Raw genomic sequence first — 127,633 nt, forward strand, 5'->3', positions numbered from 1 at the left:
TGAACCATGAGGCACGTGATGCTTTGCATAAGGAAGCTGTCCCCCTCCGCTTCTCAAGCCCTGGCCTCTGTCACAGCCTGCTGCCACTGCTCAATAGCTGGCCAGATCCACTGTAATCCCTCGCTCTCCAGAAGCAGTTCAGAAGTGATTTCATAGCTACAGCTGCGGTAAGCTATGAGGCCTAGGAATAAAAGCCTCAAAACTAAGTTGAGACATACAAAACATACTTCACACTATCGTGGGGAAGCACACCAGGCTTTACAAAGGGTAAGAAATTAATTCTCCCACCACCTGGGAGATAGCAAGTCTACATCAGTTCTGCAACAGGAGTGAAAGCTGATCACTCACCTGGTGTGGTACCTCCAGGGTGAGGCTCAAAGCCCCGAGGATCTCTACACACATTTGGATTATTTAGCCACCCTCCTCTTGAAAACAAGACAGGTAATGTTTGTGTCCCTGCAAGTCATGCATAAATAGAACTTCAAATACTGGCCAGGCTTGGGCTCTGCAGCCCGTGCAGGGCAGCAGTCAAATTTTTAAAGTGTAAATGGCCTGTTAGGAGAGCTGGCCCTTGCATGCTGATTTCCAGGAGATCAAAGAAATTAAAATAAAAAAAAAAATTCCTGATGCACAGCTGATACAGCTCCCATGCAGTTAGAGAAAAGCACTGCCTGGATGTAGGCTTGCTTTGTGTGCAGAGGGAGCCATTGTTAGCACTCAAGTTAATGTGCCAGGCGAAGACTGTGCAGCCGCAGCTCTGCTGTGTGCAACAAGAATGAGAAAGCTCTGCAAAAAGCCCCACAAAACTTTCTAACCTGAAAATTACTGGAAAAGGAAAGGTTATGTTCCGTGAGTACACTGCCCAGCTGGAGATGGAAATGGTGATAAAGTTCACCCCCCTCTATCACTAACCAGACCCTTAGAAGTTTAAAAGATGCATTTGATTTGGAAACACTGCTCACTGGACAAAGTCAAACCTGTTCCCGTCCAGCAAGCGCAGGCTATTGCTGCATATTCTGCACATGGCATTTGCATGAGTGTCAGTAGGAATTTCGCAGGTCTGCTCAGATAGCATGGTGACAGGGTAAAGCAGTAAAGTAAGGTAAAGCAGAGAAGTGCAGAGTACCCATAAATCATAAATAGAGAAAGATTTAATTACATGCTTGGTTAATATTTGCAAACATTGAAGTTGTTGTTAGATATGTAAATAAAAGACAGAAATAAGAGACAGGGGCTGCAGTAGCCAAGCAAAGCCAAAATAAAACAGGTTAGAGTATTTATTGTGAACTGGCATATGCCTGGAGTACGGAATGGAGACACACTATACAAACTGAAAGAATAAATAAATAAATATTGACATTGTTCTACACCTGTTTAGCCTCTGGAGACCAGTGATTTGTGGGACCATATGTTGGACAAAATGAGACTGTTCGTTGATAATTGTAAATGTGGCGACCCCTTGCAAACTGGATATTAAAAATATTAAGTAAATGGCACATTTTAATTATACAGTAAAGAGGCTGTTCTCCAACATTAAAAGACTGCAGCTGTCAGCAAGAATTGATCATATGACAGAAGGTAACATTTATTTGATAGTAGACCTTGGTAAATGGCATCCCAAATGATCTTCAGATTCTCAGACAAACACATTCAGTTCAGACTTGGGTTTAACCATGAGGCTTTGGTGCCTTTGTCTTTCAGCTGAGACAATTTTTATCTGTTCCTCATATACTATAGGGCTTGTTTGTTTTTTATTTTTGTTTTAATCTGCTTTGCAGTATTTAAATTTCAAATGAATTATTATTAAATGAGAACCTGTAAATGATGGAGTTTGGAATTGGAAGTCAACAGATTTGTTATTCTTTTTGCCAAAGGTATTGAGTAAGTTGCATAATTACCATAGTATTATTTCACCTTTGTCAACATAAACACAGCTTTATATCCGCTTTGAAAGTGCTATTGGTGAACAACTGAACGTGCAGACTCCAAAGAGCAGCAGCCCAGAAGGAGCTGAGAGCATTCACAATGCCTGACGAAGTTGCATAAGGAAATGAATTAGAGACAGGAAGCAAGTAGTCACCAGCAGAAATGCCAAACGCTCTCACGTGTATGTTTCTACATCAGGGGCAGATGAGAGAAACCGCAGACAGTTTTTGTAGCTTCCTTCCTGCCTATTGTGATCCGACTTTAAGACAAATGAGTGACGGTAAAGCAGCAGCCTGTGTGGATTGATCTTTTCACCGATCCAGAGAAACCCTTCTGTACACAGGGTGTGATTTTTTTTTCCGCTCCACTTCTGATTTTATTCAGCGGATGTTCCTTGTCTCACATTGTGCCGATCCTGTGGTGAGGCACTTGCAGAGTCTGAAGGTTCGGGCACGTGAAATAAGGAGCTGGAAGAAAGCATGCTGCTATTCCGTTGGAAGCAAAGGGGAGCGTAGGCCCATAGAATACTTCTTCCTTCCCTTCCTTGCTAACATCCAGCACCTGCAGGCCAAAGTGTACAAAATATTTCAGGGATCACAGAAGAAAGCTGAAACAAATTCGCTGGCACACACCATATATATGTACTATTAATCCCAACAGAAAGGAACTTTCAGGTCATTTTTAGATTGTATTTATGGATCTGGTTATCTATTGCTGTCCTCATCACCCAAATCTTGTCCTAGGCTCAGGCACTCAGTAGCAGACAGTGACACTGGATCCTGCTTCCCGGCAGCAGAACGTTCAACCATGCAAGTAAGGTACTCTGCACAGAAATGCTACTGTTACCACAGTAGCACAGCTTGGTGGTATATAGGGAGCAAGGGAGCTCTATCAAAGCTGGAAAGCCCAAATAAATGAATGACTTGAAAATGAAGATACATGGAAAAAGTGTTTGGGTTTTTTTCCCCTCCAAAGGAAAGAGCAACCTCAAACTTGCTGAATTTGGAGATAAAAGGGCTAGTTTTACTGGTTAAAGCCAGGCACACTGCCAACAACTGAGAAGGGGCAGCACACACTGCTCTGCCAAAGCACTCGTTAAGACTTCTTTTCCCTTTAACATGGGGACTGTCACGGGCAGGCTGCCAGTTCACAGCCAGTTTGGGGATGCGGACAAATGTCCATTTAAGAAAGCAAGATCCCAGGATCATTTTCGCTTGTCACTAAGCAGTATTTAAACCCAGGTGCAATACTGCAAAGTACCTGCTATAAATGATTATAAATGAGCGTGTTGGTGGAGTACAGCCACCGCCTTGATATTGTGCTGGTACTCCATCTGAAGCACTGTATGTCAGCTAGTGAAGCCAGTTTGAATTAATTCTTCCAATAACAATTGTTAGGTATGGTATCCAACAATTTAGTAAAACAAAATTATACTATGACCAGAACATGGTTTAACTGCTTATCTTGCATGATCTATTCCTTACAAACTCATGCTAATAAGTATTCATTATAAGGTCAGCAGCTCGACATCTAATACATTCCCTTCTTATGCTAAGTCTAACTTCTAGTCTTATTGGACAGTTTGGAGGTGAAATCCTAAAATCCTTAGTTGGAAGCAAATGAAAATATTATTTATCAGCAAAAGTGCAGAAACTGAGTTGTAAACAAGAGCTTCTCTCTGTAACTGCCCAGCTGGTCACAAAGCGATGGCTGCAATGCAGATTTGCTTCACTCAGAAAAATGCAGAAAGATAAGAATTCCTAGTTTCTGTATGGGAATATTTGAAAGCCATGGATCTGCAGTCAAGCTGCTCTTATACAAGATGAGAGAGCAGGAAGAGTTTGTTGGACAACCCATTGCCTACAGCAGCGATCAAAAAACTCCCATTCAAGCTTTGAAGCAGTAAGCGCTAGGGCAGGTTGCAGGCTGACTGAACTTTGTCAAAGAACAACTCGTTAACTCTGGCTGCTCTTCAGCAAGACAACTTGGAGAGAAAAAAAATAAAAATCACAAGACAGGCTGAAAAATTATTAGCCCATGCCCCATCATCCATTTCTGCAACCCTTTTACTTTTGAACTTGATTGTGTAACCTGAGAATATATGCTCACTATTTTACCCAAAGCTTGCCAAAGGAGAGACTCCTCAACCCTGTTTTACTAGAGTATCTTAGAATAATTGGATCTAATGGCTCATCTGGAAATATTTTTAATATCCATGGTGTTTCCTCTCTGTGTTTATGCAGGTTCAGCGGCTGCATAAGAAACATTCTTAATCTCTCCACTCACATGCATTTTCCTTTTTGAATAACCTCTGTGCAAAACGTATCCTTGCAAAATTATTGGAAAAGACTTTTAAAAGAAACCTAAATCACTCACCTGGATACATGCCAAAGGCTCATTTGTCCAAATCGAATAGCCACCAACTAAATATATTCTGCCATTGTGGACGGCGACTCCAGACTCATTTTGACCTAAAGCAAAAAAGGAAATAGAAACCACTTTCAGTGTTTAATTAACCCTTTTAACACTGAATGCTGGAGTTCTGTAATACAATGAAAATGCACCTGGCCCTAACTTGACTGTTTCAGAATTCACAATGTGCAACAGTGAAGGTGAAGTGTGAGGGCTGGTCTTCGCTCTCCGCGGGAGCCCTGTACGGTGCTGTCCGGAGAGATACCCCAGTTGAGCAATAAACTGAGGCTGTGCAGAGGACCATCTGCTCTCTCCTCAATGGCACAGGTTTTTGTACGTGTGTATTTCATAGGTGATAGGCAAGCTCCCCACCTGCCTCTCAGCTACTATCACACATGCACATCCAGATAGACACGTAGGCCGAGAGAGCTGAACGCCCCTCAAGTTCTGCCTGCACCTGTTCACCCCCCTGTTCCTCCAGGTATGGTGAAAACTGCAGAAGCTGCTGTGCAAACTCATTCCCGTAGCAACAGTCTCCTGAACAAGTTTGGAAGTTTTGAAGGATAAATACAGCCTTAAAAAAACCTGCACTACACAGTGCAACAGGCACATTTTTACCACCAGTTGCAGAGACACAAAGAAAGGCTTAGATGGCTTCTGAAGGTGCAGGTTGGGGAAACAACCCACCAGGTCGTATCTGAGGAGAGGCTGCTATCTTACAGCATTCAGTGGTACGGGGTCAGCTCTAGAACAAGGGTGCTTGCAGTGCCAGCACTTTTGCAGTTGCAAATCAGATGGTATCCTTCTCAAAAGCTGTCAATTCCTCCAGATAATAAAATAATAAAATGGAGAGCAAAAGGGATACGAAAAACTAGTTCTCTTTGACGATGTCTAACTCCTCCTTTTTAATCCATGCCTCTCTCCCCAATGTCCATGAAGTACTCCGATGACCTGACTCAGAAACCAAGAAACCCTTCTCCAGATCCCAGAGATTAAGAAACCCAATGCAATATCTTAAACAACAAAGTTGCCACTAGAGCAGCTTTTAAATCTACCAGGAGGAAAATGACGTAAAGGTGACTGTCTTATTTGTCAGACATTCATTTCCCTGACATAGTGTTTCTAGCTACCCTGAGCTTCTAGTTAAGCTCCTACATCCCTTGTATCCTTTTCAGTGGTAGATCTCAGAAATCAACGCAATGTCAAATGGAAGAGGGTGAAAAGTGAGGTGGGCTCAGTTCTAGGACTCCTATAGCAGTGGGCACTGGAACTTTTTGGCAGCCAGTACTGTTACTAATTGAGCTCCAAGTCTGCTGCACAAAAGAATGGCCCCAACATTAATGCTGTCCTGGAAATGCATCCTATTCTGCAAAGCTGCTGGTGGTGCTACTCTGAGAATGAGTAACATGCCTGTCTCTCCCAGGGATTTGAGGAGGTAGTACATCTGGGAAGTCTATTAAGTGGCAGTGAAATTTGGTGGACTGGGTGGCAGGGTCAGTAAGTTGCAGTGCTTTGCAAGTTGCTACTGTAACCGTTCCTCCTAACGATGGTCAAGAGAAACTTTACAGATCCATAGCTAACCGAGATACTCAAGTCATCCCTGACTTGACAGAATTCCAACAAAGACATGTCCTTTTGGGCAATTTATTAAGAAGATACTGCTTAGAAACAAGTGATGGTTAATGGAGTTCAATGCTCTATAATGCCAGCAGGAAGCGCAACAAAACGATCTCATGGTACAGATGGATCTCCCTGTTGAACACTCAAACAGGGAGTTAAATTTAACAGTGCAGGCAAGCTTATGGAAAAATCAAAAACAAGTAGTGGTAACATTACAACAAAGAATTTTTGATTGCTTAATTAAATTACATGTATGTGTACCTTCTCAAAAATTTATCCTACAATGTCCTAAGACAAACATTTTGTAGAACACTGACTGCCAGAACAGCAATCAAAAGTGTCTTGTTGGCCAACGATGGCCCCTAAATCAGAGGCAACTGAGGTGAAGTCGTGGAGTTCCACACACTAAAGGCATCTTCAGGGAAAAGAACTGATGTTTTATTCTAATAGTAGCGAGTTTCCTCTTTTGCTGTACAATACTCACCTGTCAACATGTTGAAGTTGCAACGCGTCCATTGGTCAGCATCTATGCTGTAGGAGTCAATGTGCCGAACCAGAATCCGATCATTGTTGTAGTCCAGATCATTCCCACCTAACACATAAAGTTTCCTTTGGACAGCAGCCATGGAGTGATACACTCTCCTCTGCAACATCGGGCTACGGCTTAACCACTTATTCTGGAAAGGAAAAGAGAACTTCTCTCAGCACTGCTCGAAGATGTACCTATATTAGTAGTACAATAATAGTAGCATGTTAGTGGTGTTCTCCTTACCCTTGGCCAGAAATTACAAGTGTATATACTTGTGTTGTTTATATGTTAAATATGTTCATATGTGTTGGTTATATCACTGACTAGACATACTGGACTTTCAACATGTGGTTTACAGTTCTCACATTTAAATTCATTGCTCTGTATTTTTTCTGTTTAGCTCATCAGGTTTCAAAGCTTTTCTCTTCTTTAGAATTCAGAAGCAAATCCTCCTTAAGCAAGACTATTAGATCTTTCCTTTGTATACAGAGCTAAAATTATCTGTACCAACTAGTCTGTTATGAGAGAAGAGAGATTCTTCTACCTTTGTTATTCAGAAGCTTATTTGATCTTATCCTTGGGGAATGAAGTAACAGGGAAAAATAATTTCCTAAAGAATATTCTCAAATGATTCACGTATTTGGTTTAATGCTGACCCTTTATTTGTGGACACAAATGTCCTTTTGCCTATTTTTCTTCCTGGTTAACAATATTCAATAATTCTACCTTGGGGGGGGCGGGGCAGGGCGGGGAGAGGGAAGGACATGGAAGAAGAGGATTAAAGCACAGTATTTTAAAGCTAAGAAAACAATTGCTCCTGCTAACTTACCAAATTAAACAACCTGGCAATGGATGAGATTAATTTATTTAAGTGGAGGAAGTTAAAATCTGTGAGGAAATTCTTTGCGTTACATGTGCTACTGCTTGCGGTGGCTCAAGAGCCTCTAATACTACTGCCTTTTAACCTCCGCAATATATAGCTATACATTTCAATGTGTAATAGTTGAATATTAGGCATTAATGTTTGCATTAGTAGTCCAGTCTCTCAACACAAGACTATAGACACCATCTGCTTTGCAAAGCCTGCCTGCATCCCCTGATTATATCTTTAGCTTCCTCCACTGCAGTGCCTGCCAGGTGAGCCGCAAAGCACTGCAAAGGCAAAGAAACAGAGAGGCCTGGTGGGGTCATTTCTAATAAGCCGGCGTGTGAATACTAATCAGTGGTGGGGAAGCAGAGGTCACCCCAGCCGGCTTGTTGGCAGGTAGCTGTGTGCTCTGTGGCAGATGGCAGGCATTATCGACTCGCCACAAAGGCCTCGCGCAGAAGCAAGCGCTGGTGCTGAATGATAGAGTTATTGAGATTCTGTGCGAGATGCAAGCAGATGTGATGGTTTCCCGTACCCACCGTAAACAATATGCCAGCAGAATTTTTAAAAAGAGCTTGTGTGTACAAACACGAAGCGGACCTCATTTGAAGAATGCGAGCACACACTTCCTCTGTAACTCTTTACACGCCAGGCCGGGTTTCTCGCTGTCGGCGTGGCATGCTGAAGTAGCCCTGCAACTGGTATTTTTGGGGTGCAACTCTCATGTCAGCAAGTAAAGAATCAAAGCGAAAGTTACACAATAGAGAAACAGTATCTAAATAAGAGTATCCTCCTCATAAGCAAAATAAGATTGCTGCCTATAATTTCTACTTGGATTTAGGCCTGAATCAGGATCTAGACAATCAATGCATAAAACTGCACCTCAAAAAGAAAAAGGAAGGTTTGTCATTGCCTGCTTTCTGCTTCAGGACCCGTATGTGCTATACTTTAAGGAGCCAGTGGGAACCACACAGAAGTATCTCCTGGCACAATTTGGTTCCAATACAGCAATCAAAGCCCCTACCCTACAATCAGAAAAGTCAATACTCTTCCACACGGGTGTAAATCAGGCTATGCAACTCTGATTGCAAGCTTAGGACTTTTAATTCCTAATACAAGCAAGAGGGCATAACCGTGCCATAACCCTCTGAAATGGTTACTAAGCCATGCTAACCTAATCAAAACACATACATAATGTATGAAATAATCCCTAAAAGATATTTTAGGTGCTTGGGTAATGAAATGATAGGCACCCTTGCAGTCAGCAGAATAAGTCACGGCCAGGTAGTATAGTTCCGAAAGTATGCAGAAAACAAAAAGCCCATATATGCAATTCAAAGCAGAAATGCCAATGACAGGGAGCAGTTTTGTGACACTGACTTTGAGTATATGTTGCCCTGGGCTGCTGGATTACAAGAAAATGAACAAGCAAAATAAACACTGATAAACGGAGGGGATTTAAAGCACATTTCTGTATTTAATCTAGATGTTTCTAACACCTACAGGCTTAAAAAATATAATAAGTCAGGGTCTCCATTACTCTGTTAAACTCACACATCAGTACAAAGTGAATTTGAAACACCACTAATTCAAATGGTCAGCATTTTGAGCCTTACAAAATCATTGCATGTATTTGCTAAGAGACCTGTTTGAAGCAAAACATATGACAAAAACACATACAACACAAAGACCCACCTGCTTAGGATCATAGACCATCAGCCTGTTTTGATACTGTGCAGTATTTGTTACTCCTCCTATGAAAGAGTTTATACAGATCACATTTTTTCATATAAGCAAAACCAGGACCAAGATCAGGTACAGCAAAATAACCAATTCTAGGGTTCATTTAGTCACATAATTACTTTGCATACCGCCACTTATGCTTACATTCCACTGCACTTTTTGATCTGGTTACAAGGTAATAAGTAGCACATTTGTCAAACATCTAGAAACACAAAATAGCAACAACAAACACCACCCCCCCCCCCCACCCCCCCCCCCCCCACTTCTTTTGTAAAGCTAATTATATGGGCTAAAAACAAGATAAAAATGTATCTGTTTATAAATGACTGTGCATTCAGCCGTCGTCAAGACACAAATATAAAACCCGTCCCTGTTCCAAGGAGTGTGCAGTGTGTGACACAGTTTAAAGGAGGAGGTGGGCTTGCATCAGAGAGAAGGAAGAGGTCAGAGAGGAGCTCTGCCTAACCAGGAGCGTGACGTGGGACACCACTGCCAACTGGAAAGCATAGTGCAACCCTGTGCAACTGCACTCACCAATAGATTTGAAGGAAATTCTGTGTTTAGTCTGTATTACAGAGAGAACACCTCCTGGTTTAGTTGTAGACTTACGCTGGGAGGTTCCTCTATAGTGATCGGAAACAACGTTACCATGTAGCATATGTACCTTTCAGTAATATTTGGAAAGCAAGGTATAAAGCACCTCAGAAAAGCCCAGAATATAGTCTGGCCCAAACAGATGCTGCAAACCAACTATTTACCTCAACACAGTGTATCTTTAATCCCCGACCATCCTGTACTCTATTGGTTTTAAATGGCAAATCTCACTGAGTACACTGGTGGAAAAATTCTTCAGTCTCAAGTCTGTAATCTTAGCAGCGTAAACATGTTCTTGACTGTGCTCAAGCCTCCTGGGGACTTGGCGTCACTGCAGCATTGCCACAGGTCCCAGTCCCCCCTCTGTCACCATGCTGGGCCCATAGGAAGATGGGACCAGAAATAACACCTGGAAGCTGCACCTCACTTTCCATCCTTCCAGAAGGTCTGGACTTAACTAGGGCACACCACTGGCCACACACCAGTGAAACTCGTATTGACAGACAAACTTTTTATATTACAGTTTCAACAGAATGTGCCAATGATGGACAAAATCCACAGCAATGAGAGGAAGGAATGTCATCTGTCATTACATTTGTTTATGCTTCGCTTTTTGCGAGGACATCCCTTGTTTCAGACAGAGCAGTGGCAGAGCTGCTTTCATTCCTGCCGCCTGAGCTATAGCCCAGCCCTACTAAAGCCGTTAGGCTTTTTCTTTTATCCCCAACCAGTCTCAACATGCCTCCATGCTGGGGAATCCTCATTTTGGCAGCCTCCAGCTGCACTTAGCACAGCATTTTGGTTCAGAGCCATACTGTGATTTTGAAGCCCCCCATCTCTCACACATCATTTCAGGCTGTGGGGCGGTACTGGTGTGAATTCAAGTCAAACCAGAATCTCCACTCCAGATGTGCACCAGTTGCGCTCCAGTTCCTAACAGTGGCATAAGGGTGTGAAATAATAACTGGTCTTTCGGATGGTTTTGTACCAGCTGAGTGCTGGGAATGTTTGGTCCAGAGGACCAGAATAAATCTAGTCCAAAGCAAAAAATGTGAACTGTACATGGAGTAGACGTAGAGAACTGGGCACCGAGGTTTTGTCTGCTGATCTGCTCCTACTGGGCTTAGCTACTTGCTAACCTATGTACCCTCTGATCACTTCAAATAACTTGAGTGAGGCCAAGAATCTGATCAATGGATAACACAAACTATGGACAAATCTATTCAAGAATCTTGTCTTCAACTGCAGTAGCAGGGAGGAATAACACTGTTATTTGGGCACATCTCTGCAAGCACCCGCCTGTACTGGGGCCCCTACACATGGATGGTAGCACTAGCTCCCAGATCAGAGACGCTTACAGACTATGAGACAGCAAAGACTAGATGTAGTCTTTCCAAACTGTTTCCATCACGCTATGCCACACACTGCCCATCACAGCGCCTGTGAAGTACATGCGCAAGAACACGTGTTGGAAAGCAATGACTGTTCCCATATCTAATCTCACAATCTGTTATTTGTCTCTACACTGTTTTGCAGCCTTCACAGTGTTAGTGGCCGTCAGCCACATGCACAAAACAATTTTTTCTAATATCTGTTTTGTAATTTGATTTTCTTTTACATAGTTATTTTCACTCCCAGAATAATGTTTAAAAATGACATGTCAGATTAGTATTTTTGAAAAATAAAAATCATAGTTATTTGGATGATTACCTCCAGAATGTTAAACTACAGGAGATGCACTGGAAACACAACACTGGGTCTTGTATTTCCATTCAGAAATGACACCTTAATTTGGGGGGAAAGATGTGGGGAAGAAGAGAAAGAAGGTGGTTGCTTCCTTGTAAAATAATGAAATAATCAAATAAGCAAAATTATTTGCCTCTCTTCACAAAGAGCCCCTCATATCAAGCACACAGCTTACATTTTTTCCCCTGCAACATTGCTCATCTGTGGTGTTTTATCATTACATTCCCTTCACATACCGCTCTTCACTTTTAGATTAATCTGCCAAAATGAGATGCTAAGGATTTGCATACAGATTTGACTACACAAAAATAGATCTGGAATTAATAACAGTCTCTATATGTTTTAATTTCTTCTAGACTGGAGTACCCTTGCCTCCAGCAGTATTCTTGGCTTTGAAAGTCATCAAGCTGATTTGTCTGCTCTTAGGTTATGATGCCACATGCTGCTACACTGTCCCCTGCAATCAAAGTGCTCGCAGAGATAGATTCCATGCCTTCCCCTAACAAGTATATTTTATAGATTGGCAGTTTTGATCTCCCCTCCCCAGGGGGATAATCTGCATCTTAACAGGTTTCTATAGATACATCTGTCATTAAATATGCCATCTTATATCTGCATCAATTTTCAAACTCAAGTTCCTCCTAACTTTGAAGTGCTATAGCAAAAGTTTAAAATTTTCTGCCAAAATTCAAATTTAACAAGTCTGCAATGTCCTCTTGAACTATTTTTTTAAAAATACTCCAGGCAGCTGGGAAAGGGCAAAAGAAGAGCAATATGTCTCTTGAAAAATAGGAAAAGAAAAAAAAAGTTTAAATGGTACTAAAAATGATAACATACTTTCTCAGAAAAAAATGGGATAATTCTGAGATAATTTCTTAAACTTCTCTGCAGTGCTTTCTACAAGGAAAGGAGGGGAAGGCAGGGAGGCATCCTAACTACACTTGAAAAGAAGTATTTAAAAAATACAAATCATGCTATTAAATTTGATGTCAAGCAATAGCAGCTGATGCTTACTAACCCATCAGTTAAGGAAAGAGGAAAAAAATGTCTGGCTGGGTAAATGAAAGAAAAGTTACAGTTTGGTCAGTTCTTGCTGGGTTTTATAAACTGAGAGAGATGATTGCACCGCTTTGACGTGAACAGCTTGCTTTGAGGACTAGAGTTTCCAAGAGGCAAGAAGTGCTCTCGGGACAAGGCTGTATCTTTCTTGCTCTTACAGCTGCAAGAACGCACTCACGGGAAGCCCAGCATCCAACCCATGGACTTACAATGTTTTTACACTGCCACAATCACTGTTGCTCACTCTCTTGCAGGCTGTAAACCCTGCTTTTTAAGCTCTCCAAGACCAGTAAATTCCCAACGCATGTAACAGTGCCCCTCTACATGGAGAGGTCCTGGAGCAGTCCAAAACCTGCTTTGTCCAGCCCTTCCCCACATGGGAAATATTTTGGTTTGTTACAGTCCCTCAAACAGTCTACAAACTGCACTGAAATGCACCTTCAATAAAGACACCTCCAGAAAGAGAAAGGTGGGAGGCAGGAGATTCAACACCATTTTCCCAATTGAAAATTTAAAAACCATATTTATAACATGTCCTAGTAAGACCCCCATATGACTTGAGAAATCTAATCCAATCCAAATCTCCCAGAAAATCTCACAACTCTCTCCGGAGTCCCCAAGTGCTAGGCTGCACGCACGAATCTGAGTTTGCTGGGAGACGTGTAAAACTCTATGTTGGCAAAGAGCTCCCACGTGTATTCCTTCCAGCAAATCCAGGGAATATATAGAAACTCATGACATGCGCCCCAAGGTGCTCTGCTATTTTAAAATAGAAATCTGTCCTCTCTTACGTGTCTGTGTGTTAAACAAGATAATCCTTCCTCAACCTGCAAGCCCACTGCCTTTTACTTCAGCCAGCCCAGGTGCAGTGAGGATATTCTGCCACCCTAACAAGCACTCTGGAAGACACCACCAGCAGCTGTAATTAACACCGTTCCACCTCGGATGCAATCCAGCTGCAAACAAGAGAGGCAGAAACCCTAGTTTGTTTGTGGGCTGTTTTCTTAAAAATCGATAAAATCGAATGTTTACATTCAATCTAAGAACCACCAATGGCATCAAGCCTATAATGTCCATACTTGAAACGTGTAAGATCCATTACCTTTATTCAAATATAAAAATAATAATAAAGAAACACTGTTCCATAATACAGACTAAGACTGGGTCACTGAGGCAATTTTTATGTACTTGTAAGCTCCTGTTCCTGGTAATTTCTGTGCCAGCTGCACTGCAAAACTTGATTTGGTTAGACATTGTAGATTCCAGTTTATTCCAAATCTATTTTTCATAAAACAATTTTGTAGGCATTTACTGAGAAAAAATTTTCTTCTCCTCACAACAAACAGCATACTGGTAGTAAGGTAATACTTTTCCCCCCAAACCACTTGCAAACTCAGAATAATTCCCCAAGATATGTGCTCTCCATCATTTCCTTGGTCAAAATCTCCACCATTAGGGAAAAAAGAATAATAATTTTTAAAAAAGATTCTTGAATTTTGAAGAAAAAGCTGTTAAATATGAAGCAACTGTACAGGGTTGGCTTGTTTACACCCCCTCAACCCCCCAAGTTGAGTTTCCATGTGCATGTCAAGATGTGATTTTAGCTGACACACTTAAGGTCAGGCAGCTCGGACCTCTGCGAAACAACAGCATAATACTTTGCTTTAGAGAAGACTTTTCATGTGCTAATCTCTTGAGCACTTGAGGCAGAGGGGAAGCCTCCTCATCCCCAGCTGCAGGTGCCAAAACGGCCCAGAGCTGAACTGCCTGGCAGAGGTTCCCTGCCCCTCTCTGTCCCCACGGCACTACACCTATATGGGAGGAGGAAGGTTAACGTGTATAGAAAAGCGGCTCTCCAGATTTGCATGTGCGCGCCACCGAGGATGCAGGGAAACGGGCATAGTTCAAGTTCTCAGTCTTACGGAAAACATTTCCCTGCTTTTACAGGGAAAGATTGTTAGTAATGTTGAACTCCAAAGGGTTTGGTGCATTTTGTTTCTTTTTCACTCAAATACTTCACTTTTCAAGCATGTGGCATGCAATCGTTTGTGAAACGGGTCACAGTGTCAGATGTTAACTGGGGCCTGTAAGATTCATCTTTCTATAAAATTTCAAAACCATCTGCCCGATGCTGCACTGCCAATACAGAAAAAACTTATTTTAATGAATTCTCATCTACTTTTAAAAACAAGTAAATAAAATAAAATGTGGGCTGTGAAAAAACATGAAAAAAAAAAAGACGAGAAAAAATAATGACACAAATATAAAAATATGTTCCACAATATATGCAGCTCAGAAATCTCGAGAGCCGAACCCACTTGTGCTGACCAGAGTGTCCGACTAGTTCCAGAGTGCAGAAGGCTCCCTCAGAGCCTTCCGGCAGGTTAAAAAGGGGTGGTGGCAGCTTAGGAGTCCCTCTGTCACCTGAAACACCGGCCACCCATCTCCTACTGACAGCGTGTGCTTACAGCATTTTCACAGAATCACACAAAATCACAGAACCACTAAGGTTGGAAAAGACCTGTAAGATCAAGTCCAACCATCAACCCAATACCACCATGCCCACTAAACCATGTCCCACAATGCCACGTCTACACGTTTTTTGAACACCTCCAGTGAGGGTGACTCTACCACCTCCCTGGGCAGCCTGTTCCAGTGTCTCACTACTCTCTCAGTAAAGAACTTTTTCCTAATACCTAGCCTGAACCTCCCCTGGCGCAACTTGAGGCCATTTCCTCTAGTCCTGTCACTAGTCACTTGGGAGAAGAGGCCAACACCCACCTCTCTGCAACCTCCTTTCAGGTAATTGTAGAGAGCGATGAGGTCTCCCCTCAGCCTCCTCTTCTCCAGACTGAACAACCCCAGTTCCCTCAGCCGCTCCTCATAAGACTTGTGCTCCAGACCCCTCACCAGCTTCGTCGCCCTTCTCTGGACACGCTCCAGCACCTCCATGTCCTTCTTGTAGTGAGGGGCCCAAAACTGAACACAGTATTCGAGGTGCGGCCTCACCAGTGCACCCTTCCCTTCCCTTCCCTGCTGCCTTTGCCATGATTTTATGCTCTATTATTTTTTATTCCTTCTCGCATTTGTCCCAAAGGAGCGGCAAAGTAAAGCCGATAATGAATCCCAATAATAATAACAATAGCAACCCTGTAAGTCTAGTCAGCTTTCGGTTAGCAAAGCCTTTAGAAGACAAGGGGCTGTAGCAGAGGTGCTGATGCTTTGGCTATAGAATAAGTAAATGGTCTGTGTGTGGGTCATGTTTTGATGACTCTCTCCACAAATAAAAGAGCTAGAAACTTACATTATCACTATTTAATTTATTCACTTACTAAAAAACTGGGCACATTTTCATGGTTACCTCACCAGCTGGTAGTAGCAGACTGACTTTGAGAGCCCTTGCTGATGACCCGGTATTTCCCAGAAAAAGCAGTAGGGATACAGCTCAGAAATATCCCTAACTCAGCCTAATTTTTTAATTACTTAATTTTAGGCCACATACTTCAAAATTAGGTTCCCTCCTGCATTACTGAATACTCTTATGCCAACACTTTACATCTGATGATGAACAATGGATTTTTTGAGCAGTGACTACTGATATTTTTGGAACAACAAAACATCTCTCGGTACTATTCCCCTGCCCCTGAATATACATGTACAGCGAGCTACATTCTAGCCCTAAGCAATTAATTAATAATAGAAAGCTAGCTAGTTACTGCATCTCCAGCTACTTTTATTTATAAAATAACTCTATTCAATACACAGAACCCAGTTTTCAATCTGTGAGTACATAATTCAGATCAATACCCTACTGAAGTATTGCATAGAATGCTCTGGTAATTCATAATAACCTGTCAGAATCTAGCAACTCAAAACTCCTAAGCATTTTCCCAAAAACTATTATCAAAATACAACCAAGAAGTCCTGTCTATCTTATTCTACTGCCCAAACATTGGTCCTTTCTGTGACTTTACAACGGAAGTTATGTTGGTAGCATTTTCAAATATAAATGGAACAATACTGATAAAATATTTTTTCTTGTTTTGCCCAGTTTTAAAGATTTCATCTAATAGGCTTCCACTTACCTCTTCCCCTGATTCTACAGCTGTATTAGAGGCATATCTTTGAACAGAATATCACACAGCTTCATTATATAAATGCAGGTAGTATTTAAACACACAGGCAGGCATGCATTTCACTTACGTAACTAAGCACATTAATTAATCCTCAGCATAATTTGCCCTTTCCTAGCATATCTGGAAACAGTAAAAGTAATCTTCAACCAGTCCCACATTTGACTTAAAAATCTCTATCAAATACTTCCTTGAGGTTTTTTTTTGTACAAAAAAAAAGAATTTAAGAAAAAATATTACTTTTGCAGGTACTGGAGCAAGGACCACATTCTGATGGATGTTTCTAGTGCTTGTTCAATGATTTCATATGAACATATTAACACTATTTCCTAAGAAGTCCTGTTTTTCATAAATAGAGACTGACAATTGCAAACCACATGAGGAGAAAAAAAAAATAAAAAAATCAAGACACAGCAGTAGTATCACCCATGTATTTGAATTGCCCATCACTGGGACACATCTCTCTCCACTGATAAAATAGGAAGCGTAGTGAACATGCCCCGCTGGTACCCTAAAGCAGAAACCCTGTTTCCATACTGTACCCAGGTCTCAAAGCCCACTGTGTGCACATTTTAGGATTAACACACATCACAAACTCTGCAAGATTCCTTCGATGCCAGTCGTTGAAGAAAGCGACCCAAAGCACCTGCCAGGGATTTTGGTGATTTTCTGCGTTCTGTCAGGCTTTTAAATTCCATGATTTTAGTGTATATGTATAAAAATAGATACCTGCTACCTCCCCCACCAATGTTTGGGAATCCATTCCCACAAGGCACTTAATCCATATGGGCAGAAAGATACATCTGCAAGGAGCTCCGCTAACCTAAACGACATACTTTGAGAATCACAGAATCTTGTAGGTTGGAAAAGACCTTTAAGATCGAGTCCACCCATTAACCTAACACTACCAAGTCCACCACTAAACCATGTCCCTAAGCGCCACATTTACACGTCTTCTAAATACCTCCAGGGATGGTGACTCAACCACTTCCCTGGGCACAAGCACAGCAAAGGCCTAAGTAGCTAACTTAATATTTCATTCATACACCATCTTTTCACCAGAGGGATCCCGGACCGTATTAAAATCCCCAGAGGGTGTACACAGTGAAGATGGCAATCACTGAACATTTTCCTCAAGGGCTGTCCCCATTTATTCATTAACTTCCTTGATAAATATTAGAACTTTATAACCTTCTGTGGCACACTTCTTACTAAAAGGTGGGTTGTTTTTTTTTTTCCTGTCAAATTTTCTGTAGACAGCACCTTGTTCCAAAGCAACTAATAACAGAAAAGTCACTACAAAGATTGATGGCACAAACGTCCTCAACTCACATCAATGTGCACATGTAAAATAAAAAGTACATCAGACGGAGTTGCAAATTATATGTTAGTTTAAGATTACAAGACCTATACTTTCATCTGTCTGTGCCATAAAGCTATGATCACATCAGGCAGTCCTCTGCACTTGTTATGGACAGAGCCGTGAATGATTTCTAACAAAGGTCATCTTGGCCTGTTACAACACACTCAAGAGCAAGCGGGAGCAGTTCATACACCTGCCTTTAAGCCCTAGATCTACACAAGCCAACAAGCACTAAATTCTCCATTTCATTTTCAGGAATAAATGCAGTGGTACCAGATTGTACTACAGAAACTGTGTCTTGTTTTTTGTTTTTAGGAAGCACATAGAATTTGTCATCTGAAACTTGTCCAAAAGTGCATTATCATTTTTACTCACTGTGATTTATGAATGGCGACTGCAGATAGTACAATATGATATATGCAGCTTGGAAACACAGAGCGATATTTAGCAAACAAGAAATATTATATAGATATGTTATGCTCCTATACTTCTAATCAGGCTTAATTTTATGCTTCCAGGCTTAAATTCTTTGAAATACCCATCTCCCAAGACAAACGTTATCCTGACATACAAACCTAAGAAGATTTATTAGTTTCATTTGAGACAGTATTTTGTTAGTACCTCAAACTGTGAAACGTTTTCTACCTGATATCCAAAGAAGACCATCCACCACATATCCCGCATGGCATGAGAGTGATCGATCAAAGGACTGTACAAAGGTCCACTTGTTCTTCTTGGGGCAATAGCGTTCCACTGTAGGTAACACTTGACGCAATTCATTTCTGCCCCCTACAGCATAGAGGTACTCGTCCACTGCTCCCAGCACAAAGTGTTCCCGACAGTTCTTCATTGGAGCTATCTCAGCCCAAGAGTTAGTGCGGGGGTCGTATCGACAGGCAGTTCTCACCGCACAAGTGCGCCCTGTGGAGTGCTCTGCCTCTCCACCAGCTACAAAAAGAAAGTCTCCCATGACAGCAACACAGTGGTGGCTTCTCCCTACAGGCATAGGCGCTAGCTCGCTCCAGTTTGCAATCCCTGCGATATGAACATTCTCTTGATCTACCGGATTGAAGTATCGCAATTCCTTCACTTTACAGATTTCACGTTTTTTCCCACCAACAATGTAAAGAGTGTCTGACTGAAAGCGAGGTTTTGTCCTTCTGGTTTGCCAAACTGGCTGTGCATAGATGCTCTGGTGGTAAGCCAAGGCCTCATTAATAAGTGCTGTCGCAGTTTCACTAGCTTGGACAAGAGGATGAGAAAGAGCTACGGTATGCAGTGTATCCACATCCATAAGGCCAAATCGGACATACTGGAGGAGTTCATCCATGTACTGGTAGCGGCAGTTGTGTTCCAACCACCTCACAGCCAGCTAAAAGTGGGGGGAAGGAAGGGAAAAACAAGACACCCATTATTTGTGTACAATTCTGTCAAAATTTGGTCCATTGAAAACTCTGCTTGCATTCCAAGAAGAGCTATATACTTGCCTCAGTAGTGATATCAATCAATGTAAAAAGTAGTTATGAATGCATGAGTCAACATAAAAGATATCTACTAAAACTCCACCTGTAATACACACAAAAGCTTTGTATTGCACCAGTCCCCCTAAAGAATTTCCACAGCATTATCATATTGCAATACTGCTATGCAATACGCTTGCTGTCCAAACTGTTAGTGATGCTGTAGGAGACCACAACATCCCAGAATCAAGCTGCTGGAGCAATAATATAAATATAGGGACTTTGTGATCACTGGAGACCATGGGTACACTAGAAAGAAAAGTAAGATTACAGTTAGATAATTAGAAAAGCACTTTCTTCCCTCCATCTTTCATTCTATTTATAACAAAATATTGAAGAAATATGAAGAAAATACATACTAAATCCTTCAATATTTTTACTTCCTTCTTAATTTCTTTTATTCACAAAGTGGAGAGAGGTGCAAAGGGACCAGAAATTAAACCAGAGAAGAGAGAAGCAGAGAAGAGGCTCTGCTGGTTTGGGACTAACAGAAAGCGGCAAGGAAGACTCTAAAACTTCAGCAATTGCAGCTGGTATCAACAGCCAAAATTAAACATTGCCTTTAAATTACATAATACATACTGAATCCAACCAGGTCTAAAAAGAGACTAGGAAAGGCCTAAACCATTTCAAGAACTGTTGTGTAAGTTGTTCTTGAAAACCTCCAGTGAAGACAACACCCAAACTTCCTCAGGAAACCCATCCCCATGCTCAGCTATCCTCTTGGACAGATTTTCCTTTTACCTACGCAGGAGCTCTAAACACTTCAACTCATTGCCTCATTTTCCACCTTTGGGTTTATACTCCAGAGCTCAGAAACCCCAGACCAACCCTTGAAATGAATCCATCCATACAGGACAAAAAGCAGTCTGCTACCTTCTTTTTCTCCTCCACCTCCAATGCATTTAATTATGTGTGTTGCAGTTTCCTCTTCTCTGAATGAAAAAGTCTCTCAATCCATCTTGGATCACATTTTCTAATCCTCTGTTGCTTGGCTAACAGTCCTCTGTTACTGAAAGGAAATGCCCCTCTTTCTTAATGTTTCCTGCTGAAAACTGGGTAAAATCTTCCTCCCTAAGACCGTAGTAGTAGTGAATAGATTGGAAGGATCACTTTGATCGTAACAATCTATGCCATTCTTGTTTGTACATCACAACACAAGACTGTCAGTGCACTACGATATCGCTGACTCATGTTTAAGCTTATGACTGAGTACTAGTCACACCTCTTTTTTCTGCAGAACTTCCACAAAGTGTCATGCTTTCTCTGTCATTACTGAACTCTCTACTATTTACTTCAGGCGACTGCTCCAATCTGTCAGGATCATTCTCAATCCTAATTATATTTCCGAATATGCTTGAAGACCATTCTACCTTCTGATTGTCCATAAACATAAACCCCATATTATTTTTTCATCCAAGACATTAACAAAGACATTGACTTGTTCTGGATGAGGACAGACAGAGATACTTCATTTCATCCTGACAAAGAACTTGTGGAGCAGGAGTTTCTAACTAGTCATGCGATAACAAGTTTCGGCTAAAACTTACTGCCCTGTATTGCTCATGGGAACGTCACGTGAAGGAGCTGAAAAGAAAGGCTTCTATCTTACTCAAAGCTTTTATAGACACATGGTATATCAAATTTATTGCTGCTTCTGTATTCTGTCGGAGAGGGAAGATGACAAACCAAAATCACCTTCTTATTAAGATTAATTTGAAACGCTTTTGCTCCACTGTGCTATTCAACCCCTGTGAAACAAAGAATCAATGAAAGGCATCAAAAATTGCAACAGTAGTTCAGTCAGTTAAATGACGTATTGAGTTTCAAAACATGCACTAGCTATAGGTATTTAGACCTGTTAGTAAAAAAGGAGTTAATTAAATACATTTGAAAGTGTTTATGGACTTGAAATCATTGAGCATTATATTCACATGTTCTAAATCCACCAAACCCATGTGTCAGGTGTCTCCTACTGAGTGGTTTTAGGCAACTCCCTACTCCATGTCTTAGGCCATGTGAATAATTCTTCAAAGTCTTCAGAGGCACTTAGCTCTCACCATTGACTAGACACGTGAAATTGAAGTGGAATTCAGGCTATCTTCATCATGATGCAGACACCAACTGAATTCATACCAACTGAATGATGTGTGGGTTGCTATATTAAAAGAGAAGAATTTACAAAAACTGAGTTCGTATCTGTCGTCACTTGCATCCAACAGATTGGTTTCTTTTGCTTATAGTTCATGCCTTCACTCACATCTAAAATGGCATCATGGAGGTATCACCTGTGCTATAATGACAGACATTACAAACTCTTAAAAGGCATGCACTAATGTAAACCAGGTCTTGGTAACCACAGGCTTTTAAAGGAAGTTTAAGGTTAATGCCTGTTAATATCTTAGAAATTCACCCTTCCTCTTTCCTTTACTGTGCTCCCTCTCACCCCCCATAAATACTATATAAACACACAAGCAACACTACATACATTCATACCTTTCAAAGACACAGTATCTGCATTCATTTCTGCATATGGCATGTGTGATGATCTGCAGCAGAAGAGATGGACATCTCCATTACATGCTGCATGAAGTTTGGCAAAAACAACTTGGTTCATACTGAGCTTGGTCTATATGAGAATATTCCTGGAGTTGTAAAAAATGTTTCACCGAAACCAATAATGCTTAACATTTCTCTAAAAATCACAGAATTTCTAAACCACCACAGTGATGGTGCAAAGTGATACAAAGATTCTGTTGGCACTCATAGGAGATGTACAATCTATTCCCTGTATTGAACCAAAACTTTCTCCATCCTTTCCTACACTATTTCATCCCCACTCAACTGTTCTGCATCTTTATTGATGAAAACTTTTGAATATTTCCAAATTAAATTTATTGCAACCTCCTTGGGATCCTCTACATGCTGCACCTAAACGTATCTTTGGTCTACACTACTTCCACCTTTCCCTTCCGACAAGCAACTGCAACAGCAATGAGGAGGGTAAGGTGAATCCCATGCTGTCTTTTGTGTAGGTTGCTACTGGCTCTTACCAGACTCCATGTCTGAGGTCAGTTCGCAGTGGTGTACTGCACTTTACTGTATTAATTTAAAAAGCAGGGCTAAGAACCCCGCACATCATTATATCACCTGAATGGTTTGTAGGCATTTGATAATCAGCAGAGAAGCTCTACTGGGTCTTAGGGAGGCAACTGAGGTCTGGGAATCACAATGTGTTTAGAAGCTCCTGTCCAGATCAACTCAGGCTATTGTTGAACACAATTTGATTACAGTATTCTGTGTGACCCACACCTAATCTGTGAGACTGAGAAAAGGCCGTAAGAGCTAAAAGTTATAATGTTTTTATCTCCTTGTCTTGCTATTGATAACAATGATTGTTACGCGATTTTAAATGCCATAAATTCATTTTGGGACACTTCTTAAAAATAACTGCTAGGAATTTAAGCTACAAATCTTGGTATTTATATGTATATTCATAGAATACAGGACCAACCCCTAAATTGTGACACAAGGCTATGGAACAGGTCATATGGTTTTAGGGACACTCACAAACTGAGCCTTAGACTTATACATTTGTTATGCATCACACATTGTTACAGTGCTCTCTAGCAGAACATGGTGTCTCACACTATGGAGGCACGGGAGCAAATTGAGTTATCTGTGTGGGTGAACAGATATTCTAGTCACTGGATGGTCTGGCAGGTATTGGAAGGCTGGAGAAGTTCAAAAGAAAGAAAATTAAGTTCCCCAACAAGTCTTTTGCTTGTAGTAGAAATAATTACTGATGGACTGTAATATAGTTCTAAATTTCCTTCAGTGTAAAGGAGGCAAATATAACTCTCATGAACATATGGAAGAAGCACAAACTTCCATGTAGCATTGACAAATATACAGATGTTTGCTGATATGCAAGTTCCACCACCTTTACTCAGTTTTTGTTTAATCCAGACTTAGAAACCTGGTGCCTACATCGAAACTCAAAAATTCACCCTGTCTATACGCTAATTATAGCGCCTATTTTTTAGCCTCTCTGGTAGTAGTGATTGGCAACTATAATCAGTATCAGCAAAATAAACTCAAAGCCATTATACACTTTATGACATTGCATGGACAGACATTCAGACTTTTCTAAGGAGATACCAATAGTATTTGAAATTACAGCTGTGTTTAAAACGCAAACAAGTAAGCAAGCAAAAACAAAGAGACCATCCACAATTTTGAGGTTTAAAATATTTGTATCACTGCTAAATAATTTACAAAAATAAGGAAATACTCCTACTGCTAGTATGATATAGGCAAATTCTGTTTAAACTGCTAGAAGCTTCTTTTCTATTAATTTTAATGTATGAGTGTGTGAGAAAAGGAAGCTACAGCCTAGTGCCTATATGAACTTTAATAAATAATATATTTTGCCATATTCATCTTCTAAACTAAGTAAATGACACAAGTAGACCCTCAGAAGGACAGGATTTTCAAACCAGATTAATTCTCTTATTCTAAAGCCTTAACCCAAAGGATTTTTCTTCTCCAAGGTTATATTACTTGATTTAGCAATGGAGTACATTCTCAAAACAGCAAAAAACAGATGGAAAAATATATTGTGTCACAGTTGGAGCATACATCTAAATACACCTGCATGTTGGACTGTGATTTCATTGCATTTCCAACTGCTGCTTCTGCTTCCAGCACGGTGCTTCAACAGCCCAATTCGCACAGCCTCAGAGTGTGGCCCTTCCCCCACTGCTGTTAATGGTGTATGTACTGCACACTTACCACAGCCAGAGAGGGCACAGAGGCAGTGGAGGTTAAAGCTGAATTCAGAGTTTCACCCCTGTTGAAGACAACCCTGCAATAAGTAGTTACCTGGTCTTTTGGGCTGCCAGCTATCCCGGGAAACAAGAAAACCCAGCATACCTGTGCCTTGCCTGTTCAGTGTCCTCCTGCAATCCTTCTCATGCCATTCTGCGGGGACACATGTCAGACCTTCACTTGACATCACAGCAAGTTTTCTAACAAGAAAAGCCAAGCTACTTTACGAGTGCAAAAAACTTGACATACTCATTAGATGCAGGTTCACTTGGAAACTACTTTAAGCCACAAAGTCAGTGTCAGAAAAAGTGTATGTCCACAGTGTTCTGGGAGAGAAAATGCTCCTCTAAGCTGAGCTCTGCAAGAGGCAGGGACCACGGGAACTCCATTAAAGTCATCTTGGTCTGATCTTTAGTTGATGTATTCACGTAGCCACACAGTCCGCAAAGGCATTATGCTAGTTTATATCATCTAAAGTCTCTAATAACTGAGATGAAGGCAAAAAGTGACAGTGGTGGAAAAAAATGAGGTTTTTAAAGGTTTCTTTTTTTAGCAACAACAAATAAAAGGAAACATTACATTTTATAAGGTTTCAAAACAATGAATTCACATTGTCTCATTAAAACAAATGGAACTCTTAAATAAAATAACATAGTAAACATCCTCATTTTAAGAGAAAGGACAATTTTAAATACAGAAAAGCGGAGGGAAGTATTTTCCTGGAGTGATATCAGATATATTCAACACAAATTATCAAATTTCTGTGTGACAATCTGATGATGATATATACCAGGGAAAGAGAAAGAACCACAAATCTCACCTGAGCAGTCCTTCTGTTGCTTAACTTAAGCAAAAATGTTAGGCCAGGGAAAAAAAAAATCAAATTAATATCTTTGCATCATTAGCATCCTGGACAGTGCTACAGATCTGCTCCTATTGACTGATAAGCCAAAAAGAATAATGAAAGCAACAGTTACTACAGCAATCACTTTAAGGCACTGAGGGAACTTCAAAAAATAAAACTTGAAGAGTACTAGTTCAGTGTTTGAGAACACTAGAAGTATGTATTTTGGCCATAAACTTGCACGTGATTTGGCCTCTCCTTGAAGTTTACCTAACTCAGCAAGCCTCAGGCATTCCAGACTGGAACCTCTTGCCTCAAAACCCCGGTCTGTCTCAGCTGGCTATCATCAGCACCACTCTGGCTCTTCAAATCTCAAGTTCAGGAGCAGAACCTATCAATAAACCAGGACATTTACTAAAGCTCTGAAACAAAGTCCACTGAAGGCTATGAACTTCCACTCTTTAAAAATGAACAGGGATTTCCAAAGGGCCTGAATTTGGTTCTCTAAAGGGTCTCAGTCCTTCTCTCTCTCCAGAGACTACAAAGGACAAAACCCGGAGGGTTTAGGCTATCAATTTAAGCATTTTATTTAAGGTGAACTACATTGGACTGTATCACCCATTTAAGAATAAAAACATATGGGTGAAGAATTGTTTCGGGGGGAAAAAAAAACCCCAAAACCCACCTAACACAATTTTTCAAAGCCATGAGGATATATAAGCCACATGAATATATTTTGAAGTTAGTACATAACCACGGAGCACAGCCTCCAGACTCTTTGCAATTGTATCAATCAGGTACTACCTTACAGTTGTGGGCAGCATGGAAAATGAGTGGTTCAAACCTAGATGCTGAAGAGCCTTAAAGATAGAAATCTTTTTCTTCTTTTTATTTTGAATTAAAAATGTGCATAAAAATAAGACTGTAATGAGCTGCATGTAGAACAATCAAAATTATGAGGTATTTGCATTTCTTTTGCACCTTGATCCAAACAACTACAAAATTATGCATAGGATTCTCTCAATCTGAACACAGTAAATATTAATAATCTCTGAATCAGCAAGGAAATGCCTTTTGCCCCTGAACCTTGAAGAGAGACTTTCCAACTCAAAAAGTTGTAGTACAGTGACTGAGACCGTATTTACAAGGCACCAGGCAGAGGCATATGCACGTAGTCTGTGAAAATAGAGCTGTGCCATCCCCCACCCTCTTTACACAGAGACATTTTAAAATTACCTGTTTGTCAGTTTAACAAATGTGTGTCTATGTAAGCAGCCCCCTGTGCGGCGCTGCGTTAGCAAGCACGCACGCTTTCATTTGCACATTCTGATTTTACAATCAGAATTAAAACATTTGCTCTGTTCGGGGTGAGTTGACAAACAGATTTTAACATTTCCTTTTTTTTTTTTTTTTAATGTGGAAAATGAAAGAAAAGTGTTCCTCTAGATGTATTATGCCTTTGGGCTCCATTTGAGGGAAGGGAAAAAAAGACAGAGAAAGCTACTGTGAAGGTCACAGAGTGAAAGAACTTCCTCAGGGCACAGAATAAATTAAATCCCAAGGAAAAAATAAAATGTGATTTCCAGAGTGTGAGGCACAAACTCAAAATGACAATGATTGACAGCCAAACTATATCCGTGCAATATCGAAGACTGCACGTTCTCATTTACCTCAGTGTAGCCAGCAAGCGCCCATTAAACATCCGTCTGATGCCCAAATTAACCTTCTTGGCAAACTGAAAGAGGCACAAACTATCATAATCAACCTTTCATTATCACAGCAGCCTCTAGTTAAAGGGTCAGAATAATTGTGCCATCAGAGCCCTGATTGTTTTCAATCAACAGACGACTGGAGTGACAGCTCAGTGATGGAGTAGTTTGATGAAACCGCACCAGGCCTAATCAGAGCAGATGAAAGGAAGGCATGATTGGTGCAAATGAACAGTCGTGCCTCTCTTTTTCATTTACAATCTGAAATTACTCTTAAATTTACAGGGGTTTTTCTCCCTTATGAGTACCTCTGAAAGAATGTTTGACTTATTATGAGTTCTGACAGTGCAGAGTTATAAAACACAGGTAGGGTTTTCAGCCCAGGATTTAAGTGGGTATTCAGCATAATTTTAACAAATTCACTCTTGAAAAGCACAAAATGACTAAAGACTTCCAATGACCTAACCTTTCAGTGCTGTTTGATTAGCAGAACAATTTATCATGGCTCACATTCTTCATAAATGAAGATTTAAAAAAATGGGCAAGGATTTCTTGCAAATGTTTTCTCTTAGCCAATATATTTATTGTGCTATTGCTCTCCTGTTCTCTCTCTCTCTCACACACACACGAAAAAAATTAAAGAACACTGCATTAATAACCCTTTTCCTCTTAGAGTGAATAATGGAATCCAAGCAAGGGATTGTTTGGTGATGAAAGCAGAGACCAATTATCATGCCACTGACAGCATCAATATTTAGTTTTCTTGTGGGTTGTTCATTCCCACATTCTAAGGGATGGAAAATGAATCGATCCCACTAAGTGTTTCTTACCTTACTCACTGGCACAGAATCAGAGTGCCTCACAAATGAAAAGGAAAAAAAGAAAAAAAAAAAAGAAGAAAAATTGGGGGCTGCTTTGGCAAATTTTGGAGAGAATGGAAGATTCAAGTTTCCTGCACCTCCTCAGCTGCAGTTCACTTCCCCTCCCAGCCTCACCTAGCTCCAGGCACATGGCTTCCCATCCTCACAACAGTGCTGTAAGGAAGGTGTGGTAAATCAAAAGAACCTCTTTGTACCTCTGAAGGAAGCAAGTATTTCAAGTGGCAAATGGTAAATCTTTTGTTCTGTGATCTTGGTCATCATCAGATGCTCTCTAGTCTGTCAAGCATCACAAAATGCATTACCAACATTCAGGTCAGCATACCAAAACAAAAAAGCAGCTTAGAAAAAAAGATTAATATTTGCCTGAAGGGGGAACAGATAGAGATGACTGATCCAAACACCAAAGGCTTTTAAGAAATTTCGTTTCCTGTACCTTTTCCTCACACTACAGAATGGAAGATTTGATTCCTTAAAGGTTTGGGGCTCTAAGCAGAACATTCATCTAAGTGGGAAACACACAAGTGCACTCAGCTGAAGAAGCTGTGAGCAGGCTTGCACATCCTTGCTGACACAGAGAATGCCACTTTCACTTGTTCCTGTTTCACTTTAATTTATTGAAGTCTACTGTTGGTGTAAGTAGGTTGAAAGGACCAGGCTCTCTGGTGCTTTTTCTTTGTATAGTGAGGGAAGTCTTAACTACCCACAGATAGCATGAAGGCTTCAACCCAGCCCAGTTAAGGAAGACCTATTAGCTCCAAGTCCTAGATAAAGGAAGCATGCCAAAAGTTGTCCAGTCTGCCAGTGATTTGGCAAGTACTTCCCCCCAGTGCTTCCACTCAGTTGACAGCTGAGTTTCACCTTCCCTCCTGTTTCAAATATTAAAATGCCCAACTTTTTCGAAATATAAAGACTCTGTTTACAATATACATATGGATTTAGTGAACTTTTGGAAATGACCCCAAAACATTCCTAACATGCCAATGGAGAAGGGAAATAACAGTTTGGGACTGTGCCGCCATTATGCTTTGTTTGGGAAGGCTCAGAAGAAAACATGCTTCTCTCTACACAAATAGCAAAGTCTCACATTCCTATTTCCCCACCACATTCACAGTGGCCCCACCACAAGAATCACACCACATATTCAAAGATGCTGTCATTCTGCTATCTGTCCCCAACTCCCACCCAGCCATCCCCACACTAGTGCTAGACCCCTGCTTCAGCAGTGGCACTGGCTTTGTGTACAAGGGGGCCCCTGAAATGCATTCCCCAAATGGAGTCTGAGGGCACAGCTGGCAGGAAAGACAAAACGTGCATCCCTCCAGACCCAACCGTAATCACTGCCGTCCAGTCACAGACCCACAGCTTCACAGATGGACAGGGTTTGGAGGACTGAGGGATTGGGCAGTAGGCTCAGGCAAGAGAGAGGGAAGCCAAATATAAGTAAGTTATGACTTCAGGAAATAAGTGGCCCAAAAGGAAGATTAGAAAACCCCAAGGTTCATTAGATCTGGATGGTGAAAGCACTTGTTAGTGTATGTCCCCCCCTGGCCTCTTACCAGTCTCTGCAAAAGCTGCAGGGCATTTGTCCAGAGTACTACTTTAGGAAGCTCTTGGTCTGCTAAATAAGAAATGCTATACTTCTTGGTTGGAGTTGTGCTGGTTTGAGATCTACGTGATGTCAAGACAACAACCTGCAGTCTTCAGAACATCAGCCTGCAGTCTGTGAGCCACAGAGGCAGAAATTTGATTTTGATCTTTCAGCACTGAATAACACGCAGCAAGCAGAGCTGTTGGCTGAAGTCTGACTATCAGCACGAATGATGCATTTCATGATATGATACTGTGATTAAGGTAGAAGTACATAATGCAACTGTATTAATAACAAACATTTATCAGAATTAATGGCATTAAAGTGAATCACAATGTATTAAGAATATTTCTCAATTTTTCTCAAGTGCTGATAAGATTTATCTTCTTAAAGCGTTTAAGCTGTAAAGCATCAATCACCAGTTACCCGATTTCCTCACAGGGCTGCGAGACAAAAATATTGTCCTGCACAGTCTTCAATAGGTACAAGGAAGGATACATAACCTACATGACTTTGGCAGATTTCTTAGTCATAATTAAACAGTTCCATTAGTAACAATTTTAACAGCTGTATCTCTGTCTCAGAAATTTTTAATAAACGTTTCCACACAACATCCTTGTGAGGAAGGGAGTAATTCTTCATCCCAAAGATGAACTCTCCACCAACCAAATACAGTCCCCTGCATTCTCAGTCCAGTGCTTCACCACAAGCTTCCTTCCTCCCTGGTGCTACGTAACAATATTGGCCTTGCCAGAAAGGCCATTATTTTATCAAAAAGGTTGTGACTGTGTTAGTTTCACTTTTTGTGTATGTGTTTCCTATGAAACACATAGAAAAAAATGTCAGTTTTATAATACAGTTAAGAATACACTTTTCAAAACTGTATTCACTTCTTTCACACACTTTATCCAATGCATTTATTTTACCATTTCTTATATATACTGGAAACGAGACTAGACAGAAGCCAACCTAGAAGACATTGACTAAATAAAAATATTTCAGCTTTTTAGACTTGCAATGAAATAACTATGATTAAAAAAAATCAGCTTTACAAAAGGCTAGCTGAACTACATTAATATATAACATTATATATGGTAATGAATCATTATATTAAAGCAAAGAGCTGCTATAATGGAAAAACTAAACTTTTCATCTACTCAAAGTGAAGTAAGGTAGGGACAGAAGGTAAACTCTCAGCTGTTGTAAATTATCACAGCTCATGGAAGTTTGCCATTTTACACCTTCTGGGGAATCTGAACTTCAAAATTATATAGCACTTTCCTTCCAAGTATCTCAAAGCAATTTATAAGCAGTAAAACTCGAACTTCTCTGAGAGAAGTGTACGTTTCAACCATTTTCCCAACGTGGGAACTAAGAGAGAGAAAAATTAAGTGATATGACAGAAATCAGCAATGTTACAGCTAACACATAATCAAAATCTTCTGTCCCCTCAACCTGTCCACAACCGAGTCTCTTTACCCCACTACCAAAGTCCTGTGGAGTTTTTTGTGCTCCACGCCACAGAATGGAACCTGGTGAGGTGCAGGTATCTGAAACTGAGGACAAAAGGGGTCCCTAAATATCATCTGACAAAAGTATTTGAGATATTTTTGCAGCTGAAAAGCACATCTCCATACAGGCAATAAAACACTGCATTCTTTCTTAAACTTCTTGGAGCAGCAAAGACAAAACTATCCCACAGTATGCTTCAAGAGAAGCGTGTTCTTGCGTGATCAAGTCCTCAAACCATGGAGTAGTTTCCTTTACAGTCATTTGGAGCTTCTCCACAAAGGCAGATCTACAAATGTGCTTCTTGCACCTAACTCATCCTTCTACTATGATCAAAGGAAAGAGCAAAGCCCAGTGCAACCCCTAGCAATGACACTCCATATGTACAATTGTGCGTTTAAAACCTGTACGAGCTAGTGTGTAGCCCCTATTGCAAGAGACTTTACAGCTACCCTACTGCTGACAACCACTCTATTTTCCTGTGTACTGCAATGACTACCACACCTGGAAGCATACACAAATAAAATAAATGAGCTGGGATTGATCACACTGGAAAAGCTCTACTTACTCCTGCAATCAAAGTAAATTTTGTTTTAACACGATCATCAGAAAGGAGTGTGGAGGGTGACAATCTATCCACAGCAAAGCAAAGCAATAAAACCAAACCCAAAACATGGCATCCAGAGACAGAACCTCGCTTTATCCTCAAACAGGTCCAGCCATAGACAATTAGAAACAACAAGCAACACCCCCCACAATAAAAATTCCTAAAATGTAGCTTCATAGGTTCCTAAAACCTATGAAGCCTAATAGATCTACCTCTGTTTAATAACTAGATCAAATGGCAAGAAGCTCTGAGGTAACAACTTATTGCCATCCATTTTCTAACACATCACAAAATGCCCAAGTTTGGACCGTCCATCATTTGTCATGATGGTAAAACTAACATTGCTAGGTGCTTTATCTCTGATAAGTTTTTCTGAAGTTGGAGTGAACAGAAGCTTATCTCTTCATAAACACAGCTGTCTAACTAGGACTCTTAACTGTGACTTGATTGCAGTTTAAGGAGATCAAAGTTTACAATAGCATTTCTCTTTTCTCAAACACAGTGAGGGCAGAGCGCATGGGAGGTGGAAGAAGAGGACCTCCCCCCCCAGCAGCCATCACTTCAAAATCTAGAATTACTCATTTTTATTTTTAGAGGAAACATTCAGGCTGACATCACATGCACTGAAACTTCACATAGCCACATTCAGCATTAAAATAAGATGCTGGAACATAATTATAAGTGGAAATGACAATCTTTCACCACCCGATACACATTGTTTTTATTGTTATTCCTCTCTTGATATTTTTTCTCTTGAAATATGTTTTGGAAGTATAGTGGCTTTCTATGGAGACAGGAATCTACAAGCTTTCATCAGTAAAAATTGTTAGAGAATGAAATAGGCACAAAATCGACAAAATTCTATAAAAATGCAATTCAGCTCTGTGAAAATTAGTCTAAATGGTTCTTGAATGTAGGAAGATTCCTATTCCTTTCTTCCCTATTGTTAGGGTATAATTTTCTATGGATTGAATAGGCAAATCCAACAAATCACATAAAAATGTATCATTTTCTATAATAATCTTGACAACAGCTATACAGGACTTGTATGTCATTAATATCTTAGGTCACACACAAAAATTAACATCAAAGTACACAACCTCCTTAGTCGGTTTATATATACATATGCTCTCAACATGCCATGTTACTACAAAATCACCAATGTCAATTTTTCCAAGCAAAATCACCAGGTGGTTTTATTTATTTTTTTTTAAAACCAGTGATAGGACCAGCACCTTCACTACAGGAACTTTATTTCTGTTTTGTTCTGCTTTACTATTTTAATGAACCAACTAAGACCTCTGACAAGACAGTGTCGGCTTACCCATCTGGGTCTCACAGCCAAAAGCTGTCTGAGTGTCCCCTACTTTCTCCCAGCCACTTCACCCCTGCAGTTATCAAACATTAGCCACCGAAGTCCACACTATGCATTAGTGAGCCTGATTCTTCAACTCCGAAGCGCTGCTGGAACCTCATTTTAACGTGGACAGGCCCACTAATATTAACTGTGGGAACATTTAGGCCTTTTCCTGTCAGCAATTTACTTCTGTTTTCTCAAACCCTGTGAAGAATGTGCCTCAGAGGACAGCATGACAACAACAAAGTTACATATGTATTTTAGGAGTTGGTATTTCTTTCGACTGATTTTTCACATAGGGATTTTTTTTTCCCCATTCCATTTTCAAATACAAAAAGAACAAGCAAGTACACAAGCAGAAGCTCACTCAGCTTTTTTGAGAACAGAATAGTTTCCCTTTTAATCAAATCACATCTTCTTAATGATGTCAATTTTATTGACTCTGATTTAATCCCCACATGATGGGCTTCAGAGTAATGCAGGACTCATTATTTTTAAGTGATGAGTTAATTTTTCAAAATCAACTAATTGTCTTAAGAATGTTATTTCTTTTAAAAAGTGATTTAAACACTTAGAGCCACATTCGTAAATACATTTAAAATCCCAAATGTACCTCATGAATCGTGAATGTCAGAGCTTCCCTACTACAAGATTAAAACAAACATAAATTTATTATTTAAGCCAACTAAAACACACATCTGAAACAATCAAACAACTGCAACTGCTAAAAGGTGAACCTCATAAAATTCAGACCTATAAGGTTTCACACGAACGCTAAAATAGGCTCCACCCTAAAGGAGCAGTTCGAAAGCTTTTCAGCACAGATTCTCACTTCAGAGACTGTGATCTTTCCATCTGTCACTACTATCCCACATAGACCTCTAGCTTGGAAGCCACTTCACAGTGACGCTTCTTAAGAACTTTTTGACAACTGCGTTTGTCGTAATTTCTTCCATTTCTCCCTGACACAAGGGAGTCCAAGGTGATCAAAGGAGTATAAGGACCCCTTTCTCATGACTGAATGAAACCCCCAGCTCTGCAGCTCACTCACACACCCGGAAGCTGCCAAGTCTCCCTGTTGGAGTACGCAAGGACGGGCAGGAGTGCCACTGCTTTTCATCTCCTTGCCTCCCCACCCTCCTGGAGCCACGAGTGTCCTGGTCCTGGGGCAGGAGTGATAGCAAGGGACAACAGCTGGTCAGATCTCAGCAGTCACACTGAACTGCACCCACTTAATAGCAGATCTAGGCATATGGGTGCAAATTTACTTCATCTAACTTTACATATTTCGTTTAGGTACAAGCAGAAACACTTAACCCCAAAAACGGGATTCTAGCTATCTTAACAGACTGATGACAATTTGTATGGTTTTAGACAACCTGGAATTCAATTTTCTTTCTCCATCCTCTTTGGCTCCACAGTTACAAATACAGATAATGCTTCTACCAGCTCCCAAAGGAAAACTTGTTGAAATACGGAGCTGGGAATTCTCAAAAGAGCTTCTCATTTTCTATCATTTTCAACAAGCTTAAATCCATCAGAAACAGTGTTAAACAGCCTTACTAGGATTTTGAAAGAGTAGAGATTACTAACATTTGTATCTCTGAATGGAATGTATTAACTAAGACGTAACAACAGACTGCCTCACTTGATCATCCATGGTATCTGTGGGTTTTAGACTTTATTTATGTTGTTCTTTTCTTTAACTTAAGAATGAAAGTAATGTATATTTCCAACCATGCCTGGCTTTCAAAACAGCCTCAGCAGCTTTCTTTTATGTAACCATATACCTGTGTATTAATACAATTATATTTCAGTTAATCTCCAACAGATCAGTGCCACAAAGAGCATAACAAACCCCACCATAACAGACTAATTCAAATGCAGAAAGCAGTATCACAGAAGCGGCCTTACTGCATGCACACCTTGGTGTCCTCTTTGTGGCTTTCTAAATCAAAGCACACATCCATTATTGCTTAGCTGAAGAAGTGACCTAAATTCAAGAGCTGTGGGCACAGCAGCCTTCCTAAATACTGGTGTGATGCTCCATGCAGTTCTGAAGTTAATCTGGGATAAATAAGGTGAGGCAATGTTACTGTAGGACACTGAGGCAAAAGTAATGCCCTCCAGCAATTTCTCTATTGCTCACAGCAATAGCAGCAAAATAATCAAGTTTTCTGATTGGAACTGACATGGATCAAAAAGAAAACCAGAAGAGCACACAGTTGCTCCTGACATAAACCTAGTTTTAATATAGAAAATCCCTTTCTATACTGCTATACTTGATAAATAACAGTAATAAGATTAGCTAACATTCAAGAAATAACAGGCAGAAACTTTCAAAAGTTCAGAACAACAGCGTTTATAAAGTTCACAAAACTTTACTGTAAAGGGCAAGGTGGACTGGGGGAAGGTGTTTCATAAAGTAAGAAGACAGTGCCAACAGGGGTAGCATTCATTTTCACTGTAAGCCAAAATGCCATTACTATTACAAATGATGCAGAAATTATACCAGGAAAAATGTGCGTGACCTGAGCACATCAGCAGAGCAGAGTGTGAGATTCAGCTGCCTACAGCCACTGCCTTGATCCACTGTAGCCTGCATGAATGCTGCCTAGTCTGCAGCTCCGGTGGACACTTACCTCCTTGCAGATGCTGTGCCACAACTGCTAGCTTGGCCTATATATCATGGATATCCTACCAGAAATGCTGCACATGCCTATGTTTATAAAAGTAAATCCCACACAAATAGTCTGGAGAGACTGTAGGGAATATTACCATTGCACACAGTCAATTCAGGTGAGATTCCTTTTCCTAAGACTAATCCTCATAATCACAGGTAACCTACATCCTATCATAGGTTTTGTTTTCACACTATTTTTATTTGAGGGTAACCATGTAATCTTGCTTGCAGCTGGTCATGATACACAATACAACCATCACAGATCCAACACAGTGGATACTGGGATTCAAGGGTCGCTCTTTGGCACTTTTACATAGACTACTCATGAAAAGGGTACTAAAAAGGGGGTGAAACCACAGCAAAACATGCATGGGCAATATGCTAGTTTTCCCATATAACCTCAACAATTCACCTCGGCCTTGATATGCATCAAACTCCTTTTTTCTCTCCTCGGCCTCTCTTGATAAGAGGCTGACAGCCACGCTTTAGTGTGGTGGTTTTCTACTTAGGCTAAATACTCACTAGGGACAAGCATTAGACCACCAGACATGATTTCACTTATTGCCCAAGAGAGCACTTAAGCTTATTTCTTGAAGAGTGAAAGGCTAATATACTGTTTAAACACAATGTTGATTACCAAGATGCTTTCCTTCACTTACAATTTTATGTCATTACTTGTTTTGCAATAAAACTTAAGTTCACATTTAGCAAGGCACTTAGTCCACATTTCATCAAAACATATATATACCCCTGAGAAACATGAATTTTGCTCTCTCCATGTTAAAAATTGCTCTGTAGAATCAAAAGATTGACAGCAAAAAAAATTCAAGTACTGCACTGAAGGAATGGCAAGCTTATACTGGAACATGACAACCCACTTTAGAAACTGCTGTTCTGCACAGGAAAATGTGGGCATCACTGGAGATGTATGGAAGATGCCTGTGGGCCTGTCTTCAGCAGAGAACTGTTCCATCGTAACAGCCTGCTATAATGCATACACCACAAAATTTCCAATAGCACTGAACTCTGTGGGATTTCTGCTGGAGAATACTTTTGGACCTCCACAAATGCCACCAGGAGATTCAAAATGGAGCTCAAGTGTAAGAAAAGACAGTTGAAAACAGGGCACTTTATTCTCCCCCTGAAAAGGATAAACAGGACTGTAACAAGAAAATTGGATTTCTACATTTATTATTTTTATAAAATAGATGCTTAAAAACTCATATTGACCTGTAACACTGTAGTCTTCCTGTCTTTTATTTTTCTATTTATTCAAGCAAAAACACTTCTCTAATACAGATACCAAAGACTGATTTTGCACATCACATTCACAGTAACAAAAGGAATAACTTGTGCTACACTTTCACGTGTGAAACATCGTTTTATGAACACATAGTTCACAAATTGCACACAAGGAAGTTAACAGGGCTGGAATGCCTTGGGAGCCTAGCCCTGGAAAATACATGACATAGTTGCATGCTTTCTAGCTCAATAAACTACCAGTTTTTCCTAGATTGCTTGCTTATCAGCTGATTACCAAGAAACTGAGTTGCATGGCAAAGTAAAAAAACAAGAAAAAACTCCTAACCTTAACTTCAGAAGTAGTATTGGCAAATACTAAAACTGATCTATTTTTAATGTTAGTTGTTTAAAAAATATATATCCTTTAACAACCTACTTAACCAGTAGCAGAGAAGAAAGAAACTAATTTATACTGACCTCATGTTAAGATTTTTTGCCAAAAGTGATTTGAGAGTCCACCTTGGATCAAGTGCAGTATTTAATGCAGTATCATTTGACCAATGTATTGCTGGGAGACAGAATGATGCAGCAGATATTTCTATCTGTAACTATTACTATGATCCTTGAAATACGAACATTTATGCCTCATGACACTGAAGTTTTTAATAATGAACAGGATAAGGCATAACTATACTACAACTAAGGCTAACATCAGTTTACTACTTAAATCTTTGACTTGCTTTCTACTTGCTAAGGTTCCAACAGGAAGCCCTCTACTGCTAGACTTCTCTGAGAAGATGTTCTGTCGTACAGGCTTGGTTACCTTTTCAATTATCAGGGGAAAGAATTCATTTGCTTCTTTAAAGTAGAGCCAATGAGCCTTTCTAGTAATGGCCAATTATTAAAAGATTCACTTTTCACTTTGTGATAAACTAGACATTTATGTCCTCATCATGACCGTTTCCTGTGACAAAAAACATACTGCACAGCTCATGATGAAGAGGAAAAATACCAAAGAATTTGCTTTTTGTCCTCCAACTTCCTCAGGATTCTTTCCTGGTTTTCTTCATTTTTTTAATTTAATCCTTTCTTCCACGTCACTGCTTTAAGTTTACTCACATTTTAATGCAGCTGACAAATCATAAATTTCATATATACAAAATAATATTTCATAATCTCACACACTAGTAAAATGTAAAAAAATCAATATGAAAACAAATCCTATGTCACCGAATAATCATTGTTACTGGCTTAGCCTAGCTAAAAAAAACCCCTAATGATGGAGGCTAGGAAATTGCTCCAATTTCACAGCCTATGAAGGTTTTCTGGTGGGCTTTATTTCTGTTATTTAAGAAATGCATCATTATATTCCTTGTCTGTTGTCTCCACTAAAAATAAGACACCTACCTTAGGCCTAAGAGTTTCATAAGATTTTAAGAGGTAGAAAGAGGAATGAACTACTTAGTTTGTCCACTTTACCCTGGTTTGGAAGTCACATTTTCTTTTCTGAAAGACTCAACAGGAATTACTTTAGTACTCTAACCCACATCCTAGTGGGTCACATACTGACATTAATATTACTGTTTGACTTTCTCAAACTTGGTTTGTTCAAGGTTATATTTCACCATATTCACTAAAACTGGGCAACTGTGAATTGGTAGTCTAACAAAAATCCAACATGTGCCAGATAGTTTAAATCACATTCAAGCATCACTCTCTGTACACATTTTGATGCATTAAAATAACTGCCTTAATCTTTATGTGCATTAGGATTGAATCGCCCAGTGGACATTGGGAATTTAAACTAGTGAAAATAAGTATGCTCTGCAGAGAGTGGCACCCTTTCCAGAGGTTCTCTGAAGGAAGCTTTAATTTGTGCTTAAGGCCTCATGGGAGCCCTACTAGTAAAGGTGCCTGGGGGACACACTGAATTCATATCACCATAACACGCATGCATGTGTGGGCGCAGGAGGCCACACTAGTCAAAGGTAAGACAGACAAATCAAACTGTAGCATCCCCCATCAGCTTTTCTATTATCTGCCCCACTTTGTGCCAATTTCCTCCAGCTTCCCCAACACCTCTTGCTTTGCTGTTCTTCCTTAAGACATGGAATGGGGATTTGTCAAAGTCAATGAGCACTTTATTACAGTGAGAGTGCTCAGTAATGAACAATTCAGCAATTTAATGAGATTCTGTAGATCTGTCTCCAGCCTGTCCATCAAGTTTCACTTCTATAAAGCACCCTGACACTAATCCTCTGGCATACCCAATCTTCACCCTGGGCTGAATATTAGATTCTTCCATGGTATATTGCATTACCACTATAACCTTAGCAAAAATGATGAACTTAACTACACTTGAGGCAATATAGTTGGTCTGATTTGATTTTCTTCTATTGGGTTGACTATGAAGGAATTACTTATTTACTAAGATAAAGCAAAAAGCCAGTTTCTTATTGCCTTCTGAATGCCTAAATTGGTAAATATTTACGTGTGTCTTTTAATTCATACTGGGCACCTGGAATATTTATAAATATATATTTATTTCTGGTTGTACAGACTGAATTAAAAAGACACAAGCACGTTTTGCCTGCAGCAGAAAACTAGGTTAAAAAAATTTCTCAGAACAGCATTAGTAACCTTTAGAGAGGCAATTATGATAACACTCAAATGGACAGTATGGCGTTTGTTATCACTCAAAAAGCAGCATATTACCTATAAGTATGTCTCCCCAGTACGGTCCTGCAATAGAAACAGAAGCTTTGTCATATTTGCCTTATGAAGTGTTCATTGACCGGAGTGCACACAAGTAAGAAAATTATTTCTGAGCTCTTCCTGCAGGACAGGACAATGACACAAGATTTAAAAACTCCCAGTTCCCAAACTTTCTTTCAGCAGGTTGCATAGGGCATATTACTCTGTATATGCTTGTTCATCACTGAGCTGGCATTAAAGAATACTTGTGCGGCTTTCTGTAGCAACTTTTCTAGCAAAAGCATACCCAAGCATGTAGCTAGGAAATTTCACTAAACCTGCAGAGAAATTATGATAAAACACAACTGGCCAATCAGCCATGCCCCATATATGAACTTGTACATCAAAACTTTTTCTGATAAAGGGAATATGGGCTAGTACTCCAGAATAACATGCCTAAAAAAACCAAACCAAACCCACCATCATGGGTAGTGTGCTGCAGGTACTGTTGTACAGACATCCTCCCGAGGCTAGGACAGGTAAGTCTAACTTCATACTGATGTATTTGCAGAAAATACCATTTTTGAATAATACTCCATAATCTAAAGCCTCAAAGTTTCAGAAACAAATATACCAGTTAGACTGAAGGGTTAAGTTACATCTGTATACTGTCTTTGTGGTTTGAAGAGCTTAACTAGACATTTTTATTTTTTAAGAATAAGTATTTTGTTCCTGCATGATGCTACACAGATGAACACACATTTTACACTTTGAGAAAATGATGGCATATAGATGAAATTATTTGCGTAGAACAATCCAAAATATAAGTAGATAAAAAACAGGGACTAAAATATAAACCAATCTTCTGACTCTCAGTCTTCTCTGTTGGACCAAGATAACACACTTGCTTGAAAGAAACTCGTGCTTTCTTTTTTAGGAAATTACATTCTCCCTTGAAATACCCTGAAATACTTTCCTTCTAGAAAACATGACAGCAAAAAGGAAACAGAAAGAAGTGTTTGGGTAACCAGTGTTACAGATATTTCCTTCTACTATATCGTGAACTGCAATTTTTAGAGACATATGACAGGAATATTTCCAAGGATAAATTTTGTTTTAATTTTTGTGTTTCTCTTTACAGGCTATGTGTTTTTTTCATATTAGGTTTCCCCCCCCCACACACACACAAAAGGTCACAACATAATGCTTTTATCATGTTAATATTCTACGGCTAGCAACCTGGTCCTTTTCTAGAGCCAGCTTTTTTAAAAGAAACAATCACCACCTCCAGCTTCTTGCCACAAACCTTCCACTGATGCCTCTACTCATCTCTAAGCAGAGCAGCTTGTGTGGTGATTCGCTAATTTGCTTCAGGTAAAGTCAGCTGTGGTGGCCTAAACAATTTAAATGACTACGGAAGTTACACAGCTAAGTTTGTCTGAAGAGAATGGGAGACACTGCAGAAGCAGGTTTGCTGCCAGACTTGTGGCACTAGCCTCACCAGAGGCAATGATAATTGAGTTGCATGTATTGGCCATCTCTTCCCACCAACAACATTGGATCTGGAAGAAAATCCCTGGCCACATCTCAGTAACACAAGTTAAGCAATAAGAGAAATTTCTCTTTCAACAAACTAATTGCATTAACACAACACAACATTTTTTGAATTTCATTTAAAAATTTCCCTTGGCTGTTATTCACAGTTTCTGCTCAAGTGCTCATTCTCCCTTGAGATTGCTCCAGGGTTTCAAAACAACAGATTACTGCTATGGTTTATAGAGTATCACACATTCTGCTTGTTCACCAGTCTCCTTACCTGCCAGATTTGTTCTTCACTGAGTGAAGTGAGTCTATCACTTTTAAAAACCTCTCGAAGGAGACGGTATGGAAGTGCCAGAACTTCTTCAGGATGACTCTTCAATAGCTCAGAGAGATGTTTTACTAAGAAGTCAACCACTGCATTCTCCAACAAAGTGAGGTTGAAGAGGTCCGCAAGCTTATACAGGTCCAAGTAATTAAAACTATTTAATTCCTAAATGGGTGAAGCAAACAAAATATGTCTCAGGAAAAAAAAAAAAAAAACAAAACAGAGAACAAAAAACCCCACAGGCCTCAGATAATGAAAAAAGGTTGTTCCTTTGGAGCTGTGGAGAAGGAAGGTAATATAATTTGAAATGAATTAACACAGCCTCATTCAAAATGTATGCATAAATGCTACCAGTACACATACAAATATATATGATAGTACTAATTTATATTGCAACTGCTAAGGTTATATATGCATACAGCATCTGTAAGAAATATGGATTAGTACATAAAATAATAAATGATCATGATTTACACTGTATGACAAGAGCTCGCAGGAGTTAACAAGTGGATTAAAAAATGTATTTGTTAACTACAATGGTTTGTTACAAAGCAATTGTTTGTTCATTATTTATTGTTTTGACTGAGCTAGAGCACCTGTGTAGCACAACTTTTAGTTCCATGAAACCTCACAAAATATGAGATGCTGAGCTACATTTTATTATGTATAAATTTATCTTCAGTGAACAAATAGACCCTTTTTTTCCAACCACTGACATCAACCTAAGTGGATGTTGGCCTTGTATTCTTTCTCCCCCTCCTTCTAGCAGCAGACAAAACTGCGGAGACAAAAGCTACGGTAACTGAATGCAGGAAGTTTTTTTCCATCCTCCTAACAGATAACCTATATTTATAGGCTAATGTTTTCAACTTGGCATCCCTTGTAAATTAGTGCCTGGACGGCTAACTACTGCTATTCTAGACCATACGTTCTTCAGGGGAGAGGCACAGAATTCATCTGTATTAGAGAAAAGTGCCCAGGACGTCTGGGAAATATGCATGTTTACCCATTTTCTCTGTTCTTGCTGTATGCTTGCACTTCTCTTCCTCTCCCCTCTGCAATCCTGGTTTTCGTCTTCCAATTTACCACATTGCTTCCTATCAGCCGCCTTCTCCTTGACCAGCTCCATGTGTGAAAATGACAAGAAGTCTTGTCAGTTTCACTTTGCTGGTTAGTTAACATAGGGACTAGCGCAGGAAAGAGAAACAGACTAAATTAAGTCAATTTCACTTTCACTGCTCTGCTGGATGGAATGGCAGCACCAAATGAAACTGACAAGAAATCTTGTAAATGTCAAATGAGCTGCACGGCTGGCAGATAGAGCAGAGCAACAGGGAAGATGGGAAAGTGCGAAGAGGGGTTTTTTTGGAATGTTTTATGGACTACATCTTGAACGTGTGAATTGGGTGGCTGTCCCAATGACTGTGGAGCTGTTTATGCATATGCAATGGAGAGTGGAGAAAGAATTTTTTTCACCTGCTTAAAGAAGCCAGTACTGGAGGAAACAGAATCAAATTCCTGTGGAGGCTCCTGCTTGTTACATAATCTCCCAGTCTGAACAGTGCACCGTCCCTGGCAGGCTTGTACATTAAAGATGAATCCTGTTCATTATCTACTTAAAATGCTGCATAGGAGTTTCACATTGTTTTCTTGGAAGAACAAAGAAAAGTTCTTCACATTGTCAGAACAAGCACTAACAGCCATCATCCCAAAAGCCACAGATAAGCTAGTGTCAGTTCCTCTTCACAGTAACATAGAGGAGGTAAGGATAAATCCTCCCCAGTTGCAGAAAGAAAGAGAAAGGAATTAATTTTACATGGAGAAGTATCTGGTCTGTGTGCTTGCTCAGTGATTTAATATCTGCAGATCACAGATGGTACCCCACACCACCACTTCTGTGATGGCCATGCAATGGTGGCAACAATGCATAGGAGTATAATCAAAGTAAACATCACAGCATTTGACAAGCAACAACCATGGTTTATTATCCCTGGTTTGGAAGACTATCTTTTCAAAGAGCTCCCTGACTGAATGAATGCCAAACATCCAGAAAGAAACTCAGAAGAGCTCAGTGTATATTTATTGAGCTCTTTTGTAGTCAATGGCTATATCCGGGGAGGATTAAAATAAACAAATAAATAATCAAGCATTGTGATCTGAGGATCAACAGCCCAACTAAAATACAGGCCTGATCAAACCCGCTAGGTGTCAATGGAGAAGAACAGATGGCTTTTGGGAGACTTCAGAAGAGGACAATACTGAAGATACCATAATAAAATCTTCCCTCATTAGAGAGAAACAGTAACATGACACACAAATGCAGTTTTCCCCTGAAAAATCTTCACATTTTCAGTGAAATACGAAAGAAACTGGTAAGCCTTAACTTTTGGATTGGGTATTTTTGATGATGCCCCAAACCAACATCAGTTGAAGATTTTTAAGAAAGTTGTCATACAGTTGAAGAGGCCAAATATACTTGTGAGAGTTCGTTTATCCATCCATCAGTTGTTTATTTACAATATTATTTATTTTTATTTGTATATGTTCACTTATTTCAGATGCATATTTATTTGTCTATTTATTTATTATGGGGGTTTATTTGTTTACTTATTTTCATTTATAAGCTTCAGAGGATTTTTAATGCTTTGCATAACATAATGTGTTAGCGACCTGCTGAACTTAACAGTTTACTGCTTGATGAATATTGCCAAGTATATTTTGTTAAAACTGGTCTTGGCCTGTAATCAGAACCATTAGTTTCTGTTTTTGTAAGGTTAGAGTTGATCTACAGGTTTGTATTTCACAGTTGAAGAAGCAAGCAGTGCATTAGCTTTTATAAATAAAAATTATCAGACTGTCATATCAATACTGAAATCAAAATTATACAGTACTATACATTACTGTCTCTGTGATGATACTAGGGGGCAAAAATGTCACACTGAGACTGCAAGAGGTGTATCACAGACCAGATAACCTAGCTCTGCATATGTGGTAAGACTTTCAGAAACATCAGACTAAAATGCAGTATGTAAGTTAGTTGGGAAAAGAAAAAAAAACAAAACACAAAACCAAAAAAACCCCAAAAACCCACCAAAAAAACCACAAAAAACCCAAATGACCTTACCTTCTAGCTTTAAAAAAAAAATCCAACAGGAAGATCAAAGCAATAACTATCAGCTTAGTCTGATTTGAATAGATTTTCAAACTAAACTCTTAATTGAATTTAAAACTTTGTTAAAAAATGAAATAGGTTACTATGAAATTAAATTTAGGTGTGGTCATGAATAAGAGTTCTGTCAGTCTCTTGTTTTCCACAAATTTTATTATATTGTGTTAAAAGAGCAGCTACAATATTTAAAAGTTGTGTGCAACTTTTTTCTGGTACTGTATAGAAGTATACGTTCTTTAAAAACATGCAATACAGAACAGGCTTATGTAAATTATTGAAACTTTTAATCTTGTTTTTATAAACTTTTAAATAGATGCCACTTATCTTTTTTGAACTGAAGGATGAAATATGAACACAAGCTGAACTGTCACTAAGAGTTGATGAGAATTAGGGAAAGGTAGTGATCCTATCTCTTTCAATGTGATGTATGTTACACTGCTGAAACACATTCAGACTAAGAAAATATGTGTAAGATTACATACACAGATCTTACAACTAACAGTTGAAATAGTTCTAAAATCTCACAGTAAACTCAAACCAATTTAATAAATCGGCCAAATTATTTATCAGTGTCTACTTCTAAAAGAAGAAACTATCTTTGATCCTATGCATTTTACTTACTATACACCACCCCCCGCTTCCCCCCTCTCTGAAGTAAGAGAATCCATTGTTCTACACTACTGGTCTTCCAATTCAATAGTATCAACCTTTAGATGCCGAACCAATTTAACAATGAGCTGACATTTAAAACCCTTGTAAAAGAAAATCAGTTTTCCAAACAAACATAATCTGAAAGATGACAATATTAAATATTCAAAATAAATGATGTGACACTGTCGATGTTTTAATATAGAGGTGTATTTTAATACAGAGATATGATAAATTGTCGAACAGGAATAATAGATATAAACATTGTATTTAAATTACTTCCAAATCCATCTTTAGTTGTTTGTACTTCAAAGAATAATTGCCTTGCACAAGCCACAGAAAAGGATGTAAGTAACAGATTGATAAATTAGAGTTAATCATAACCAAGTAAACAGCAGACTACAATGTACTTCTATTCCTCTGCTCCATGTTATAAATAGCAGAAAAAGCACAAGGAGAACTAAGGGGAAAGAACGCGTTTCTTTATGACCTTATTTGAAAGATAAACTCCTTGGGGAAATACAATTTATTCAGATTATCAAGACCCTGCTGTGCAAATCTACAGTCTGGGAGCACACTACAGAGATCAAACAATATTTACTTTATTCTGTTGGGTATAAAAGCTTTTAATGAATGCATAATTAAGACAGAAAAAGTATATACAGCTTTAGAATTCCACTGCCAAGCCAAGCCATTAATATCCAAAGTATCATACCCAGTTGTAACTCCACCTGCTTCCTATTTAGATTACAACACTGTTATAAATCAAGGTATTAAATGACTAACCCTGCTGCTGTAACAGAGAAGAGTTGCACGGTGACACTATTTCCCCTTTCCCTAAAAGGGGTTCAGCATCTTTAAGGCAAAAAAGGAAGTGTGAGGTCTCTGGGACAGGGATATGTTTATTCAAAATCCTTAAGCAGCACCTAGCACAACAGGGTCTTGACCCCAAGTCCTCCAGGTTCTTTGCTATGTTAAATACTATGAACCAGCTGCACCATTCAGAAGAGAATCTTGACATAAATCACAGCAAAGACAGACTCTAAATAGATAAGGGAGAGTAACAAAATGAAAAATTGTTGCCAGATAAGTATATTTTTGTCACTACAAAAGGGATCAACACAATTTTAAGAGAAAAGAAGTCTGGTTCTGTTGGTTCTAGCTCTTCCTTTCTATATCAAAGGTTCTAATTCTGCAAAACCTCACATATTTACTTAAGAACTAACAGATCATGCACATATTCAACAGCACAGCAACAGACGTACCTATTTCATACTAAGCATAAGCACAAATCCTTCAATAACTATATTTTAGATCTTCTTTGAAATTTTCCTCCACTAAACACCAAGGCCATCCAGTTGAACCATGAAAGACATTTTGCTGAAGCCTGGTCACAGTGGAACAGCTGGGTCAGAATTTTGCAGTATAAAACTGTGTTTACATTTATAAGATCAGTGCAGACTGCAGATGTATTTATAGGCACAGTAAAGAATGACTTTTTAAATGACTCATTTTGTAAAATTAATTTTTCTGGTAGATCATTGCTTTCTCAACACTTTCTGTAATTTTTGCTTTTGTTTTCTCTTTTAAGCATGAAAACTTACTTTGCATCCTTGCTGCTATTTAAAAGTAGGTCTGGGGCTAAGTACAAGAGCAACAATATCAAAACATTTCAGCCCTATTATTTTTCCTCTTCCCTGTGAGAATTCATTTCCCTTCTCACTTAGCGTTTCCCTATATCTGCTTTCAATTCTTCTGGCTGGCGCTAGTGACCACCCTCTTTGAAGGCATGGAGGAGGCCTGTGACCTTCACAAGCACAATGGAAAGACATGACATTGTCAGATTGCTCATGTGATGAGACATATGCGTGATCTTCGAAAAAGAAAGTGAAACATGCTATATGCAGATACTCAAAAGTAAAACCAAAAAAAGTAAACATTTTCTAGAATCTCACATATATTAATCTAAGTTATTAAATAGGGTAAATATTTTCAAATGGCAATCCAATTAAATATTTTAAGTGACCCTGATTATACATACCTTTCATATATTGCATACATGATTATGTGTATCAGGGAAAGAAAAATAATAATGAAACATGAAGACTACACAGTTAAAGTTTCATGGTACCATTGGAACAACCACAGGTAAGGTTCAGAGTTTTCAGTGGCTGCTTTCCCTTGCTAAACGGATGCTGCTGTGGGAGTTTAATTTTTATTTTTTTTTTTTTAACTGCACCTAGCACAGAAACTCCCCACATGAAAAGCTTTACATCTTGTCAGGTATTCCTGGCAAGATAACTGTAGCAATCAGTATTATTTAACAAATAAAGATACAGGGATGAAACGGAACATGGAGATCATCTATCCCTTCACCTGGCCCTTTTATACCATTTCAGACAGTAGAAACCCAAAGGGAGGATTTAATCAGATTTATTAACATTTGCAGTTTTTGCCAATTATGGGAGCCTGTCTTTTCCTCAAATATGTTATAAGGAATGACATAATCCTGCATTCTTTACTCCAGCAGAAATCACAGAATATTGGTACGTAGTCTTTATGGAAGTTTCATTACTTTGTATTTTTGCTGACTCTTCAGAGTTACTATAGTGCTTGAGAAAAGCTGAAAACGACTTGGTTAATCCATCAACCACCAGCAATCTTTTATGGTAAATGTACACTTTCTTTTTTTGGTTGCTAATATCGTCAAATCCAGAAGGAGCAAGTTTTGTCCTTTAGAAAGTTCATATGAGTAGCAGTTAAAAAAATAATTACCATCAACAAGAAGAATGAAGAAAAATAGGACTGTACAATACTATTGCTTCCAATTCTTTTGCAGACTTTAATTAAGTTTAATGCCATGAGAATACAGGAGTGGAAGCCTATTCCCCTACTACACTGGACAAGCTCATCATATCATCTTTGTCATAGATTAAGAAAGATCCATCTTAAAACTCGCTCTGTTCTTGCTCCCAGCTACTATTATGAGAAGGCTCAGCTGATTTTGAGATTCCATCTCCTAATTTCCAGCTTAATTTACTCAGACAGTTTACACACATTTGTTCCTGTGCCAACATTATCTTTTAGTTTTAACAGCACTCTCTCTCTCTCCCTGTCCCTCTCCCCCAGTATTTATTCCCTTGATATATTTACAGAAAGCAATCATGTTCCTCCTCAGCCCTCATTTTGCTAGACTAAACAAGCCAAGCTCTTTTAATCTCCTCAAGTAAACCAGGCCTTCCTGATCATCTTAGCTGCCCTTTTCTACACTGCTCCCAGTTTGACTTCATTTATTCTTCTGCATGGGCAAACTCTTCGCAGTACTCATGATTTTTCAGCAGTACTTGTACACCAGCATTAATATTTCCTTAGATTTATAAATTACCTTGCATGAAATATCCTAGACTTAAACTGCCTTTTTTATGATGGTATCACACTAGAAGCTCAAAGCCTTCCTATGATTTAATACACGAAAATTCTCGGTAAACTTGGTCCTCAAGTGACACACAGTAACAGGCCTTTGTCTGCCAGGCAGGACAGAAATAATACGACATGTTACAAATGGGAATTGAGTATGATCAACTGAGATGCAGTAGAGTCTACTGAGGATGCTCAGAAATTATTTTCCAACTGCTTATTTAATTTCTTTCTATATTTGAGTAATAGATCTTGTAATTGTCCTAGTACATACCAGTTACTTATTGGGGGAAAAAATATTTCAATAATTTTCTTAAGATTTGTTTCAAAAGTAGGCAAAGAAATCCCCTTAATATTCTGAAAAACAAAGTAAGTTTTGAATCAATATAAAGTATGAAAACTTTCAAACGTAGTGAAAATAGAAGTAGAAAATATGTTTCTAATACGTATATGTCTAAACACAGTATGTTAAAGTGGGACTTTTAGTCTTAGTCCCCATCTCCATTACCAGCATGGAGAGGAGGGGGAGAGTGGGGGGAAAAAAAAAAAAGCCACAAACAAAAAAAAAAGAATCAACATTACTGATAGATCTATTAGTAGATGTATTAAGGTACCTGGCAATTCCCCTTTCCAACGCCTTTTTTCAGTAATTTACTATTTTGCCAACATTTAATACTTTAAAGCTGAAGTTTTCCAGCCTCAAGATGAATCTATTTAAAATCTCTTGAAAACATCTCAAAAAGTGTATAACACATTACTAAGAATGAGACTGAGACAGGAAAAGACCACTACTCTTCCACATTAAAAATATTCAGAATGGAAATAGCTTGTAGGAGTTCCCGTCACTGTGGAAAACTTCCGTTGACCCCCCTCATCAGCCTCTAGAAAAATAAATAGTTTGGATATGCTCAGTAATGACGACTTTGAGATTTGTAGCTAAAATCTCATCCCATTCTAGCTGCACTGTCCATAATCTATTCCACAGCTAAGCAAGATCCTGTCTGCATCATTGTCCACCAGTGTGGGCCAAATCACAATGACAAAACATGAAGGCTGAAAGTCCGTTTCTATTGCACTGCTTAGGATTCACTTTGGAGCCCCAGCAGGTCAAAGAAAGACACTATCACTTTCAAACGCAGAAGCATGAAAAAACCCTCAGACCGAAGAACAGGAGAGCAGATCCAGACAAGAAGTGCAGAGATAACAAGGGGCAAACAATACAGGAGAGTTGGCATCACAATCCAGAGAAGATGTGGCTTCTCAAGGAGGCTGGGTGATAGTTCCTCCAACTGCTCTGCATAAATGTAAATGAATAATGATGAAGATGGATAATAGCATAATAGTCACTAATTAAAAAAGGAAATCAACACTCATGATATTGTGCTAAAGAGGGAGCATATTCCAAAATTATTAATATACTAATGTTAACCCTCTATGTATAAATAAGAACAGGGAAGGTGTTCATGTGCAAGGAATATATAATATGATTCAAGCAACTCTGTTTCAGAATCTTTTTATGACTTTATTTCTGGAACTTTTCAATGATGTATACACATGTGCTCTGTAACAAACCCAGCGAGGGACCACTTTTCTTAAAAATCCGTCTCTGCTTCGGAATGCCAGGCAACAGCCTGGCACCAAATGCTTAAGGATTACAAAGCTAATAAACACATCTAAAAATGGAGAATTGGAAAAGGGTAACGGTAGTGAGCTGGACACCTAGTATCACCAGTAATGAAACAAACTGCCTAAAATGTGTGGAATGATGGGTTAATTAAAACAGACAAATTCAAATCTCAGAAATATTTGCTAAACAACCCAAAGCAACAAAACTTTCTCAGAATTTTAAGGCAGTATGTGATACTCTATCTACAGAAAGGCTGAATCCGGTGCAGGATAACTCAAAACTGAGTATAATTTTGATAGACAAAGCAGAATCAGTCACCAATCTGAAATCAATAGTTCCTAATGCATTGTAAGAATCACATCACCCCAGCTATCTACTAACATTTGACTTGTATGAACGGAATACGACATCAGTAGGGAAACTTATTTTTTTGAAACCTCAAAAGAGCTCATCTTCCCAGGTTTACAAGAAATATTGGCAGAATAAAATGGGACAAATTTAATACAAGGAGTACGAGAGAAATGTGAGTGTTCATAGATTGCATATATTGCGTACTTTTAGTAGGATGCATCTTAGATGGATCAAAGATTTTTTTCAATGACAATCTCAAAATGAAGTTATTAATGGTAATTTATAAAGTAGTGTAACTTTTTCCATCAAAGTCCTCGGGGAATTGATTCTTGGTCCAGTACAGTTAACAGTTTCATCGAACTAGAGAATGGTGAGTTTTGCCTACAGAATTAGCAGAAGACTCTGCAAAAGCAGTGGGGTAACAAATTATGAGAATGACAGAATTGAATATTGTCTGGTTTTCCTGGCAAAGTGATCACATTAAAAAAATAATAAAATATCTGAGAACCAGTAACATAGCTGACACAGAAAATATACCAGGCTCTATTTGGAACACTTACAGGCCATCAGGAAGCACTAAGAAGTGGTCATAAATAGCAACATCAGTTCTCAGAACAATGCTGCAGCAAAAAACCAATAGTCTCATGTCATAAAATGCACACTGAGTACTGTCCAATAAAAGAAACAAACCCTCTTGCTGTTTCAACATTGCATTTTTAAGGCTACTGCTCAAATATTGGTCCCAGTTCCGAAGTCCACACTTAAGGATATGAAAATGCTATAGGCTGGAAAACCAACCCTGCAAGATTTAAGGTGCTCAACTTAGTTTTTTAAAGAAAGACTCCTGGAGGATCTTGATCAAAAGATATTTATAAAATGGAGAGAATATATGAAAGCAAAAGAGTTCAGACCAAATTTTCAGAAAATAAGTTTCTGGCTCATGAATACAGGATCAAAGTTACCCTGGCCACGGGAGCAGGAAGTACAGGACTGTGCATTATCTTCACGTGATTAGGAACATTTTGAAAATCTGCATTAAAAAAATGACTGTAATAAAACAAGTTTTTTGCCAATTGTCTGTACAGGTAAAGAAGGAAATATTTATGCAATTTGACCTCTGAGGGTATATGGTTTCACATTCCTCTGAAGAGCAAGAGACTTGTTGCAGCTGCATTAAGATATGAGGGTACTCAGCAGTTAAAAGAATCTGATTATAAGTATGTAAATGATAAAAAGGCAACATGTCCATTTTATTTGGAAAACTGTTATTTGTTCAGGTATCTCTACGCTCCTGCAATATCTGACCTCAGCTCAAAAATCACTAAGAAATTTTTTGCTCACAGCACTAAACCAAGGCCAATTCTCATTTTACAGAGAAAAAAGGAGGAGCAGAAGAATAATTTAAAAGATTCCCCATTGATGCAGAAGATAGAAAAAAAACCCCTCAAACGACTGGAACCCACTACAGTGCTCTAGTAGTTAGATAATTCTTTTCTTTCCCACCTCCAACTTTAACACAATTTAAAGTTATTTATACAGCCCAATATATCAGCAAAACGTCTGTAACATGTTTTGTATAAGCATTATGTCTCAGTAAAATAAAACCCTCTATGACACTCTGTCCCTAAATCTATGCAGTGAAAAAGATCATCTCTCTTTCCCATGCCTAGAAGCTGTGCTGATTAGTAGGTTTACTACATAATAATCAGAACCGATTTCAGGAGGTAAACAGGGTAAAAAGGTATAGTAATAGTCCGTATACAGCAAGAAAAGTAAAAGAATGAAAAAAATTCTGGAACCACCACTAAATTAAAAAAAAGAATTCAGTATGTGTGGAGATCAAGGGGTTTGTATTTTCAGCGTTATTGACTAGGGATTCACTTACCACTCTCTTGGTCAGAAATTACTATAAATCTGACTCTCAAAACCAGAAAACCTAGAAAGGGTAAAGCCCAAATGTAAAAAATGGATCTTGACTCAATGTCCAGTTTGACATTTCCTACATCTGACCTTCAGTAGTGCCAAACAAGTCACAAGTCCTCCCAAAACTAACACATGTGAATGTTCACGCTGCTGGAGGTGCTAAGCATCAGGAAGGCATGAACCTTCAAAGACCCTGCCGACTTTTGCTCATTTAGTTTCTAGCAGTTCTTAACAAGAGTAAAAAATAATTCCCCCACACCCTGAATCTCAAACAGCTAACAGTCAGAATTCCATGCTTTACCACCAAGGCTTTTTTTCCACAGAAATATAGAAGAGAAAAATATTTAATCAATGCATCATATATTTAAGACACGTAACCAAATGATGAAACTCTCACTGGCTTCAAGATTTCACCTTAAAGACACCACTTTTTAAAGCAGAATACATCATTGTAGGCCCAATTTCTAAGTGTTCACAACTATAGACGCTTGCCAGTATCTCAAAATCCTGAAGTATATGAAGGGCCCCTCTTCCGTATCCCCCTTTAAACACAATCAGAATGAAGTGAAGCCAGACACCCTTTAACAGAAACTTGGAAGAGCATTTAGAGGAGGGATATAGCTCAGTTACTTCAAAAAGAATATTTCTGCAGCTGATCTAAGAACAGTCACTGTTTTTAAAAACAAACTAGAGCTTACTGAAAGAGTTTTTAGTCAATGATTATTCCATGCAATGTTATAAAACTTGGTCCTTTCCAAATACAAATTTTAATAAGAAATGCTGCTAAAACATCCAAATTGCAAAGATTTCAACCACACACAAGCAAAACACTAACTACAGCTTATCAAAGGTTACATATACCTAATGTTGTTTGTTTTCGCCCACCCCAAAATACTCACCACACACACTGATCATTTCTGCTACTTGTTTTATTCCTTTTAAAGAAGTTCCCTTAACCTGTTCAACTTTTGGTCCAGGGCTGAATGGTGCTATATGAGTCCAGAACTTGATTAGGACCTTTTACCAATGGTGTATAATATGCATGCAAGTTAAGACTCACAACAGTATCTAGGTAGTCAAATAGTATTTACTGACAGTAAACTTTCAATATTAACCTCTGGGGGTCCTTGACATCACCATTGTACACATATACTCCCTGCATACTTCAGTTCTCCATTAAGATGGTTATGCTGCAAATATGAGTAAAAATATTGTGAGGCAGGCAAAAACAAGATAGCAGCACATATAAACATTGATTTTGGGCCTGGCATATGACATTGGGCCTGGCATATGACATTGGGCCTGTCCCCCTAGCTTTCTCCATGTCCACAACACACCTTTTCAAGTCAGTGGGATTTCCAATTCCCAGTGTGTTTTGGGGGCTGAACATACCTGAGGTTACTACAATACTTTCCCCATGACAAACAGGTGTGCTTAGATGCTATGGAAATTCAAGGCCTTTTCCATATATAATTAGAACAGATGTGCCTTATGGTAAACAGGGAGAAAACACTGAAATGAAATTTAGAAAAAAACTCCTTTGAGTGGCTTTGGAAACTTTCACAACAAAGGTCAAAGTGTTTATGAGGCAAGTCCAGCCAATATTTTACTAACCCTCTAATCCAGAGGGCACAACAGCTCCTATAAAAATTACTGTAGAGACAATTCCATGTGTTACCAGCTCAGTTCCTGCTGAACCACAAATAAAAGTCCCAGTTTAAGTCATTCAAGATCCAATGCCACCTATGCAGCTAGACATGCTCTGTGGTAGAAATCACAAATTCTGTAAGACTGTTGAAACAGATGGGAAATTTAGCAGCAATTTCCTCCAAATTAATAAACAGAAGTTTAGAATAGATTACATCAGAAAACAAGTGACTAGTTACAGTTTGGAATAACACACTTGCAGGGCATTACTGATGTTTAATAAAGTTGTTGATACCACTAATCTTTAGGTTTGTATCTTTAATTTTTAGAATTAGTGAGATGAATGAGGACAATTTATAACTTTCAAAGCTCTGATTACATATTGGCTGAAGATTCAGTAAGACAGCATGTATACATTTATATTCATTCTGGGTTCAAGGACCCAAAATGAATATACCCTGGACAGAAATGAAGATTTTGTTTTGAATAGAATTAGTCTACATCACAATTCTGAAGCAAGATACTGGTTCCCTGGCAAATTCTGCTCTGATGCAGTTGTGCAAACAAAACACTATAAATGATGGAACGTGCTAAAATGCCATTTAATTTACCCCTGCTAAGAGATCTGCTGGAAAACATCAACAACCTTATGTGGAACTTGTTTCCTTCTTTATGCTCCCCTACAAACTGAAATGGTTCAGCAAAAAATGTTTCTCTAGTAGGTACTGAAATGGTATTTAACAGTAGTTAAAACTAGATGATAACTTGGGGTACTTCCATTTCGGAAGCCACTTATATATACTTTGGGCTTAGGTCATTTTCATTACAAATCTTGCTTCTTAACTAGCACAACACCCCAGTTGAGTGTGTTGTGAGAAGTTCAGATAGATGGATCAAACAGTAATCATTAAGCCATCAGAAAAACATAACATATAACAGGGGGGGCAGGGAATCAACCACATAGATTTGTATTAAGTTCAGACTTTTTGTCTTTAACGAGAGATGATCTAAAGAAAAGTCTAAAAATACAAATACTGCCAAACTGGGGGATGTATCAACTTGGATCCCTATGACTTCAGTCCATCTCCACCATTAAGTAAACAAGGTTTTGAAAGTATAATATCTTCTATTAAACTGACTGTAAAATGAAAGTAAAATTTACGAAGCCTTTTTAATATCTTTTATTATGGAGCAGACCGGGTCATTCACTGTTTTCCTCAGTTTGATACTTCAAGTGCCAAGTTGCCTCTCAAATTCCATCAAATAATACATTTTCTTATTCATTTTCTTAAGATTCTGCTCCTGCTTAACATTTCAAGCTTGAAATTGTTTCCTGTGAAAATAATAGTAGAGTGTTTAAATATACAAAGTAGAGAGGAGGTAAAAGATACTTACTTCATAATTAAGAAGAAAAAAAATCAGTTCTATTTTGGTTAAGCCAGTACAGAGGAAAGAAAAGATGGACAATTAGCTCTCTACCACAGTGATACCTCTGAGATAAAAATCAGACTGTAACTCACTTCAGGCCCAATGTTCTCTTCAGGTTCATAGGTTACAAATGATTTATAGTCACCATTTTTTACTTAGCATTCTGTTTTTTCCCGTATTTGTAAATACTTTATAACCAAAGCATTTTCATGTTTCAGAAATACCTTTGCTAAAATGGCTTAACACAACTCAAATTGCTTTAGATCAAAGCAAATTTAAATAAAATGTCCCTCTGCTTCTTTACAGGAGTTAAAAAAAAAGCTCTGTATATCTGGTGCCTGTATTCCTGTTCTTTCACATTAGAGCTGTAAGTCTCCTCTTTCAGGTCACGTCTTCCACATAAAAGTGCTAAACTAATGCCGCTTAATGACAAATTAATGTCCATGAATAAAAAATACACCTCTAATAGCATAGAGTAATTTGCCATTACAATATCATCATTGGACATGCCCCTGGTTTAATACGATGTATTTAATTCATAACTTAATGAGTGATATATAAAAAGAGAGAGATGAACCCTGCAATTACATTTATGTGAGTCTGTCACCTTATTTGTAAAACCTTAGAGTCATTTACATTCAAATTAGAACAAATGAGTGATTTCACAAAGTGCAGTGATAAATGACCATTGCTGCACAAGACAGAACTGTATTTCCTGTGAAAACATTAACAGTTTCCTATTATTTGTTAAAAATTACAATGCATATTGCCCAGTGTTGTGTGAATAATGACTTTTTTACTGATTAGGTCAGAAGACTAATACAGAGTAAAAATAAATAATTTTTCTTTTCATTTTTTCTGATTTTAGCTTGAATTTATCTGCTCAAACTGTTATGGACTCACACTGCCACCTGCTGCCCACGCCTGGGGAGGAAGGGCCCTGACTGCCTTATTTCAACTTCAGTTCGGCCTTTCGGGTTTCATCTCTTGCAGTCAGACAAATTTTCCTGCCAGACTGCTAACTGGGCATGTCGCCGAGGACACCGGCAGATAAGCGTAGCTGCCATTTTTGGGGTTCATGCATCTAAGCTGCCTCAATTGGTAGGGAGAATTAAAAGCTAAAGACATTGGGGGTGGGAGGGACCAGGGGGACATAAAACATTAGTATTGATCAGACGGTAATAAAACCAAAGAAGAATTTTGTCCACTAAGCATTCTGGGATTCGTCAGCCTCTGTTTACAGCTTTGTAAAAATACCAGAAAGATTCCAGAAGCAGGAATCTTTCAGAGGCTGAGGGACAGAAAGGCCAGGTAAGGAGACCACATTGGCTAGAAAGACAGTATGAGAAGGGCAGGGAGGGAAACAGCGAAGCACTATAGCTTCTTTGTTCCTATTTAAAACACGCACCAAAGCTGCTCTCCCTTCCTGACAGAAATTGCAAAGAGAAGGAAGACGTAGCAGTATCTGCCTCTTCGCCACTTGTGACCTCTCCCGCGACTCTGATGGAGAAGACAAGCAATTGTAAAACTGGACACTCCAGCATCATTTTTTACACATCCATCCACAGTTCCAATTCAGCTTTGCTGACTATTACTTCATTAGGAAAAGCAGAACAACACACACAAAGCCAGCAGGTTCCTGACCATAGTTGCACCACTTTCTCTAACAGTTTCTGCTCCCCCAGGAGCAGAATGCCCACTATCACATCGCAGCTAAATAGCAGCAAGTGGATTGCAGTAAGAATAGGATTTAAAGTGACTGGGTATACCATTTTTACTTTTGTCACTGGCACCAACCGAAAAATGGAGAAAACCACCATCATTTTTTTCCTGAGTCCCATTCTAAGTTGGAATCCTCAGTAGTGCATTCACATTTCATATATATAAATCTGTACCTCTGTGATGTGTCTGTATGTTAAAGAGAGAGAGGAGATAAATTCCACAAGTTGTTTTTGAGCTTTGTACAAGAACTCTTCTAATGACTGTCAATAGCTCAATGACTCAAGAGCTGACAAAATATGCTCCTTCAAAAAATAGCAGACTAGCACAGCAACTACTGGCCGCATAACACTGAAAACCAGCGAAATGCAAGACAATACTATTTCTGTCTACTTTATATTCTTGGTATGGGAAGGTCATTCTTTCCACCATGGGATAAAGTTGGTGGACTCAAGTTTGATGGTGGTGGCTTTATAAAACACCACTCTAATTCAGGGATGGGGGCTGGAGAGCGTGCGTGTGTGTGCTTAGATTAAAAACTCAATATTAGTTAAAAAAAGGTAAGCCTTGGTTGCTAGATGACCTTTAGATTTTTTTCCAGCAGTTTAATTTGCTCTATATGAAAAACCCAGGAGCTAAAATCCCAACTGAGCTGGGGCTTCTAGCAATACAAAGGTGATGCTCTCAATCTCTGATGTAAGAATTAATTCATCTCTGAAAGAGTATATCTTAGTGAAAGTTGGGATTGTGTTGCTGGCACAATTCCAGATGGACAAGTTGGATTTAAGAAAAATAAATAGCTGTGAAACTCTGGCCCCACCACGTATGTAAACCACGCACACTCCTTTTCATTCCACGGGCAGATTCATTTGTAGCTTCTTCCTTTTAAGAACAGTAACATATTTCAATCTATAAACACATTAAAATAGTTTAAAAATAGTAGAAGAAAAGATCCAGATCATTAGGCGCTCATACACCATGAAAAAATTTTGTTTTATAAGCCTAGACTGACCATTAGGGTAGAAGGTTAAAAATCAAATGCCCCTACCTAAGACAATTTGCCTGCTTCAATAATTACCAAGAATTATTCCAGAAGGTCTTATTTTATCATTTGTGAGTTGATTAAATTAATCTAATTTTTGCATTCCAGGCCTGATCTGCTCACTGTCTGCTTTTGTATACAAGAATCCAGAGCATACAGTACAGTGGAGGCTCCAAGAAAATCCCAATTGACTGCTGCTGTACAGTGCTGTGTTTTTTCAGGCTCATTTTAATCACTCACCTAAAATGTTCTTTTCAGCTTAAATTAGCCCTCTTTAAAGATGCTATGATTGACATCAGTAGCAAGTGGGTAAATATACCTGTGGCAGAGTTCTAGCCACTGTAATGAAGTTTCTAAAAGGTAACGTAGTACATTTATCATTTAGCAGGGAGCATAATGCAGTTGAAACTAATGGGAAAACTGACATCAAACTTCTAACTTTCCTTGACACAAAAACATTTATGATGCCAAGAACAATTTTTAACAGTCAAGGGAACTTTAATGGCAATCAGGATCACTGCTCATGTTTACCGTAGTTGCTGCTCCTAGCTACTGAGAGAATAGGAAATAATTTCCAGCATTGAATACAAGGACAGCTAGCTAACACCACTTCTAATACAGCTGTATTGAAAATATGCAACTGTTCAACCAATAAACATAACATAAATGATATCCCAGCCTCTGTCCAGTATGTAAACTTAATTTGTTCTTCACAAAATGTGCCTGATCTGGCAGCAGAAAGTTAAAGGGGTAAATGCTAACAATCATGCCACATCTTGCCTCTCAGAAACAAGTGGGTTGCTTTGGACAGTTCTGCAACTTCTAAACACCTCACTTTATCACCTTGAATGTAACTCAGGAGGTATACAGAACTCCACTGAAAACAATTATGCTGGTCTTTAGAAAATGCAGAAAAATCACTTAGCTTTAAGATATGGACAATCTTATGTCCCAGGTCTCTGAATGCCAGTGGAAATCAACCGCTGATTTAAAAACTGATTACTAAAGCTACATCCACACAATATTGAGTTGATGTTGATCAGTAGAAGGAGATTCCATTAAAAACTCATATTCTCAATAGCATTCCCTCCTTATTAAGACTCTTTGATTGTTGAAATAATTTGCAGTTTGTGGCTCTCTTTGGTACTGAATGCACAAACAGCTGAGGAAAAAGACAAAACTTCTTGCATCTACAATCAGTTATATAACTCAGAAATGTTTTTTTCATGAATATGTCTATGTTCTGAATAAATCTTTTAACACGTTTATTCTCTTGCATAAGAATAAAGTTGTCATGTACCCTTCAGAAAAACATTTACAAGCTTTAAAGTGCATAACAGGTTATCACAAACACGCTATCTAATACCATGTTCTCTACAGCTCCATTTAAAGAAGTCCATTCTCAGATATCCATCACATTCAAAGCCTTCAATTAGCTTTCTCTTGCCTTCTCCAATGTCATAGTAGGACAGTTATCGTCCACTGGAAGTCTAAAGGCTAAAATTTTAAAAAGGAAACAAGACATAAACATCTTAGAGATGGATATTACCTAATTGGAGGTAGGGGAAAGAACGTTGCTCTCCTTGTTTCTGCCTTTCCTTTGATCAAAAACTCTTCATAAAAACGCCATAATCATGATTCAAACAATTTGTTACAGAAATCTTTCTGAGATTTATCAGCAAATTTAAGAGCTCTAAACAGGTTGGTCTATAAGAAAGAGGATCTGTCGTACAGTCAGAATAAGATCTTGTTTATTATGAGACAAATGAGAGGAAATTCCTTAAAGATCAGTGAATATAAAAGTCAGTGTTGGCTGGAAATGAAGCTGGCCCCAGTGCACTGCAAATCATCTTTGACAATTAGAGATTTAGACAATCATCTTTGATGAATTAGATCAGTACAGTCTTCTTTGGAACCTCACAGGCTACAAATATGCCTTGGAATAGATATGTGTATAGGCCATGCCAATTGCATTTGTAGCAAAAAAAGTCCTTATTGAAATCCATGGAATAATTACAGGCCACAGATAAAAGTATCAAGATGAGATGAAACTTTCTTGAGCTCCAAAAAACTGACAAGCTGGAACACTTAGGGAAAGAGAAGAGCTGGAACAAACCCTAACAATAAGAGCAGCACTCTCATACGGAAAAAGCCTGGTCCAATCCAAACAATTAAAGACAATCCTAACAAGTTAAAACTCTCTGTCATTATTACACAACAACAACAGACGACAGCTAGATCCCACATACTATATTTCCTGAATTTATGCTAAATTAAGCTAAGTTCATGATATCTGAACAACTCAAAACAGCAAGAAAGAAGTTCATTAGTACAGTAAATTAAGAACTCTGAAGAGTCAGACTCATCAGAAAGAAGAGAAAGGGCAAGCTTTATCATCTTCCCATTATCTGTGACAAGACACCTCAGTTACCAACTGCAGCAAGGGTAAGTGGCTTTAAGGAAGCCTTCTTTAACTACTTTGATTTTATTTTTACATAGTACTAAAATAAAGCAATGATATTTTAAAAATCACCCAATAGTACATAGAACATAAACAGATACTTGATATAACTAATTTGGACCCTGAAAGATATCACAGTCTTTATGCACGGTACCTTGTTGACCTCTGCTAAAAAGGCTTACACAACTACTCAAGGTTGATTACTTGCATGGACTGCAATTCTGCAGAACAAAAAAGACAGATAAATTCTTACTGTGATCTATTCAGACTGCAAATCTGTCCTACAGATTTGTGTTGCTGGAGTGAACCTGCTAAAAAAATACTGTAAAAAGAGTAAAATACAGTCTAGAGCCCAACATGATTTAAGCTACAGTCATCCCACAGATGTCCATGTAGCTTCAAAACCTTACAATGAGATCCTGATTCAAAAATACTTTAAGAACTACCACTGCTCTCTGTCTGCCAACACATATTTGTCCTCATTATTCCCTACCCTTCATCCCTACCTCCATCACTGTAAATCTGGACACTGGATCCTACTTCCTCTTCATTTTTACACTGGTGTAGCTCCACTTATCCTGCCTTGGCACACTACTCAGAGTACAACAGAATTCTTTCACATCATTTGAGTAACTGCATGTTGACTGTCACCTCCAGAGAATTTTTACTGGTCTGTTAATTACAGAGTAATTTGGCAGCAACATCTGATCACTCCAGGGTTTTTTTGGGGTGATGGTGTGGGTTTGGGGTTGATTTTTGTTTTTTAATTCATTAGCAGTCTGTTCCTAAATACTTGACTATGGCTTGCACATCAAGGACAGGATCCAAAGCACTGCTAATTCTACAGTTGTGTTTCCACTGCAGTGACCTCGGGATTAAAAGTATTAAGATAGTGCTGAGAGAAGAGCTACAAATACCAGAGGCTACTCAACACAGGTCATGGAAGAAGTCAGTACAAGGACTTATGCTGGGCATGTACCCGCTCCTTTCCTACAGTCCTCTCATGTCCCTACCTCACCAGCACTACAATACTCAGCTTCTTCCCTACTCTTTAATATTTCCCCTAGCTTCTTTGCTGCAGCGGTCTCTTTGGTTCAATTTCTGACAAGACAAAAGCATGTAAGCAGCAGAGACATGCTCACACTGACTGATTTGTTAGGGGGGCATTAAATACACTTTATGACTATCAATGTCAGACTTGTCTCTTCTTTCTCATTACAGTAGCCCCTTCCCATGCCTGCCTGACAACTGGTAGGCCAAATGGTTTTGTGGCTTATTTGGCATCTCACATAGCTTATTTCTCAAACCAACCATCTTTCCCATTACATTCCACGTCTATTTTCTCAGAAAAATTAAATCCTCCTTATATTCCTGAAAACAAACTGATACAAATTGCAGTACTCTACCAGCTCCTTTAACTTTTAAATTAATTTATAATGCACAAATTAACACCACCTTGTTGTCTGAACATAAATTTTGAAGGCTTCCCTAAGGCTCAAAGAACACTCTTTCTCCATAAGACACAGAGCCTTCAAGCACGTCCTGAAGCTCTTAACATGAGATCTTGCATGCCTACGGTACTCAGTAGCTCAGTGTGCTGCCAAGCACACTCAGATTGTTAAAAAGCAGTTATGCAGTTGGAAAGCAAGGGCATACAGAGAGGATTGTGCTGGCATGCATTTCCATGCCCAACTGTTGCACAGATACAGCCGATGCACCCTGTTTCAGAAACAATACTGAAAAATTACAAAGAAAAGGAAACAGTTCTGTAGAATTGCTATTGCCATTTTTTTTTTTGTAAGGCTTTTCACAGATATACATCAAAGTTATGTTCTTGCTACCATTGTGAGCCATCTTCTATACAAGCCAAGCACAAAAAATTATTTTCCTGGATTCAGATTTTTTGCTTCATAACAACAGCCCTAATGTTGATAATATTATCAGCATTATGGGCATGAGGCCAGCTGAGAATAAGGTGCCACTGTAATAAGCTATGCCCCTTCAGTGAGAGGTAGTAGTGCCCTGAAATGTGCATCAATGTTCTGTTGTGAACACTAACGCATCTGAATGCTTCACAATACTCATAATCACAATAGAGAAATATTTAACATTTGACAACCTGAGGCAGAAGAAAGCAAATTCTCTGGTAAAGGAGGGAATCAAACTCCCAAGTGCTGATACTAATCAGTGGACCATCCTTGTTTTCAGGACTGAAATGGACAAAATGGATGGGAGGAGAAGGCACCTACCACAAACTGATACCCAAATTACACTCAAAATTCAGGTCTCCTGAAATCCAGTTTATTGCCATTTAGGTTACACCAGGTATTGTACTAATACTCTCCTGCTGAAATTAGGCTTTAAACAAAAAGTTTACCAAACAGAAATAGCTGATAATCAGGCAGAGAAGCCTCACCTGAATGAGATAGTGAGAACATAAACTGAGAAGCTCCAGCAGCTGCAAATGACTCCCAGCTGCTAGGACATCCTGTATCACCCCTGGTTCCAAGAGGATCTGTAAAGAAGAAAATGGAAGGTTTGTCATGTAGAACTTAGAGTACTTGTAGAAAATACTACAGGCCTTTGTTATTTCAGACATTTAAGTCAACATAAAGAACAGAAAGAGTACAATTAAGCATATAGAGAAGTCTTTGCACAATGGGGACAGAGTTTTTAAAGTTCATCTGAATTGCCCAAAGGATTTTTAAGCAGATTTTCCTGTGAAAGTCCATGAGCCACATTACCCCCTAAATCCTTTAAAACTAAATGCATGTTATTTATTTAAGAAGGAGACTTTTCACAATAACAGAACTCCCTCTTTTTATCCATATACCTGGATGTTTCCATATATACTGATGAATCAGGCCAACAGAACTGACTCAGAAGTCTCCAGTATTAACATTATTCATACTTGTAAAAAATATACAGGCTAGGAATACCATTCCCATTTTGCCTGGTAACACTTCATAATTTTCCTAACCACTGTCTTCATTTTACAGAGCAAGGCTGTGAAGGCACAGAGTGAGCATGCTACTGGGGAAGTGCCAGAAAGGGCTTAGAAACCAAGACAGATTATCCTGTCACTTGTTCACATGAAACTCCTACTCATTTCAGTTAAAATCACACACAGGCAGCTGCCAGGATAATTGGGTCTCAGCTCCTAGCCTGCTGTCTTGGGGTCAGCTTGTCAGAGCATCCCTTTCAGGACACAAAAAAGTCTTTGGGAATACAGACACTGGTCAACTTCTTGTCAGCGATCACATTACAAAATATCCAAACAAATATTATTTAAATATAAGTGGTGCAGCATCCAACAAAAATCAGAAATGCATGAGAACAATTAATTTTTCAAAGATACTCAGTTTATTCAGAGTTTTATCCTTGTTGTATTTCCCCTGGCAACTTTGGTTTCACACCACTTGAGGTCAGTCTCTCACTGCTCCACAGGGAAGCAAAGCTTTTTTAAGATCCTTTTTCTTCTGCCCACACAATTTAGTTTTATCTCACAGCATCATTTATATGTCTCAAATGCTGTGGAATAAGGAGGATGGCAAACAAAAAGACACTCATCCATCTCTTTTGCAGTTAAACAGTTTTTGAGGGAAATGAAAAAAAAAGAGGTATGCATTTCTTCAAGCAAAACCACAAATTATCTCCAACATAATGGATATCTTAGGAACAGAAGAGAAGGGGATTGATTCTTGTTTATATCAAGAACTCATTTACATTGAGGTCTGTCAGTGTATGACACACTTAAAGCTTGTGCAAATCACTATACATATTCCTATTAGGTTTTAAGTGAACATATATGTAATTAACATTCTGTATAAAAGTTCTTTATCTAGCCAGAAAGACATGTAAGGATCTTAATGTAAATGAAAATCAGGCCCACCACAATCCAGGTTTTTGGCTGGTGCTAATGAGGTTGCTATGCATGACAAGAGGTAGTTCAATGGAAAGCTAGAAAGGATTTCAGTGACAAAAGTATCTCCAATAGGTATATTTAAAAAAAAGAATGAGCAGCACTGTCAAATATTTTCAAGTGAGAACTCAAGGTCAGACTGACAAAACAAGCTGGTTTAGACCTTGCAGCATTTGTTATTCAGACATCATTTACACTGAGGAAGTTGTCATCTGATGTCATATTACTTATTAAGTGCCAGCCACCAGCTTAGCATTGTTAAAGACACAATATGAAGAGAACCAGAACCCTAAGCAGATTACTACCTTGTAAGCATAGACAAACTATATTTAACTGTGATTAATATTAATGTATTTTAAAGCTACAGTAATCCATTTACAAAGAATACTAGTAGCATTATGAGATGAGAAATAGGACAACAGGCAAGGAGGGTGACTGCTTACTACCTAGGGGTGATTTGCACAAAGTCAGCAACAGAAGTTCATTTCAAGGTGGCAGACATGTTTTTCCATTTCTTACAGCTTTCCTATACCATGTCAGATTTCTTCTGCTGAGGTAACATATTCACCTTTGTGTTTCCCAAGATAACTGAGGAAAGTCTATTTTGCCTATTCCCAAGACTTTGCGTTAAATGGAACTATCTGAATTTTTATTCAGTACTCATTTGGATATAGGCAAAAATACTAATGCATCTATGCTAAATGTTCACCATCAGCCAACTGCATGCTGGGGAAACCCACAAGGAAAAGAGAACAACAAGTAAAGAAGGAAGAAATTATTGCGAGCCTTCCTTCTAATGAAACTGGGGTAATTCACAATTATTCCACACCTCTTAGCTTCTATAATACATTAATACAATTGCTTGATTTTTATTAATTACCAGCATAGCTGTTTATATGCTGTATAGGCCATCCAGCTGAATCTTAACAGTAAATGCACATAAATACTACCATATGCACACCACAAGTACACACAGTGACTGACTCTCCTGTTTGTCTAAGCCTCAAAACGATAGCTCTGAGGTCTTCAGACTGATGCTTATTGAAACTTAAGGAGAGGGAAATTAAGATCTACTTTGGATTCACACCTTCAAAATGCATCACAAATTATTAGCGTGAAAACTAAAGAGAAGCTTAAGCATTTCCCCTACTCCATCCTCAACCCGAGTTACAAGGTGTAAGTTCCAGGGCAGAAACTTGGAGTAATTTGGAACCACCAACTTCAGACAAACTTTGCAATCTTCTCTAGTGAAGATCTGTATGACACATGCCATCTTAAGACTGGTTTCTGTGCTATTTTTATAATTAACATTAATTAGATGCAATTCAGGTATTGCACCTGGCTGCATCTTACAATCAATCCTCTATTCAACCCTTATTTCTGAGGGTTAATTTTCATTATGCTCCTAACTTTTCACTGGCCTGTGATGCTACCCAAGAAAATCAGCTTAACCACCTTCTCCTTGTAAACACTGGGGATCTTGCAGATAGCCTGAGTAACTTACTTTCCCAAGCCACCAGGTCTGAAATACTGCTCATTTTCAAACTGACTTCTTTTGTCAAGCTATTTTTCTCCTCCCCAACAATGACTGTGTTTTCAAACAGGAATCCTGTTCTTCAAGGTAGCCATTCTACCCATCATCCCACAAACCCTTCAAAGAGCATGCACTAAATCCAGTTCACTCCCTCTTGTGGTCAGATCTGTATGCCAAGGGATAGAAAGGATGCAAAAATTTGGTGTTTCTTTGCAACAGAGTGCTGAGTTCACAAGATCCAGAAAGGCAGATTACAGGATTTCTTAGATCCACATTTCTTAGACATAAAATTTAAAACTATATGGAAATGCATCCATTTATGCTTTGTTGATATGTTGAGGAAAGCTGCTCTGCAAATGCAAGAATTAGAAACTTCCGTAAATTAAACCTGAAGCACAATTCTGAGGCAGAAAAGGGAATTATATAAATCAGCCCCATGATCACAGATACACATGGCCCTGAACATCTACCCTCTGGGCAGCAGTTCTAAAACTGGAATTCATTCCCCCTTCCCCCAAGATTTCCCTCTTCTGCTCCCAACTCACCCTGCATCCCTTCCAAACCAATACATCTTAGGGCTCTGGATAAGCGTGGAAAAGATTAACTGGGATCACACATCTTGCCTCTCTCTTCAATCAATTTTCTTTGGGAGACTTCTTGGCAACACAGAGCAACTAGCAGCTACGACTTCTTGGGCTAGGAGCAGTATATGAACCACCATCCTTTCTCAAGAACACCTATTCATGCCCCACCTTCACATTGCCCAGACCGAGAACATCCTCCTACTCTTTTAATGTCTCCCGCCCCCCTACAACCAACAAACCAGTATAGGCCGGCACAAAAATTATACGGTCATAGCAAACAGGGCAGTAATGGACAAAAGAGAGTGAGGAGGAAACTCCTCGTCCTTCCCAACAAAGAAACTTGCAGCCTAAGGGAGAAGGTAAAGTCCAGCTTAACTATTGCTTCTATGTAGTCTCATGAGGTTCATATCTCTAAAGAACAATTAGATCATTTAATCCATTCACTGTATATTGCAGGCCATTATATTTCATCCAGACACTTTTAAAGGCACTAAACTAAAGCTACTTCAGGCCCAAGGAGGCTAAACTGTGTGCCCAGACAAAGATGGAGAGATTGAGGATGCACTTCTGTCACCTTCATTCCAGCTACTCATTTATACCTCTGTATTTCCTTCTCATTTCCATACAGCTTTTTGTGGGGCCATGGAATAAGCGAGGTGGTGGCATGATTCACACTAAAAATAAACCAGCATTAAGCTATAACAGTAAGGAAATTTGTAATGTCATGCCAGAAAATTCTAGAAAGTAAACCATATGGAATTTAACACAGAAAATAATAAAAAAGTAATCCTAAGATTCCTGCCAGTCTGATACAAAACAAAATTCCTTCTTGACTCCACTTGCAGTGATCAGCATTTCAAGCAAGACAGGCATCTAACAAAAGTACCACTTGTTTTTCCCCTCTGGAGACCATTCTGTATGCTTCAGAGCAATCAAAAAACCAACTTTTCTTTTAGAGCAATTTAGACTGCATTTCACTCGCAACCAGTTAGCACTTCTGTCTATCTCCTTGTTCATTCGTGCTTCAGTTGAATCCTGAGTTCCTCACGTGTTGAGAAGTGCTGCTTCAAAAAAGTGTGAGCAGGAGAACAATGTTCTAGTCCCCTGTTAGCAACTGCCTAAAGCCCTGGCACGTAATGTTTGATAGTACTTATTACAAAACCCAGGTGTCTCATTAGCCAATGCCAGAAGGAATCATGACCAGCATTTCTCTGATACATGTCATAATATTGTTCCAGAGAACTAAATGAAAATCTCTGTTAAATGCACAGCATATAAACCATAGAATCATAGAATATCTTGAGTTGGAAGGCACCCATAAGGATCATCAAGTCCCACTCCCTGCTCCTCGCAGGACTACCTAAAACTAAACCATATGACTAAGAGCATTGTCCAGATGATCCTTGAACTCTGACAGGCTTGGTGCTGTGACGACTTCACCGGGGAGCCTGTTCCAGTGACTGACCACCCTCTCAGTGAAGAGCCTTCTCCTATTGTCCAGTCTGAACTTCCCCTGATGCAGCTTCAAACCGTTATGAAGTAAGTACCATTATTATAAGTAAAATAAGTAAATATCATTATTATAATTAGGACTCCAAGCAAATTCAATATTTTTTGGGAAGATGTTTCATTACTTTGATTACTTTCAGCTCTAGAAAAGCTGTCTTGTCCATAACTTGATACCTATGAAGAGCAAATAACATGAAACATTTAACTTTCTCTACAATAAACTGCATAAATTAATTAAGCTCTGTATTATTCTATGTCTTCTGGCCAATCTGTAGCTGAACTGTGAACCTAGCACCTAGTAGCTGCAACCTAGTGCTAGGCACAGAAACAAGATTATTCTCCTGATAGAAGTAAAAAGAAAGTGTCCAAAACTAAGTATCAAATTTATATTTTTGGCTTTGAAATTGCATTGAAAAATTATGTTAAGTATTTACAGCAAGACATAGTCCTGCCGTAATCAGTTTTTCAGGACCTTGGCATGTTGTCCTTGGTAGGAAAGAACGAGGACAGTTGAAGTCACTTTTCCTAGGGACACCAGGCAGTTTAACCGAACCCTATAATTCACTTTAATCAAAAAGCAACCAGTGGAACTGCCACACAGAGGACACAGGAGGTCACTTACCCAAGAAAATCAAATGTCACAACACAGCTTTGCAATACACCTCATCTGCAAATGACTAGAAAGGATTAACAGAATAAGAGGTCCTAAGATATTGAGAGCTGTCTCTCCCCGGTCTTAACAGAAAATAGCAGATGAAATACTGCTTGATCACTAGAAAAACTGTCACCATCAAAAGAGGGGGGGCTTTGATGAGGGAAGAAAGCCAAGATTCTATAAAGGAATCAAAGCAATTATTAGGAGAAATAGTTGTACTTACAAATATTTATTTCTACTATTTTTTTACTATCTCAGAAAACCTTTCATTCTCTTATGTTTTTCGCTAAAGAAATAACTCAACTGAAGTATTTGACCAAAAAAGAGAAAAAACAATTTCACAAAGGTACTGTAAGATAATACTTTAACTAACCATAGGTTTGTCTGCATGAATTTGAAAAAAATCACCAGATGGTGCTCCTATCAGTTTATTAAACTCATTGGGAAAAATGATAATAGGTGTTACAGGATGACAGTTTTTAAACTAACTGAATACAAGGTAATGTTAGTAAATAAAGGCAGTAATTAAATAGGACTCACACTGATAATGCATTAAAATAATATTGAGAGCAACCCAAGCACATGAAAAAACAATATATCTGAAAATACCACGAAGTTCTAGATTTGTAACTAGAATAATATACCGATATCGCCTTTATTAAAGACTGCTGCTAAGTTAGCATTTTGTGAGCAAAAGAAAATCTGTTAAATATGCTAAGAAAGAGAAAAAGTTTAAAGCCTATTTTGAATCACTATAAATGCAACTTCCTATATGACTTTCAAGAAAGGAAACATTTCAACATTCTTTCTATACGCAGGGTGTAAGACTGTGTTAATCTTGGACTAAGAAGATACCACAGGGTGACTTACCCCAAAATCTGTTTTTGGAGAAAAACCTGAACATAAAACACCTCTTATACTAGGGCTGCCTCACTGATTCTTTCTTTTCAGGTTTGGTAATTTAGAATAATTTTATAACTTCAAGAAGACAACTTAATTTCTATTAATACAGAAACAAAATATTATGGTTTAGAAAAAGAAAGAGACACCAGCCAGTTACAAAAACAGGACTTAATCAGGAGAACTTGGTATTAAGCCCTATTAAAGCTGCTGGTTTGCTACGTGGTCTTTTGAAAGTTACTTTCTCCCAAAATAAATTCCTGTTTATGATGCAACAAAGTAAGGACATCAACTACTTGCTTTTGTAATGTGTTTTGAGGTCCTCAAACAAAAATTTACCTAAATGCAAAGTATTTCTATTACCATAGACTAAAGACATATGATAAAACGTAACTACAAAGAAGAAGGAAAGTCAGCAAAGCGTTTCAGTATACATAGGACTCCAACTGTGTATTTGTATTTTTGTTGAATTAGGATCACAATCATCTACTGCAAATTAAACCCAGGGTTCCTGCACAATTCTTGAAACTATACTGCAGTGCCTGTCAGCTGATTCAAATGATGGTATCACTTAGATTTTGTATATGTATACGAGATCAACATAGATGATGTAGTTTGCTGGACCTAAATTTGAGGAGGAATGTAAGAGCCTCATTTAAAATGAGGAACCTCAGAATTTCAGTTCAAACCACTTATTCAGTCCCATGGCACTTATAAGAGCCTGTTTTGGGCACTGAAACTTTTCAAATGCCCAAAGGTTTTCTTTTGATCAAAAGCACCTTTTCTCGTAATGATGAGTGACCCAACTACACTGGCCTATTTAGGGGTTATCCTATTCCAAATAAGATTATGACTCTTGGTAACAGAATAGTTAAAAACAACAAAAAAGTCAAAAAGAGCAGGCAACAGTGCCCATGACTCTCTAAACCAGTGGTTAAGACTCACTTAGAAGGAATTGTGAGCTCCAAACCCTGCACCAAGAACTGTTTCTCTATATTAGTATCTTAAAATATAGAGTTCCTGTATTAATTGTACTTCATCCACCTCCCTTCCAATGCACATCTGACACTTGCAAAATGCCCCTGTAAGGAGGAAGTGTGAGTAATCTAGTCACTGAGACTCTGGTCTGGCCTTATTGCTCACAGCTGTGAAGAGAGAATGACTTTAAAGCCCTTTTATGAAGAAAGAATACATAAACCACAACAGGAAGAGAGTCAACTACAACAGGAAGGAAGTTGTATCTCTGAATTCTGAATATGGGGAGTACATGGTAAAATGCCGAAGGCCAAGAGGGAAGGTATTTAAGACATTTTTTTCCCAAAAATTTCATTATTAGAGGATTACTAAGAGCCTACATGCATAGAAAAAAACCAAATTCTGCTGCTGTTCCTTTGTTAGTTTTTATTTATTTCTATACCAACACTTCTTTCTTTATGATGGTTAGGGACCATAGCAATGGATTAACTCAGTTGGAATTATGATATTATTTATATTTGAGTTTTACTACAATCTTTTCTTCTGTTGAACAATCAGTTTTCCATTAAACGCAAAATATTTCCAGCAGTAATTATGATAAGGCACTGTCTGCCTAAGTAGACAGGAAGATAAAGTTCGTATTTTAAGTCTGCAGGCATATTTCAAATTAAAAAGAAAAAAAAAAGATGCAAAGATGACGGAGTTTCATTTCAGATTGCAATGTCATGCTAAAAATTGAATTCTTAGTTTTGATAACATTCAAGAACTGCAGGCACCAAATATTGCCATCATGCAGTATCAAATATTTCCACCAGATGTCTCCAATATATTATTTGATACAGAAAGTTACATCTGAGTTACTACACTTCAAATGAATGCAAGTTTAGCAAAATATTAAAGAAATAAAGAGAAGAAAGCTGAAACTAAATATTTGTCTGTTTAGACATGGACACCTTGGGACTATCCCTAAATTGCTGTCAGTTCTACAGTGTTACCTAAAGAAACAGCAATTTTTTGGACTGACATTTTGGCCAAACTTGTTAGGGAAAAAAAAAAAGTTCATGGCTTTCACTTTTAAGAGGCACATCAGATCATGTCTTCATACCTACATTTTCAGAGCGATACAAGGTTGTAATTGGCATGAATGAGTTTTGGGTTACTAAGAAATCTTTTGTTTGGTTCTTTTTAAAATCAGAAAGAGTTCACAGACCCAAACTAAAGATGACTCTGTTTTCAGAACTCTCTCTGGTGTAAGCATGCAGTAATCCAGTTATTTATTAATAGCCTTTGTAGATTACTCCCACTCACTACCTTGAAACCAGATTCTGTCAGCCTGAGTCAGTACATAAGCAATGCTCAATACATACAAACGCAGTGCCAGAAGAGAACTTCAAGGACAAAAGGGAAAATTCTACACTGCTAATTGTCAGACCTGCATATCACCGAGTTATGCTTCAAAGGCATCTTTATAAGAGAACTCCTAGAGAATCCTCCTCATCTCTCTGTGCTTCGAAGTGGCACTTGGTGTATCTGATAGACATGACAGAGTGCAAATTTTGCCCTATAATCACTTATATATATGAGCAACTGTACATATATGCGCACCTATAGTTAACTCAAGAAGCCCACTCATGTATTCAAAGTAGATTATACCTGGAAATGAAAGACTCAAAAGTCTCCAAAGGACCAAGGAGAGAAGGCACATATTATTTACTAAGGAGCCGAGGATACTATCCTGGAAGCAAGGTGGGTTGGACTGTTGGCTTACAAAAACCACAAATCCATCCTTTCAGGGTTCTCAACATATTTTACAGAGGTTTATTAGACTTTAAATTTCTCTGAAAGATAGGGGAGTGTACCTCTATTCACAGAAGACAGGATGGGTCAGATGAGGTACATTACAACCCGTTTTCTCAACATTGGCTTTGGAAAGTATCTTTTGGATACTTCTATTTAGCAACAAGAGTTCTATTTTCAGAATAATCAACCTATAGTCTAAAATTACTTTAAGATGATACAGGTGCTCCACAGCACAGGAAACATTTGATTTTGTATATCAAAACTTTCAACTGAAAGAACGAAAAGCATACTGATGACAAGCCATGTACTGAAATCTTCAGCCAATTCAGTAATGTAGCATGGCATCTCTGTCTCTTATTTATATGAAAGAAATCTTTGAATAAGTTATGTTTTCCATAATAGCAGAACACAGAAATTTCAACTGCTAATCTCTAAGGCCAATGCTAAAGTATAACTGTTGTGTGGGCTGGTGACAAAAATAGCTCCTTTAAAACAGGTAAAAAAAAGAATTTCTTTCCTTATTTCTATTTAATTCCCTTTGAAAAAATTAATGCCATATACTCAACCCACATTATGGAAACAGATGCCTTAAATTTGTACAACCCAGCAACTCTTCCAGAATAATGTAATATGGATTTAAGCTTTCCTTTTCAAAATTAACTACTAAGCAAATATACATCAATAAATTCAATAGTTCTACCAATATTTCCAGAAATAATTTGGTTATCTATAATTTTAGAGTCCAAAGCAAAAATAAGATGTTAAGAAGTTCTGAGCTCACCACCCATGAACTCTGAACTGAGATGGGGTCATATAGCAACACTGCCCAAGCATGCAGTATACAGATATGGCAGAATTTTTTTTTCTGATACATAACCTGTTACCATAACAAGTGCTACAATAAGGATGTAGAGTACCTATAACCATTTACAAAGATGCTTGGACTGCATCTGTCCAGAGAGTAAGAGACTACTTTTCCCCTCAATTATATAATTCATCAAACACAGCAGAGTTTATAAATATGTATTATTAGGAAAACACCTAGGGTATTTTTCCTTTCTTTACATTTATTTAGCATGCAAAATCAACTCACATTAAGTTCTTATGAATAGCCAGGCCACCATAAAAGGGGCATACAAATCCTACATGGTTCACTACCTGGTAACAATGCACATAAACAGTGTTCTTAATAGACAATTCCTCTACAGAGGAAAAAAAAAAAAAAACCCCAGTATATCCAAAGTAAGATACGTTAAATCAAAAGACCTTGTATAGGGCAGTGCACAAGAAAAATAATTTCTAGTACCTTTGTAAAGGTCATCTTCAGTTTTTATTGCAGTTTGCTTTCTTTTTTGTCTCTTAATTTGAAGAACTGTACAGTACCTGTCCAGTATATGCAAAATCCAGGGCTTGTTTTAAACCAAGGCTTGTGACACCATGCAAATTCACCTCATCAGCTTCGCTTTCAACCATGCAGAGACTGAACATTGCCTACGGAAAGAAAAAATGTCATTTACCATTAAAAACAACCCCCAATGAAAGTCCAGGAAGAAGAGGAATGATTTTTCCACCTTCACTAACCTTTGATTTTCCTTGGATAAGAATTCTAAACAGCAACAGACTTGCGAGTTAGAATGAAATCTATTATCAAGTTTTCAATACTAACCCCATAGCAATCAATCTTGCAACTAAGTCCTTTTATCAATAACAAAATACAAAAACTTATTCTGGAAAAACTGAAACAAATTGCTTTCATCCATGTATATGTACTTCCTAATTAAGTAATTCAGGTGCAATCAATGGAAACAGTCAGACAGTAAGGTATCATTCAATAGAAAAAGATAAAGAACTGGACTCTGGGAAAAAAATTCTACACAAGCACCACTAGAAATAATACTTATGTATAGTATCATTATATACAGGAAGGAACAATAAGCCATACACAGTTACTTGTATGAGAAGGGGCTGTTAACACACCATCTTTTATAAACAATCCTTTCCAAATAAGCACGTCAGACTGGAATTTGAACAGTATAATACTCAAGTCATTGAACGAGGAGCAAGGATGGAGATGCAGTCACCTAAATTTACAACCTCCCCTTACTTGTTATTGCCCCAGTTTCTCAGATCACAAAACCTAACATGAAGTTTGGCAAGATGCTATGGAATTTCCCTGAAAATAACATTGAGGAGCGCAACTGTCCTTTTCATCCAGTCCTACTTTTCAGATCATCAGTCTTCAGTGCCTCCCTGGACTGAAGCAACCCTACTCAGACTTTGAATCCTTGGAGGAATCTTTTTCTTCCCACCCCTGTTAAACTTAGACTCCTGTCTTTGCCCCTCACTCTTCCCTCCCTGCTGTAGTATCCCTACTTACCACTCCTTCCCTCAGCTTAATCAGTCCCATTCTCCTGTCCAATACTTTTCCAGAAAAGCAACCTTGATCTTTGCCACTCCTACACACTTTTTAACTATACTACTCACAGTCTTTAGACAGTAAACTGCAAACAAATAAACTGAGCAGTTCTACCATCTGTCATTGCTAAAGAGAGTCTAAACTTATCCCCAGTAGGTTTTGTGCCCAACTGTTAATGCCTCTACGGAAGCTACCAAACTTCACCTTGGTGAACTTCAGTAAAGGAGCACTTCTTATGAATATACCCTCTGCTACTTCTGTCTCTACTCTGTCTGACACCTGCAGAAGCTGAGGCAGTCAACAAGAACGCTTGTTTTCATATGTGCAACCTGTCCACCAAGCAATGCTGAGTTTAAAGGAAAAAATAAGCCCTACCCCCTCTAACAGTTTAGCAGATAGCATTCACCTAGACCCAGGGGCCTTCTTTCAAGAACTGAGCATTTCCTGCAAATAAGTAATTGCTTCTGAAAGAAGAAATTAAAACACCACAATTTGACATTAATCTGTTGCCTGGAAATCATCCAGTATAAGCAAGAGAGTGTAAGAGTGTAAGAGATAAGATGCTTATGACATGCTCACTCCTTGTATTTTTGCAATTTCTATTTCAATAAAGTGATATCAGAGCTTCTTCCAAACTGGCAACAGAAAATAACCATCAAAAAGTTTAAAAGGTTTATCAAATAAATGTAGTAAGACACAGTCATGAAATATACCTAGATAGAAAAAAAAATTTCAAACAAGTTCAGACACTTTTCTAACTCCATTAAAACTGTAATCAGAGTTAGACATTTCATTGTCACTTAAATGTATCAAATAAGCTCTCATAACCATTGTGAGGCTTCAGGGCTTGCCAGGAGCTGCAAGGTACCCATCAGTCACCTGCTCCTTGTAAAAGCAGACCTGCAGTTTGTGTCTGGAAGAGACAAGCGTCTCTTCTCAGAAATTCACCATTAAATAAACTTTTTGAATAATATTCCCTTCCCCACATCAATTCCTGAATAAAGTCTCAAAGCAACACCTGTCTACACAGCTCTTACAGGGCTAGATTTGCACATGTTCTGTACGCTCGGTTCTGTCACAGAGTACCTGCCGAAAGGCTGGACATGCTCAGTGATACAAGATCCTACATGCTCTGCATTCTCCAACTGTGCTACAGCAACTATCTGTACACTACCTACCTGTACACAGGAACCATCAAAAAACAGTGTGGCTACTAAAAAAGTTTCTATTCTGATCAAGAGCTGGATGTCCCATACAATGGGTTAAGCTTACAGAAACAAAGAAACACTTAAATGAATCTCATCTGTAGACCATGAATCACTTCTATAAAGAACTAGGAGAGTTTTTCTTTGTAGACTTACTAAATTTATCTTTAGGAGACTATTCTATTGTATTACAGAGGGTCCAACATGGTCCTTACACAGGATTTATTACTACACCTACCTTAGTAAACTCAGCAGGATCAGGCCGCTCAGTCACTGTAATCATCCACAGTGTTTAATGAACACAGCCTCCAGCACAGCTTTGACCCCCTGCCAACTAGGACTCTCCTGGGCACTGCTCAGACTATGGTTCAGGGGATAACTCAAGCCGTGGCTGTTCCAAATAGACAGCATGGATAAAACCAACCTGTTTGCAGAGGGGAGAAGGTTTAGCCATATGGACACAAGCCATGCTGTGCCAGTTGCTTTTAGGGCCAAAAAACAAGCTCTTATGCATCTTATTTACTACTATAGGCATAGTCTAACAGCGCAATGGGCTATCAGAACTGTAGCTGCCAGCAAGCCACAGGCTTTGCATGCCATCTGCTATATGGAGTTCATTTTCTCTCATACTATCCTCTAGGTATTCTGTGGAAGTTTCTGATACTGAGCATGAACTCCATTTGTTTTTCAGGGGACAAAGCCAAAGAATTCACGTGGCTCAGAGGCTGGTGCCGTCGGAGGAATTTTGGTTTTTTTGACCATGGGGCGGTCTACATGGCACTGGGCCTGCTGGCTGCAGACGGAGTTCAACTATCGTCAAGGGGAAAAAGGATTGTCACTCGTGAGTTGGCGAGCCTCATCGAGAGGGCTTTAAACTAGATTTGAAGGGGGAAGGGGATGAAACAAGGCTGCCTAGAGATGAGCCTAGGGCTGGCATGCCGATGTTGGCGGCGAAATCGATAGCCCAGCTCAAGTGCATCTACTCCAATGCATGCAGCATGGGCAGCAAACAGGAAGAGCTGGAAGCTGTTGTGCAGTGGGACAGCTATGACGTAGTCGCCATCACAGAAACATGGTGGGACGACTCGCATGACTGGAGTGCTGTGACGGATGGCTGTAAGCTCTTCAGGAGGGATAGGCAAGGAAGGAGAGGCGGTGGGGTGGCTCTGTATGTTAGGGAGTGTTCTGACTGTATAGAGCTCAACGATTGTGATGACAAGGTTGAATGCTTACAAATAAGGATGAGGGGGAAGGCTAACAAGGCGGATATCCTGCTGGGGGTCTGGTCTGATACAGACCACCCAACCAGGATGAAGAAACCGATGAAGCATTCTACAAGCGACTGGCAGAAGTCTCACAGTCGCAAGCCCTTGTTCTTGTGGGGGACTTCAACTTACTGGACGTCTGCTGGGAACATAACACAGCAGAGAGGAAACAGTCCTGGAGGTTCCTGGAGTGTGTGGAAGATAACTTCCTGACACAGCTGGTAAGGGAGCCTACCAGGGGAGGTGCCCCGCTTGACCTGCTGTTTACAAACAGAGAGGGTCTGGTGGGAGAAGTGAAGGTCAGAGGCCGTCTTGGGCTTAGTGACCATGAAATGATAGAGTTCTCAATTCTTGGCCAAATAAGGAGGAGGGTCAGCAAAACCACTACCATGGACTTCCAGAGGGCAGACTTCAGCCTGTTCAGGACACTGGTTGAGAGGGTCCCTTGGGAGATGGTCCTGAAGGGCAAAGGGGTCCAGGAAGGCTGGACCTTCTTCAAGAAGGAAATCTTAAAGGCGCAGGAGCAGGCAGTCCCCATGTGCTGTAAGAAGAGCCGTCGGGGAAGACGACCACCCTGGCTCAACAAGGAGCTTTTGCTGGGACTCAGGGGAAAAAAAAGAAGAGTTTATCACCTTTGGAAGAAGGGGCAGGCAAGTGAAGAAGAATACAAGGACCTCGTTAGGTCATGCAGAGAGAAAATTAGAAAGGCAAAAGCCCAGCTAGAGCTCAATCTGGCCACGGTCGTGAGGGATAACAAAAAATGCTTCTATAAATACATTAACAACAAAAAGCGAGCCAAGGAGAATCTCCATCCTTTACGGGATGCGGGAGGGAACATCGTCGCCAAGGATGAGGAACAGGCTGAGGTACTTAATGCCTTCTTTGCCTCAGTCTTTAACAGCCACACCAGGTATCCTCAGGGTATTCAGCTCCCTGAGCTGGAAGACAGGAATGGAGAGCAAAATAAACTCCCCATGACCCAGGAGGAAGCAGTTAACAACCTGCTATGCCACCTGGACACTCACAAGTCTATGGGGCCTGATGGTATCCACCCAAGGGTGCTGAGGGAGCTGGTGGAGGAGCTTGCCAAGCCGCTCTCCATCATTTATCAACAGCCCTGGTTAACAGGGGAGGTCCCGTACGACTGGAGGATTGCCAACATGACGCCCATCTACAAGAAGGGTCGGAAGGAGGATCTGGGGAACTACAGGCCTGTCAGCCTGACCTCAGTGCCAGGGAAGATTGTGAAGATGTTCATCTTGAGGGCGCTTACAGGGCACATGCAGGAAAACCAAGGGATCAGGCCCAGCCAGCACGGGTTCATGAAAGGCAGGTCCTGCTTGACCAACCTGATCTCCTTCTATGACCAGGTGACCCGCCTAGTGGATGAGGGAAAGGCTGTGGATGTTGTCTACCTGGACTTCAGTAAAGCCTTTGACACCGTCTCCCACAGTATTCTCCTGGAGAAGCTGGCGAATCGTGTCTCAGACAGGTGCACTCTTCGCTGGGTTAAAAACTGGCTGGACGGCCAAGCCCAGAGAGTTGTGGTGAATGGAGCCAAATCCAGTTGGTGGTTGGCCAGAAGCGGAGTCCCCCAGGGCTCAGTATTGGGGCCTGTCTTGTTTAATATCTTTATCGATGATCTGGATGAGGGGATCGAGTGCTCCCTCAGCAAGTTTGCAGACGACACTGAGTTGGGTGGGAGTGTTGATCTGCTCGAGGGTTGGAAGGCTCTGCAGAGGGATCTGGACAGGCTGGATCGATGGGCCCAGGCCAACTGAATGAGGTTCAATAAGGCCAAGTGCCAGGTCCTGCACTTGGGTCACAACAACCCCATGCAATGCTACAGGCTTGGGGATGAGTGGCTGGAAAGCTGCCCTGCAGAAAAGGACCTGGGGGTGTTGATTGACAGCCGGCTGAATATGAGCCAGCAGTGTGCCCAGGTGGCCAAGAAGGCCAACAGCATCCTGGCCTGTATCAGAAACAGTGTGGCCAGAAGGAGTAGGGAGGTGATCGTGTCCCTGTACTTGGCGCGGGTGAGGCCGCACCTCGGAATACTGTGTTCAGTTTTGGGCCCCTCACTCCAAGAAGGACATGGAGGTGCTGGAGTGTGTCCAGAGAAGGGCGACGAAGCTGGTGAGGGGTCTGGAGCACAAGTCTTATGAGGAGTCGCTGAGGGAACTGGGGTTGTTTAACCTGGAGAAGAGGAGGCTGAGGGGAGACCTTATCGCTCTCTACAACTACCTGAAAGGGGGTTGCAGAGAGGTGGGCGATGGCCTCTTCTCCCAAGTGACAAGTGACAGAACGAGACGAAATGGCCTCAAGTTGCTCCAGGCGAGGTTCAGACTAGATATTAGGAAAAATTTCTTTACTGAAAGAGTGGTGAGACACTGGAATAAGCTGCCCGGGGAAGTGGTGGAGTCACCCTCACTGGAGGTGTTCAAGGAACATGTGGACGAGGCATTGTGGGACACGGTTTAGTGTGCATGGTGGTGTTGGTTGATGGTTGGACTTGATGATCTTACAGGTCTTTTCCAACCTTAGTGATTCGGTGATTCTGTGAAAGATAAGGTCTGCAACAGTCCTCAGACAGTTCACATTCAGCTGAACTGGATTAGCCTCCAGGAAAGCAGTCTCCCACACAGACAAACCTAGTACTGCTCAGTGATCCATATTGCCTTCACCAGCAGGCAAATTTCCTTCTCAGCCCGATAATTTAAAGGTTTAATCCAGCATGAAAAAAGTCTGTTCAATCATAGGCAGAAATTGAGCTCACACTCAGTCTTTAGTTTGCACTGCTGTACTTGCATATTCCAATTTTAACTGTAAAAACTTATGGATCATTAAATTCTGGCTTGAGACTTCACCAATACCTGGAGAATAAGTTACAGTTGGCCTGTCAAACTCCGATTTCAGATGCATCTCTGAAAACGCTCTGAGGTTTTGAGCTTAAATAGGTCCATCAGTCATGCATTTAATGCAAGGCTAGTAGCCTACTTTATTTTCCCTGGCGTACATTAGAAACAAGACAATAAGATAAATATCTCAGGTGGATGTACAAGTGACAGACAAGAAAAACAATGAAATATAAAATATTTGGACAAGTGCACAATTCAAAGTCAAACTTACCAGAAAAGTTACCAAATTTGGCTAAGCATGAAATGTTAATTATTTTTAGTTATTCAGTTCCTTCAACAATGCTAATATTTCATACTTTATTTTAAAATTACTTCAGCTTGGACAAAATAAAAATCTTTTGAAAATGACTCAAGACCTTCATGAAAGTGGGCATTACAAGTTGCCAATGTGTTAAATAAAGATCCCTTTTATAATAAAACCCACTGGTGAGAGGACCCATCTTTTCTTCTAGTTCCTTCAAATATTCAGGTCTTGTTCTGCCATCCAGTCAGTGAATGAGCCAACGCTGTGAGTAATAAAAGTGATTGTTTAAATTCTGCTGGTCAAGATTTTAGTTAAGGAAACCAATTCCCCAAAAGAAAAGTAAACACAATCCACTTGCCATTCTGTGACAACTGTTCCAAAATTCAGGGATCAACATCTTGTCACAAATGGACATATTCCATTTGTGGAATTCCACATGAGCTCACACTTCTTTGAGAAGCTACAAAGTAGGATGGCCTCACGTTTTGGGGCAGGCAGACACTTTATTAGCTGTAAAAAGAGGAGGAAGGGAGGAATCAACCCTCCATTCTTCTTCTAATCTTGGCCTGAAACAGAAACAGAGCTAGAAAACTATTCCCAAAGGAAAAAGAAAAGTAGTACACAGTCCTTGGATAAAAATAATTAAACTATAAAACAACTCTCAGACTCTTGAAAAGCTGACTTCAAAGTAATGTGGCAAGTTGGCAGGTGTTTAATACACTGCACACTTGCATGCAGTTTCACTACTTTGCCCTCAGCAGCCAAAGGCACCTCTGTAAAATGGTTTATTCTGCAAACAGAGAACACAAAAGACAACAAGAGCTCAAAAGTGAATGGCACAGAACAACAGGGCAACTAGGCTCAGATGTGATCAGATCTGATGTAACAGGGCAGAATAGCCTGAGTAAAAGATGCTTAGCACAGTCATTCGGTTTAACTTCCCATGCTCAGCTTTTGCTGCTGCTTAGCTTTCAAAAGCAAAATGCAAGATGGGTGTAAAACACCATCAAATCAGAATAATGTATTACTGTTAAAATAAGTATAAATGAGACAAAAAATGTCTAGATACATTGATTTTTTCACTCATGCAGGACTACAGCAACATGTACAGACTCCTTCACAACAAACAACTTTAAGAACAGACACCAGAGTCACAGAAACACAAGATGATATTCAAAATCCCCAAAATACAAATTGCTCACTGTCACAATGGTGAGGTACAAAATTGCTCCTTGCCTTTGAGTCATTTTCTTACTTACTCAGATGATCCATATCCATGAGAGTAATGAGCTTGTCCTCATTTGTACACATCAATCTTACAGCTGTGTCAGACATAGCAAGCAGTAAATCATCATAAAACTTAACCAAGTTGTATGGTATTTTACACAAGTAAACTCCTTCACTGAATTCAATGCAACTTAGTGGCCTTTTAAAGGCAAGAAACAGAATCATAAAATATATGCAGCCTCAGGAGACAGGCAAATTAATATAAAAAGAACAAATGGTTATTAATGGCTGTTAAAAAAAATACAGTGACCAAAATTACAAGTAACTTACTGCTATGACCTGAGGAAACAAACTGGAATTCTTATTATTGAGCTTTTATAAGCTTTCTGCTGTGAGTTAAAAAAAAAAAAATAAAAATGATTGAACACTGAGGTAACCACTGGATTCTAATTTAAATCTGCATAAAACCTGTTTAACATTTAAGAGATGTTTAAAGGAAATTAATAAAGTCATTAAATGAGCAATAATATGATACATTGGGTAAATACTGCATAGAAGGAAAATTGGTAAAATACCTGGAAACTTGAGAGAAAAGGAGAGGAAATTGTCATTGGGGCCTGTAATAATGGTATCTGAAGTTAGGTAGCTGTATAACAAAAGTAAGTGAAAGTGTTTTCTGGGTAATCAATAGGTAGAAATAGGCATGTTTAGACACCTATTTACAGAAATTAATGGGATGAAATATCTTTTCTACCCTGTAGCTGTAGAGGAAGCCTAAACACTTAGCTTAGCCTAGGTGCCTGATATAGATGAAAACTTTAATCCTAAGAGTAATGGGTTCAGTGAACTGAACTGAAGAATGAAAGCTCAAGAGATAACAGTGAATCGTGCCCTTTTAGCATATTAATTTTAGGAGAACAGAAGAACTTCTGAAGATGTGTATTTCTGGAATGAAAGCTACAAACAATGATAGCAATAATAAACTGAGAAACTTTTGCATCTGCAAGTTTGCTTCCTGTGACAGATTTCTGTATATAAGAACCAGAGTTCTCTTTCACTTCTCTGAATTCACGTAAAGTCACTTCTGGTTTAAAAGCCTTAGTGAATGGGTCTTTAAAAAAAAAAAAAGATACAGATCGCCAATTATGAGAGGCTGAATCCACACAAAATGCCTTTTGTTTGCCTATCTTGACCATCTTATGCTCATCCCTTACTTCAACTACATCAGCCCCTAGCTGACTTTTCTGATATGTTCCAAATGGGAGATGAGCAAATGACCATTTAAATCACTGCCTTCAAGAAATACCCTGGCTCTTCTAAGAATAAAGTACACGGTTCCAGTGCATAGCAATTACCCCTAAAATATCTCAAAGTTCCCTCAGCAAGAATGCAAGAGACATTCATCGTTATCCATTTTCCTTTGATTCAACTCTAAATGCAACTTTCAAAATAAATCTAAGCTTTCAAAAACCAGAAAATAAGCCAAGCTTACTACAGCAGTCTACAGTAACCCAAAGAGCAACATTTCCAAATTTGCTCTGTTCTCTCAAGCATTGTTTTGATAACTACCAGCAGCACTAGTTCCAAGTCCACTACAATACAAAATGAACATTTGGACCTCCCCACCAATCCATAGCTCTGAACTACAGAAATTCTTGTTTGACTGGAGACTTAGCAGTGCATAGCAAGCACAATAATAAAGTCCTGGGATATTTTAGAATCACCTCCATTAAAAGCTGCTTTCACATGATGTTCATAGCATTTCAGCAAGGCCAAGCTTGTTTTGCACAACACAATGCAAATATCTCAACTCAGTCCGTCTCCCACTTGCTTACCCTATCACCTTTCATCCTTGACTCTAACTGGCAGTTGAAAGCTTTTGCAACTGATGTACAAGAGCCTGCCTGCCTTTACCTTCAGCTGTTGCTCTTGTGTGCCTGTCCAGAAAACTGACACATTCTCTACTGTAAAGTGCATAAGCATTTACTGCACTTCCTCACAATCACCACCAGATAGGGAGAGTGGAAAGTTGGCAGAGTGAACTAGCATTCTTGTAATTCCTTTCATTGCCCCACGCTCAAAAAGATGAATACCCAGGAAGTCAAGATGAACTAACAGCAAGTTAGGCTCAATGCACATGAGCTTTGTCATCTCTAAGTCAGTACAGAACTCTGCGTTAAAAACTCATTCCTACTTTTCTTACTACTTATCAACTATATTGTAAGCACTCTAGTCAAATGTTATGGGAAAAAAAATTTACCAGTCTTACTACAAATTAAACCTTAAGTATGCCATCCCACCCAGCCTCTTATTACTGAGGCTGAGCTCTATATGAAAAAACTAAAATGCACCAGACAACTTGTTTTGTAGTCACATTAACTATTTAACTAACTTTTTTCCACCCAATTCAGAAACATGTCTGAAGAAAACAAGAAACTTAGTATATACTTACAGATGAAAAAACCCACAATTTTGAAAGTGAGTGAACATCTGTTCTGTCTATCTAGCAAACTAATTGGTAAAGAACTGGTCAATGTAATTGCCAAGGTTTTCCTTAGCTATTTATCTTCTTGCATTGAATTTTTAAGGTATATAACACTACCTAGCATTGTTTTACTCTTTTAGAAGAGCAGAATTGTCATCTTAGATTTCTGCCTCCACAATTCCACAATGATATTGCTTGAGGTTTTTTTTATTTTAAAATGGATAGGCATCTTCATTAAGTGCTGTGTTTTATTCAAATTCACTTCCCACGGTATATGCACTTACTTCTGTATTCACCTATTTCACATCTTTTCCTTTACAGAAAATTGATTGTGCTTCTCATCTCATGCATCAGAAAAGCTATGAAGAAAGTAAACTAACATTTCAGAAATCTTGGATCAATTTCCTACACTGCTCAGGGAACTCAGTTATGATGTGATACCACAAGATTTTTTTTTATCGCGTCTGTAATTTTAAGCCTGTGGGAAATCTTACTGGCTTCAATGGAACAGCTCAGTCTTTCTGATTTGGGACCGAAGCCTATCTGTATATAGGTCACCCAAACTTGCAAGTATCCAGTCCAGAGACTATATTATCTATTTGGACTATAAACTCTTCCAGGCCAAAACATTCTCCTTTGCAGTTTGTACTAAAAATAGCACCTCACTGTTCGTGTAACAGTAATATTAAATAAATAAATCATTATCTATTTAATCCCCTTTGTTGTACTATTCCTGAATTAACCTTTAGGTGTTCTTAACGTCCATGTTCTAATCCTTTATTACATAAGCAATATTATTTCTTCTTTGATGTGTTCACCTATCACTACAACAACAAAAAATATTCAGAATGTATTAACAGGAATCAAAACACTATTTTGATAGATGACAACGTCCACATCAAATATCATCTATGTTCTAGATATGTAACATATACTTATCCAAATAACCAATATGTGAATGTTTCCTTACTGCATGTAAAAATGTGGCTTGTTCTTTTCATAACTAGCATGTTATACTTTGCTTTGTTTTCCTTCCAATTCAAGCCTGTTTATCCTAAATCAATCAATCATTAGCCATGTCCTCTAGAGCCTCTCGCACTCTGAAAAACATATCCATCAATACCAACTGCATGAAATATGATTACGAGGCTCATTATATGATTCTTCTGAAAAAGTTCTATATGAATTCCCAGTGAAAATGTCACATAATGTCAATCACTGATAACTGAGTCTGCAGTAATTCATCTACTCCATGAAATCTACCTAAATAAAATTTTTAAACATTTGCCATACAACTAAAATGAATCCTGTAAAATGAAAAGGTCAGCTATCATTCATAGTTTAAGTGAATATATAGTTAAAGAAATGAGAAGACAAAAGAAAAACTGAGCAGCAAAATATACAATTTTATGCATAGTACTGAAGTCTCATACATTACTGTTAGCAAGGCAAATTCCACTGAAACTTTGGTGTTTCACTTAGCACATCACAGTGTCAGACAGTCATACATGATCACACAGCCCCTAAGCGCTTACCAAATCAATGATACATGCAATGCACTTGTTGCACTGCACTGTTAATACAAAAAGATATTTCTAAAGAGACTAAGAAAGGGGTAAGTGATGAAAATTGAAGTAAAGAGCTACCCTACTGTTTAGAGGGCCTAAGGATGTGATATTTTTTCCTGTTTGTATAGTGCACATTTTTTTGGGAGTAACCCTGCAAGAACGAAGTTATTTTCTTGGTTGTAACAAGCACAGGGTCTTCACTCCCAGTCAAAATAAAACCCAGTATAAATGTTTGTTGCTAACAAGCTACATTCCTGGCTGAACCTGCATCAAACCTAATTCATGTTTTGATAGTCAGAGTTTCATAGTCAATGTAATGTGTCTTCCCCAAATTTCTGCTTAGATGCACAAACATAATTTAAGACACCAGGACAAAGCACAGATTGTAGCATACTACTCCTAATGAGTTGCTGCATCATCACTAAAAAGACCTATATTCAAAAGTAGTCTAAGTTATACTGTAGAAACAAAATAATTCTACAATTTTCATGTGCAACTCCATATCAGAATAAAAAAAAAAATTAACAGTGAACTACCACAGATAGAGTAAGCTCATTAGTTCCAATATTTCAAATACAAGAGTTGTCATAGGTGGTCTTGAATACCAAAATTATTGTTTTCATTGTGGCAGAAAACAAGAAAAGCTAATTGTGATGACAGAAATCTGCAGTAATGTACAGTCTGCCCTAACAACAGTCAGTCTTAAGCAGGCCTGCCTTTTAGAATATAAAGGGAGCAGCATAACTAAAATCAGATTTTTTTTCCAGCATCTCCAGTCAAGCACAGAAAAGTATGAGTCACGTTTGCAAATTTTGGCTCAAATTGGTTTAATGCTTCCCAGTGAATGCATAAGCCTATTGTTCATGTCCTTTGATGATTTTAGCAAGTGATGTGAAAAGCAAGCCCAAAATAAAAATTGGGCTAAAAGTCAGTTAGCTCTTGAACTAGCACTTTAACTACCACAATACATTTCATTCAGGGAAGCAAAGCTTCTTGTGATTTCTTTTTACAGGAAAAACCATGATCAAAACCTTGACATCTTTAAGGGTCTTATTTTTAAAAGCATACTTCATACAGTAGTATCAAGACAAGTTTCCCACTTCAGTGCATATGGGCCGTAACTGAATAGCTGTACAGCAAGTCTTAATCTAACAGAACTGGAGTAACATAATCTTAGTTGTTATTATTATAATTAGCTTCTTAAGAAGCTATTTATAACATGACGTAAATGTCATTAGACACTGACATCCATATGTTCCAACCAATAGTAAATTAAGATAATTATCTTCTATTCTGCAGTGTAACTGCGAAAGCATACTTGTTATGCAAGAAGCCTAATGTTGAAATTTGAAATGGTTCATTCTATAAAGGCTTGTACTAGACACCTTTCATGTCTGGCTCATTTTATTAGGGTTTGAACTAGACACCCTTCACATCTTTTAAAACAATCCTATTTTCCATTATGATTATAAATCCTGCTTTCCATTAAGATTATAGCATAATTTTGCTAAAGAAGTACCCTTAATTCCCACTAACATATTTATTAAATAAGGCCAAAGAATAAAACCGGCTCACTGACCATTTTCCTTTGGTTTTCCACATCCTTTTACTGATAAAACCTACAAAAGTAATTAAACACTAACAATTTGCTAAATAAAAAGAAGAATGACCTGACTAACCAAGCTTGTGTTAATATTGCAGTCATTTGTCACAGTAGCTTTCATCATCAGCTGAGCTCTGCCCTCCATCAGCTACCTCCCCTGGAACAAATGCCTCTATAAAATCACCTCTTCATATTATTAGCAGTAGTCTACATTTGACTGTGCTCATTCATCCTTCGGCTTTTCCTTCATCTCCAACAAACAAACCCACATCAAACTAACAGACCATGACGACATCAATTTAATTATCCCTATAAATTCTATAGGCTTGACACCTACCCCTTCTTGGTTGAAATCTAACTCTGGCAAGATAGATCCTTAAGTGCCAGGTATGAGAGCTTCTGAAAATGCAGATGGACATTTCATAAGGTGTCCTAATATTCAGTAATTTTGATTTCAAATGGACTTGGGGTACATTTGTTGCCTATTTGTATAGCTGGTACCCTATGACCTTGAAAGGCCAGGTTCTTATTTTGTCAGTAGCTGAGAAAGCTCCACACGTCTAAGGAGATGGTAATTGGTAATTTGATTTTTGCACACATACACACACGAACTTAAAATTGGTTTTATACACATTATAGGTGCAGCCTACTGGTGAAGAGTATGTTATGCTGGGCTCTAACCAATACTTTTCCACAAAGTGGATTCACAAAAAGCTTTTGATAAAGGCCTTCAAAGGCCTTGAAGGAAAACTAGGCAAGAGAAAAGAGGAGAAATCTTTGCCTGGATAAGTAAGTGACTGAATACATAAAACATTGAACAAGAAAAGAGCAGGCCAGTTTTCACAGGGAGTGATGATTCCAGTGGAGCACTTCAGTCTGGGCTGTTAAATATACCCAGAGAAGATCCGGAAAAGGGTGAGAGTAGTACAGCTAGAAAGTCTGTTGAGACAAAGCTATTCAAGGTAGTAAGGACATGGGCAAAATGTGATAAACTGTAAAAGGACTGTATGAGATGAGGGGTTCTTTTCTAAAATGGCAGCTATAAAATTAGCATATGAGAGTTTCACAAAAAAGTCATCCCAGTGCTCAGCAATAGTAACAAAAACAAGTAATCAAAGCTTAGAAATTAATAGGCAAGAGAGAACAAAACAGAAAACAACGCTATGCCCATGCAGAAATCTATGCTTTGCCTACTGCTGCATTCAATTCTCTTACCCTCATCTCACAAAAGATATACTAGAGCTGCAAAAGCTTCAGAGAAGGGCAAAAAGCGCTATCAAGCATGTGGAACAGCTTCCATTTGAGTAGCATCTGCACAAGTCAGAAATTTCCAACCTGGAAAAGAGATGGAGTGCCATGAGAAGAATACTTAGGAACTGAAGGTTTGTTATCTTTTCCAATAGAAGAACTAGAAGGAATCAAGTGAAACTGGTGGAAATCAGATTCAGAACAAACAAAAAGTAGTTCTTCAACACAACAGGCAAAGGGCAACCTTGTTAGAGAACACAGTGGATGAGAAATCTTACACAGTCTCCACGAGGAAGAGGATAAAAGCTTGGATGAGAGACCTATTTAGGATTGCTGAATAGACAGGAATCACACCCTGCTCAGGAAATGCCCCTGAGCTGAAAACAGCTGGGGAATTCTCAGGGACACACCACATACACTTAGCGTGGATTTAGTCTCTTTCTCCAGGCGTCACAAACAGCTACTGCTAAAGCAGCTAGCCAATGATCTGACACAGTTTGGCTATTCTTATGTTCTCATCCAATGCTGTTAAGGGCATCTCCCTCTTATGAGGCATTACCTATTAAGTAGTAGATCGAAAGGCAGTCTAATTCATTTGTCACTTGCACATTAGGTCATCCAGTAAGAATGGATTGGGACTTAGGTTTTAGATATCTAAGTTTAAAAGGTTGACTTAGGCAGATTAAATCCTGCCAAAGATAAGCAACCAGCAGCATTTTACGAAGCTGTTCAGGACAATCACATGTAGAGGTTCCACTGCTTAAATCCAACCTTTTACGAGATGAAGACCTACAGTGATTTGAATTCAGCTAGCCAATATCGCATTTCAGTCTACTAAAATGAAGTTCTTAACTGGGTGTAAAAAAATGGCACTGTTGACAATGAAGCAATTGAAGAATTTGTTTAAAGAAAGGTATTTCCTCTAAAACTTCCAGAAAGCATGATGTGCAACACAAAAGGCAAAAGTATGTGCATTGTGATGGGCTTCTCCTTATACAAATGAAGGGGAATGAAAGAAACCCTGAGGGAGCATCCAAAAGAAAAACAGCTATTTCATTAGTGTTAAAACTTCCTAACACCAGCTATACGTACAAGTGCAACATACAGATAATGTTTTTAGCTCTTCAGCAGTCTTGCCTCTTTCTTTGGATACTTCTCATGTTATTAAAATGGTATGTGGGTCCTACTCACTGAAGCTAAAAGTGACACGCTGCCCAAATAATTCACTCAGGTGGTTGGAGCGGAAGGTGTTTTAGGCTTCACTACACCTACAGAATAATAGCTTCGATTTCTCCTGAGATTGTGTAGGAAGATAGAGACTGCAAAATATAGAAGACTGCAACCAACAATGCTCTAAAATAAAAGTCTTCTTCACCAGACTACAGGGACTGAGAAGAAAACAGGTATGAAACACTTCTCTACCACAGGCCTGCCCCAATAAATTGGCTTTCCATGGGCAGACAGGTAGCAACACAGAAATTGCAGCTGGGCCCAGCCCAGCTTCAGAACACTTGCTATAGCAACACTGCAAAATTGAACTGAGGTAGCCTGGAGCAAGCAAAGAAGATGGCAAAGAAAATTGGCAATTACAGCAATACGGCTGCAATGACTCCTTTCTGTCCTGCTTTTAAACTGAGAAAATGCATCAACTGGATAGTAACCAAACGCCACATGCTATGATAACACTAATTTAATTAGAGACAATGAGCCACAGTCTCCTATGACCTACCTCACTAACTGCAAAGTTATTCTGCCATACTTACTCATGGTGCACTTACCTACCATATAGGGACTTCAAGAGGATAACTCAGAGAATAAGGCACCATATTGTCTACCACCCAGCAGTGGCAGAATTGCAATTAATTCACTTAGATACTATGAGAATTGCAACAGAAACAATTTTTTTACTCTGACAGCGTAACAACTGCTGAGAATCTGAAAATAGAATTCACAAAAGGGAAGATTCTTGTAAATGTTTTTGATAGCACCCACATTGCTGAGCTGTGGGAATTCTGTCTGCAGCAAAGGAAAATTACTTCAGAGCCTCACAGAAACATTAATTGCAAAGACAAGGATGAACAAAGTAATATAACCCAGATACACTCCCTGACTTTTAATATTCTTTCAAAGTGGACAAATATTTATTTAGAAAGCTATAAAACATTTGCAAACCATTTTTGTGTATTCTTCAGAAATAAAAAAGTTTGTTTAGATAAATATTAGAAAGGCTTTTATACAACAAGCCACCTCACAACTGCCCATGCTACATTACTGCCAACAATTTGATTAAACTTAGTAAAATTATTGACAATGTCTATATCAAACAATATTTTAAGAAGAGAAGGAATGTGCTGTTTTCTTGACATTCAACTGTAACTAGATAACTGAATAATTAGTAACAAAACTTTAGTTTGTTTTTAAACCTTTATAGTATGCTAGGAGGACAATTTTAAAAAAACAAAAAACAAAAAAAAAACCTTATTTTTTCCAGGCCTCCTCTTATTTTAGGCAAGTTTTTTTTCCCCAGTGATAAGCAAGCAGCAGTGAGTTCTCATTTCTCAACATGCAGTGTATAAGTAACATGTTCACAACACCAGACACTACTATGAATCTTCAAATACCTTCTGTATTATTGGCATCACTGAGAACTGTGTGTATTGGGCCACATTTGGCTGACTTCACATGCAGAAGAATCAAAATATAGTGCTAAACAGTTAGACAGCACGCTGAAACACTCCTTAGATTTCTTACAGCATCACTGTATGGTAGTGAACATTATGAGGTCAATAATCACAAGCCTGAAACCTTGTTTGCAGTTAGTCTGCAGGAACCTACCAAGTTTGCAATTAGTATTCTTACATAGGAAGAATGCACAGAAAAACCCCAAGAGAGATTAAAAAGAGTGTTAAGAAGGGGAGAAAATAGTTTCACCTCAGTATTAAGCATATTTAAAAGAGGGATCTTTATCAAAGTTCTTAGACAAGAAAACTGCTGGTGTGACAATAAATGAGAATACTATATCCTGTTCTGAAGTTTTGTAGGGCAACTGCAAAACTGCTTCTTTTAGTTAGGGCATTGATAACGTAGAATGGCACAGGACAATATGAATCAGCATGGCAAAGACCAGAAATGAATTGGTCAAAAGTCTTGAGGCTTCTCAGACTGTGGGGAAGAATTTAAGAGTAATAAGATGGCAAGTAAATGAGAGATGCCACACAGCTGTGATGTTACTAGTTGTGCATAAATCATGATGGCAGCAGAAAGATTGTTTAGTATTTCCTGGAAAACATTTCAATTTTCATATAAATTATCATCAGTGGGAACAAAGATAAGAAGGCAAGGATGCAAGGAATCATAACAGGGTGCATGGTTTGCTACCTCCGGGATGCTTATCTGACATATCTAGAATTGTACATCTGCATCCTGTAGTTGATCTGTTGTATGTTGATCAGTGTATCATGGATGTGCCAGATTTCCAAATGAAATGAGTAGTTCTACCTACAGTCCTTCTCTAGCCCCAAGCCTTATATGCATAGGTATGACTGCTTCTGAACAACTAACAGACTAGCTTTCTAACTTGAGCACTAGAGGAAGACTTTTGTACTAAGAGTCAGATTCACAAATAGGCTTGCTTTTCTTGGCCATCTTTCTTGAATCCTTACAAGCAGTACACAGATTTTCCCAAACCCATTACGATAGCCTGCATAGTTTGGATGCAACACATACTATTGCTATAATATTATCCTACTATGCTTAAAAGAATGTTGGATTTCAGCCTGTAATGTCCCAAACAAGTCTGTACTAGATATGTGTCAAGGAGCTGGTGAAAAACAGCATTGGCTCAGAACCTACCAGATACTTGCACTTCCTGAGTCCTTGGTCAAACCTAAAAGGGTAGGTTTCACAAAAAGAATATGGATGGGCAAAGGAGAGACATGGTCATTTCAGGTACAGATCATATCCATACCACATCAGTTACACCTACATTTTTAGTACCTTAACACTAAAGCAGAGCTTTAGTTTAACTAAAATGTTTTAGGAATACTGTCTTTATTGTTTTAGTTCCACTATGAATCATAGAACAGTTGAGGTTGGAAGGGACCCCTGGAGGTCATCTAGTCCAATCCCCTGCTCAAGCAGAGCCAGTTCCAAGGACCGTGTCTAGATGGCTTCTGAATATCTCCATGGATGGAGATTCCACAACCCCTCTGGGCCACCTGTGCCAGTGCTCAGTTACCCTCACAGGGGAAAAAAGCATTTCCTGACATTAAGAGGAAATCTCCAGTGTTTCCATTTGTGCCCATTGCCCCTTGGCCTGTCACTGGGCACCACTGAAAAGAGGCTGGCTCTGTCCTCTACACACCCTCCCTTCAGGTACTTACATACAGTGATAAGATCCCCCTGAGCCTTCTCTGCTCCAGGCTAAATAGTCCCAGCTCTCTCAGCCCTTCCTCCCAGGAGAGAAGCTCCAGTCCCTTCATCATCTTTGTAGCCCTTCACTAGACTCTCTCCAGTATGTCCATGTCTCTCTTGTACCGAGGAGTCCAATAAAGGACAACTGTGGGTTATTAACATATTCTGGCGATCAACTATACGTATTACATAATGAAAAAATATAAATAAATGTTTCAGTAGTATTAATTAGGATAACATTGTTTGAGTTACAATAATTAATTATGTTCATTTGGAGGCTCTTCCTCCTCAGTAGACTTTTGTTGCCTTTATATTTACAAGTTATATTTACAAAGAGTGCATTTGGCACTGCCTTACTTGCCCGAGTTGCTCAGAACTCAACAAAACCAAAATCCATTCCAAACACTGATCTACATTTGTGAATTCTGCTTACAATAGCTTACATACAAGAAGGAGATACAATTGAACAACAGAGCCAACCAGTTCCATTAATTGAAGCAGAATCTGTTGTTCAATTGCATTTCCTTCTTTTTGTTATCTTGTTCACAAAGACTGGTCTAACTTAGAACTTCAGGTTCCAAATTCATTAAAACACTGCTTTTGGGTGCAAGTTGCAGGTAGACAGGAAACAGGCATATGGGAATTAATTTCAAGTTACCTGCTAGGTAATTATTACAAGCAAGTCATATCCTTATGAAGGGTATACTTTTAATTATTTGAGTTAAAGAACCTGCAGTAATTATTAAAAAATAAGTATAAAAAAAGGCATCTACAGCATTTAACAAAAGCAAATGATTCTATAAGCTTTGGAGAAAAAAAGCATTAGTTTAGAAACAATGTTAGGTGATACAGTGAATCTATGTGACTGAGATCTACCAAAGCTGTGTTAGGCAATTAATACAGATGAAATAGTGTAGTTTCTCAAATACATCATAATTTCCAACTGAGAAAATGAAATTAAAATGATCCCAGGAAAAGTTTAGACATGTAAGAGGAGGAAGTATTTCTCAACCTACACAGGAAGCTAAAAGTGAGGGTAAGAGCCTCTTTTGGCACAAAAATCTCAGTAATGACTAGAGGTTACTAGAACAATAGGGTTGATTTGGTCCAGTGGAAAGAGCTAACATTTTTAAAATTTAACTGGAAAGACGATTTCTAAGTAGCATCGCTTCCAGGGTACAAAGACAATACCGTTCGTTTGCTACAAGCACATCAATGGTAAAATACTGAAAAACAAAATCACATTATACTGCAAAGGTAGCAGGTAATTCTGATTTCTCAGAACTAGGACCTTAGACCTATCCGTAAGACTTGTTAGGGAGAGCCTTTTCCTCTTTACGATTCACGAAACAAGACCTCGAAAGCTATTTGCATCATACAGTCTTTCATACCTCAGGGATTTTTTTATAAAAATTAATTCTCTAACCTTATCAAGAAACAATGCAATATATTGCAAAATACAAAATCAGTAATGTTGTGTACACACAAAGAAATTATCTGTTGACAGGAAAGAAAGACAGCACAGAAAATCCCTAAAAATAAACTGCTTAATAATCAACTGTGACAGTTTTAAGTACAAAGTCTGTATGTAAAATTAATATCTACTAGCATTTCAGAGAAGAAAGATTCTTAGAAGAATTTAACATGCTCACTGTGGAAAAAATTAGAATATTATTGACATTGTAACATCTCTTCTAGTTAATAGATATAATTTTGTTCATCCAGATTACATGGAAAACCTGCATCTTTTTGAGAAGGATCAAAGTCCTGTGACTACAAACGCACTCAAATGAAAAATAAGGAAGAAGAAAGGGGTTGTTCTGACTGGATAAGCAATGCATTTTGTACAAGAAAATCTTGAGGTTATATAATCACCTGCCAACACTGTAAATGCCTACTAACGAAGTCATGCAGTAACATTTCATTTTATTCCCAGAGGAGAAAAAAAGAAAAAGAATCTTTTAATTGGAAATCACTTAGCTTGCTAGAGCTATCACAAAGCACACATACTCACTAACTCAGCTGCCTTGTCTCACTGCAATAGACTGAGACAAATAGCACATTACAGCATGTCATACAGAAAAGTTTGCCTAAAATGCTGTTTGTTGCTTAAAAAAGAATTAATAAAAATACATATGTTTACTATTCTTTGTATGAGTCTTTTAGGGTATGGAGCTGACTACTGTATTCCTTAGGTGATTTTGAAAGAAGAGGTCCTTCAGGAGATGCTGAACAGAGAAACTGAAAACCCTAATTGTCAAGTGTCAAATCGTGCAGTTTAACTCTGTATTTTTAATGCAGTCTTTCTAAGCAATTTCCTAAGGGCTTTTTCTCTTAAAGAAAAAAACACAACATTTTGGTGTACAAATGTAACTAACTCCCAAATTGCATGATATGCTTAGGATTTAAATTCCAATGTTTCAGCACAGCTGGAACTACAAGACTAACTATACCAACTGGAAGAAAGGATGGCAAGCTGTTACTCCAGAAGGCTGGCCCTTTATATTTTGCTGAAGCTCAGGTCTCTGGCTTGTCTTAGAAAAGCAAATGAAGGTTTTACTCCAGACTACCACCTCAAAGAAAAATTGGTAAGGCAACCCGTTTGACCTTCTCCACTCTTCCACATACAATGTCTCCAATTCCCTCAGTCTGTAACATGACACATTTAGTTACCCTTCAAAAGTGTTAACAAACTTTTCTTTGCAGCGAAAGAAAGAAATAAGTGGCAATTTGAAAAAAAAAATATGCTGCTTAGCTGACTTGTTATTCTCATCAAGAAAACATCACAATTTCAGAAGTAGCTCTATCTAAATCAAAGTAGATACAGAACATGTAGAAAACCATAAAAGGGCTCTGTGGAAAGCAAATACCCAGTCTCTTATACAAGCTGTTTTACAAGAGTGGCAAAAAAAGAAAACAAACAGAAGAAATCATGCTGATTCATTCTGATAGAGCCCTGTGTAGAACTGAACATATTCCTTGAGTAATCTGTGAGATCTTAAGAATTGCACAACAGCCTCGCCAGATAGAGCTGAAGGTAGGCTGGTACGTTAATCCAATCTATAAGCCATAGAACCAGAAGCTATGGTAGGCAAGTTCTTTGTGTCACACTGATGTATAGTGTTGTCATCTCAGTTTTATTCAAGGCAACTCCAACATGTTATGTTCCCAGAATCCTGACCACTGCAGTCCTGCGCTTATATGGAAAGAAAAAAAAAAAATCTCACAAGAATTAGTGAAAGGTAAATTTCCCATGGCAATGGCTTCTTCAGGGTTAGAAAATCTGCAAGGTTCTTCCAAGAATTCCTCCCAGAAAACACTGAAGGGTAGAAATAATCTTAGGTAATTTTAACAGCTAAGTTTGAAGCATGTGAGTCTAGTCTTTATGACCAGTGGAGATAGATCTGGCACTTCCAGATGGTGATTCATTCATTCTAAATAAATCTTCTACCCCCTTTATCATCCTCTGGAAACGACCGTTTCTCTTTATTGACTCTGAACGAAGCTTGGCATTATTCTCCTAAATCTTAGAAAATGAATACTCAGGTAGCTCAAGTTAGGCAAAATCCCCCTAGATATAAAAACATTAATAATCTCAGTTTAAATACAAAATGTTATTAGTTTTTAATCAACCCTTGCTTTTTTCCTAAATTATTAGAATCAGGAACATAGTATATAAAACTTTTTTTGCCATCTTCCTACAGAACGTAAATCTCATTCCACAATTTTCTAACAAAGCTTTTTGTCCATTAATAACAGAAACTGTTTGGCTGAATTCAGAAAGCACAAGTTCCATATTTATAGCTGATACTTAGAAGTCTGAAGAATACGTCCTATCAAATCATAAAAATTTTGAGGCAGATCAAATTACTAAATGCTGCATAGTTCATTTCTAGTAAAAAAAATACTGAGAGAAAGATTTACGTAGCAATTAGGAACCTGATCTACTGTAAAACTGTTTCTTTTCTTTTCTGTAGGGCATTAAGATTTTAATTTGCGATAGCTGTCCAGCAAATTGGACTCAAGTCTAAGTAACTCAATTGGAAACAACAAGGAGAGTCACAGTGCCCCAAATCTCAAGGTCAATCGATAAGTAACTAAATGAGAAGCTGTTCTGACCACACTGCTTGAACACTGGACACAGTTGCCCACTGTATGATGCTTCTATGCACAGGGTACAATGAGCTCTGGAAGGAATGTATGTCACAGGTGCGGAGGAATGACATGGCACCCTTATTAAAATATTTTAATCAAGCAAACCAGAACAGCAGCCCTGTAGTATATCTATCATCAACAAGTATATATAGCACTTGCTAGATCTACAGAGCTCCAAAACCCCTCTCTGCACACTGGAGTAAAAGGAAAAAAGTGGTAAGCAATCTGTTACAGCAGGCCAGGGCACCATGACAAAGCAACATTAGGAACATGCAGACGAGCTCAAAAAATGAGCAATCAATTGGGTCAACATCATAACAGTGAAAGTAACATCAAGGTTAACAATATTGCTTAAATACACAGACTGAATTAAGTTTCAATTCTAACCAAAAGAGAGAGACAGAATTGACAGGAAGATAAAAATTCTGGTCAGGTAATTAAGAATATAGAACAGTTGTCATACACTGTATTACTATTGCAACAAAACAAAAAGGTCACCATAAAGAAGTCTGTAGCACTACAATTACAGTGTAGGCAAAATAGTAAATAAACTTATTTTGTTAGAGAAAACAGACCTTTAAATTAATTTCAGCTTTAGTCTCTGAATAACAACTGGATGACTCATACTTAAAAACACCAGTCAACTAAAGAACTATAGACAGTCCAACATTTTGAACAGGTACATTATAATGAAGGTTAGTAGAATTGCTTCATATGAAGAATGCTCTTCCTATTAGAAAACACAATTTTTCAATTACTGCAATTTTAGCACCTGGATTCAACTTTCCATGCTGAGTATCTGAATTAGATTTCCCAGGGAATATTTTAATCTTTACATTTCAGAAACATTTGTTTCTGAAAATAAGTTTTATTACACTTAAAAAATTACTATGGCCTCCTCTTTGAGAGTAACCACTTACGACCCGACAAAAATCCACTCTCAAGCAGACTTAAATTGCATTTATTAATATTTAAGTTCCCACTCCCCATCCTTCCATGCTTTAATCACAACTGTCTCAAATGTCTGCGTTCTACAAAAAAATCTTCCACTTTCTGACTTTATTGGGGCATAAGATTCATAGAAAGATGTGTACCGCCTATCTCTGTTGGGGGTGGAAGAAAGGAAGACTAATCATAAATAATGATAAAAAACTTAATTATGCTCTTAACATTTCTTTCCCATGACATGTATGTGGATATTTAAAGTTGTATACTCGACTGAATGTGCAATAATCCTGAATTTTCTATAGGCTCAAATTCAAAGCTTGTTTGGTATGATATCTACAACCATCCCTGCCCCCACCCCAGGGTACTTTTTAATATTATTATAAGAAAAGAAAAAAAAGTCTTCGGACTTACTCGGAAGTAGTCACTGCAGGCTGCCAGTACTGCTTTATGTGCATGGAATTTCTGCTCTTCAGCAATAAGGGTGATATCACAAAGTATGCCATCACTTCTTTGTTGGTTCAGGGCTGCCAGGACAGCATCGTTATGGGAGCTGGACTGACAAAGCCTCTGACCTGTCAGCATTTCCTGAACGCTGAGAGAGGAAAAGGGAAAGATTTTGTCAAAAAAGGTAGGAAACAAGCAGGTTCTGTCAGAAATGTAGAAGAACTTTTTCTAAGACAAGATGGTTTGATAATTCTTGGAAAGAAAAAAAAAAAGTCATTAACCTTGTCAGGCAAAAATCTTTATATGGTATAGATATCATAAGAAAATCTCAGTATAACAAAGTATTATGAAACTTGATTATATACTTGAATTTAAAAAACCTCAGCTGCTCTGATTTTCATTTGCTGCACTGGAAGTCAGCTGGACTCACAGGATTAATTCACAATCATTTTAGAATTAAGTGAGAAGAATAAAGGGCCTAGGTCAATGGAGCAACAGAAAACTAAGTGGCTCAAACTGATACATTAGTGGAAAGGGGGGGGGGTCTCTGTGTGTGTGCGCGTCTCTCTCTCTCCCCCTGTGCACGTGTAACTAGTCGTACTAAACAGAATGAAGACTTATGGTTTCAGGTGGCTGTTTAAGTCTGATACTGCATTATTGAATGTTTTCAGACCATTTCAGGTCATTCACATTTATGAAGTGTTGTGGGGGGGTTTTTGTTTGTTGTTTTTTTTTTTTTTTTTATACTGGGGAGGAAGATGTTTGCTTGTTTTTAAAATGCTGAGACCTTCCACCACCTCTGAATATCTCCTTGTATGAATACAAGATTTCCATGTCATCCAGCCTAGGATTGGCTGACTGCAGCTTCCTTTTCTAGAGCAGAAGGAAGAGACACTATAACTGTTGATGCAAACAGAAACAAATCAAACAAATCTGCAAATTGTCTTTGGCACAAAACAACACAGTTTATTGGAAATCTGTGAGACTATACCAATTTATATTGCCCAAGAATCTAGGTCTTTATAGAAGGTGAGTTTACAGAAAGTCATTCCTGAGTAAATCAAAGTGAAGGTATAATTTTTTTTTTTGATTAAGGGGTAAATAAGCTATCGACTTTCTACTACAATCATGTAATTCACTCCATACACATGCTATGCAGCAGCTGTGTAGCTGGTATATTCTCCTTTCCCATCAACACACACTCTCTGTACTGCCTATCCCACTCCTGCACCTCAGGCATCTGTAAACTAATGCAGACCTGCCTTGCAGACTGTTTGCTCTAATCTAACCTAATCTTTTTAAAAGACAAGAACTAAGACATTCCTTCTAGAAGAAGGATGGCCAAAGTGGAATTACACAGGAATAACCTGTATCTGAATTTCATCCCATCTCTAATAGTTTAGGTTTCACACATGGACACACCCTACATACATTTCAAAATTATTCATTCAAATGATTCTTTTTCCTTCAGCTGTTCTGTTTGTGGAACCCCACTGATATTCTAAATGACAATTATCAAGAAATGCAACTTGTTAAAATACAAGGGAATTACTTCCCTTCTGTAATTTCTATAGCAAAGTAACTAAATCAAACTAGTGCAATTAGCTAAATATACCTAGAGACGGTTTCTCTTTATTTCTGTTTTTATTAGCCCCTAATGATATGAACCAAGACCTTCATTCCTCTTGCTTTTTCACCATCATCCAGAGGTGAAAGTCCTTTTCCACAAGAAAAGGACTATTTCACTCAATAGAAAACAAATCAGGGGGACATGGCACAAGGGCTATTTTTGTGGCAAAACTTTATATAAATATATGTGTATATACATATATATACACACGTATAGAATCAGAGCTCAATTTAAAACCACAGATGCCTATCATAATCCTTTTTTCAGTTCAATGGCCGAAGTGAAAAATCAATTGCCTGTAACACGTGTGTTAACAACATATGAAAAATGTATACACATGCAAGGCAATTGAACGAATTTATGAATGAAAAAGCACTGATTCACTAAACTCAACATAGCCACTTTGTAGTGATACTGTCAGTTGATAAACTCAACAGCTATAAAGTGCAAGGAATTCCTGATTCTCTTCTGCTGCAGAAGCACGGCAGGGAAAGGGGAATTGGAATGATACAATGTCCAAGTAATATCAGGTAGATCTCTGAACTCCCAGATCAGCCCATGAGTGTTAACTACTCTGTAAAAAAGAACAACCAGCGGCATATCAGACTAGCGCAAGGTTATGCCAAAAACCAACTAGATTAATAAATTCTACTGAGTGTCCTGCCTGAAAGTGCTCCCAGAAATTAATCAAATTACAAATAGCAAATTCTCTGATGAGACAATGGGCAAGACAAGTAAGTGAAAAAGGCTAGACTGGCAAGTACATATAGATTATTAAGACTCTATAAGAGGGAAAGAGACAGAATGGGAGATTCTGGAAGGCAGGAAGATGAGTGTGGCAAGAATGCTTTGAAGTCATTTCAAAGAACTGGAAGAGCAATATATGTCCTGAACAGTGGAACACTACACACACCAAAAATGCTCACCAGCCACCAATTCAGATGCATGAGCGTAAATTGCCAGTGGCTTCCACAATCAAAAATTTCAAGTATAGACAAAGGCATAAACAAGATAACATGTGAAGAGACTGTGAGTCCCAAATCAATCCCAGGCACGCTTCTCTTTGCTAGAGATAAGTGGCAACAAGAAAGTAATATTTTGCAGATTAAACATGTGCATTATTAAACACATTTAATAATGTGAACTCTTACCTATTGAACAAAAATATTAGTTTCACTTTTCTACTCTGTTAACTGATTCTTTGGTAAACATCATCCTAAACGTGAATGACTTACTACACGCTACTAAGTACTATACCTCAGGCACCTCTCAGATGGCATCTTTCAGTTTTGCTCTTCTGAATATCAAAGCTTATAATCCTGTAGGGAAAGCAGCAAACATTCCAGCTAGAAAGAAAGGAAAGGAACATTAAAATTCAAAGCATACACAGCCTCAGCCTTAAAGATCAATACTTTCAGGATGTGTAATTCAAAAGCAACTTTCTTCAATTCTTCTATTGCACAAAGACATACCATGTGGAGTTTTATTGGCTAGATTGAGTACAGTCTGAAAGTGGCCTTTCCTCTAGTCTTTTCTAGAAATTCACACCCTACCATCTGAACTTCCTGCATCTGTCCATGACACGTCTCCTTTCTGCAAACCGAGGAATATGTATTATTTTGAAAAAGTAGAAAAGTGGTGAGGAGGGAAATATCTTCCCAAAAATCCCTCAATTTGAAGAGTAGGCCAGAAGTATCTATCGGTGTTTGCTTACTTCCCTGAATAACATACAGCTATAAAAATCTTACATCTCTCACAGTGTAATCTCACAGGCCTGTCTAGGGTCTAAGAGGTTTGCCATACACCTAAACTCATGCTTTGACTATATTAATTTTTCCTAAAGACACACTTTGGTAGGGGAGATGGGATAGGTTTACTGTATACTCCCATAAGGCAGCCTCCCACTTCCCCCAGAGCAACATTCTCGATTGACTAATCAGTGCTATGACCAAGTATCACTGTCAACCTGGATGAAGGGCAATGAACCTGGTGAAGGGTCTGGAGCACAAGTCTTATGAGGAGGAGCTGAGGGAACTGGGGTTGTTCAGCCTGGAGAAGAGGAGGCTCAGGGGAGACCTTATCGCTCTCTACAGTTACCTGAAAGGAGGTTGCAGAGAGGTGGGTGTCAGTCTCTTCTCCCAAGTAACAAGTGATAGGACTAGAGGAAACATCCTCAAGTTGCGCCAGGGGATGTTTAGATTGGATATTAGGAAAAATTTCTTCACTGAAAGGGTTGTCAAGCATTGGAACAGGTTGCCTAGGGAGGGGCTTGAGTCAACATTCATGGAGGTATCTAAAAGACGTGTAGATGTGGTGCTTAGGGACATGGTTTAGTGGTGGACTTGGCAGTCCTAAGTTAACAGTTGGACTCTATGATCTTAAAGGTATTTTCCAACCTAAACGATTTTATGATTCTATAAACAAACCTTCTGGCAAATACAAACAGTAAAGTACATACAAGCAGTACGATCAGATTTATAAACTCTAATATTTTGCCTTCTTAAAAAGCTATAAAGTGACCATATAAACTAACCTATGCTGCTTAATGACTACTGAAAGTTGCTTTTGTAACAAAAAGGATAAAGGATGTTGTAACAGATAATTATTCCCCAAAGCTGTCAAACCATTACAGATCTCACACTGATCTCCCAGTACCTGAATAAGGTGACAGAACTTTTCCATCTCTGCTGGTTGCCAGCGTGCCCTGTAAAAGCAGTCATCTTTAATACAAGGGGTTTTTTTCTGCTTTCCAATTAAAATGATGCCCTGTTGCAGGTGCTATCAGAGGCTTCCACCGAGATCAATACTGAAACACCACAAACACGCTTTTGTAGTGTTATAATTAAACAAACAAAAGTACAAATAATCCAGTTCTTTGCTTATATTAATTTGTTCTTAATTCTGCCCCTTAATCTTATGCTGACTGGTAGTTTTACTTTGAAAGCCACTACACTAATTTCACAGAGATTCTGCAATGGATATGTGAAAGCAGAAATAAGCCCTTAGTTGTTCCCTGGATAACAAACAAACAAGCAAGCAACCTGCAAGAAAAGACTATTAATCCTTTTCCTATTCTCCGGAATTATAATTCTTCATTCTAGAGACAAAACTACAGTTCCTACTTGCCAGAGAGACACAGTGACATCTATGTTTCTGCATGTGCTGTCACCTGCACCACAGCAGTGGAAGGACCAAGTGGAACCATCCAAGAGTTTTGAATTTTGGAGGCTGATAACTTTGTTTAGCTGGATTGTCTTGAATGCAATATAAGGAACACTCTTGAGGATTCCTTGTAGATTTCAAGTCCTTACTCCAAACCACAGAAGGAGTAACAGCCACTCAGTTCAGATACAATTGTGTGTTTAACTGGATGAAATGTAGTTTTCCTCCATCTCATTCTCAAGAACAGCAACTTCTAAAACTTCAGGCTGGGACAGGCACCTGGCATAGAAAACTACATCCTGAACAGCTGAAGTGTCCAAAGAAGTAAGTTACTGAAAACAGGGTTGTATGGCAAATTGTTAAGTGGTGTAACAGCCAGCACAGCTGACACATGACGTTTCAACTTCATATATCAGGTATAAAGGAAAAACAGATTTTAGCAGAATAGTTAAAAGAAAGGTACACTACATTGGCTGCTTATTTAAACCATATGTGGATTGTTTAATGTAAATCAGTGACAATGAAGTATTACAATTCAGCAAAATTTGAAGAATAGAAATATTTTCATATTTTTCTCCCTTTTCCCAAAAGGCTATAATGCTGAGCAAGGGGGTGAGGTCCTTGAGAACTTATGCTGATGATTCAGCTGGATGCTCAGCAAATTGTTACACAGTGCTTCTGATTGGTTTCTAGTTATATTAAGACAATTCACTTTATCCTTCGAGACAGAAAAACACAGCATACTAAGTTAGTGGTCCAGGTGCTGGCAACTAATGAAACAAACATTTCCTGATCGATATACCTGCTATTGTACACACCCGTATGTGACCTATTTCAGTGCTTGGAACAGGCTTCTAAATTCAAACTTTGCATTCATCAGTACCAAAAGGAGACACTCAACAGCTGACTGAGATACACATTAGTCTTAACTAGGTCCTTAAATGGCCCGAGTCCTACACCAGAACTGCTAATAAAGAACCACTATCTGTAACTATTACACCACTACAACATCCATATAAATGCCAGCACTACCCATACTGGCACACAGAATTCTAGAGCAAAGATTCCTTACTCCACCACAGCTGTGAATAAGGACATCCAAATCAAAGGTTTGAACTCTGCTGTTTGGAGAGACAGTGGCCAGAAGCAACTCACCTCAGATATGCAGAATTCCTTGTATCATAAACCAATGCATTACAAACAGGAGGTGCCTGAGTATTCAGCCAAAACAAATGAGAACTTTTACAATAATCAAGTCTATGCAGATATACTTATCAGACATCCTGATGAAATATACAATACATAACATATAAAATATATTATATATAAAAATATATGTATACAAAACACCTGCATAAGAATAAAGAACATAGCTTATCAGTTTTCTAGCCACTTTCCTCGTCTAAAGCAATCCACCTTGACATCATGCCTGAACAAAGTTACTTTTTTCAGTCTCAGGGGATCAGAGCTTAACACTTTCTGAAGAATGAAGAAAAAAAGCCACTCTCCTAGGCACTCAAGTTTCAGAATAGGAAAAATCTCTCAGATGCCTTCAAAGAGCCTGACAGCATTTTCAAGGGGGCTTTCATCAAGGTTTGCAAAAGACGTCTAGGATATGCTGCCTTGTTTTTCCCACATTATTGGACTTGTTTTCATGCCACTCTGCAACCACATCCAGAGGCACCTCAAAACATGGGCACAACTGGGCCCTTGAATGCACACAGGCTGAGGACTTTCCCTCTATTTCTATCCCTCTCATCATCCAGAGTCAGCACCAGAAATACAGCTCAATAAACTGTTAAGCTTCTCAAGCAAATCACCCTAAATTTCAGCAGGCCACCCTCTTTCCCACTCATCACGGCACTGTAGAAACAAGCATTCTTGTAATGATAAACTCCCCTGAAAACAGTGCAGCCCAATTCGTATTTTTATAAACATGAGTAGGAAACTTGAATCAATTTTTCTTCCTTGCCTTCTCCAATCTGCCAGTTTTTTAAGTCAAGAAATGTCCAACAGTACTGATATTGTTGGCTGCAGTTAGGAAATCCTACTCCAGCCAGAGACTGGTAGGGAAGAAATTCAAGCTTTCTCTGACCTTTTCAAGAGGTCCAAACTCTCTGGCCCATAAAAAAACCCCAAGCAGCAGTGAAAGCAAACAGGAGAAGGGCCAAGACCTGGAGGGAAAAGTGTTCCTTCTAAAATAACTAAGGCATATACTTCAAAGAATTAACAAAACATCCAAACAGTCCCATATCGAGTTCAATGTTTTACCCAGACAAACCAACTTTTCCTAAATTTTGCCACACATACTTTCTCCTCCCAAGTGGCAGTGCAGCATGCCTCACTTTTTATTAAATCTACATCACATATACAAGAGTTTTATAACAGTGCGTAAATCATATAATCAATACTGCACTGATTTTGTTTAGCAATACAGAAATTAATTAATGCAGCTCAAAAAGTTTTAGTAATTGGAAATTCTGATGTATTTATTTATCCTTGTAAAAAAAAAAAGGCACTTCTACATGTTGCATGGATGTGCTGTGCCAGGACAGTTCCAAATTCTTTGTACCACGAGCTTTTTTTCTGTTTCAGATAGCTGGATCCATCTTCTTTATGTAAACTAACTGTCATTAGTACATAAGGGAACTCTTTGTGTTAGAATGTTTAAGATATAGTAGTGTCTTTCTATTTAACTACTTTAAGTAATTAAATCGGTTTAAAAGATTAGTTTATAAATTTAAGGATAAGACTTTTGGTTTAAATGGAAAACCTTAATTCCACCTAAATCCTTCTGTTCTAGTGAAACACTCCATTATGCTGGAGATTAACAGGAAAAATATAGGCCAAACAGAAAATGCTCACTAGATCTTAGGCTTGAGATACACACTAACTTTGCCATAAAACTTTTTTTATTATTTCTTTGAGACATTCACATCTTACAAGTTTATAATGAAGATCACTAACCACTGATCCTATTATATTTTACAACTAACTTTTACTTTCTTATTGCTTCATTAGTTTGTTCACATCCTAGGAAAGCGCAAAAATTAAAAATTTGCAAACAAAATAACTAGTAATGATCCAGTTAGTGCTGAAAGAATATAACAATAATTTGGTGGGGAATGGGGGGAGACCAGTAGTTTTCCATGAAAACACAGGATATCTAGAAGATAAGCAATTCAAAAGAAATCACACTGTCCATGCAAATTATTATGTCCAACTAATATATCAAAACAGTTTTTGTTCTGTGGCAGCCTTACAAAATGCCGGTCTTTGTATACATTTTTTGCCTTAGGCTTACAATGCAGCAGAGTAAAAAGTAGGGTTTTTTTTTTAACTCTCTCAAGAAATCTTGGAACAGAGTGCCACTCTGCTGTATCCATCACATATTGCCAGGCTATGCTTCTTCTCTCATCTAAATTAGACGTGTAGTTCAAGAATTATTTGTTCAAAGATTATTCAAAAATAGTATTTAAGCAAGCAGTATTTCTTCATTTATTTTATTATAATATTGTTTCGGAAATACTAGACAAAGTAGTTTATTTCCAAAAAGTATTTACTGGCAGAATGCATGTGTCCTTTTTCAGAAAAAGCTCTCATTCATTTAAGTTAATTTAATCTTGAGGAGCCAATACCACATTCAAGGTTTATATAGAATGCATCTGAGGCATTGAGAGAATTTCAGTTACATCTTTTCTCATAATTTTGGGGGTTTTTTCCTTGTATCATTTATAAATTAATTGCAGGAAATATAGTATTTCTGATTAATTCTTGAAACTACGTGCCAACAGAATATGGATTAGATTAAGGGGGGAGGGATGCTGGAAATCAAAACAAAACCCACATTTAGTCTAGTTTACTACTGAAAATAACTTGAATGCCACAAAATTCACTATTTTTCCCCCCAAGTAATAAGCTTTTTTTTCTAGCTCACATATCCAATTTTACAGAGGGACTTAAGCCATAGACCAAATCATCACAGAACTAATTCTGTGCATAAACAGGCTGTGTATTTTAGATATAAATTGTAATTTGAGAAAAAATCAAAGTGAAACACAGGCAGCTACCACCTCACAGAGTTCAGCTTAATACAATATTCAAGAGATACTGAGAGATGCTTTTGTAGTCAGAAGAGAACCTCTCTTGCAAACATGGACAGTATCAGAACTCCTTTAAAAGACAGGTCAGAAAAATACACAGGAACTGATGCTTTTTCCCCGCCCCTAAAGAAAAGAGTAACTGTGAAAAGCTGTAGCACAAAATTTGAGCCAAATATCTTTCAAACATCTCACTGAGATCCACATAGCTATCATATAGAAATCTTTACTGCAACCAGATGCAACATCCCTGCTCCTTTGATGACCCGCATTTGGAGTGAGGTAGGACAGCAGGCTGCTGAGAACCCTTGGGGATGTCTTCAAGTGGAATGAAGTAGCTACTGCTTTGCTCCTCACAACTGCCCCTGCTGCTTCAGACCCACTCACAGAGCGACAGAAAGACTGGCTTGCCTTTCTGGGAAGATCTATGTTCTTCATCTCCTAATACAGGATGTGGTAAGAAAGTTTGGGAACTGTCACTAGTACCACTTAAGGCTTTCACCCAGTTAATCACAAATAAGGTTGCTTATCTTCTATTTACCACTAAGCTTCATAGAATGGCACTACATTAGTTAAGTATTACTCTGCCTATAAACTCCTCTAGTGTGTGAAAAGCCCTCTAATTTCTCCTCCTTTAATTTTTTACTTTGAGTTGGGAAAGCCACATATTTATCTGTTTCCACATTATCTAAAACAATACTGCCTATCAAAAATTTATTTTAAATAATCAATTTTAACATTCATTCAAACCAGCTAGCCAAACCCTGAGGATTTAAGTAAATATTTTAATCTCATTTCACATATGTAGCTTTTAGTTATCTTCCTAAACTGAGGTTGTCTCACTTGTCAGTAACCATTAAAACCTGTTGATTTGTAAAACTACCCACTAAATGTGATTTTTTTTTTTGTTTCTATGAGTACAGATAACGTATCTTTCCAGTTAGCAACATTTCATTTAGATATATTTATTAATATTCTTAATTCTGACTCTTATGTTACGTTGGAAAGTGGTGAATCAACATTGCTTTGATTAAATTTGCAGTGTGCCAAATTAGATTAGATAGAAACTTACGAAAATTCACATACACAAAAATTTGTTAACAAGACTAGAAATACTCAATATATAAAGAATTCAAATGAGATTTTGCATTTTCAGGTAGTTATCTTCAATTAGTTATCTTCCTTCTCTCAGGTCACTCCTTTTCAAAATTTGTATTTTAAGTACTGAAAAACAATTTCACTTACACCCATACTTCTTTTACTTTATGTTAGAAGAAATAAAAACATATACCAGGTGTAAAAATGAACCAAAGGGATCATAACCACCACATTACTCTTCCCTGTAGAAAAGCAAAATTTTGAACTGACTAGGTAGGTCATGAAGATAAAGCATTTGGACTCTGTGAAATGTTATTTTTCCCTTTGACATCTTCAAATATCTGGTTTAAATTTGGTCTTTATTTAAAAAGAAAATGCAACATTTAAAAACTATCAGAAGTACGCTACATCAATTTCCTTCCGGAATGACTTCATAGCACATCCTGAAAGAGGCTGTCACGGACACAGAATAAGACCATTAAGATTTACCCATGGCAATTTTCTGTCCTAGTTTAGATCCTTATTCATAGGAGCTTCTGGTTTTGTCTTTAAAGTACTCTGGTTTCAGTAAGTCAGAATAAATCATCCTTCCAAGCTGTACTTCACCTTCTCTCAGAGTAAGTCTCTTCGGAAACAAGACTATATAAGCTTACTATTCACAGAAGATAAAGGACAGCATTATCTTCTATTTTTTATCAGAGCCCTGCCAAATTAAGTTGTCAAAAGGGAAACACCTGGAAACAGCTAAAAAGAAAGTTTGATTGCAAACTTGCTCTTCTGAGTATATTAACACACTTCTCCCACTTGCCTGGGAGTCACTACTTTGCCCCTTTTTCATCAAGATCTTTGAGAACTGAAAGATTTTTCTCACTCCATACAAAAATGTTCATGAACGTCACAACTGTGAAGAAAACGCTGCCACTGCCCAATGTTGTCAGTGAAACCACAACTCAGCTCAACCACAAGTTTCTCATCTAATTTAGTGCCTCAATATAGTGACTTTCAAGAGAAAGCATTTATAGTACCAAAAAAAAAAAATCTTTGATTTAATGAAAATTAAAATACCAAAGGAGTAAAAAATTGAAAACCTGCATTTGTTTGGAAAAATAGGGATCAGTCAAAACAATGCAAGAAAACATTCATCAAAAATCAATAATAAAGTAAAAACATAGTAAGAAAAAAATCAAACTGTTACACTCTTCTGATTAGTTAGCCATCAGCTACAGTCAGTTAGAATCATGAAGTTTATTGTCTATCACTACCAAATTACCATCTGACTTCACAAATCATTAAGACCTTAAACCACAGAAATATAAAATGAAACCACAGGGGTGAAGGATGTACGAGCAGAACCACATCTTTATGTCTTTATATCCTCTTTGTGGCTTTATATCTTCCACGTATCTGAATATATCAGTATTCAGAACATTTTTTCTGAAAAGGCATTCAGATTAAAAAAAATAATAATCCAGGTTTATGGTCATCTGTGTAACTTAAGGCATATTTCACCTACACTACCACTTGAGCAAGAGGTTGTTGCATTCTACTGATAAAACCACACGCAATCATATAACTCAATGCAGTAGCATACTACCCATGAACGGAAAAAGTCTGCAGTTCTACTGGAAACCACGCATTTGGAGTTTGACGACTTTCAAGAACACATTTGTTTCCAGGATGTGTGTATACCGTTTAACATTTTTCATTTGCAAAAAGATCAGTTTTATACAACTATAAGAACATACCATTATGCACTATCAACTTAGCTTTTCAGAGCCACTCACTTAAGCTATGATACTAATTACTCACCTGGCAAAAGGAGAATTCCCTTCCTTCCAGCTGACCCATGTATCATTGTTAGGGAATGGTTGTGAGAACAATACTACAACTTGATCCTGATTCTAGTTGAAGATGTCCCTGCTCATTGCAATGGATTGGACTAGATGACCTTTAAAGATCTCTTCCAACCCAAAGTGTTCTATAATTTGATGAATTTATTTTCTCATCTTTCTGAAACTTGGGCAACAAATATGCAAAGCACTCTCAAAGTGAAGTATCTAAACCATACATTGAGTTCACAGTCATTATAAAGGGACAGGGTGAAAGCTCTCTGGCATTTTAGTTTTAAGTCATACTGCTCCTGGCATGAACCTAAATGTTCAGCTACTTTGCCAAAGTATGCTTTCAAGATTTTTCCTGTAGAGCTCAAAAAAAGAAAAGACAAGACAGGGTGACTTAAGTAGTTTGTAACTGAACTTTCTTTTGGAATTTCATTTGCATTTTCATTGGATAAAAAACAACAACAAAAAAAGTCTGTTCTTTAAACCTAAGCTTTTTTCTTCTGGGAAATTCAAAGTTTGTTGCAAAATGTGGAAGGCTTCTCTAAATGAGGTCAGAATGCTTTATCGTGGAGAGCAACAGAAATTTAACTAGAGAGATCATAATTATTTCTCCTGATAACTCTAGAAACAAACACTGGAATGGAAACACAAGAGTGAGGTGTGCTCTGAAATGCTGTCAACTTTATCAGGGCCTCACTCAGATAAGCCTTGGATTTTCAACTGTCACAACCATCAAGGTGCTTTTACTGAACACAACAATCATTCTTTTCTAGGGTAGTAAGAGTCAAAAATACATGGGTATGTTTTTGAAACCACTTCAAACCTGCATATGGAGTATTTATACCAGACAGTATACAGTACTGTAGATAATCTACAATCTCGGCAATTAGTCTACATGAATTTATGTATTTTATACCTATGACTGAAACATAAATGATCAAATTTTCTGCTTAAAACCACATAAAAATACTAAGAAAGGCATAAGTGATTGCTGGATAGTGAACAGCCTTGAATAACTGAGGTGACCAGTTATGTGTCTACATACTACATCTTCATGAGATTTATTAACTAATGGCATTTCCAGTGAACAAGTACATCTTTCAATAAAAGCCCACAGTTTATACATCTCCATGGAACCTACAATAGTCCTTCAACTTTCTCCCCAAAATAGCATTCATGAAGTTTAAAAGGAAAAGGCTGTAAGTACCAGTAGATAAGTAAACATGCATCTTCTAAGAATGACCTTTGGTAGCAACAGGGTGGCAGAACTATACTTCAAGATAATCTACACCTGCACGACAGTGACCAGGCTATTTCAAGGAGTCTTCTCCCTCACAGCATAATTACAAAAGCATAAAATACTTGCTGTGTGTTCCGTGGGTGCTTTCAACAGAAGGAATCAGAAAAAAAAAGAAAAAAGCCTGTACATAACAATACAACCAACTGGCAGTTCTCCAAACATCAGAGTATTGCAACAGGTTACTGACCTCCATGTTTCTATTTTGACAATTTATTCAAGTCACACAGTAACTGATCACTAAAATCACTATCAATTTTACCTCATATCATTAAATTAGCATGAAATTTTTCATATCCCTTAACAAGCCAAAGGAAACCCTAAACACTTCTTCACTGGAAGTTTAGGTAATTTCACATGCATCCTCAGAAGGCAGGGAAAGTTTCATCAATATTAGCAAATTTAACAGTGCCAGTGCTGGTTCCATTGCCCATACAGCCAACTAGCCCACATTTGGTTTCTTGTGGCCTCCAAAATAACATGGCCACATCCAAACAACTAACTGGGAAAAGTCACCGACTAACTCCCAAGCCATGTCTGCAAGTGTTTTGGGAGGGCACTAGATGGCTCAAGTCAAGACCTTGCCAGAGATTGTTGTAATGGTCTACTGATAAGGATGTTTGAGTTTCAAGCTCTGGCCTGGAATGGGCCATGCAATGTTACCAGCACAAACAAGGCTTTTTAATCCCCGCACCAAACACAAATGTTGTGCAAGAACATTCGAAGTTTTAACAAACTCCTAACATAGGAACCATCTTAGGCAGTTTTATAAATGTGTTTTTCTCTATTTATTATGTTTTGTCTTTCATAAATACATGGAAACGGGACGGAGGGGAGGGGTGGAAGATATGTGGACCAGTTATTAATGAATATTAAAAGAACAATAAAAATTTCAAATATGTAACTGGAGATCCTTTGTTAATGTATACACTGCTAATTTAAAACATGCTTTATACAAAGTTAAAATTTCCAGTCAAGGATAGAACAAGGCATTCAAAAAATCTTCCTCTATTACAGAGCTGCTGGGTTCTTGACTCTTTGTTTTGGACAGAAAAAAATAATCTGCCATTTAAATCAAACACTAAAGTACAGAATTCTGCTCTGGAGGAACAGGAGTTGCTTTCTAGCCTGTTGTGATGTAACTGGCTTACCAACTATTCCTCCACTCTTCAATGTAAGAAAACAAAGATATTTGCAAACACCTTTCTGTGAGGCGAAAAGGGCATAAAAAGATTTCTGGCAGCTTTAAGCAAACTGGGCAGGGAGAAATTCATCTCGATGATGAAACAGATTTGGACAAGGTCAAGAGCAAGATGAAAGAAGATGGAAGAGGAAACAAAAGATGATAAGGAGCTAGCCAGTGATGATGACCAGGTGAGACGGCTGCAGTTGTTTCTTGGTTTTCCTCTTTTACAAAGAGAGAGGGGAAACAGTGGAATAGTGCACAATACTAAAATCACATGAGTATCTGGGCAGAACAGAGGAGAAAGGATGGATTTTTCTACAGCACAATCACAGGAAGAGAAGCCAGAGGACAGCTAGGAATAACTCTAATTGCTGGACAAGAAGGCTGAATACTCAGTTCAGGAGTGAAGACTGGGAAGGCACAGAGAAGAAGGACAAAAAGCCAAGGGCAGGGCAGATCCTGGACTAAAACCTGCATGTGACACAAAACCACCAGATTTGGAAGAAAGCAACCAAAAGAATCAATGTCTGTTGAAGCCTGTTCCTTCTAGATTTTAGAACAGAAATCAAGATCACCAAGTTTCACATCTTTTTTGCGGAGAAATATCTGCAGAACACTTGGCTTCATTTTCTGCTGACTGTGCTGGATTATAATGAACAATACCTGACAGTTTACTCAGGCAGCAGAGCTCAGTGCTAATGGTTCCAATTACGCTGCTGTTACATGCAGTCAGTACAGCTCTTCCAGAATTTTACTTTTAGTTTACGCTCTTCCAGAATTTGTTTTTTTAGTTTACCTTTCAAAAAGTGTTTAAAGAGTTACATGAACATGAAGCTAAGAATGCTAGAAAAGGCAAAAAGCTAAGTGCTCCAATGCCCAAATTGAAGTTGCCTATGATCATCTTACTACAAGAAAAGGCACAGATATTTCTAATTCCAACACTTCCTAACACGTGAATGTTTGATTTAAAAAAAAAAAGCAAAGTTTAATTCTTCTCATATGACTCATGTTTGTGTTAAAAATAAAGTCAATGAGGGGTAACAATATTAGAAAGACATATACCCTCCCCTAGGGCCCTTTTTCCACACTTAAATTATATCAAAACTTCTATAAGCCTGGTTAATGCCATTCCAGCATAAGCTCTTGTATTACAGCGGTGCCTGTATTACTGTTGAGCTGCAAGCTGCTTTAAGTATAAAAGGAATTTTCACATATAGCTTCTCATACTATTCACTTCTAACTGACTTGCAAGTTTAAGTAGGAGTGACAGGACTCGAAGTTAGTGAGAGCTCTGAAGTAGATCCATCTAATCTAGACCTTTTCTTTACAGCGAACTCAGAGTGACTAACACACTTCTATACTCAAAACCCAGATTTGATTAAAACATTAAAGAATTCTAATTTGAAAGAGAAAATCCAAACTAGTTAGATAACCAGAATAAATAAGACTTGCAGACAAATTTATTTCTGGACATTGTTTGTGGGTGAGAAGTAAAGGGAGGGAATGGAGCGGGCTGCCCATCTCCAAGTTTTGTTACACACCGAAATCACGAAAGCCATAAGCAGTAAAGTCTGCACAGTCATCGCTGCTTTTTGGGAATATCCTCTTTCAGTCACATAGAGCCTAACATGCATCTGCTCTCTACTCCTCTCAGTGGTCTCTTACAGTCGTGTCCCTTGCACTGAAAGTTCACAGCTCCTTGCTGCACTTCTTTTGTCCTGCCAGACCCATCTTCCAGGTGGAAGTTCTCCTTCCAGGATGATCAGCTGCCCCAAGGAAGGGATGATCACTTCTGCCACATTCCCTCTGCCCCACACACTAATCCCATCACAGAAGAGATGGTATGTGAAGTTATTTCATTAACCTCCAATGGTAAAGTGGCAGAAAGAGCTTTCCTCCAAAAGTTTCTCTCCTCCACCTTGTAGTAGTAACAATTGGGATAGTTTACTTACTACTACATTTTTGAAATATGATAAATTTCAGAAAGACATAATCTGACAGGACATACAGGACAGACCAACACCTGACTTTGTTTCTTTCTAGGAGAAACAGACAGCTGTGAGATTTTGTAGAGGTCTCTTCCAGTATGAGTTATACATACATGAACATATCGACACTGTACAGTTACACATGCACCAGTAACTGTAAAGATGCTCCTGTATGTTGTAATTCTATGCTTGTCTTTAAGAAGAAACCTGTAAGGTCTAATCAGAGGGAAGACAGATTGAAGATGTGTATAAAAATCATCTTCAACACTTGTCATGAATTAGTGGTTTAGGTTTATTCCAAGGTTTCATTAAACTATCCAGAAGTTTCATTCAGAAGCACTGTAAGCACCACGGCTATAGAATAACAAAGCATTAATCCTATGTCATTCTGGAAGGATACTGGGTTCTCTAGCTACAATCCCTCACTTGCTATCACCATGACGGATGGTTTCTTCCAGCCCTTCACCTTGCTTTACACTGCCTTCTGCACATCAAAAAAGCATCTATTGTTTAAAAAAAATAGAATTTCCATCACGTACTCTATTTTATTACTGTAGACCACTATTTCTTACATTCACTGCCTGTAACATGTTTACACAGTCACTGCTACCTCTATAACCTTAACTAGCTAAGATAGAAAAGAACACAGATAAGCCTGATCTGGGATGGGATAAGTAGCATGGAAGAAGTCAGCGGGATTTTTTGCACCCCATAGCCAAAAATCTGCAGGAGCTTGCTATACGCACAGGGCTGTACAAAGTTGTAACTGGACAAAGGAAGCAAAACCAATTTAAACAAGACAGAAAACTCTTACCATACCAACAGAAGGAAAATTCTCTCTTCACTCAGGAGGGCTACCAAGGGACAGATTTACTAGGGGAACTAACTGCGGCCTTCTCCCTACTCCCTGTGAGTACAACCTGCTACAGTGTAAGCTTCTCAGTTCTCCTTAATACTTGTGCACCCGCCTGTATATGAAACCTATATTACAGCCCTGTTTTCAAAACACCAATTCACATTCTGGTCCCAGCTCCCAGGACAGAACTAGGTCTCCCTATCCCAAGGACACCACCTTCATCACTGGATTACGGATACCTATTCTTACTCACTGTCCTTCTGACCCAAAGTGTGCATTCTTAGCGGGACAATAAACGACAACAGCAGGAGGGAACTGAGAATAATCCCATGTGTTCTACCTCTAGTCTGACAGTTATTTTCACTCCTTGTAGGAGGCAAGAAGAACAGTTTTGAATGCCCATCACAGCAAGGACAACTGAACTCAGATCCATTATTAGGCGAGTGCTGCATCAACAGTTCTCAGATTATTTAAAAAAAAAACAAACCACAAAGTAAAACAACAGGAGAAGCTAAATTTCAAAAGAAAGAAGTAAAACACTTATTTTGTGAAACAACTTGCTGCTTAAATTCGTAAGGGCACTGTGGATGTAGGCACCTATGAAAGACTTTGTAAGGCTACGGTAAGTGCTTACTTACTCTAAGAGTGAGGAATTTTAAACATGTATCTATACCTTTGATTTTTTCTATCAGCTAAATCGACATCCTGTTCTTCCCTTCATATACACGCAAACAACTTGCAGCTTGTTCAGAACCTTTGTTCTTAAGCATCTATCATTACTCAGACATTAAACTGGGAAGCTCAGCAAGTCTCTAGGGTTTGTGAATACCGCTGCTAGAACCAAACATAATATGGTTTGCGGAGACAGTCCTAAATGCCTAACTGAAGTTTGTGAATTGCATGCCAATCACCAGAAGCCCACTACATTTGAGAAAGCTAAACAGTGCCAAGCATAATTCCTTATACACAACTGGAGTTCAGCTTTTGCCAAGACAACATCTTGGCAACACGTGACAATATAAAAAAATATTTTAAAAGGCTCTAGGAGCACTTGTTTCTAAAATAATATGTTTTTGAAAATTATAAGGGCAATAATTACGGGGGGGGGGAAATCACTAAATGCTACAAATAGCTACTCATGAAGCAATGTTTTAACTTGAATTTTCTATAACTTAATGGGCACAAATTAACAGACATGAAATTCCATCTGAACAGAAGAAAACACTTTTTACTGTAAGGATGGTTAAACACCAGAACAGATTGCCCACAAAGGCTGTGGAATCTCCATTCTCAGAGTTATTCAAAACACCTCTGGACACAGTCCTGGACAGCCTGCTCTAGCTGACCCTGCTTGAATAGGAGAATTTGACTAAACAATCTCAAAAGGTCCCTTCCAACCTAGATGATTCTCTGCTTTTTGTGATTCTCTATGGTACAGCTGAGAAGACTATGAATATACTGTATGCATGCAAGAGTATATTAGCCCCATATGTCCTATTTATTCCACATTCCAATCTTCTTGAAGAGATTTTATCTCTTAAAAGGAAACAGAAGGGGCAAAAAGGGGAAATTCTGTCAAAACCATAGTGAACACACGTGCCTCCACATCTCTCCAAGTGTCCTGGTGCAGCACGTTTATGAGTTGCAGTCTTTCCATTTACTGCAACAGCTTAAGAATCCTTTGAACTCCTGGCTAGAATTAATACCAATCCAAAGCAAACGTACTCTAACACTAAAAAACTTATTTTGTCATAATCAAGTACTTTTTTTTTTTTTAAGGGTAGGAAAACTCAGTAGCAATTCTGGTACAACTGCTGTTTATATGAAGTTTGATTATTATTTCACTTGGTAAACAAAAATAATACTTTGTAAGCAGTACATGCATGCCCTGATTTTTATTTTTTCCGATTAAGCTCAATTAAGACTTAAATTCAGTTGATAACAAAGAAATTTACTGTCATTTCAGACCCCCTACAGTAACCAAGACATCTCCCTGGGAAGATGAGAGATATGACATAGGACACACAGGACATCCAGTCTCATCTGTATCAGCATCTCAAATGGCACTAGACAACCATGTTTCAGCAAGTAAATTGAGCCGTGAATGACTCCCGACAAGAAGCAAAATAATTTATTTTATGTAACTTAAGTTTCAGTGAGGGTATTTTCAAGAAGTTTTCCGATAGATACTCATCACTCAAAAGAACTCCAAACCAATAAAAGCATCTTGCATAAATGCCCAACAACCACAAAAATTTTTGCTTTTAAAGACAAGGCTTCCAAGAGTCAAAAGTCAAGGGAACAAATCAGAATATTTCAGAATTAAGCCACACTAAGAAGCCTTCTCGAAAGAGAATTCTGCTAAGTATGATGTCTGAGAAAGCCACAGCAAATACTGAGTATTCTGAATTAAAAAAATCTGAATATCCATTAACTCCCACAAAATCTATCATATCCTACCATTTATTTCAGGTCAAACCTTGCTATTTTCAAATTCATCAATAATTTGGTCACGGTCTTCAATGAGAATTAGACTAAATTCATAGTTTAACAGCCTACATTTCTATGCATCTTTTTATCACAATGTTTCATAGCTTGCTAGTAGAAATGCTGCCGCATATTTGAAAAAAAATAGTGAAATATTTATGCTAGATCACTCCTACAGATGCAGCTAGACAAATTATGAAATGCCTAGCTATTGGCAAGCAGTCCTCCAAGGGTACATAAGTATAAAGCATTCCCACTAGTGAAGAAAGAAGAAATTAGATCTTTAAATAATCAATGACTCGTATTTTAATGATCTTCTTGCAATAAAAGGAATGAAGCTCCTTACACAGTGGGAGGTAACTTATTAAACTTCTCCCTGATACCTAAGATTTCAGCATGGAACAGGCCTTTGGGTTTGGATGGGAAGAATTGGAAAAGGCAGTCAGGCAACAGGCAAGCCACAGCTGGGCAAAATGGGGATAGCTGCAGTCGCCAGAGAAGATGCACTTCTCTCAGCACCAAACCAATGGTGTTGAACATAAAGCCAGCTTACCCACAGGAAGATGCAACCGCTGGCTATGCTTCAAGACAGGATTCCTAGAGGCCATGGTGGACACCTCTATTAAAACCACACTGCCAGGCAAAGAAGAAATTCAAAAACAAAAGAAACCATGAATTACAAACAGGACAACAGTGGCCTATTACTGGTATTATCATATCAACAGTGATGATGTTGATATTATCATATCAACAGTGAACATTTTCCTGGATATGGTTACACCAGAACTCTGCAAGAGAGTCCTGAAGAGATTTCTTCCCCAAAACCTTTTCTCCATGGGCACATTTAAGGACAAAACAGTTCCTTCATCCCTAAAAATGTTATTGAAGCCCTTGGAGAAGTCAAAGCTCTGACTAAAGGGCTACAAAGATGATTAGGGGACTGGAACATCTTTCTTATGAGGAAAGGCTGAGGGAATTGGGTCTTTTTAGTCTGGAGAAGAGAAGACTGAGGGGGGATCTTACTAATGCTTATAAATACTTAAGCCGTGGGTGCCAGGAGGATGGGGCCAGTCTTTTTTCAGTGATGCCCAGTGACAGGACAAGAGGTAACGGGCACAAACTTGGTCATAGGAAGTTCCACCTAAACATGAGGAGGAACTTCTTCACTTTGAGGGTGGCAGAGCACTGGAACACGTTGCCCAGAGAGGCTGTGGAGTCCCCTTCTCTGGAGATACTCAAAACCCGCCTGGACGCATTCCTGTGCAATCTGCTCTAGGTGAACCTGCTCTGGCAGGGAGGCTGGACTAGATGACCTCCAGAGGTCCCTTCCAGCCCCTATCATTTTGTGATTCTGTGACTAAATTTGAAAGACCCACAATCTTTTTAGTAGTTCAGAGCATAGAGTTAGCAGACTTGCATTACACAGGTTTTTTTTCATTTAGATGTTGGCTGGTTTGTTGGGGTTTTTTGGTCGTGGAAAAGAATTCACATCAAACAACTCATTTGACTAGATCTTATGCTGTTAATTGCCTTAACTGTGCATTTTATCTACAAGATCTCACATTAGCATTTTAATTATTTAAAACACATTAAATATTGCTGGTATCAGCATGATCAGAGATTACCTTCTTAATAATCATTCTTTTTTGAGTGTAAAGCATTTGATTCCAGCTGCTATGAACTTTTAAACAAGCAAAAGCAACGTCTGCTGACATAAAAGGACAATCCGCTTCATAAAGGAATGACGAGCAAATTAAACTGCATAGGCCCAATAAAACAATACTATTTTATGCTAGACACTTCATAAGCTTTGATAAAGCTAGCTTGCTTGGGAGGAGTCTGAATTACTGTATTTTACTATATTATTCTGACTTCTACACTGTATCACAACACTAAGATTTTCTTTTACTCCAATTACTTTTTCATTAGTTTAGATTCCCAGTCTCTAACCCACATGGAAGCTACCTATGTTGCCTCTACATTTGGTCCACAGCAAATAATAAAATTTAAATATATCAGCCCTAGCACATCTCTAGTAGAATCAATGGGGCAGCATCACCACTAAAACCAACCGACCTTCTAAATCAAAATTTGACACAGTGATTTAGGAAGGAAAATACTACCTCAGTCTCTACCACTAGAGAAGAGTTTTGCTGCAATCAAAGGTAAGCAGTGATGAAAAAATAAACCCATTTTAAGGTAAGGAAAAGCCAAAATAAAGCAGTCATGGTGGTCTCCTTCCCTGTCACCAAATGTATCTCCTGGAATCAAACTGCACCTGAAGCTTTCATTTCAAACAAAGAATTAAGTTTATAGGTCTGAAGATTACTGAGAGAAGCTTGAAAACATAATCTAACACCAGACTTACGACTTCTAATGGAAAGTGTCCGAATTTATTTAATTACTGATGTCTGGGAACTGACTTTCAGTGTTAGCATGCTTGAGGCTGACAACGCTAAAATTAAAAGCCATTGAATGATGTAACAAATGGAAGCTATTTACCAATGTCTTGAGCTGGGAACAGAGACACACTGGCCCAAAAGGTGCTGACTGGCATAAAGATGGCCTGAAGCACCCACCCATCCCCTCCAATGACTAAGCCTAAGGATACTGCAGATAGATCCAAGGACTAAAGGGATAATTAAATGGCCTTTGATTTCTCTCTTTACCAAATGGCACACACAAAAAACTGGATTCGAATCAGAGGATTTGCAGGGGACAGACTGCTCCTCACCTTGCCAATGAACTGAGCAGTTGTATTGTACATAATCCAGCACTCTACACAGACTTCTGCTTCTTTTCCATCTTTGGACAGTAACATACTGAATGCAGCCAAGAAGTGCAGGACTGCATCCAGATGACCTGAGTCACTATAACCAAACAAAGGGTTGACTTCTAGCTTTGGCCAGGTTCATTCATTTACCTGGCAACACGACAGTTACCCCTACCTAATCAGGAGACACTTGTTCTCGAATAAATAAATAAATAATGCAAAAATAGGTTTGAAAGCTCTCTCTCTACCTTGCAGCGCTTTAACTCTTAGATCTGACAGTGCTGCCAGTCAGTGAGCAGACAGAAGCTGTTGCATCGCCACTATGACTAGCTTTGCAGCATGCTTTCATGCAACACTCAGTTATATTTGAAAAACAAATGCAAGCTTTTACCTCTGTATTTATACTGATTCTGAGATAACCAAACAAAGGCTCTTCCCCCCCACCTTCCAGAGGAGAAAAAGCACAAACAACAGACTAACTAAAACTAAAAGCTATTTGATCTTAAGTATTTATGAAATTCCTTCATTAAGCACTACTGGCAATACAAACCTCAGAGGTGACTCGAAATCCGATGCAGCAATACTGCTGGGACTTCAGTATTTCTCCAATTTACCGTTACGTAAGTGTGGTCTTTGAAGTCCATTTCTCACAGGCAGAAAATAAAATTCCCGAATCTGGATTGGAATTTACCAACCTGCAGCTCCTAAAGGATCACCACCTCACCTGCATTCAACACAGCCCAATGCAGAGGCTTGCAGAGACATCCAAATAGCTTCTCAACGTGTTACCGACACAAAACACTGTACTAGCAATATTGCTCCTATAGGCTTTGCTACTTTGTTCAGAGCTAAGTGGGTACCTCTACACAGTCAGCTTGTGTGTCCTAATGATATGTTTATCCCTTCTGTAAAATATTATATTTCTTTTTCCCTCCCATCACAGTCACAAAAACATTTGTACTATGGTTACAATTTTCCAGCCTACTTGGTTCCAGTGGAATCCTACAACCAAGAGATTCTCTGTGATGACCCCAAGATTGCCTAAGACAGGTTTCTGCTCCACATAGGGAATAACTAAGAAAAAGGTGCAGCTTTAGGCATGATTTTATTACCAATTCATCAGCTCCATTTCTAGTCTGAGTCTACCCTTATCTTTTAAGGCTAGAGGTTTTCTTTGGGGCACAGGTGTGGTTGCATGAAAACCACAGAAAAGTGGCAAAAAACTCAATGTGAGTTATCAGCTATTAAGATACTCAGACATTACTCAGTCACAAAAACTAAGTATCAGTATGAAGTAAAAATAGAATATTTTGTGATTTGGTGTCATCTAATGACTCCTACTTAAAAAAAACCCTCACAAATACATCCTTCAGCTGCACAACTGGAAATACTCTGCTCATCTGAGTATCGCCTACCTATCACTTTCTACAGTAATGTTAGACTGAAAAATGCCAAGAACACAAAACAGTAAAGAAAATAACCTAAATGTAGTAGGTAATAATCTCATTAATTTAAGTACTAAAAGAAGAGCTTTCCTTGTATGAGAAGTTTTGTGAGGGGAAAGGATTCTTTGCTTTAGCTAACTGCAACGTTGTAAGTGACTGCAAGATTCTAACACTCAGAAACAGGTAGGAAGTGTTCTTGGAAATACCTTGGGGAGATTCAAACGACTTATAGCAGTATTGAGTGCAGTAGCTGGATAAGATTTTCACCCTCCTCTGAGGCTGGAGTTGGTTAAAATCATTGCCTTTGGTTTCCTGAGATCTTCTAAAGACTGAAAACAGGAGAACATAAAATGTTACTGAAATTTGTCCCACATTTGCAAACAATGGTTTTCAGTATTTGAAAATAACTTGCTTCTTTTGTGCCCAATCTCTTCTGCTTTCATAAACCATGAATAACAGCTCATCTTGTATTTGTTTTCAGTTTCTCACAGAAGCAGTTTGTTATGATTGCTCTCTCCTACACAAAAGCTGGTCAGGGTTTCCAAACACCCTTCTGTTTATTTATGGCAAGCTGCAGTAAAAACATTTGCTTACTCCAATTCAGTGCAAGAATCTGGCAAACAAAAACACTAACGTAAGACCTTTTACCCCTTAGTATATGAAAGAAAACCAAGCACTTACAGTCAACATGTCTTTCTCTAGTCTGCATATATTCATTACAGGGCAAAGCAACTGGTTGCTCTTCTTTCAAGACAGAATGGGTACAAGTTTAGCACCGACACTGGCTTCTGTACTTCCTTCTCTTGCCTGACCTGGCTTAAGCATGTATAGAGACTTCTGTGGGGTTGTTTTTCAATTTTTAGGCTTTCGGTTTTTTTATTACAGCTGTAAGAGGCATGCAGTGATCCAGTCCACAGTACACCTCCACAAACAGTGATGCCAGCAAAACACAAAAGCAGTAAGCTGCAGCAGGAGGGCAGAGGGATTATGAGTACCTCAAGCCAGTATTGCTGCAGAACATCTTGTATCAAACCGTGATAGAAAGGCAAGAAGAGACTGATCTACAGCTTCTACTCAGTCGTCATCCATCTATCCAGACAAGGTGCATAAGGGATTGTAAATCCATTAGATGGAATATTCTGAGATAAAGTCTGTTTCTTCTGACAGTTTTCAAATGTGTGTAAACAGATGGAAAATAATCTTAACTGAAAACAGATAGAGGTGGTTTTTTCTTTCTTCAAACAGAAGGTTCTCAATTTACAGCTCAAGATTTTCTTCAACCTTTTCCCACACTCCTTAGTCTGAGACACAACTTTTCCTTATTTGGAGAAAAGCCTCTGTTTCAAGGAAAAACGCCTAAAAAGATGATCTTAAATAATTTTTAATCTTTGATCTTTAATTAGGATCAGAAATAGAATTAGAAAAGAAACAGATAAGCGTTTAGACTTCTGTGCCTTCTTCAGGTCTAAGCAAAGAAACACTTCTGTTCAGAAGCCTTGTCCTTTTTTCCTCCCTCCCACAGACTATATCAACTGGCTCAGAAAAAAACAAAACCACAAAACACCCCAAACAAACAAACAACCAAACCCCACCCTTCACCTCTCTTACATCTTTAGATCACTGTAGCTATACCACCACCTTTTTTTTTCTCCTCCTTTCAAGTGTTCAGGGCTTGGTCTGGTTTGCTATGGGCTACTTGGTAACCACATAGTAATCTCTCTCACTACCTGGGCCAAAGAATAAATAAGTCAGAAATTAAAGATACAGCCTATGAGAATTCATTCCTTGGGTTTCCAACAACAATTTTTGATATTCACTGTACACACAGACCAGTGACAGGACAAGATGTAGAAACGTAATGTGTAATTCACTGAAGCAATCTACGCCACTGAAGATCCTTCCACTCCCCTTCCCCTGTATGCCCCATGCTTTGCCACAAATTATTGCCCCGGAGTAGACAACACTTGCGTTGCCACCACCCCACTGGCATTGTGGTACAAACCCATACTGACATCCCATGACAATGCCTACAACCAGCCAAAATGCAGGCACATGCTCTACTCCACCAGCTCTGCTACATGAGCAGAGGGAGGTGGAAAGCTGGAGGTATTTATGTCTTAAACTGCCACAAATTACAATTGACAAGGCTCAGTTATTAGAGCCTTAGTTCGCTTCATTTATCTAGCAACATCACTAAAAAAAAAAAAAAAAAAAAAAAAAATCAATGCAAGTCCATAGTGCAAGAGCTACTTCTAACTAGTAAAGACAGTAAATTCAAATAGCCTGTCTAGCCGCTTTCCTCCCTTTAAGGTAGTTTAGAGTTGCATTATGCCAGATTTAGAATGCTGTGGAAATGTGAACAGCTGCAAGAAGTATAAACTACAGTAGTTTTGCACATGACTTGTTCTCATCTTCAGTAAGTCTCTTCCATCATTTGCATCCAAAGATCTAAAGCATGGAATCTGACTCCATAAAGCGTCTAGCACAATGAACCTGATTAAAGAAGTTAAAGAAACTGAACAATCCTAATAAAATAAGTTAAAAAAAAAAAAAAATCAAATGGCATGCTTCAAACCGAGTATATACTTGAGGGTCCAGTCACATTGGTACAAGAGAACTTCATGTATTAGGCATCCAGCCCTGGCTACAGAAACATTTTGGAGTTTGACTTGCCCTCTGTAAAGCTGAATTCCTACTTCTGTTCCACCTCCATTCACAGTTATCCTCACTAAGTAAGCAAGCAAAGCACATCCAGTCCTCTTATTTACATTTCAGCAACTCCTGTGTTTTGCACTTCTGTGATTCTGTTTGGAGGATAGAGCGCATAAGTGAAAAGTAAACACACAAGATCTCATAGTTGTCTTGCATCATTCAATTTCCTATGCACTTTCCCAACAAGCAAATACAGCAGTTGCATTTGTATGCAAAAGTCACCACAGACTGCAAGAGATGCAAAGTGTATTTTAATGTAACCTCACTGAGGAGGCTCAGCACAGCAGGGGTATGGCACACTCTCCAGTGCACTCTGCAGTCCTGATGCACTAAGACCCTGCCAGAAAGGAGTTCTGTTCCCTTCCTGTTTGTTTGCCTGAGTTTTCTACTAAAGGAGGAAAAGGGGGAAAAAAAAAAAAAAAGGAAGTTCAACTAAGGAATATACCAAACCCACAACTGTTATCCCCACTAAAGAAGTTCCACAGTTCAGTTCAGCCTTTAGCTCTTGAGATCTCTATTTTGATCTCCACAGTTCACTGAAATCAAAGTCCCAGTTCTGTTCTGAAAACATCACCTCAGTTCTTTTTTGTTTTATGCAACTAAAACAAAGGTCACTCACTGAAAGGAGGCTTTCAAAACTAAGTATAACACAGAAAAGAGAAAAAACACAAAAGATGTATCCCCTCAAAGGGAGAGCCTTTTGATGGTCTATTATTGCTTTAAAGACATAATTTTAAAATCTGTACTAGATCAGGAAAAAATATTATTCAAAGCCACTCTCTTCTTATAAATGTAGTTGTTAGAAAAAATGTTAATATCAATTTTAGAGAATTTCAAAAATAAACCTGGAAAGAATACATTCCACATATCCTGATGATATTTCTTCAACCACAGGTTTTTATCTCTTCTGTCTTGATAAGCCACATGGAGTCCCAGTTTAGCTTATAAAAGGCAGTAGCCCTTTTACTTTATTTAACCTGAAGTGAAACCTGATGGAAAATGTTTCAGACATAATAAGGCCATAAGCTTGCTCATGTCCACTTCAAAATTTGTTATTAATCTAAGCAATGTTGTTTTCACTTAACCAATCATTTAAAAAAAAAAAAAAACATACAACCCATACAGGACAGAAATCAAGCCTTATCAACACTGAAGAAATGGACCTCGATCACTCTTAGATATGATACATTCAAAAAAACAAAAGCCCCCCGTTATCCAAACTAGTGATGCTGAGAATTTTTTTCAAGCATATTCTTACTGAAGAGTAGAATGAAAGGCTATTCTGGAAGCACAAGGGGTTAGAAAAATTGACGGTGTTAGAGTACCGGGGAAAAAAAATACACATACACATTTTTAAGATACATCCTAAGTACTCACAGCTCTTCTTTACTGTCAAAACCCACCACTATACATATCATTCCTGTCAGGAAAAATAAAGACAGATGGTTGCAGAAAAAGGCGGTCTTCAGAACAACCATAACCTTTAAGTATTGATGAATCAAAATATTTACAATATTTATCCCCCTATAAAGCTCATTCTCTAGAATTAAAGTTCTTCTAAATTGCTGCAGCATATTGCTACAGAAATTTTGGCAGAACACATTCTCAATTTACATAATGGTTCAGAGTAGTCACCTAACTTAGAGAAAAATCATACATTCTCAAGTATTATTGATGTTCTGAAGCCTCCGATTGATTTCACTCATAACTGTTTACATATTTTGTTGCTTTTTCATCACAGATAAATCTCTGACAGCTGATATCAAAGTCAATAGCTTCAAACTGGCATGAGTGTGAATGGAATTTGCACAGCATTCACTACTGGAATGTCATTTTTTGAAATGACACCTTTAATTTCTCAAGCCAACGGAGAGATGTATTTTGAAGAGTTAGCAACGTATGTAGGTGTACAAAGACCCATCAGTATTACCCCAGTTCCCACAGGGTATCTGCCCTTTGAGTGACTTAGCTGTCCACTGATGGCATGGAGCACAAAATGTATTCTAATTCAGCTACCTCATGTGTGCAGAACTTCTACCCGAGGAAGTAAGCCAAACATTGCTGGTCCACAGAAAGTCTGGTAAGGGACTTCAGGGTCAAGTCTTAGCTATGTCCAAGTTTTTCTATAGTTAAAAGTGCAACTAAAATACAAATCTGATAAAACCTTCATAAAACATTTTTCCAGTCCCACTCTTGGCCAGGTTACTTGGCAGTCAATTGCGCAAAGTTCCTCCATGCATGCTGGAAATTGCAAAAACTGTGGCCTAGGACACAGACTAGCACC

The 127,633-nt window shown here is 38.5% G+C and overlaps 1 protein-coding gene across 8 annotated transcripts; it reads right to left on the minus strand.

The window, feature by feature from the left end:
* Positions 1–1,596: 1,596 nt before the first annotated feature.
* Positions 1,597–101,708, minus strand: KLHL32 (kelch like family member 32). 8 transcript variants are annotated; one of them, XM_059829981.1, is made up of 10 exons: positions 101,662–101,708; positions 98,742–98,922; positions 74,019–74,126; positions 63,173–63,271; positions 41,274–41,489; positions 18,639–19,365; positions 9,051–9,109; positions 6,443–6,635; positions 4,303–4,397; positions 1,597–2,487 (listed from the first exon to the last, which is right to left on the minus strand). In XM_059829981.1, the coding sequence occupies exons 1-10, from the start codon at positions 101,682–101,684 to the stop codon at positions 2,326–2,328; spliced, it is 1,863 nt and encodes a 620-aa protein (XP_059685964.1). In that variant the 5' UTR covers positions 101,685–101,708; the 3' UTR covers positions 1,597–2,325. The 8 variants fall into 8 exon arrangements, with proteins under 8 accessions (XP_059685964.1, XP_059685979.1, XP_059685972.1 ...); XM_059829996.1 differs by lacking the exon at positions 74,019–74,126; XM_059829989.1 differs by lacking the exon at positions 63,173–63,271.
* Positions 101,709–127,633: the final 25,925 nt, after the last annotated feature.

Source organism: Gavia stellata, chromosome 2 (genome assembly GCF_030936135.1).
Source record: "Gavia stellata isolate bGavSte3 chromosome 2, bGavSte3.hap2, whole genome shotgun sequence".
Lineage (NCBI taxonomy): Eukaryota > Metazoa > Chordata > Aves > Gaviiformes > Gaviidae > Gavia > Gavia stellata.

Bases quoted from the DNA above. Each gene is read 5' to 3' on its own strand.
- KLHL32 (XM_059829981.1), bottom strand. From the start codon at position 101,684: ATGCCATCTGAGAGGTGCCTGAG. The intron at 41,490-63,172 runs GTGAGGCTTCTC...TCACCCATTTAG, and splicing joins GTTCTCACTATCTCATTCAG to GAATTAAATAGTTTTAATTA. The intron at 4,398-6,442 runs GTGAGTATTGTA...TTTTTGCTTTAG, and splicing joins CAACTTCAACATGTTGACAG to GTCAAAATGAGTCTGGAGTC.